At 44.4% G+C, this 108457-nt stretch overlaps 2 protein-coding genes and 1 long non-coding RNA gene across 5 annotated transcripts; 1 reads left to right on the top strand and 2 right to left on the bottom strand.

Moving 5' to 3' along the window:
- The first annotated feature begins 1088 nt into the window (after window positions 1-1088).
- Window positions 1089-8692, top strand: PLA2G2D (phospholipase A2 group IID). Of its 2 annotated transcripts, XM_004024817.5 has the most exons (4): window positions 1089-1167; window positions 4149-4293; window positions 5013-5119; window positions 6366-8692. In XM_004024817.5, exons 1-4 carry the CDS (start codon window positions 1128-1130, stop codon window positions 6509-6511), a joined length of 438 nt encoding a protein of 145 aa, XP_004024866.2. In that variant the 5' UTR covers window positions 1089-1127; the 3' UTR covers window positions 6512-8692. The 2 variants fall into 2 exon arrangements, with proteins under 2 accessions (XP_004024866.2, XP_063562381.1); XM_063706311.1 differs by lacking the exon at window positions 5013-5119 and having other exon boundaries at window positions 1090-1167.
- On the bottom strand, window positions 4113-7420 carry LOC129533431 (uncharacterized). Its single transcript, XR_008679662.1, has 3 exons — window positions 7388-7420; window positions 6657-6722; window positions 4113-4180 (listed from the first exon to the last, which is right to left on the bottom strand). It is a non-coding gene; the product is annotated as an uncharacterized lncRNA (long non-coding RNA).
- A 20152-nt stretch (window positions 8693-28844) lies between the features above and the next one.
- Window positions 28845-91760, bottom strand: PLA2G5 (phospholipase A2 group V). Of its 2 annotated transcripts, XM_019016065.3 has the most exons (7): window positions 91472-91760; window positions 60595-60655; window positions 51255-51413; window positions 35447-35496; window positions 34090-34234; window positions 30392-30498; window positions 28845-29719 (listed from the first exon to the last, which is right to left on the bottom strand). In XM_019016065.3, the coding sequence occupies exons 3-7, from the start codon at window positions 51335-51337 to the stop codon at window positions 29595-29597; spliced, it is 510 nt and encodes a 169-aa protein (XP_018871610.1). In that variant the 5' UTR covers window positions 51338-51413; window positions 60595-60655; window positions 91472-91760; the 3' UTR covers window positions 28845-29594. The 2 variants fall into 2 exon arrangements, with proteins under 2 accessions (XP_018871610.1, XP_004024864.1); XM_004024815.5 differs by lacking the exons at window positions 51255-51413; window positions 60595-60655; window positions 91472-91760 and adding an exon at window positions 49854-50113 and having other exon boundaries at window positions 29085-29719.
- Between the last annotated feature and the right edge of the window lie 16697 nt (window positions 91761-108457).

A 108457-nucleotide genomic window follows, 5' to 3' on the forward strand; every position in this document is an offset into this window, starting at 1 on the left:
ATAGGAACCTGCCTTTTTCTTTTTGAGACGGAGTCTTGCTCTGTCGCCCAGGCTGCAGTGCAGTGGCACAATCTCAGCTCACTGCAACCTCCGCCTCCTGAGTTCAAGCAAGTCTCTGCCTCAGCCTGCCGAGTAGCTGGGATTAGAGGCGCCTGCCACCACGCCCGGCTAATTTTTGTATTTTTAGTAGAGATGGGGTTTCACCATCTTGGCCAGGCTGGTCTTAAACTCCTGACTTCGTGATCCACCCGCCTCGGGCTCCCAAAGTGCTAGGATTACCGTCATGAGCCACCGTGCCCAGCCAGGAACCTGCCTTTCACAATGTTACTAGAGAGGAATATTTAATGACATAGAAATATGTGCAAGTTATATCAGCAAATGAAAAAATAGGCTACGAAGCTCTGCATATATAACATTTTCCTAATTTGGTTGGGGAAAAGTATGGAGAGAGAGAGAGACAGAAAGAGAGACAGGCAGCAACAGGACCACAGAGGGACGTACACCAAAATGTCAATGGTGCTTAATAGGTTTGCAGGTGATTTTAAGTTTATCGTTTAGGTTTTCCAAATCTTCTACACTGAGTGTATGTTTCTTTTATCAAAAAGGGCGTGGCGGGGAAGCCAAGGCATGGTGCTCACACCTGCAATCCCAGCACTTTGGGAGGTTGAGGCGAGATGATTGTTTGAGGCCAGGAGTTCGAGAGCAGCCTGGGCAACATAGTGTTGTCTTAAAAAAAATTGCCAGGCATAGTGGCTCATGCCTGTGGTCTCAGCTTCTTGGAAAGCTGAGGCAGGAGGATTGCCTGAGCCCAGGAGGTCGAGGTTACAGTGAGCTATGATCATTCTACTGCACTCCAGCCTGAGCGACAGAGTGAGACCCTATCTCAAAATATACATATATATGAATATAAATAAATAAATAGAAAAAAAACGTATGTTTAAAACAAAACAAAACAAAACTCCCCAGTGCCAGAAAAGTGGAAGTGAAAGAAGCATGTGTTGCCTCCATGAGAGTGGGGGCTGGGAGAGAGGGCTGGGCAGGGCTCGGTGGGGCGCATCTGATATAAGGGGGCAGCCTGCATGGAAAGGGACTGCCAGTATCTGCCTCCACTGCTCTGTGCTGGGATCATGGAACTTGCACTGCTGTGTGGGCTGGTGGTGATGGCTGGTGAGTCGGGGACGGGACCCAGGCTGGGAAGGGAAGGAGGGAGGCCAGTGTACCCCTGTGCTCTCTTTCCCAGATTGGGGGGCTGCTGCTCTGATCCCCAGGAGCCTGGCCCCCACTCCCCAATCCTTCTGCCCCTCTGCAAAGAGCCTTCAGTGGCCGTCAGTCTCCTAGCATGGTAGCTTCAGCCAGAGAGCTCTGGCTGGCCAAGCTGCGCTGCACGTCTCTGGACTGCTGTGAAAGTTCAAACTAGAAGGCCAGCGCCAGGGTCTGCTGGGCCCATGATGATGACGCTTTGGACACAGGTCACTTCACCCCTGCCTCTCCCACTGAATAGGAACAACCCGTACGAATGCATAGCACTCCATATTTTTAGAGCCATTTCATGTTCATGATCTTCCTTGAACCTGGGAAGAGGGTTCCCTTGATCTTCGGTGAAGAGGGGGCAATTTCCATTTGATCTTAAGCAGACCAAATATAAAGTGCAGTTGCTAGCAAATTGGCCTTTTTGTCCTCAATCCATCTCAAAATTGTGATTTTGCAAAGGACTTGCATTTTAAAATGTAGTTTTATGTTATCTTGGGACTCCGAAATTCTCTAGAGGAACATGTCTCCAGGATTACAGCAAAAACCATTAGGAAATTTGCAATTGAGCTGCAAAAATTCATCTCTCAGATGTAAAGAGGGAAGACACTGTAGAGATCAAATACACAGATGAACCTGCAGTCAAATGCAGGCCCCGCCATCTCTTTGCAGTATGACTTTAGCCAAATCACCAAACCTTTCAGTATCCTCATCTGTAAAATGGGTACAACCCCCTTCACAGGGCTGTTAGAGGGACTCTAATGGGAAAACAGATACTAAGTGTTGAGTAAACTTAAATAATAGCTTCACACATGGCACATGCATGAAAGATGGCAGTGGCACCTCCTCCCACCCACTGTGTCCATCCCTTGGGAGAAGGAGCTTCACCCCTGTCAGTGGCAGCCAAGGGTGGGAAAAGTTACCCAGGCAAGAACGGCTGACAAGCTAAGCCAGTTCATCAACACCTCCCCAGCCACAGTGGCAGCTCCGTTTCTCAGGCCGGGTCCTCCTCACCTTAAAATTATGGCAAGTAAGACCACCCAAAAGCATTCTGAGTTAAAGCTGAATGTATTTCTCACATGGCAAGAAAGAGCTGCATCATTCAGGTGTGAGTTCAGTTTATGTATTTCTGAGCCCAGATTGAAAGGGCTATATTTAGGGCAAAAAAAAGAGGACCTGGGTACCCTAAGAAAGGCAAGATTCTGAATGCGGGGCTCTGGTTGATCTGCAAGGTGGACTCTCCGTTTGCAGTTGGGTTCCATATCATGGAATCCAGGAATCTCTGATGGATTGTGTATGATTCCAGAGGGCCCGGGATCCTTCACCAGTGCAGCCAAAGCTTAGCAAGTCTTCTCTTGTACATGTCTTAACAGCTAGAGGCACCATGTCAAACAGGCGTGGCAACATGGACTCCCACACATTGAGGGGACATACTGGGGACACGATGGCCCAGTCACTTTGAGTTGCAACCCAAGGCCACCCGTGTGTGGTCTCACTCTTTGTCCACTGCATGAGTTTCTCCCAACCACCCTTCCCAGCCCAACGGGCCCCAATGTGTGGCTCACCCACTGTGTACTATTGACTTCATTTGCCTGAGGTTGGGTGTGGGTTCCATTAGTAGACTCACTTGAAGAGGGGCTGCCCAGCCCAGTCTCCCTGAGACTCTGGGCTCCATCGGGACGTGTGCTCCCTGCATTCTCTAATTATCTCTAGGAGTTGCACACAGGCACAGCTCCATTCCCTTCTGCCATCTGTTTCTCCCAACCTCCCACTTGAATTCATGGACTTAATATATTTTATTTCTCCTAACTCAACATAATGCATTCCTCTCTTCCGGTAAAATAAATTCCCCTTACTATCAATTCTAATCAGCAGTTATTATGAGTGAAATGAAATTATCCATGAAAAGCACTGATTTCTAAATCATGCTGCCTCCCAGAAGACCCACACACTCTCTTTATTACAGACTCAGATTTTTCTAGGGGCTGGAGGTAAGAAGGGTGACTTGGGACCATTCTTCCTATTATGGAGTGGGAAATCAACACCCAGAGACAGAGAATGAAACCAGACTGTTTTAAGTGATGAATTCTGGCTCCATTTACCAGCCACTAAGACTCCGAGCAAGTTACTGAGCCTCAAACTGCTCATCTGTAAAATAGGGTTTAAAAATAATATTCATTGTACCAGTGTTGGTTTTAACAAATGAATCACAAGTAAGATGATAACATTTGAGGAAATTGGCTGAGGGGTATACAGGAGCTTTCTATCTCTGCAACTTTTTTGTACATCTGGAATTATTCCAAAATAAAAAGTTTATTTATTTAATATAACAGTAATTTTCTAGCCAGATGGAGTCGAGAAATCAATCCAAAAGAAGACCTATAGTAAGCACTCAGTAATTGTCACTTTTTTTCCTTGAGACAAAGTCTCACTCTGTTGCCCAGGCTGGAGTGCAGTGGCAAGATCTCGGCTCACTGCAGCCTCCACCTCCCACCTCAGCCTCCCAAGTAGCTGGGACGACAGGTGTTCACCACCACACCCAGTTAATTTTTGATGTTTTGTAAATACAGGGTGTTACCATGTTTCCCAAGCTAGTCTCAAACTCCTGTGTTCAAGCAATCTGCCCACCTTGGCCTCTCAAACCCGAGATCATGCCACTGCATTCCAGCCTGGGCAACAGAGCGAGACTTTGTCTCCCAAAGTGCTGGGATTACAGACGTGAGCCACTGTGCCTGGCCTGTCGCTATATTTTTAATAGCAGTAGTAGATGTCGTTTTATTATTATCATCATTTGAAGTCACTCATTTGTTCTGGGCAGAGCAGAGGTGCCGTCCTGTGCCCACTGGTGCTGCCCTGAAATTCATCTCCTCTTCTCTCCTGGTTGCTGGGCTGCTTGGCAGGTGTGATTCCAATCCAGGGCGGGATCCTGAACCTGAACAAGATGGTCAAGCAAGTGACTGGGAAAATGCCCATCCTCTTCTACTGGCCCTACGGCTGTCACTGCGGACTAGGTGGCAGAGGCCAACCCAAAGATGCCACGGACTGGTAACTCCTTTCTCAGGGCTGGCAATCCTATCCTGTCCCCGACTACGGTACTCTTCTTTTCTCTCCACCCACCTGTTCATTTAGTTGAGTTGAATCCATTTTGTTGAGCATCTACTATGTGCTAAATACCACTGAGTGCCAATACGGTCCCAGCCCTCCTGGAGCTTGCCTTCCAGAAGGTTCCCCAGGGTCCCTGAAGGCCAGACGCCCCCTTGCACTCCCATCCTCTACTCTAGTGACAATGCCCACATTCACTCCCCACTGCAATGGACATTGGTTTTGAAAGCCCCCCTCGCCACCTCTTTTTTTCCGTTATCTCATTTGATCTTCATAACAACCCTGGGAGTCAGCTAGAGGAGCGGTGAGAGCCAGCCAGGCCTGGGGACACTGCCATGATCTGCCACTTACAGGCTGTGTGACCTTGGGCAAGTGTCTTGACCTCCCCGAGTCTCAGTTTCTTCATCTCTGAAGAGCGGATAATATGAGTACCTCCATCCCATGGTAGTTTTAAGGAGTAAGAGAGAATGCATAGATAAAGCAAGTGTCTGGTGCATAGAATCGCTCAAAAAATGTTAGTCATCATGATCCTGAGGAAGACTGCAGCCCTGCAGGCCTTGACTCTTCCCAGGTGGGGACACGGGTTCTTCTCCAGTAGGGGGAGCAGCCAGGGACCCCAGTAGGCCGGGGACCCATGCAGCTGTGCACCCTGTCTGCTCCAGGTGCTGCCAGACCCATGACTGCTGCTATGACCACCTGAAGACCCAGGGGTGTGGCATCTACAAGGACTATTACAGATACAACTTTTCCCAGGGGGACATCCACTGCTGTGAGTACGCAGACCTCAGGGCAGGAGCTGGAGACCCCAGGAAGGGAGATCTGGCCCCCACTGCCTTCACAGCACAGCTACTTGACCTCTCTGGTTTTTTTTGCATGGGTCCACTGGCTGCAGTTGGGCTGTGAAGAGGCAAGAATGGGTATGGGGGTATGGAGAGGACCCATGGGAGGTTTGGCCCCTTTAGCACCTGGAATTCAGGCCCACGACTGACCAGCTTGGTGACCACATTGCTTAACCTCTCTGAACCTCAGTATCCTCATCTGTAATCTACCCCATTAAGTTATTGCAAGAACTAAAATGAGACAGACAGAATGGGCCTCACAGGATGCCTGCCATAATAAATTACACAGAGCTACTGATTGGCTGTTACTTTCATCATCACTGATGCTCGTGGCAGCCTGTCGAGGATCGGCAAAACCCTGATTATCTCCATTGTACAGACCAGGAAACCAAAACTAGAGTGGGGAAGTGTCTGCCTCCAACTGACAGAGCCTGGGCTGGAACCCAGGGCACCTGGCCCCTGCGTCCTTTCCAGCATCACAAGCATAGAAATGTAGCAGATCCTCAGGGCTGGGAACCTAAAGGGCTCATCACAGCAGCTGCTGTTAATTGAGGGCTTCATAATAATAGTAACAATAATATCCAACATTTATTGAGCACTTACTATAGGCTAAGTGCCTTGTCTTGTTACTTTAACTCTCATGACAGCCCCCTAGGCAACTCTTGCCGTTATCCCCGCTTCATGGATAATGAAATCGTGATCCCTCCTGCCCCGGAGTCTTTGCATAGACTGTTGCCATCCCCCACTCCCGAACCCCAGCTTCCTCCAGGAAGAGCAGACCCTTCCGATCTCAGCTCAAAAGGCTCTTCCACCCTGTTTTCTGACCTCCTAGCCCTGCATGGTTCCTCATGTTAACTTTGCATAGTTGTTGTTTTCCTCCCTGTGGTGCTCTAATACCTGCCCCTCTCTCATGTCCCTATCGTTCAGTCCTCTCCTGCCATGACACGGTAGGTGCTCAATAATTGTTTAATGAATGGGTGAATAAATAACTGAAGGTGCAATGGCACACGGGGAAGTCACGGTACGTGGCCAAGTCATGCAGCTAGAATCGAGGTTGCCGGGACCGGTACCTCTACGACTGAGTAGGAACTGCACTGACTTCAGAGGCTGCTAGACTCATACCTGCCTCTGTCTCGGAAAAGAACAAACACAGAGCTCCCCCTCCTCTGCCCACAGCTGACAAGGGAAGCTGGTGTGAGCAGCAGCTATGTGCCTGTGACAAGGAGGTGGCCTTCTGCCTGAAGCGCAACCTGGACACCTACCAGAAGCGACTGCGTTTCTACTGGCGGCCCCACTGCCGGGGGCAGACCCCTGGGTGCTAGAAGCCCACACCCTCTACCCTGTTCCTCAGCATGGAGCTCTGGCATCCCCACCTCAGTATCTAACCTGAACCAGCCTGGCTTTTCAAACACTCCGGGGGGAGGTAGTCCCAGCCTCCCCCAGAACCCTCTACCAATGCCTTCTGACCTTCTGAAGCTTTCCGAATCCTCCCAGTTGAGGCAGCAGCTGTGTCCTCTGAGGGTGGATGGGAATCTTGGGAGAAGCCCAAGCAAGGGAGCCCTCAGAGGTGGTGTTTGGACCAAAGCATCGGGGTGGGGGAGGGGTCTGCCACTGTCCCCCACCTGCTGGCCCCCTTGTCCTTCCTCACCCCCTCCAATATAGTCTCGGAGCTACAACCGCAGCAGCCACTATAAAGGGCAATATTGATCTTTCTGTCCATGTGGCTCTATCTTTTAAAACCTCAAGGCCCTCCACTGTCCTAAGATAAAGCCTCTCATAGGCGTTGGGGACCCCGCACAGTCTGGCCATGTGACCCTCTCCCCAGGCAAGCTCTGAAGTCCCTGCAGGTGGAGGCCATGCCTGTCTTAAACTCAGTTGCATCCCTGGTGCCCAAAGCAACACCAGAACCAAGAAGGAGCTCCATAAATCCTTCTTGGGTGAAGCCTAGACAAAGCCGCCAGGTCTTGTGGCTCCAGGCACCAGAGCCTTGAGTACTTTCTCCTGCCTCCAGGCATTGGCTCAGGGTGAATTATAAGGGGCTACTGAATGGCTATTACTTTCATCACGACTGATCCCCACCTCCCCAGGGTCAAAGGGCTACTTTCTGGAAGTCTCCCCAGGCTGACTTCTTCTCCCTGACTGCAAGGGCTCACTCCCTCCTCCAAGCTCCCACAATGCTTCATGGCTCTGCCGCTTACCTAGCTTGGCCTAGAGTGGCAAATGGAACTTCTCTGATCTCCCCCAACTAGACTGGAGCCCCCGAAGGATGGAGACCATGTCTGTGCCATCTCTGTTTCCCCTGTTTTCCCACATACTAGGTGATCAATTCATGCCTGTGAATGGTGTGAGCCCATAATGGATACACAGAGGTTGCAGCAGATGGTGTGGGTACCTCACCCAGATATCTTCCAGGCCCAAGGCCCCTCTCCTTGAGTGAGGCCAGGTGTTGGCAGCCAACTGCTCCAATCTGCCTCCTTTCCCTAAATACTGCCCTGGTCTACTGGGAGCTGCCTTCCCCCTGCCCCACCTCTCCCACCAAGAGGCCACCTGTCACTCATGGCCAGGAGAGTGACACCATGGAGGGTACAATTGCCAGCTCACCCATGTCTGTGCAGGATTGTCTGGGTTGAACGACACTCTCAAATTGTTCCTGGGATTGGGCTGAGGCCAGCCCTCTCCTGGAACCACCTCTCTGCTTGGTCTGACCCCTTGGCCTATCCAGTTTTCCTGGTTCCCTCACAGGTTTCTCCAGAAAGTACTCCCTCAGTAAAGCTTTTGCACAAGAATCCTTGTCTCAGGCTCTGCTTCTAAGGAAAGAGACTGAAGAGGGACAACTTTTTCCTTTGAGGACTCCCAATCTGCCATTTGTGTGTGGCTAGCTGTTTCCAGCCAGGGGGCTGAGGCACCTGCAGTCACCCACACTCTGGGCCTGTGGCACCATCTGTGCCTCAGCTGACTGAGCAGTTCTGAGATGTGGTGACTCATGTGAGGTGGTGTCATAGGAATGAAGGACTGTGGGCGCTGGGTTCAAATTCCAGTTCTATGCACCACTCCAGGTGGGGATACCCATGGGGGCAGCTGTGCCTGTGTGGGGGAACAGGGTAGGGAAATCTCCATACCTTCTCAATTTTGCTGTGAACCTAAAACTGCCATATGAAGATAAAGTCTAGGCCAGGCATGGTGGCTCATGCCTGTAATCCCAACACTTAGGGTGGCTAAGGCAGGCAGATCACCTGAGGTCAGGAGTTCAAGACCAGCCTGCCCAACATGGCAAAACCTCGTCTCTACTAAAAATACAAAAATTAGCCAGGCATCGTGGTGGGTGCCTGTAATCCCAACTATTCAGGAGGCTGAGGCAGGAGAATCACTTGGACCTGGGAGGCAGAGGTTTCAGTGAGCCCAGATCGCGACACTGCACTCCAGCCTGGGCAACAGAGTGACACTCTGTCTCAAAAAATAAAATAAAATAAAATAAAATAAGTCTAGTTTTAAAAAAAAAAAAATTCCACTTATATCACTGACTAACCATGTACCTTACAGGAGGAAACATTCTCTGCGTGTAAAGTATAAATGAAAGTAAGAAGAGACCAGCCTGGGCAACATAGACCTCATCTCTACAAAAAATAAGAATTTTTTGTTGTTGTTGTTGTTGAGACAGGGTCTTGCTGTGTTGCCCAGGCTGGAATGCAGCAGCGTGATCGTGGCTCACGGCAGCCTCGACCTCCATGGCTCAAGTGATCCTCCTGCCCCAGCCTCCTGAGTAGCCAGGCACCCGAACACCTGGGTAATTTTTGTATTTTTTGTAGAGATGGGGCCTCACTATGCTGCCTAGGCTGGCCTCAAACTCCTGGGCTCAAGTGATCCTCCTGCCTTGGCCTCCCAACGTGTTGGGATTACAGTCGTGAGCCACTGCACTGGACTGAAAATTTTTTAAAAAGAAGAGAATAAGAAGGTGTTCATGTTTGTATTAAAGAAGATTAGTGTAGATTAAATTCTTAGCACAGCAGGCACCTGGCACAGGGTGTTAACTTTAAATGTTAACGGCATGGTTAATGTTGTTGTTTCGTAGTGACCAGATCTAAAGTCACCCCCAAGAGAAATCAGGAGGAGAAAGTGTCCTCCTCCTTTCCCGCCAAGTCTTCTCCCAGTGACACTGGATGCATTTTCTCAAGAGACACCATTGGGAGCTGACGGCTCTTATTTGTCTACCAAATTTGGCCCAATAGCTCCCTATGGCTTTGCAGCAACATCTCTCTTAATATTCATGTTGGCTGACTTAGCCATTAAGATCCCCATTTTATAATTGAGGACCCTCCTGAGGTCCCACAACCCGAGAAAGGCAGAGCCACAGCTTCGCCCCAGCCTCTTCTTGCTCCGCTCCCTCTCCGCATCACGTTTGTATTGGTTAAGAAGCTTCCAGCTAAAAACTGTGACTCAGTGGGCTGAAACAATGCAGGCATTTATGATCTCACATGATGAGACGTTCAGAGAGGAGGTGGTTCCAAGTCTGGCTCTTCGGAGCTTGATATCATCAGGGCCTGGTTTCCTTCCTGCTCCTGGCAAGCCACCTCTGTGTGTTGGCTTTGCCCTCTGGGTGACTCCCCTCACAGCTCCAAGCTGGCAACCATGATGCCAGCCCGCAGGCCAGGACGTGACAGCATCCAGCCAAGGAGACGCTGTGTCTTCCTCTCTTCCTGTGTCTTTTTGTTTGTTTGTTTGTTTGCTTGTTTGTTTGTTTTTGAGACGGAGTCTCGCTCTGTTGCCCAGGCTGGAGTGGAGTGCAGTGGCGCAATCTCAGCTCACTGCAAGCTCTGCCTCCCAGCCATTCTTCTGCCTCAGCCTCCCAAGTAGCTGGGACTACAGGCGCCCGCCACCATGCCCGGCTAATTTTTTGTGTTTTTAGTAGAGACAGGGTTTCACCATGTTAGCCAGGATGGTCTCGATCTCCTGACCTCATGATCCGCCTGCCTCGGCCTCCCAAAGTGCTGGGATTACAGGCGTGAGCCACCCCACCCGGCCTCCTGTGTCTTTTTAATAAGCCCCCCAGCACCACCTACCGACTTCTCTTCAGGACAGGCCGCCCTAACCCAGAGGTTACCCAAGACAATGGGATGAGCCTGGTTGGTTTAGATTCATTAGGATTTATTTACCCCCAAGACGGAACAGGATCAATGTCCCTGAGGGGTTGGGTAGCTGATGGAATTTGTGTTGGGCGAGCAAGCCCAGAGCCAGGGACTGCAACCCGCTCTCACTTTGGCTGGGAGCAGAGCTGTGCCTGGGGTGCTCCCATCTGTGACCACCTTATCACCAGGGCAGGCTTGATATGTAGTAGGTGATCAATAGGGATTTGTTGAACAAATAAATGAATAATGAATGAATGAATGAATCTCAGATTGGTAAAGACATGGGATTTATTTAGATTAGGAGGCTAGATGCTCAGGTGGGGCTTCAGGCAGCAGGACTTGGAATGTCCCACCCTGCAAGTTCTTGTCCTGGATCAGTGTCCAGTGATTGAAACTGGACAAGAGGCAGCAAGGAAGGAGTAATTCCCAGGAGAGCCTCTGTTCTCCACTTGCCCCTCTGAGTGCTCCTGGATGGCAGAGGCAGCCACTGTGCTTCCTGTTCCCTCTGGGGTTAGGCTCTGCCCAGTGTGGGAAGTGGAGTGGACATGGAACACCTGTGGTGCCCATTCACCCCTCCTCTTACCTACGACTTCTCCAAGGCCCTGCCTGTCTTTCTGTATGGATCCTGCTTCCAAATACCCATGTTCATTCCCCACATCCTCGCCCTGCTTTGATGTGCAGGAGGGGCTGGGCTCCTGCCACCCCCTCCCCACCCTATCTCAGTGTCCCCTTGAGGAGGACTAGGGGGCATTCACACGTGGGGTTCCTGACTGAGGTCAGCTGGAGGGTCATCCTGACCTCAGGGCACCAGGGCAAGCTGAATAGCCCATGTCTCCCACTGGCTGGCCTGGCTTGTTCTCTAGAGCTCAGAGTCCCCTATTTTTTTTTTTTTTTTAATTTAAAATGAAGAGATTTTTAAAGCAGTTTGTAAAAGCTCAAAGCAAGGTCAGAGAAGGCAGGATGAGGATTCCTCTCTGGTCCCTTTCAGTTTTTGGTTCCTGGCCAAGCCCCGTTCACCTTGGGGCCTCTGCTGGGGGAAGCCTCCCCTGGGTCTTGGCAAGACGGGCTCCTTCTTCACTCAGAGCTCAGCTGAACTGCTTCTCCCTCCAAAAAAATGTCCCTGCCCTCCCAACCGAAAGCAACCACCTCCCACCCTTGGTTACTCCCAGTCTCCCTGCCCTGTTTTAATTCTCTGCTTTACACTTTCTGATAGTTTTCTTAATCAGCATTCAGCAATTCACTTCTCTCACCCCAACAGTTGACTGGAATATGAATGCCTTGGACACAGGAAGGAGCACAACATTCCCAGCATCTAGAACAATGCTGGGGGCATAGGACATTTCTGTTGAATGAATGAATGAATGAATAGGGATTGATAGGAAAGCTCCTCCTATTTCTTTCAGCTGGGCTACTTCCCAGCTGTGTGACCTTGGGCTTGTGGTTTTGTTACAAGAAAGGGGTCCGGATCTGGACCTAAGAGAGGCTTCTGGGATCTCACGCAAGAAGAAATTCAGGATGAGTCCATAGAGTAAAGTGAAAGCAAGTTTATTAAAAAAAATAAAGGAATAAAAGAATGGCTACTCCATAGGCAAAGCAGCCCGAGGGCTGCTGGTTGCCCATTTTTATGGTTATTTCTTGATGATATGTTAAACAAGGGGTGGCTTATTCATGCCTCCCCTTTTTAGACCACATAGGGTAAGTTCCTGATGTTGCCATGGCATCTGTAAACTGTCATGGCACTAATGGGAGTGCAGGAGTGAGGACGACCAGTGGTCACTCTCGTGACCATTTTAGTTTTGGTGGGTTTTGGCTGGCTTCTTTACTGCAACCTGTTTTATCACAAGGTCTTTATGACTCGTATCTTGTGCTGACCTCCTATCTCATTCTGTGACTTAGAATGCCTTAAGCGTCTGGGAATGCAGCCCAGTAGGTTTCAGCCTTATTTTCCCCAGCTTCTATTCAAGATGGAGTTGCTCTGGTTCACACACCTCTGACAGTTTTACTTCTCTGATTCTCAATTTGTGGTTAGTAAAATTAACCAATAACGCCTACCCTTGAAAGGGAATTTTTGACCAAACCCTCATCTCTTTCCTACTGAGAACTTCCCACCAGTGAGAAGGTTAGGACAGGGTGGAAGGGGTGGGTGGGCAGGTAGGAAAGGCAGGGACATTCTGTCACCTCCCAAGCCTTCTCTCAGGATGATCAGAAATTAGCTCTTCACCCTCTGCCAGGAACACTCCCCCTACTTTCAGGAGGCCATTGAAGTGGGATCAAAGTGCATTCTGCTCGTGGGCTGCCTCTGCTGGAGCCCCTTCCAGGATCCAGGGCTAGGCTGGGGTGAGAGGAAGCCAAAGCTGTCCCTGTTCCCTCCTCAAGGATTCAGCCCTGAGATGATGCAGCAGCTGGCCCTGGCTCTGCGGTAAGCGTCCCTCCCTGCCCCAAACACCAGCCCAGGAACTGCAGAGCAGAAGGAAGGGAGTAAAATTCAGCCATAGTGCTTCTGGCTTCCTGAGGGGGAATGGGAAAATGCCAATTTCTGGGTTCCCGTGTGCTAAGAACCTTATATACATTTTCTCACTTACACTTCATTCTGCATGACCCAGCAAGGTGGGTATGATTTTTTTAAAAAACGATGGTGGGTATGATTGGCCACACAGTACAGATGAGGACACAGGTTCTGATGAGTTAAACTTCTTGCCTGAGGTAACTCACTCATGGAGAAGTGGTGGAGGCCACTTTGGGAGGCCGAGGCAGGTGGATCACTTGAGGTCAGGAGTTCAAGACCAGCCTGACCAACATGGTGAAACCCCATCTCTACTAAAAATACAAAAATTAGCTGGGCTTGGTGGCGTATGCCTGTAATCCCAGCTACTTGGGAGGCTGAGACAGGAGAATTGCTTGAACCAGGGAGGCAAAGGTTGCAGTGAGCCAAGATCGCACTCCAGCCTGAGTAACAGAGCAAGACTTGGTGTCCCCCCACCCCCTGCCCCCAGAAAGAAATGGTGGAAGCTGGGCAAAAGTGAGCAAAAGCCATGTTAAGCCCAGGGTCCTGGTGCGACCCTCACCACCCCAGGTAGCGTGCTCCCTACGCTGGAACAGTAATAGGTCTATTGCCTGGTGCACACAGCAAGTTAACACGATGAGACACCAGGTTGCAGCAGAGAAGGAGGTTTAAACTTAGGGTCACCAAACAAGGAGACAGGAGAGAACCTTAAATCCATTTCCCTGAGGAGTTTGGGGCTGGGGTTTTTAAGGGTTTTGGAGTGGGACAAAGTGTGGAGATCACTGAATGGTTGAAGAGTGCAGGTTGATGTCACGGGACAGGGAGAGGAAGAACATGCATTCTCATGCTGATCTTGTTCCTCTGTGACAGTCTTCAAGCTGGTGGTTGGAATTTGGGGTTTGAAAAACACCCTAAGCAATCCTTAAACAAGTCAGTCTTGTGATTCTAATGTCAGAGATCATATCTATAGGAACAATGGGAATACCAATCAATTGTAGTGTCAGGAATCCTATCTATAGTAACATGAGATGAAAGTGGGTCAGTATCTAGTGCTTTGTGACTTTTAGCAACATGGAAGTGAGCCAATGTGCAGCCTGATTAATGCTTCATTATCACCATATTTCTGTCCAGAATTCTTGAGGATGGCTTCAAAAGCAGCAGGTCTGAAACTTCATGGTGGACAAAAAATCACCCAGGGGAGCAAGTTTACAATGCAGGTTCTCGGGGCCCCAAACCTGAAGAGTATGATTCTGTAGGTCTAGGGTGGAGCCCAGGAACCTGTATTTTGTAAACTGAAAATAAAATTCTAAGGCCCCCCAACCATCGGAATGGACTCCCTCGTCTCAGCCAGGGGCATTCCAAAGCTAGCCTGAAAAACTAGTTTCAGGCCGTGATGGGAAGGAGAAGCCAGATATGCCTCATTAAACCCTCCTCCCTTTTGGAATTACTCGTAAGACAGGATCTATTAAGCCTGATAAGAAACATTTACAATCTATTAACTCTGATGCCTGCTCTCTGGAGTCTTCATCTGCATGATAAAACCTTGGTCTCTACAACCCCTTATCATCACCCAGACGTTCCTTTTTATTGATAATAACTTTTTCAACCAATTGCTAATCAGAAAATCTTTGAATCTGCCTATGACTTGGAAGCCTCTGTTACAAGAAAGGGGTCTGGATCTAGACCCCAAAAGAGGGTTCTTGGATCTCATGCAAGAAGGAAATCAGGGTGAGTCCATAGAGTAAAGTGAAAGCAAGTTTATTAAAAAAGTAAAGGAATAAAAGAATGGCTACTCCATAGACAGAGCAGCCCAGAGGGCTGCTGGTTGCCCACTTTTATGGTTATTTCCTGATGATATGCTAAACAAGGGGTGGATTATTTATGCCTCCCCTTTTTAGAGCATATAGGGTAACTTCCTGACGTTGCCATGGCATTTGTAAACTGTTGTGGTGCTGATGGGAGTGTAGCACTGAGGACAACCAGAGGCCATTTTTGTAGCCATCTTGCTTTTGGTGGGTTTTAGCTGGCTTCTTTATTGCAAACTGTTTTATCAGCAAGGTCTTTATGACCCATATCTTGTGCCGATCTCCTATCCCATCCTCTGACTTAGAATGCCTTAACTGTCTGGGAATGCAGTCCAGTAGGTCTCAGCCTCATTTTACCCAGCCCTTGTTCAAGATGGAGTTGGTCTTGTTCTAATGCCTCTGACACCTGCACTTCCAGTTGTCCCGCCTTTCCAGCCTGAACCAATACACATCTTACATGTATTGACTGATGTCTTATGTCTCTCTAAAATGTATAAAACCAAGCCGTACCTCCACCACCTTGGGCACATGTTCTCAGGATCTCCTGAGGGCACTGTCATGGGCCACCAGTCATTCATGTTTGGCTCAGAATAAATCCTTCAAATATTTTGCAGAGTTTGACTCTTTTGGTCGACAGTTTTTAACAAGGGCTTCCCAAGATCCTGATGCACCTGGCCAGGGATTACGTGCTGAAAAGCGTGTAGGCCCCCCCTCCTCTATCACCCCCACTATCCCCACTTCCCCTACTCGCAGCACCTGGAGCAGACAGAGACCTGTCTCCATTGCCAACCCAGGGATGGAGCAGCTGTTCACACCAAGGTTTGTCCATCCTGTGTAGACATGGCTCCCTGGGCTGCCAAACTAGAGACCACATTCTAGATCACCTGCACCCAAGCCTCCGAGGTTTCATCTGTCAAGTAGAAGATGGGGGAGGACTATGCTCAGAGCTTAGCTTGCCACAGGTCACCTTCCTGAGGCCTGGTTGGATATTTGCTTTTGGGGTTTTTTTTTCACTTAATCTAAATTTATTTTATTTTATTTTATTTTTTGAGACAGAGTCTTGCTCTGTAGCCCAGCCTGGAGTGCAGTGGCCCCATCTTGGCTCACTGCAACCTCTGCCTCCCAGGTTCAAGTGATTCTCCTGCCTCAGCCTCCCCAGTAGCTGGGATTATAGGCATCCATCACCACACTCAGATAATTTTTGTATTTTTAATAGAGACAAGGTTTCGCCATGTTGGCCAGGCTGGTCTCGAACTTCTGACCTCAGGTGATCCACCTGTCTTGGCTTCCCAAAGTGCTGGGATTACAGGCTTGAGCCACCACGCCTGGCCTAAATTTATTTATTTAAGGATTTATTTAAGAAGGAAATTTATATCCCTCTGGCATAGGGAAAACAAGTATCGCTTGTCATAAACAGAGGGTGACCATAAAAATAAATATAATTTCACTTCGAGAAAGGTACCCCCCACGCCTTGCACCAAGGAGAGAAGAGTGATTCTTATCCTTGAAGACGAATTTGCCTAAACTGACCTCACTACAGTAGTCTTATCTCGCATTAGCTCCCCATGTCTTTCTTAGTCACTTCCCCAAAATTTATTGTCCCTTGAAGCCCAAACCCACTTTCCTTTGTTAAAAGGGTACAGAAGCCCTGAGCTTTTTCACTCTGGTCACTTTGGTGTTGATGGGGAGTTGCAGATCAATGTCAGGGAGAAAGACTTTTCCTCTACTCTTTTTTTTCTTTTTTTTTTTTGTGATGGGGTCTCACTCGGTTGTCCAGGCTGGAGTGCAGTGGCACAATCACCGCTCACTGCAGCCTTGACCTTCCTGGTTCAAGCAATCCTCCTGCCTCAGCCTCCCAAGTAGCAGGAACTACAGGTGTGCACCACCACAACTGGCCTTTATTCTTTTATTTTACTGCACTGGGGCCCTGTGAATGAATAACAAAAGACCTATTAGCAGAAGAAAAGGCACTAAATTTCTATTAATATTTAGACACATGAGAGTTCACATAAAATAAGTAAAATTCAAAGATGGGCCCTTGGGACACTGTCCACATAGAGACCTGCTCAATGGCTTCCAGCACCAGGAAAGCCCTGGGGCGCACAGAGGAGCCACGGTCCCCGTCCCATGAGAGGCTCTGTATTACGGCCATGGGGAACCAGCTCAGGCTGGCGGGACTGCCCCAAATGTCAGGATCTGAGAGCCTGGTTCAAGTTCTGGCTTCGCTACTAACTTGGGGGCAACCTTAGGTGAGACACTTTTCTCTCTATCTCTTGGTTTTCCACTCTGTAAAATGAGATGTTGTGAGGTGCATATTGGGTCATGGATTTGAAAACACTTTGAAAAGCATAAAATGTGAAAAGCATAGAAAGGAAGTCTATAAAATGACTCTTTAGAACTTCTACTAGAGGTTCAATAGGACAGTATAGCTGTCTCCAGATAGAGTTTCTTAAGACAGTAACAAATGTGACCATTGCTTGTAGATCTGTACAGAAGATTTAACAATGACTTGCTTGCAACCCACAAGTTTATTTGAAACCTGAGTAATCTCAGCATCCAGCAGCTGGTTCACTTTGATTTATAGGAAACCAATTATGCAACATTCTGAATTTACTGGATCAACAGTTTAGAACTGATGACTCAAAGAGACATGGTAACTAAAGAATTGTCAGGTTCTCTGAATCAGGCTTGCCCTGATTTAATGAATGAGTTGTTCACTGATTCTTAGAATCGACCATTTTGGAATTGTTGCATAGGTTATTTTGAGTTCCAACTTTTCTTTCTGTAAGGTTTATCTCACTATCCCCCAACTCTTTTGCTGGGCCAGGAATACGTCACTGCCAGGGCATTAACACAATGACCCCAAATTATTTTAAAAAGGTTAACCAAATTATAGGCATTGTATTCAGTTCAAAAAGGCAAAGAGGTGCATAACACATTTAAAGAAAATGTTCTATCAAAAGATGAAAAATGTTTTAAATAAATTTTTATCATTTTATTTTATATGCAGCAAGGTCTTGCTCTGTTGCCTTGGCTAGAGAGCAGTGGTGCAATCACGTCTCACTGAAGCCTTGATCTCCTGGGCTCAAGCGACCCTGCCACCTCAGCCTCCGGAATAGCTGGGACTACAGGTGCACACCAATGTGCCTGGCTCATTTTTAATTTTCTTTTTTTTTTTCTGTAGAGATGGGGTCTCACTATGTTGGCCAGGCTGGTCTTGAACTCCTGGCCTTAAGTGATTCTCCTCACTTGGCCTCTCAGTGTTGAGATTGCAGGTGTGAGCCACCATGCCCAGCTTAAATACATTTTTAAAGGAGAAAGCTATAAAATGTCCACATTAGGGGGATGATGATGGTGATGTTTTGTTCTTTACTCATTAGGAGGGTGCACCTCCCACCCCTCTACCCCTGAGTAGTGCACAGTCCCAAATTTAGAAACCTGGAAAATTAGTACCAGGACCAAAGCTTGTCTCAGCCTCTGCGGATGTCATCAGGTATACCTGTGGATATGTGTGAATAGATCAAATAAGCTTTGCTCATCTCTTGGTGCAAAATAACAAAATAGCATGTGTGAGTGGCCCATATGGCCCCCCAGGGCTTGTACCCCTTCCCAGTGTCCCACACCTGACCACCGGTTGCATCACTGGGGAGCTGGTTGACAGATACAGATGTCCAGGCCCTAGACCAGCTGTGTTGATTCCTCTCGGAGCTCTGGTCATTCTGATGCAGCCCTTCTACCTGTCAGTCCCTGGGACAGCCTCAGAATCCACCAGGTCCCAGCTTTCTCCTCTCCCCTAGGCCTGGATTCCTTCTGTCCCAGTGGAGGCTGTGCCTTGCCACTGGGGAGAGGTGCTCACTGAACAGGAGTCACGAGGTCCCCCCTGTGGGAGGAGGGGGCTGAGAGACTGTAAATCAGACCCTTTACACACAGCGCATGCCAATCTCTGCTGGCTTTGGTGGAGATGGAGCCAAGGGGCTCATGGCAAACTGCCACCTTCCTGCTTAGACATAGCTGCTTTCGTTTTTGTTTTTGAGACAGGGTCTCACTCTGTCACCCAGGCTGGAGTGCAGTGGCATGATTACAGCTCACTGTAGCCTCAACCTCCTGGGTTCAAGCAATCCTCCCACCTCAGCTTCCTGAGTAGCTGAGATTACAGGTGTGGACCACCACACCCAGCTAATTTTTAAGTATTTTGTAGAGACGGAATCTCACTGTGTTGCCCAGGCTGGTCTCAAACTCCTGGGCTCAAGCAATCTTCACGCTTTGGCCTACCACAGTGCTGGAATTACAGATGTGAGCCGCCACAACCTCTTGGTTCAACTCAAAATGCTTTCACTGGCCTCCTGTTCTAATCACAGTGTGGAGTTCTTGCTTCTTGCACGTCAGTCCCTGAGAGACTAACAGGTGGTGGTGGAGATGTGGTGGCCTTAGTGCCTAGCCCAGGCCTGCCTGGCACACTAAATGTGTGTTGAAGCAGTAACTGCGAGTGTTTGAGCGGATGAATCAACAGGATGATGTGGGAACCAGAAGAGAAAGGAGAACCTCTGCTGGGGAAATAGGGGAAGTGCACGAGGCAGCCTACAGGGAGGGAGGGATTTTGCCGGTGGGGTAGGGGAACAGGCGTTCCAGGCAGAGGGCGCCACCCAGGCAAGGACTGGAAGTGTCGACATGCGCCACTTTGGGACCGGCTGCAGGGCTGTGTGCCCTGGACCCAGCCTGGATCTCCCCACAGGTGCTGTCTCCCGCATGATTGCTGCTACTCCCTCTTGACACCTCACCAGCGCTCCCCTAAGTGGGACCGATGCAATTCCAGCATCACCGGTGGCCACATCCAATGTAGTGAGTGCTTCATGGGGCAGCCTGGGAAGATGAGAAGAGGGGCCACCTTCTGCCCCAGACACCTGCCTTGGCCCCTAGGACTTGGGTTTAGGGCGAATGGTTGGAGTCAAAACTCTTGGGCTGGGGTTTGGTGGTCCTCTTCCATGACAGGTGCCATTGATTGAGCACCTACTGTATATAGCGCCCCGTAGCGGATGCTTTATGTGCATTGTCTCATCAAATACTCCCAGCAACTTAGTGAGGAAAGTGTCATTAGCCCACTTGACAGCAGAGACCACTGAGACTTAGATAATTGAAATCACCTGTCTGAGGTCACACGGTGAGGAAACACACAGGGCTAAGATATGAGCCCTGATCTGATTTTAAGGCCCTTACAACACAAGCTCTGCGTGATTTAAACTCAGTGGCTTGGATGTCTGTCCCACAGAGGAGCCAAATAGCTGTGCTTGTGTGGCTAGTTCCTGCGCTGGGTGGTAAGTGAACGTGTTGGGACTGATGCTGTCAGAGGCTTGGAGATTGCAGGCCAGAAGCCCAGTTCCATTTGTTTGTTTGTTTGGGGTTTTTGTGTGTGTTTGTTTGTTTGTTTTTTGAGACAGAGTCTTGCTCTGTTGCCCAGGCTGTAGTGCCGTGGCACAATCTTGGCTCACTGCAACCTCCATCTCCTGGGTTCATGTGATTCTACTGCCTCAGCCCCCCAAGTAGCTGGAACTACAGGCACCTACCACCACACTTGGCTAATTTTTGTATTTTTGATAGAGACCAGGTTTCACCATGTTGGCCAGGCTGGTCTTGAACTCTTTACCTCAGGTGATCCACCTGCCTCAGCTCCCCAAAGTGCTGGGATTACAGGTGTGAGCCACCACACTCAACCTCAGAAGCCAGTTCTGATCTAATGTTTGAAGACAAAAGAGAAGGATGAGGGGGAGTCCAGGGACATTAACCCCCGGGGGGGCCTTTGGGAGTTTGTTTAATTAAGACTAAGACACTAAAGCCACTCAGACACCTGCAACTTCAGAGCCAGAAGGGCCCTGAAAGGTTATGGGAATGAGGCTTTCTCAGATCCTTTTGAAGGCAACCCACAAAATGTAATAAAATTGACATCTGGACCCAGTCCACACATACACAGCCAGCATAGGCACACGATGTGCTGAAGCAGCACTTTACTACTTGTGATATATTAACACACACATGTGCACACACACTGGATGCAACCCTCTAAACTGATTTCATGACCCACTAGTGGACGGGGACTGAAGTTTTTAAAACATGATCTATCAATTCTTCTGTAAAGATGAAAAGCTGAGGCCCATGACTGGTAAGAAGGCTTCCCAAAGTCAGTACTTGCACAAAGTCATGACTAGAGCCTGATGTTTAGTTTCTTTTTCTTTTCTTTCTTTCCCTGCATGCCCCCGCCCTCTTTTTTTTGAGATGGAGTCTCACTCTGTTACCCAGGCTGGAGTATAGTGGCACGATCTCAGCTCATTGCAAGCTCTGCCTCCTGGGTTCACACCATTTTCCTGCCTCAGCCTCCCGAGCAGCTGGGGCTACAGGCACCCACCAACACGCCTGGTTAATTTTTTGTGTTTTTAGTAGAGATGGGGTTTCACCGTGTTGGGCAGGATGGTCTCGATCTCCTGACCTCGTGATCTGCCCACCTCAGCCTCCCTAAGTGCTGGGATTACAGGCATGAGCCACCACGCCTGGCCCCCAGCCTGGCATTTAGTTTCTAATACTTCTAGTTACCCAAAACTGTGGTTAATAGAATGTTAGCCCATCTTAGTATGTATGAGGTACTTGGATAATTTGGGGTACAAGACACTGAACTGGACCTCACAGCTACAGAGGGTCTAATTCTGTGCTTCTGAGGAAGTTCAGAAGGTGCTTGAAATGCCTCTGGCCAGTAGGAGACCCAGTGGGAGTCCTGGGGGCCAGTCTTCCCCCAGACCAGGTTTTCTGTGTTGAGTTCCTAATTCTGACTTCTGCCTCTCACATTGTAAAATCTGACTCCTGGGTGTGGTTCCCCAGAAGACACAGCTGTGACCCCTGCCCTCTGGGCACCACTGATGGCAGTCATGATGTAGAGGTATGCATGGGATTTAATTCATGGACATTTACTGGGCGCTCCCTCTGTGCCAGGCCCTGTGTCAAGCACAGTGGAGAGTGATGAGAGCAGCGAGGCCAAGGCTCTGTGCCAGTGGGCCCAGCCTTGGGATTTGCAGGGACCCAGGCTCAAATCCCCACTCTGCCCATCTCTGACTGCATGGCCTAGGGCACACGTTCAGCCTCAAATTGAAAGTTACTCCCCCATTAAGTGGGATGATTACACTTAGTTGTTGGGCTGTTGGAGATTCAATGAGATAACCTGTAGGAAAGTCCCTGGCACCTGGTAGACAATCAGCAGGTGGTAGCTCTTATTATTGTTACTGATTTTAAAAATGCAATTAGTAGCTAGAGATAGGGGATGAACATTCCTGAGGGGGAAGAAACAGCAAGAGCAAGGGCAGAAAGGTGGGAAAACCAGAGCAAGAGGAGTGGAGGTTTGGGAGGTGGGGAATAATTGGGAATTCAAACTGGAAAGGCAGTGGAGCCACAGCGAAGAACCTTAATTGTCAGGCTGAGGAACTTGGCAATGGGAAACCATTGAAGGCCTTAGAGGAAGGGAGTGATGCAACTGGAGTTCATGAAAGAGAAGGTGGCCAGCAGACCCTTGATTGATAATATCAAACCCCTGCCAGGGAAGACACTGTATAGTTGTGGGCTTTCTAAATTCAGCAAGAAAAGGGGCCCTGGCACCATCCTGGGAAGGTCTTGACACCTGGGTCAGGGTAGAGGTGGGATGGTCTGTCTGTCTGGCCAGAAGTGAGAACGCTAGATTTCTTCCCTGGCTGGTCCAGGTTCTGGGAGCAAGTGCCAGAAGCAGATCTGCAAGTGTGACCTGAAGTTGGCTTCATGAGTGCAGCAGCACCTGGACACGTACAATGGTTGGAAGCTCATTTTCAGCAGGAAGCCATGCTAGAAGATGACACTTCCCTGTGGGACACTGGGGGACTGAGTTAAAGACTCTGAGCCCCCTGAGGACACCACTTAGCATGCCAGTCCTAATGCAATGCCCATCCCCTTACCCAGCCAAGCCCAGCCCAGGGAGACCTCAGGGACAGTGAGGTCACCGGTGAGCCCAGCTCTCATCCAGACTGCCCACTGCAGATGTCAAAATCCCACAATCACTGTATTGTCTGCCCAACTCATTGGTTCTCTCTGTTTCCACACTGGTATGTGAGCTTCCTGAGGATAGGAGCTGCATCTCAGTCATTTACTTATTTATCCAGTCACTCATTCATTCAACAAACATTTTCCAAGCATCTGCTATGGTCCAAGCATGCTGGCATGTTGATACAGGCACTGGGAAGCCTGTAGCAACCAGGATTTGATATAAGCAACAGAACTACTACGAGATACCTATATATAAAATAAGAGATGGATTATAGGGATTTAGCTTGCTGTGATTATGGGAGCCAGTAAAACAGTGTGGGTGGGGCCGTTTCTGTTTGTGCTGGTGCTGTGACCTCCAGTCCCGTGTCCCAATTGGCAAGGCAGAGTGGAACTACAAGGATGAGTAGAGCTCTATGAGGACAGACAACGACACCCTTCAGCCTCTCGCTACCCCCACGTCTTCCATGTTGATGATGCAGTGTCTTCCAAGGGAAGCCAGTGCCCTTCATCATGGAACCAAGTATGCTCCTGGCTCCGAAGTAAGAGGAGCTGAAGATCCTCTGCCAGGACCTGGAGTTGCTGCAGCTCCCAGTGCTTCCCCACACTAACACCATGAGCCAGCACATAAGGGCCAGCATACATTGGCCGCAACAGCATTTCATGCCCTGCTCCGACTATGAGATTGTAAAAATTAAATTACTCCATACCAGTTTCCAAATCTTATGCAAGACATCTCTTGAGACCCATGCTAACCTGGAACTCTGCAGGGAAGGGAATTCTAGGAAATGAAACTTTGGCTTAGTTAAGTGAAATAATACAAACCCCCAAGAGTCCACCCCTTGTTGACTTGGCACCCATATGCACCTCTCCCAAATAAAGGCAATAGCAAGATCATCTTCCTGCCTAACATAATGCAGTTTTCCCTGTATACAATCTAACAAGCTATCCTCTCCCCAAAGTGGACAGAGGATACAAAGTTTTTATCCATCTCAATTTCTCATTTCTATTCTAGTTGAGTGACAATCCCCTTTTGATATCCTCTGACTTGAATATTGAGATATAAGGTTAACAACACTGATACACCTTATGTAAACAGCAGCACCTGAGATGGGGCTGCAATGCTGCAGCCATCCACTGTCAGGGAATGGTAGCATATGTGGAGAGCCATCTATAAAACAGGCCCAGGTCTTTTTCTTTCTCCTGCAATTGGTCACAGGGAACTCGCCATGAATTCATAGGTATAGGTGAAGGAGGAGGCTTGTGGCAGGCACTAGGGCCATGGGCATGCTCACACAACTTACTTGGGCCTTCAGAAGCTATTCAAGCCTGATTTCACAAGACCATTTCCATTTGATTATGCAATTGCTGCTATCCATGCTGAACTTTGTTTTGATGGGCCTGTTAACACCCAGTTCATGATAGGCAACTCAGGTCTCATGATAACTTGGTAACCTGAGGTCAAGCATTCAGCGTCTACCAAGACCTGCTGGCAAGCCAGATACTGTTTCTCAAAAGGAGAGTAGTCCTCTGCAGTTGATGACATGGCTTTGCTCCAAAACCCTTAAGGTCTGCCCTATGCTTTACCCACAGATGCCCCTCCGAGCTTCCATGTAGCATCTCTATGTGCATATACACGTCAAGCACCATTGGATCTGCTGGGTCATACACCCAAGTGGCAGAGCCACTTGCATGGCAGCCTGGACCTTTTTGTTCTGGGCCCCACTCAAAACAAGCAACTGTTCAGGTCGATTGGTAAGTGGGTTGAAGTGGTACTTCATTGGTATCACTGGCAAATGGTACTTCAGTGGTACTTTGACCTGAAACATGAGCTACTCTCTAAAATCTGAAGTGCCCACAAGGCACTGTGCTTCCTTCTCAATAGATGGGAGGGCCAGATGCTGTGACTTGTCCTACCTTTTGAAAGGGATATCTCAACATGCCCCAGACTAAAGAACCCCTGGAAAATGCCACTGCAGTAGCAGGCCCCTGAATTCTTGTGGGATTTTCCCCCCTAAGGCAAATACATGTCATACATGTCATCACCAATGCTGACGTCCTGTGGGATGCAAAGATAATCAAGGTCCCTCTGGACTAGATGATGGCATAGAGCTGGAGAGTCGATGTAGTCCTGCAGTTGGAAAGTGTAAGTGTATTGCTGTCCCTGCAAGCTGAGAGCAAATGCTTCTGACAGTTTTACTAATAGGTATAAGGAAAAAGTCATTCTGCAGTGGAATAATTAAAAAATAGGTGCCAGGGGATGTGTTGATTGGCTCCAGCAACAAAACTACAGCAGCTGTGATTGGAGGCATTGCTTGATCAAATTTGCAGTACTCCACTGTCTTTCTCTAACAGGCATCTGTCTTCCATACAGGCAGGCAAAGAAGCATTCATGTCCTGTATGCAGATTTTATTTTGTAGAGGCAGGGCCTCATTATGTTGCCCAGGCTAGTCTCAAACTCCTGGGCTCAATGAATCCTCCCACTACAGCCTCCCAAAGCACGAGGATTATAAATGTAATCCATCATGACTGGCCCTGTCTGTGGATCTTGAGTGAGATTTTAAAGCCTTGAGACCATCACTTTCTTTTTCCAAGTTCTCCAACCCATAATAATATTTTTGTTTCCATTAAAGTGCTCTGTGCCATCAACTACTTGGTCACCCTTGAACAGGTGTGGACAGAGGTGATCATTTAAGTAGCTGTTTTATCTCTTCAGGCTGTGGTCCATCAATGTTCCCCTTACCACTAAAAACCAGTCATTTATGCCTTTAAATCTAATCAAATAAGAAAACCAATTCCAGATGCAATTCAAAGAGCCCATCCTTCAAGCTGTTCCTCAGAAACCTCTCCTAGTACCAAATTCTGAAGAGGTTAAGGAGTTCAGGCAGAAAGGCAGAAGTACTCTCATACGACAATACTTTTTTGGTAGAGATTTGACCTGGTACGGATGGGATTGCTGGCTTAGTCCTTCATAGGAGGCTGTTTCTCCTGTGCCTGGTGCTACAGCCTGAAGTTAGCAGGGCAGACAGTCTGAAACGGAAGATGGGTGTGAAGGGGTAGGGGAGAGCAAGGACAAATTGGAACCTGGGAGGATGCATGGAGCCCAAAAGAACAAAACAAGAACCAGATGGGTCTCAATACCTTCCACCCTAGTTTCACTGCCTGTGCACCCTGCAGGGGAAGCTGGCTCCCTTACTTACAGAGCTAAACATACATCTGGCCCAAGAGTCAGAGAAGTTAAAGAAATCCAGCAGGCTCGCCCCAGCAAGGCGAGCTAGCAGATCCATGATCCATGGGCCTGAGCCACAAACACAACATGCCCTGCTCCCAAGTGTAAAGAGAATATGACTGCACTTCCCATCTGCCTCCCAAATCTCAACAAAACATCTCTTTGGGCCCTAAACTACAGCAACTAACCAGAACCTAACCCAGAACTCTACAGGGAAAGGAATTCTGAGAAACATAGCTTAGCTAAAGCTACATAATCCAAACTTGCCACACCCACCCTGAACAAAACAAAATGTGTTTTCCTCAGTGCCTGTTGCAAGACCTGGCCCCAGCTCCAAGCTTCCCCTGCATGATGTTCTACTAAGAACACAGTTTTGGGCCGAGGTGGGAGGATCGCTTGAGGCCAAGAGTTCAAGACCAGCTGGGGCAACATAGCAAAAGCCTCAGCTCTACAAAAAAATAAAATTATCAAGGTGTAGTGGTGCATGCCTGTAGTCCTAGTAACTCTGGAGGCTGAGGTGGGAGGATCATTTGAGCCCAGGGGTTTGAGGCTGTAGTGAGTTATGATCACGCCACTGCACTCCAGCTTAGGTGACAAAGTGAGACCCTGTCCCTGAAAAAAAAGAGACCACAGAACATGGCTTTGGGATCAGACAGACTGCTTCCTTCCCACCTCTCTTCCTTATTACCTGTGTGGTCTCAAGCAAAACACTTCACTTTCCCAGTCGTCAGGTCCCACCCCTCACATGGGAATGAAAACAGCAGCCTCACTGGGCAGTTAATAATGTCTACATGGTGTCCCGCACAAAGAAGAAACTCCAGCCAGGCTCACTGGCTCAAACCTGTAACCCCAGCACTTTGAGAGGCCGAGGCTGGCGGATCACCTGAAGTCAGGAGTTCGAGTCAACATGGTGAAACCCTGTCTCCACTAAAACCACAAAATTAGCTGGGCATGGTGGTGCATGCCTATAATCCTAGCTACTCGGGAGGCTGAGGCAGGAGAATAGCTTGAACCCAGCAGGCGGAGGTTGCAGACCGTGCCAAGACCGTGCCATTGCACTCCAGCCTGGGTGACAAGAGCAAAATTCCATCTGAAGAAGAAGGAGAAGGAGAAGGAGGAGGAAGAAGAGGAGGAAGAAGAGGAGGAAGAAGAGGAGGAGGAAGAGGAGGAGGAGGAGGAAGAAGAAGAAGAAGAAGAAGAAGAAGAAGAAGAAGAAGAAGAAGAAGAAGAAGAAGAAGAAGAAGATCCATACACCTCCTACCTCATCAGCCCACCTTAGCTCTGTCCTCCTCCCTTCCATCCTGATCAGTGGGCTTTACTTGAGGCCTTTTCAGTTTGGTAACAACTACAAGGAAGCTCCCTGCTGCCCAACCCCTCTGTAGATATGCTTATAGAGATCATTTTACTTATGTTTGGAGGCTCACATTTGTGCCTGAAGCCCAATTCAGATGACAGTAAAGGATCTGTATGTACAGGGCAGTCTGTCCATTAAGGATGTATAACGATCTAGCTAGGGAGGCATTGCGATCTGGTCTGTATGTTTCACTAGCTTTCTTAAAATGGGATGACCTCCCTGATGGTTCTCCTGCCAGCCAAGGGATCAGCAAATGCAACAGTTGAGGAGAACGCCTTTCCCCAAGTTTCGAGGCTCCCTTTGCTCTCATAATTTCCCCAGAGCTGTTCACAGCAGCCAAGGTGGAAGACAGCAATGGGATCTCCTCCACTGAGGATGAAGCCCAGAGCCCCAGACTGACTGACCACCCGGGGACAGCCTCCAGAATCCAAAGAGGCAGTTGCAGCAGGGAAGACATGGAGCTGGCCCTCAGCTGGAATCCAGGGGCTCCCCCGACGAACCCCTAATGTGGGTGAGTCCCTGAACTGCTCCTTTTGTGAGCTGGGGTTGAAGGCAATGTGCGATAGTGGCCAGAGCCCAGGGTTTAAAGCTAGGATCTGAGATCGAATCCTACTTCTGCTGTTGATGTGCTGTGTGACTTTTGGACAGTCTCCTAAACTTTCTGGGCCTCAATTTCTTGGTAGATAAATGAAGGTTCTCCATGGTTCCTTCCAACTCAATCCCACACCAGCCTGTAGTGTTGCCTTCATAACCTCATAGCATCCTGCTCCTGTGTGGATGCTGGGACTCTGAGCTGGGATGTGCCAATGAGAAGGGCCTGCCCACACCCCCTCCTGCAGAACTTACCAGCAAAATAACTGCCCTGCCTCCCACCTGACCCTCATGGGAGAAGGGAGAAGTCTGGACTGGGTTCTCTTCTCTGTCATCCAGAATATCACTATTGAAGGAAAATGGGATTAGAGTGAAGCCTTCAATTTCCCCCACATACCCATTCAAAATTGGATCTGGGAAATGGCTTTGATTTTAAATATTTCATGAGCAAATTCAGCATTTAAGTCCCTCCCTGTGTGGCATTGTCAAATATAGACACCGAGTCTAAATCAAACTTTTCTAAAGCACTGGTGCATTCAGGGTAATCTCATAAAATTAAATTTTATTTTGAAAACATTCAACACTAGAGCTTTTTAAATATAGACCCTATTTATCATGCAGTTATTTTGGGGTATGTCAGAATAAAGAAGCCATAGGTCCTTTCTTGGAAGGATGTTCCTTTGTTTTGGAATACGTCCTTTCTTCTTTCAGTCGTGGTATCAGAACATCCTTTCTTTTATGAATTGATAGATGGGTTGGTTTTTTTAATGTCCTTACTTTGTAAAAAATAAACCCCACAGCTGACACCTATTTAAAAAAATTCCTGCTGTGTGAAATCCTAGAACCTCAGCATTCTCCATATCAGCATCAAGGTGGGCTTTAGAAGTCTCATTTTACATTGCAAGGAATAAGACAGTTTATTTCTCAAAGAGACTGAAAGTCAAAGAGGTTCAGTAACAGGTCCAAGACCACACAGCTGAAGAAGCCAGCACTGGAATTTGAATGCCACCCTCTCTGGCCTGGAAGCTGAAGCTGGCATAATCACCAGTTATCTTTCCCTGACCCCATCGAGGAAGAATGAGACCCAATACTGTAGAGGACCCCAAGGTTTAAGAAAATTAGCCCAAGAGAAAGCCTGAAGCTCATCCCAGAAAACCCTGCATTTACTAATCTTCCCTTCTGTCTCTGAGATAATGTAGACATCTTTGGGTTTATTGCCCCAGTGGCAGAGAAAGAGGCACCAGCGATCCCCCACAGCAGAGGAAAATGCCAATGTGGTTTTTATTAGCCTTGAGAATGAATTTTATTTAATAACCATACACCAGATTTAGAGAGTCAATTTGTCTCTTCTTGCGTAAAAAATCTCTGAAGGGTGGTGGTGATGATAATCTGATCGCAGAAGCTGAGAAGTAAGTGCATCTCAGGAAAGTGTTCCAACTGGAGCCAGGACGCTGTCTTCAGAGAAGAAAAGAGACACAGCCAACCCTGAGTTGGAGGAGAGCTCTTGGCACCAGAGGGGCTGCCCTCAGAAGTGGAGGCCTAGGGACCCTGGGACCCTACCAAGTCCTATGACCAGAGTCACTCTCCTGGGACTCGCTGGAGGGCACAGTGTGGCCCTGGGGGTCCGCCAACCTTCGAGAAAGACTGAGGTCTGTGACTTAGGAGCCTCTCTCAGAACCAGGCAGAGTCAGTATTCTGTGTTGTAGAAAAACAGAACAAAAGTCTTGGTCTGGGAGGAGCTCGCTGGGGAGGCCTAGGAGCAGAGGATGTTGGGAAAGTATTGGTACTGTGAGTTGTAGCTCCGTAGGTTTCTCTTGAGGCAGTAGACCAGCTTCCGGTCACAGGCACAGAGCTTCACATGGCAGAAGGGCCCGGGCTCTGCAACAGGACACCAAGAGCAGAATGAGGGTGGGAAGAGCATGTTCCAGTCTCAGCAGAGACCCCATGGACTTCCTGCTCTGAGGAGCTTTCAGCCTGATGGAAGAGGCATGGCTCCTAAATTGGGGGAATAGAGAATCTGATGGAAGGGGCACAGCTGCTGCTCAGGGTGAGGTTTCAGTCCAGGAGACAGCTCCTGCCCTCAGGGAGTTCCCAGTCTGATAGAGGAAGCACCTTCCTTCCTCTGGGGGACTCCCAGTCTGATGGTGCAGGCAGCCGCTGCTCTGGTGGAACTCTCATTCTCATAGAGCAGAACCATCCCCAGATTTAGCCTTGAACTCAGAGGCCCTGAGCTTGAATCCTGCTGTGTGCACTGGCAGGCTTTCGAGCTTCCATTTCCTGATGTCTAAAATGGAGAAGACTAAACATACTCTACAGGTATTCTGGGGGGGAATCAAGAAAAAGGAAGCATGTCAAGCACTTTTGCACCCAATGGATGATTCAGCCCTACCCTGGGGGTCTGATACAGCTGCAATAATCCTGCTCCTCTCGTCCCAGTTCTGCACCCAACTCCTCCTCCCCCAACAAGATACAGGCTGGCTGTTCTCTAGGGCAGCTGAACTTAAAGTCAGGTGCTCTTCCAATGGCCCGAACGGGAAGCCCCAGCCTTACCGCAGGTGACCACGCCCCACGCGAATCTGTATTTGTAGGACTGTGTGCGAATGTTGCAGCCCTTCTCCTCCAGCCGCCCATAGCAGTGGTCATGCGCCCAACAGCACCTGTCCGTGCAAGAGACTTAGATACCAAGTGGGAGGTGTGCCCTCCTGACCCCATCCCTAATAGGAGCAAAAATTCAACCATGTCAGTTTAGCAGAGGCCACCTTGGTGGATGCGATGTGGCAGGGAGGATCTGGTAGTGTGACTGAGTAATTTCCTGCTCCTCATTTCTAGCCAGCAGGTCATGGACCCTCTTTTTCATCCTGGTCTCACGACTAGACTACATTTCCCAGCCTCCCTTGCGAGTAGGTGTGGCCACATGATTTGGTCCTGGCCAGGGGAGGTAGGTGGAATTAATACACTCCACCTCCACACCTGCCCAGACAAACTTCCCACACTTTACTCCACTGTCCCTCTGCCGCCATCCTTCGGCTGGATGGAGATGACCCAGCAAAGAATTCTGAGGCCATAGGGGATGGCAGAACTACAAGATGGGAGGAGCCAACGTGTGATTCCTACGTGTTATGTGATCCAGAAATAAACTTCTCGTATCACAGGTCCCACATCTGTGGATCAACCAATATGGATGGAAAATGTAAGCAGGCCTATTTTCTTGTGTCTATACTAAACATATACAGACTTTTTTCTTGTCATTATTCCCAAACAATACAACAACAACTTCCATAGCACTGACGTTGCATCAGCTACGATAAGTAATTTAGAAATGATTTAAAGTATGTGATCGCAGCCGGGCGCGGTGGCTCATGCCTATAATCTCAGCAGTTTGGGAGGCCAAGGCAGACTGCTAAAGTCCAGGAGTTTGAGACCAGCCTGGGCAACATGGTGAAACCCTGTCTCTATTAAAAAATATATATATAATTAGCCAGGCATGGTGGCACGTGCCTGCAGTCCCAGCTACTCAGGAGGCTGAGGTGGGAGAATCACCTGAGTGCAGAAGGTCGAGGATGCAGTGAGCTGAGATTGCACCATTGCACTCCAGCCTGGGCAACCAGAGTGAGACCCTGTCTCAAAGAAAAAAAAAAATGGTTGGGGGGATACAATCACATAGGTTATATGCAAATACTATGACATTTTATATCAGGGACTAGGGCATCTGCAGATTTTGGTGTCCACGGGGATCCTGGAACCAGTCCAAGGGATGACTGTATGTTAGGTGTAGCAGATTGCATATAAAAGGTTTTCTTGGTTTACAGAATAATTGAGATCTTACAGAGGAAACACCCAGTTCCTCCTATTACTAATATCTTATATTAGTATGAGACCCATGTTAGAATTAATGAACCAATATTGATACATTATTGATAATTACTCACTAAATAATAATACATCATTATCTCACTAATTGTAAAAAAAAAAAAAGCCATAATTGATTCAGAGTTCCCTAGTTTTTACCTAATGTCCTTTTTCTGTCCCAGGATCCCACTGGGGATCGCATGTTACATTTCATTGTCTTGCCTTTTTTTTTTTTTTTTTTGAAACGGAGTTTCACTCTCATTGCCCAGGCTGGAGTGCGATGGCGCGATCTCAGCTCACCACCAAAACCTCTGCCTCCCAGGTTCAAGTGATTCTCCTGCCTCAGCCTCCTGAGTAGCTGGGATTACAGGCATGTGCCACCATGCCCAGATAATTTTGTATTTTTAGTAGAGATGGGGTTTTTCCACATTGGTCAGGCTGGTCTCAAACTCCTGACCTCAGGTCATCCACCTGTCTCGGCCTCCCAAAGTGCTGGGATTACAGGCGTGAGACACCGCGCCCGGCCCATGGTCTTGTCTCTTTAGGCTCCTCTTGGGTGTGGCAGTTCCTCATGCTTTCCTTGTTCTTGACTGTTTTGAGGGGGTACTGGTTAGACATTTTATACGATGCCCCACTATTGGGATTTGTCTGATTTTCTTTTTTCTCATGATAAGACTGGAGTTTGGGGCCATTTATTTTGCTGCTAAATTGTTCCAGTGTTGGCCACTGGGGGCTCTTTCAGTCAGCACAGGTGCCACTTGTCACATCCCCATCAATGTGGGCTTTCGTTTTGTTTGCGTTTATTTAAGCACTTCCTTACTTTTTGGCACTAAAAGAAGTTCCAGGCTCATCTTGTATATTTCCTGCCTTGGTCCTAGAATTGACCATTTCTTCAAGGAACCCTGTATATATATATATATATATATATATATATATATATGACTTGGAGGGGGCATTCTATTGAAGAATGACATTGGAAACTAGATCTAGGCATTAAGTGTGCTTGTTGCTACTGAGATGTCATTTCTTTTAGACCCTCTCCACTGATAGCAAAAGAATGTTTCTATTTGCCCATGTGTATAAAAAAAAAAGTATATGCTACTTGGGAGACTGAGGCAGGAGAACGGCATGAACCCAGGAGGCGGAGCTTGCAGTGAGCCGAGATTGCGCCACTGCACTCCAGCCTGGGCGACAGAGCAAGACTCCGTCTCAAAAAAAAAAAAAAAGTATATGATCACACAGGTTATATGAAAATACTGTGCCATTTTATATCAGGGACTAGAGCATCTGCAGATTTTGGTATTCACAGGGGTCCTGGAACCAGTCCGAGGGATGACTGTATGTTAGGTGTAACAGATTGCACATAAAAAGTATTCTTGGTTTACAGAAAAACTGAGAAGATCTTACAGAGGAAACACCATTTTCTCCTATTACTTACATCTTATATTAGTATGATACTAATATATCCATGATATCTATGCATACTGCTACCTATGCATACTTCCACATGTAAACATCTGCATCTACAATAAGCTAAGCAGGAGTCCATACTGATGTCTCCAACTTTAGTCCTTTTGCACATGGATCATTCTGGCTTCCTGCCCTGGCTTATCCCACTCCAACAGTGAGAAACTTGGCCCCAACCATCTGTCCTTCATTTGCTTAATCATCCCTTTCCTTTATATATGTCTAGCAGTATCAGAATTGTTAACCCAGTTGGGTATGCTTTCCAAGGAGCAAAATCTCCCATTTCACAGGTTCTTCTAGAACTTTAGCACTTCCCGATCAAGAGGTGGAATCTAGATGCCCTCCCTCTTAAAGCCTTTGTGACTGCCTTGATCAAGAGTACAGTGTAAGTGACACAATGGGATTTCTGAGGCTGACCATAAAACACCATATCCTTTGGTCTTGCAGTTTGGGGTCACTCACTCTTGCAACCCAAGAGTCACCATGCTGGGAGGAATCCCGAACATCCTTGGAGAGGCCTAAGTGACAGGAATTGAGGCCTCTGACCCGCTCCTAGGCCAGGAGATGCTGACCACTTACCAGCCATAGGAGTGAGCCATCTGGAAGGTGGATTGTCCAGCCTCAGTTGTCCAAGCTGAAGCTGCAACAAGCCATCCCCACAAGCCCTACCCAAATGGCAGATTCATAAGCAAAGTAAATGACCAGTGCTGTATAAGCTACCACATTGAGGACGACTTGTTACGCCACAGTTGACCAACTGACACCTTAGGCCACTGAGATCTTGGGATTGCCAGCTAACTTCTTTGAGGCTTAGTTTTCTTATCTGTAAAATGGTACTTTAATACTCATCTTCCAGAACTGATATGGAATTGAATAAGAAAACATGGGTGCAGAGCCTGGAGCCTAAAGGGCAGTTATAGCGATCAGCTCACCAATCGGTGCCATCCTTGGGGGTTCCTCGGCCGCCCCAGCCGCAGTAGCAGCCGTAGAAGCCATAGTTTGTCAGGGCGTTCTTCCCTGTCACCTTCTCGATCATTGATTTTAGGTCCAGCAAGCCTCCTTGCACAGCAGGCACACCTGGAAGATAGTCCATGTCCCCAGGTGACACCCAGGCAGCCCAGCCCTGCTTTAGGCCCACTGCCCAACATCTCCTACCCTTTCTCCCACCCAGGGCTTGGAGGGACCTGCATGTCTCTTTTTTATTCTCTCCATTAGTGGGAAGGGAGGTGCAAGCAGTATGGAGAACTGGTTAAGAGTTTGGAATTGAAAAATGAGCAGACCTGGGTTCAAATCCTGGCTCTGCCGCTAATTCAAAGTATGGTATTGAATGGAGTCAGAGCCTCAGTTTCATCTCCTGGAAAACGGGGACCCCAAATTAGCAGCTACATCTTGGAGTTGTCATGAGGGTTAAAATAAGATCAACTATGTAAATTTTGAGCACGGTGGCAGACACATAGTAAGTGACCATGACATATAAGGTGTAATTCATAATGTATTTGCATGAAGCAGGCAGATAGGAGCTTCCTGTCTCTCTTGGCAATACATCCCTCTTCCCCACCACTCCCTCCCCTCACACCCTTTAGAACATAAGGCAGAGAATCTAAAAGCAGGATGGGACTCTTAGAAATCGCTGAAGCCAGTTCCCTCATCTTACTAATGGGAAACTGAGGCGTGGAGGGAAGAGGTGCCCTGTCCAGGGTTTCACAGTGAGCCCAAGGCTCTCTCCTTGCACCAGGCCTCCAGCTCCTCCTGGAGTCTCCAGGGATCTAGCAAGACATCAAGGAGCAGGACAGCCTGTCGGGGGTTGTATATACGGCCACGGGGCCACAGGATGGGACTAAAGCCATCTATACAGTCACTTCCCAGCTGGACAAGCCTGAGCTGAGAATGACCCAGGAATCATAGGTTGGGATATTTAGATAAGAGTTTTGATTTTTATTTGGATTGATTGGGGGATTTTATAAATCTTATTTTATTTGCATACAAGGAAAAAATCTGCCTCCTACATTTGCCAGCCACATAACCTCTATGTCCACAACCTTTACACAGCTGAGTTACAATATCTCCTAGGACCCTGCCACAGCCTTACGCATGGACTGCATTAGCCCATGCCAGATGAGGAAGCAGAGGCTCGGAGGCATGAAGGCTCTTGCTGAATGTCTATGCAGTCAGTGCAGAGCCGAGATTCAAACCCAAGTCTCTACGACCTCAATGGCTGATGTCCTTTTCACCACCTTGTTACTCCCATGGGGTAAAAGTTCATTCGAAGGTCACGGGGCCAGCACTTACTACAAGCCAGGAACCAAGCCAGTGGGAGGAGGCCTTTCATCTCTGGGGTTCTGGAAAAAAAAACACATCCCACAACAGGTCTATCAGGCAATGCCCCCGTGGCCCATTCAGATCCCACCCTGGCTCTCCACCAGGCCCCATCTATTCCACTCCCCGTCACGGTGGGCAATAAACAAGATGAGTCCAGCCAGAAAAGATGAGGCAAAAAACTGTAGGTCCACTGAGGGCCCTGGAGGCAGAGGGGCAATAATGGAAGCATTTGCAGGGACACCGTCCCTACCACCAGTGCACTTTTAGCCACAAACACCCCAGACATACTCACCCCATTGGCAAAATGGCTAAAAGGGACCAGAGAATGGGCAGGATTCTTAAATGGAGATTTGGTGGCATACGTGGAGAAGCAGGACTTGATATAACCTAGACATGGCCTTTGATGAAAGATGTAAGACGGAAGAAAAAAATTCCTGGACAGAGAGCACTTGACGCCCACAGCAGGAGGGCAGAAGGAAAGCCGATGATTCTACATCTCATACTCCTTTTAGCTCACAGTGCTGTAGTTGCCTGTTTTCAAGGATGTCTACCCTGATGGTTCTTTGCAGGCAGAGGCTGGGCGGATGCACACCTCTATTCTACCACTGAGAATAGTGCCTGGCCCAGAGGAGGTGCTCAGCAGTGAAGCCTGGGCTCCCGCAATGTGCCAGTGGCTTTCAGGGCCTGATTATGGCTCTTATGGGCCCCAAGCGCTTTTGCGTTTGTAGGCATCTTTCTGCTATATCTTTATATTTATATCTATGTTCACACAATTATTTTTGACAACTATGATGCTATAAAGAAAAATGTAATCCAAGCTGGATTTATTATTATATATTCATTATTATGTTCATTTCCTTCCTCTTGATTTTAAAAGAATTTATAAAAATAAGACACCGTCCTGGGACCCAGGCACTGTGTCTACCTAAAGAATAAGTCAACCCTGGGGGCTCACGAGAGTGCTGCAGGGTAGGTATTACTGTCCTCATTTTGCCACTGGGAAAGTTGAGGCTCAGAAAGCTCAGGGACCTTGCCAGAGGTCACACAGCCATTAAGCAGTGGAGGCTGGATTCGAGCCGCGTCCTTCTGCGCCCCTCACTGCACCATGCAGCCTCCCTTCCCAGAGGCATGAATCCTTTGAGGGGTCTGTGTTTGTTCCTTCTCATGCTATACCTCTCAGGCCAGAGCCCTTGGCTTCACTCCTTAGAATCTGTCTTTGGTAAAAACAGCCATTGCCAGCCTAGAGTCCAGGAAATTCCATGTGTCCCAGGCCAGCACCTGATTCTAATTTGGCTTCTCAGAGGTTCCTTGCCAGCAGCTGCCTGATTCCCTTCCTCCTAGGATCCAAAGTCCTTGTTTGTCCACAGCTGGGCAGGCCTGGGGCTCTCCCCTTCAGTGCTCTGTTGTCTCAAGTCCCTGAGTTGAACGGTTGCTTGTGCCAGAGCTCTACCTGAACCCCTGGCGCCTCCCAAGACCTGGCCTCCAAACATGCTTCAGACTCCCCTGGGCTCCTGGCTACTGCGCTGGCAGGCCAGCCCTTGTCCAGTAGCAACTCTGAGTTCCAAGAACATTCCTGAGGGTTCTGTCCACAGCTGGCCTCTGGGACAACCCTTGTCCAGCAGCAACTCTGAATCCCAAGAACATTCCTGAGGGTTCTGTCCACCCATAGCCTCTGCTCCAAGGGCTCCAAACAGCCAAAGAAATGGCCCTAGACCCCACCATTCCACACCAATCTTTCTCTGCTGCTCCCTGGAGCTGTGGCACAAGGACACCACCTGCCACTCACTGAGCACCTCCGGTGTGCCAAGCACTATCCGCTATCTCTCTAAACCCATCAATGACCTTGGCAGGCCCGGTGTCTGTCCTTTTAAACAGTCACTTGTTCAATGAATAACAGTTGTTGATTTTACAGATAAGGAAATTGAGGCTCAGGCAAGTGAAATGAGTTCCCCAAGGGTTTAGCCCAGAACTGTGAATCTATTTCCTTGACTGACTCTACTCCACTGCCTCTGAGCATCCCTGGGCACTAAACATGCTTTTGATTTTCTATATTTTAGGACGCTTTGACATCTTGGAGGCCAGAGACAGCCTGCTCCTTCCAGGGCTAGTTAATTCCTAGACACCTCAAATGGCTCCTCTGTGAGCATGCCTTTCATATACAGACCGACTGTGACAGTAGGTAGCTGGTCAGACAGGAGCAGGGCAGGAATGTCAGGCAACCATCAGGTGATGGGCAGGAAATTATTAACCATCTCTCTAAAATAATAACTGGTCACAGCCAGCACCAGGGAAAGGTAGTCTCCCAATAAACAGGAATACCTGAAGCAGGTGATCAGCAGCTTCCAGTAAGATCTCAGGAGCTGGGTGAGTGGGCTCACACATGTGCATGAAGAGGCAAAATGGCGGCGTTTAACTGGTGTATGACCTGCTAGGGACGTTCGGCTGGTAAGGGAAGAACGCCTCAAGGGAGCATGCGTACAACTACAGTCAACACACTGTGCATGCTCCCTCCCAAGTGCTGGCAGGTCACTGAGCGTGCGGACAGCCCACCCCACCAACCCAAGGGAGGAATCAGGGGATAAGGAAAACAAGACCCCGGATGTATGCCAATGTATAAAACCCCAAGTCAAAGGTCAAACAGAACCCCTGAATCTCTCAAGTCGCCTGGTTGGCCCCTCTTCCAAGTGTACTTTACTTCTTTTCATCCCTGCTCTAAAGCTTTTTAATAAGCTTTCACTTCTGCTGTGAAACTTGCCTCAGTCTCTCCTTCTGCCTTATGGCCCTCAGTCGAATTCTTTTTTTTGTCTCACTCTGTCGCCAGGCTGGAGTGCAGTGGCACCATCTCGGCTCACTGCAACCTCCACCTCCCAGGTTCAAGTGATTCTCCTGCCTCAGCCTCCCGAGTAGCTGAGATTACAGGCGCCTGCCACCACGCCCGGCTAATTTTTTGTATTTTCAGTAGAGATGGGTTTCACCATGTTAGCCAGGATGGTCTCAATCTCCTGACCTCAGGATCCGCCCACCTCGGCCTCCTAAAGTGCTGGGATTACAGCCATGAGAATTCTTTCTTCTGAGGAGGCAAGACCTGAGGATGCTGAGGCCTGTATGGATACATCCCACTGCTGACACAACCAGTGCCTTGGTACACCTGGGCCACCTTTCCCTCACTCTCACACTCCAAGCCAAGGTTTCTCCTGCCCTAAATCACCCCAGGGCCAGAAACTGGACAACTAGGGAAGCCTGGAGTTCCACTGACATGATTCAAACTGACCGGTCCTAAACTGTGTCCCCTGCCCCACCAGCCTTTCCCAGAGATCACAGCAAAGGCCCTGGGCGATGCTTCCCGTGGCTCCTCCTGACCTGCCGACCTGGCACTTCCTGCGTGGCCCTGGGTGGAAGCACGCCTTCTTCTGGGAGCTGTAAATAACAAGCTATCTTTTCAATGGCAATCATTTCTTGATCTGTTGGCCTCCCCATACCTGGAGAAAACCCACACCCTGGAAAGAGTAAAAAAGCAGTTTCATGGTGGAGGTGGCAGAGGCATGGAGTGGCTGCCCCAAAGAGCGGAGAGCCATCCACTCAGTAGAGCCCAAAGCGGGCCCCAGGAGGAGGATGTGGGCTCAGCTATTTTAATCAAACGACCACAGAGAGGAAGCGCATAGCCGCGAGAGAATTTCAGAGGAGGGCAGCGGTTGCAGTAATGAGAGGGGAGAGAATAGAGACGGACAGCCCATAGGAAGATGTGGAGGCCAGGACGTGGCCAGGTTGCCAAGGGACGGGTCCCCCAAGTCCACATGCAGCAGCTCCAAGACCTCCCAGTTCAGGTCTCCTGGCTGGAAAGAATGCACAGTGCGGAGCCTCACTGCACAGAAGGCACTGCTGAGCCCTCCTGCTGTCTGTGAGAGAGGTGATGGGGGTTCACTCCTCTTCGGGCCCTGCTCCCCTGACCAAGGGGGCCAGGTGTCTCCTCTCATAGCCCCTCTCTCGGCCCTGCTCTCTGCACCTCCGTCAGGCAAAGCAGCCCCAAAGATGAGATTCCTCACCAGTGAGACCTTTTCTCCGTCCTCAGGCCCACAGAAGAGGCCGGGGCTGGGCCCGCCTGGTTTTAAAGACCTCTCTGTCACCTCCCACACTCCTGTGTGGGCCAGCTCCAAGATTCCTGGTAACTCACATAGGAAGCCCTACTTCCCCTCACCCTGGCACAACTCCTGGGGATTTTTTTCCATTGTGTATTCAGAAGCAGTTGTTTATTTTGGTTGTTTTTTTGAGACAAAGTCTGGCTCTTTCCCTCAGACTGGAGGACAGTTGCCCTATCTCAGATCACTGCAGCCTCTGCCTCCCTGGTTCAAACAATTGTCCTGCCTCAACCTCCTAAGTATCTAGGATTACAGGAGCATGCCACTACGCCTGGCTAATTTTTGTATTTTTAGTAGAGACGGGGTTTTACTATGTTGGTCAGGCTGGTCTCGAACTCCTGACCTCAAGTGATCCACCCACCTCACACTCCCAAAGTGCTGGGATTACTGCCACAGAAGCAGCTGTTTTCTGAAGCGGGTCACAGTGCCCAGGTGGCTATCAGGAGAGACAGTGATCAGAGTCGGGCTTGGGCCACCCTCGATCCAGGGCTCTTCCCCACCAAGAACAGGAACCCTGGAATCCCCCTCCAGGGCACAGCCTCCCTCCCACCCACCACACTGGGTCTTTGCCAAGTCCCCCAGCCGTGGGCTCCTGCTCAGATTTTATCCTGTTTCACTCAGCCTCAACCCAGGAACTGCCAGAGAAGACAGGCAGCCCCGCTCCTGGACTTGAAGCTTTGTCCCCGTCCTCTTCCTCTTGTTCCTAACTTGCCAACCCCCAACTTTTTCTGCCTTGTTCCTGAGCTGGGGTGACTCGGGAGATGCCTGCAGAAACACCACAGAATGTTGCCTGCCACGTCCAGGTGGTAGCCCTTTTTTGGCACCTGACTCTGTGCTAACTTCCTACAGTTCTTCTCTCAGCGAAGGGGAAACTGCCAGGCTTGCGGTTAGAGAGATGCAAGCTGGAGTCCCAGCTCAGCCACTTAGTATCTGTGTGACCCTGGGCAAGTCACTATATTTCTCTGTTCTTAATGTAAAACATGAGAATTATGAGCTCCTCCAACCCCAGAGGTTCCTGGTGAGGAATGTAGTACATAAAACAAGGCACATGTGGGTCAGGCACAATGGCTTACCCTGGGAGGCTCAGGTGGGAGGATGGCCCGAGCCCAGGAGGTCCAGGTTACAGTGAACTGTGATTGCACCACTGCACTCTAGCCTGAGCAACAAAGCAAGCCCCTGTCTCTATTAATGAATAAATGAATACATAAAAATAAAAATAAGGCATATAAACTAATGTCAGTTGGGGAAGTATGTGGCCCAGTGGGTAACATCACAGGCTCTATATCAGCTCCAAGTCCTGGGTTCAAATCCTGGCTTCCTCACCATTAGCCACATCACCTCAGGGCTGACTGAAGCTCATTTGCCTCAGAGAGCTGTTGTTAGGATTAAATGAATTTATAAATTTATAACTTAGAGCCATAGCAAATGCAGAGTAATGCTAATAAATCAATGACAGCTCACCTTCTAGAATGTTCTCACAGGACATAAGTAGCTACTAGTATTCTCCATTTTCTACTTCTGTTAATTCCACCCCTCACGCCACCACCCCACACACACTTTTTTTGAGAAGACTTGGATTTTTTTTTTTTTTTTTTGAGACAGGGTCTGTCTCTGTCCCCCAGGCTGGAGTGCAGAGGCACAATCACATCTCACTGCAGCCTCCACCTCCTGGGCTCAAGCCATCTTCCCTCCTGCCTCTGCCTCTCGAGTAGCTGAGACTACAGTGGGCACCACCATGCCTGGCTAATTTCTTTGTGCATTTTTTATAGAGTCGGGGTCCCACCATGTTGCCCAGGCTAGTCTCGAATTCCTGGGATCAAGTGATCCTCTCACCCATGCCTCCCAAAGTGCTGGGATGACAGGCATGAGCCACTGTACCCTGCCAAAGACTTGGATTTTTGGCTCCTGCCTCTACTTGCTGTTGACTTCTTTTTCTCTCCCTCTCTCTTGTCATGGTAGCATCAGAGAGAAGCCCCTCCTTAAGGTCCCCATGAGCCCTTCTCTTCCTAGGACTAACCCCTGGGCTCCCGGAAGAACCCTGTGAATTCAACTAAATATCAAAAATATTTATGAAGTGTCTACTATGTGCCAGGCACTGGGATCGCACGGTGAATGAGACAGAACTTGTGCCTTCACAGAGCTGCCCTTGTGGCTGGTGGGAAACAGATCGTGAAGACAGAAGTAAACACAGATGGTGTCTGGCGGTGATCAGAGCCATGGGGAAGAGTCCTCTCCCCATCCTGTATTTTCATTTCTTCTTCTCAACCAGTTTCTTCCCCCACCTACGAAAACACACCTGCTCCACCATTCTCAACCAAACAAAACCAAGCCACAAAAAGGAAAAAAAATCCCTTGCCTCTAGTGACAATTCTGCTTTTTTTTTTCTCTAAAAGCCAAATTTCTAAACAGAGAAGCCTGCCCTTCATCATCCCCCACTCTGAACCCTTCACTGCCTGGCATCTGCTGCATCCTTGAGCTTGCCCTCAGGGACCCCCAAAGCCTGGCATAGCCCAAGCTTGGGGGTCACCTCCTCAGTCCTTCAGGGCACTCGTCTTGAAGTCCACCTCCTCCTTCTCAAAACTCTCTCTCCCTCTGGGCTTCACAAGGCTGCACTGTGCCGGCTGCCCTCCTGTGGCTAATCCCCCCATCCCATCTCTGTTGGCCTCTCAAATGCAGGTGTGTTTGTGGGACCTGCCCTCTGGAGTTGCCCTTCTCTGTCTCAGCCACTCTCTGGATGAGCTCATTCGAGTTCAGGGATTTAGCTCTTATTTCTATGCAGGCATCCGGGGTGTCCCAGACAGAGAAGTTTGGCCCTAGCTTTGACTCAACAAACAATGCTTAATGAAGGAATGACTGAATACAGGAACCAGGAGAAAGCACAATGTCAGATCCAAGATCCAACGTAGGAGAGACATGTATTCAAATCTGTGTCTCAGCTGTGACCACTGTGTCACCTGAACCAGCTTTTTCTCCTCTTTGGGTCTCAGTTTTATCTGTGTAAAATAGGATAATCATAGAACCAGCCTCACTTAGTAACGCTGATAATTGATGAGATAAGTCAGGCAGAACGGCCCGGGACAGTGCCTGGCACCCTGTAGGTGCTCAGTAAGTCATAACTACCATAAATATTATTGTGATTATGTCTTTCCAGTAAACTGAGAACTCCATGAGGGTAGGCTCTGTGTCTGCTTCACCTCTGTAACCCAACACTTGGCACATAATAGGTGCTCAGCAAGAGTTTGCTGAGTGAATGCACGACTCCTCTGGCTCCAGCTCCATTCTCACCCCACTGCCCAGTCCACACGTCAAATATGATTACACAGAGATGGATGGATGGATAGGTAGATAGATGATAGATAGAGTCTGATATTCTATCCCAATAACCCTTGGGAACCTCAGAACTAAACTCACTGTCCCCTCAAAACAGTCTTTCCCAGTTCCCCTTTCTTGGCAATGGATCCAATCATTCACACTTCGGTGATTAAAGATGCCCCAGCCACTTCCACCTGCAATTGAATGGAAGCCTCTTGAGGGCAAAATTCTCCTCTGATCCATTTCTGATCTTAGCACCTAGAACAATGTCTGACCCATTATAGATCCTCAAGAACTATTTGTAGAACTAATTAAACATCACATAAACACACTTGTTCTCTGTCATTTGCTGGGTCTATCACATGCAGGCTCGCCCCAGGGCTAAAGCCCTGCCAAGGGTAGCCATGGAAACCTGGACACTCCCTCACCCTGAGAACCTAAGCTGCTGAGATATCCCTGGCCTTGTCAAATGGTTTATTGGCACATGGAACAGGATTACCCAGGGCTCATTGGCAGAAAATCTACATCAAGTCCTCCTCCTCCAGGAAGTCTTCCATGATCCTTCTTTCCACAGGGAGCTTACCTGTCTCTGGAATGTTATAGAACTCATCTGATATGCTGTCCACTCTGGCATTTCCTGTTGGAGGGGATTACAAGGCTGATGGCTCAGAAAGGAATGAGGGAAGAACTCGGTCTTTAATGAACATTTGCTATGCCACAAGTGCAAGGCAAGTTCAGCATTCATGGTATTCCTTAATCTTCACAAAATCTCATGGGGCATTATGATCCCAATGTGTAAGCAAGGAAACAGAGGGGCAGATGTTAGGTACCTCATCCAAGGTCACACAGTTAGTAAAAGGAGGACCCAGAATCGTACACCTGACCCATCTGTCTGTCAAATCTGTGTTCTTTACAAAAAAGGGTTGAGACCCAGTAAGGACATAATGATTGGGATTTTCACAAGACATCTAACCAGAGTGTCACGTGGTTTCCTTATAAACAAGGTGGAAAAGTGAGAGCTGAGTTACAGTTGGTTAAGTTGGTTCAGTGTTCCAATAGTTGCTGATGAGTGGAACTGGATTTTTGGTTATAAACTTTCAGCCCAGGGCTCCATACAGCCCTAGGAAATGCTTTGCTTGATCTACACAGTGCTTTAAAAAAAACAAAATGGAATTAGCTGCCAATGTATAAATGCTAAGAGATCTTAGACAGAAATCCACATTTCCAGGCCAGGCACAGTGGCTCATGCCTGTAATACCAGCACTTTGGGAGCCCGAGGCAGGCCTGAATTGAGGTCAGGAGTTCGAGACCAGCCTGGCCAGTGAGGTGAAACCCTGTCTCTACTAAAAAGTACAAAAATTAGCTGGGTGTGGTGGCGAGTGCCTGTAATCCTAGCTACTTGGGAGGCTGAGGCAGGAGAATCGCTTGAACCCGGAAGGCGGGGGTTGCAGTGAGCCGAGGTTGCACCACTGCACACCATCCTGGCGGACAGAGTGAGACTTTGTCTCAAAAAAAAAAAAAAAGAGAAAGAAATCCACATTTCCACATTTCCATTTCCAGTTTCTTTTTAAAAGATCTAGGAATCCTGGGTCTGGACTCCTACAGGCAACAACTGGCCATTGCCAAGAAGTAGCTGCCCCCATAGATGTGGTATGTGTTTTGCTCTGCCCTAGTCCTTAACCACTCCTTACAGTCTTAAGTCTAATCTTCCTCACAATTGCTCTCTGCCTGGAGGAATCACTGGTCAGCCCTCATAAGCCAATACAAGCTGCACACCATGGACTGAGGCTGGATGCATGGTGCCCATGCCCTGGAACCACCACTTATTAGCTGTGTGACCTCTGGCAACTTTCTTCACTGCTCTGTGCCTTAGTTCACCATCATGAATAATTGGGTAAATAATTGTACCTGTCTCATCTCTATGTTCTGAGTTGATACACGGTAGATGTTTAGGCACATAGTAAGGTCTCAATAAATATTGGTTATTTTTAATAGGATGGTGGGACATGCCCCCAAGTGACTGCTCAGAAACTTTCTTCAAGTGTTTAGTGGGAATTCAGGAATGGTGGAAAGGACTGGCCAAAGAGATGGAGCTGGGTAGGTCACAAAGGCCCTTGGGGGTCGGGCTAAGGAGGTTGGATCTTGATCTTGTCCTGATCTTATCCTGATCTTGATCAAGAACAAGATAACCTGAGTTCTATAAGAAGAGAGTGAACAGGCCCTGTCCAAAGACCCCCAAAGCTGAACTGCACAAGGACAGGGTGGGTAACACAGCTCAGCAATCACATGCATGACCCCCAAACCCAGTACTAGTCACATCACAGAGGCAGTGGTCATCTTTGGCGGTGGTGGCAGGACTGTGGTGCCCAGAACGAGGGTTCCTAGCAGGCCACACCCAGAGGGATGTGCCTGGCCCTGGGCCCCGGTGTGAGGAGGCTTAGGAGGTGTCTGGATCACAGGAGACAGAAGGGAGGGAATTGGAGCTGACTTGGGTTTGGAAAGTGGCTGGGGGTACCCAGTCTGTCTCCAAATCTCTGAAGGGCTGTGGGGAGTAGGAGGAATCAGAACTGTCCCATGTGGCTCCAGATTGCGGAACCAACACCCACCAGGCATGGACGTGCTAAGCAGTCAGATTTTGGCTCAATCCAAGAACGTTTTTCTAACAGCTCATGTGTCCTGGGAATTGAATGAGCTGTCTTGGGAGTGGTGAGTTTCCTCTCCCCGGAAGGCACTTTTTATTTGCCACTTTTTAGGAAAAGAAATGTCGCATGGGAGGTGGGCACTGAGTGGGTGGGATATGCCCCCACTCGACTTCTCAGGAAAAGGAACTTAATCTTTAAGTGTTGGAAACACTTAAAATGCAGACAAGATCTGTCAAAGCTCATGAAGTCAGCTTCGTCAGTTATGAAGCCTCGGTTCTATCCTGTAAAAAATGTTTTTAAAATTACATTTTGCCAAGGTTCAAAAACAAAGAAAACTCATAAGCCCTTCAGTTGCTCCGTAACGTGGAGAGAGCTGTCAATTATTCTGTGCTCCCTGTCCTGTAGGACCCCCTCCCTGCAACAGTTTATGCAGGCCAGAGTCGTGTGCAGATATGTTGCAAGAGCAATGACCAGCATGAGAGAAGTGGATGGGCTCCAGGATGCCCGCAGGCTCTGACATTCTGTGCTCTCGAATTGACTTATTCTTGAACTCTCTGAGCTTTTCCAACAACAGCTTTTGCATTTCCTGCTCCCCCTGCCTAGAATACTTAGTCCTTTATCCTCCAGGTCTCGCCTTAAATGCCACCTTCTCCAGGAGGCCTCCCTTGACTACCTACCCAAGGTCACCCTGTTTTTCCCCTTCATGGCACTGACCGTCATCTTTAACTCTCTTTTACTTACTTGTTTATGGCTCATGTGCCTTATGCTTTCCCCTAGAATATAGGCATCTGAGGGCAGGAAACATGTTCATCTTGTTCTTTGTTATATTATTAGCAGGTAGCAGAGGGCCTAATGCATATCTTCTTTTTTTTTTGGACGGAGTCTCCCTCTGTCGCCCAGGCTGGAGTGCAATGGTGTGATCTCGGCTCACTGCAAACTCCGCCTCTCAGGTTCAAGTGATTCTCCTGCCTCAGCCTCTTGAGTAGCTGGGATTACCACGCTGGGCTAATTTTTGTATTTTTCATAGAGACGGGGTTTCACCATGTTGGCCAGGCTGGTCTCGAACTCCCAACCTCAAGTGATCTGCCTGCCTCTGCCTCCCAAAATGCTGGGGTTACAGGTGTGAGCCACCGCACCCGGCCCCTAATGCATATCTGGTGGCTGATAATTATTTGTGGAATAAAAGAATGATGGGATGGATGAACCAATTAAATGTGGAAGTAGAAGCAGCCCCTTGTGGGTTTCAGCCAGGCTGTAAATTGGCAACTTCCTGTAAAGATACACACCGCTAGTTCTATCTGGGTGTCAGCCTAGCATGCACATGCAGCTTATACATATGTTACAGCTATTGGTTAATAACAGGCTCAAGTTCAACTTTCACCATAACTTTGGCTAAGAAGGCAATCCACACACCAACTTCATAGCAAATACATGTTTTATCTTTGAAAAATGTAATCCATTAAACTGTTCACTCTTAAGAAATCTCCCATGAACTAACCTTCCTTTCTGTCTTTGTTTCTGTTGTTTTTCCTCCACCTAAAATGCTCTCCACTCTCTTTTTCTAACTGGTTAAAATCTACTTGTTTTTCCACATGGTTAATGTCCCTTCTTTTTTTGAGGAGGGAGAAACCCTAGGAAAGGCTGTCACTCTGCCTGGCAAGATCACAGATGGTGCCCAAGGTTCTAGGCTCATGAGCCTGAATCATCTACAATTCAAGGCCGCTCCACCTGCCTCAATCCCAATCCAACCCAGCAAATCTTTCTTGAGCAATTTTGTGGGCAGAGGTCCCATTAGGCACTACGAGGACCAAATGCAAAGTGAAATCCACCAGTGCAAGCACCGAAAAGTTTCTAACCCAGTGTCTGTCTGTTAAGACAGGGGATGTGGGAACAGGCCTTCAGAATGTCCGTCACGTCTAGAATAACACCGAAACTTTTTCCCTGGGCCTAAGAGGAGGTGCCTCCTCTTTTGAGACACCTTCCCTGATACCTCCCCAGCAGAGTTCATGGCTTCCTCCTTTTTTCCTGGGTCGATCTTCCTAACCTCTGTAACAGCACATAGCACATCCGCCCAAGTCAGAGGCACCTGTCTCCCCTCACAGGACACGGCCCCGCACAACTTGGCCCCCAACCTACTCCAGCCTTGCCTTATACCACCCCTAACGCATTCCTGGGAAGAAGCTGGATGTGAAGGCTTTTAGTTCCTTAAACTCACTAATTTCAATCTCTCTCTCTCTCTTTCTCTGTCTCTCTCTCCCTCCCCCTGTTCCCTTTTCATCTGTTATTCCCTCCCTTTCTTGTCTTACTCAACTCCTACTCATCTTTGTAAACTTAACATACTTATCATTCAATAACTATTCAGTAAGCACCTATTATGTGCCAGGCACTGTTCTAGACACTGGGGATACAGCAAAGAGCAAAACAGCTGAGAACCCTACCCTCATGGCAGAGCTTGCATTCTGGAGGGAGAAGCCAGAAATAGACAAGCGAATAAGTAAAATGTACAGCTTGTCAGGCGGTGATCGATGCAATGGAGAAAAATAAAGCAGGGAGCAGGGTGGGAGTGCTGAGTGTGTGTGTTTGGGGATGGGGACGGGGACTGTTGATGGTGGGAGTGGCCACTTTATTTATTTATTTATTGAGACTTCTTGCTCTGTTGCTCAGGCTGGAGCGCAGCGGTGCGATCTCAGCTCACTGCAACCTCCGCCACCCGGGTTCAAGCGATTCTCCTGCCTCAGCCTCCTGAGTAGGTGGGACTACAGCTGTGCACCATCATGCCTGGCTAATTTTTGTATTTTTAGTAGAGACAAGGCTTCACCATGTTGGCCAGATTGGTCTCGATCTCCTGGCCTCAAGTGATCCACCCACGTTGGCCTCCCAAAGTGCTGGGATTACAGGCATGAGCCACGGCACTGGGCTGGAGTGGCCACTTTAAACAGGGTGGCCAAGAAAGGTCTTGCTGGGGAGGTTACACTTGAGTAAAGCCATGAAGGAGGTGAAGGAGCAAGCTATGCGGACATCCTAGGGGAAGAAAGCTCCAGGCAGAGGGAAGAGCGAGTACAAAGGCCCCAGGGTAGGAGCGCACCTGTGAGCTGGGAAACATGGAAGCTGGGTCTGCCTTTGCCAAAATGTCTTGTGAATCCATCGCCCTGCCCTGAACTGGATCAACCCCCTGCTCTGAGCTCTCCCAGTACCATGTGCTCTCTCTCTTCACAGCACCAATCACATTGTGTTGCAATGTCTCTCCCACCAGGCTGTGAGCAACCTGCAGACAGGGACAGTGTCTTTTATTAATACTTTGACATCTCCAATGCTCAGTGTAGGGCATGATACATATTTATTGATGAAATCAATCAACAAATGAACAAACTAGACTGTGAATCCTTGAGGGTGTCTCATTTATCTCTCCCTGGCAGCACCTAGCACTCTGCATGGCACAGATTGGGTCCTAGGAAAAAATGTTTGTTGAATGGCTAATAAAAATAGCTGATGCCTTATTGAGCCCAGATACCACGCTAAGTTCTTTATGGGGCTTCTCTCATTTTATCCCTAGGGTGACCCTATGAGGTAGATATTACCATCATATGCACTTTGCAGATTGGGACACTGAGGCTTGAAGAAAAAAAAATGACTCACACCTGTGCCCAGCTGGTCAGTGACAAAGCTCGGAGTTGTCCTGATCCATTTGACTCCTGAGGCCACGTACACTTAGCCCAAAGCTAGATCGTCTTCAGAGAGGGAAGCGAGAGAGAGAGAGAGGGAGAGATGGAGGAAGGGAGGAGAAAGATCTCCCTATAAGGGCATCTTACCCTCCTCTGGGTTTCTTTCTGTGTGTACCGAAGTGTCTGGCACACAGTGGATGCTCTCAACAGTTAAGGGATGTTAAATAGATGTCGGCGAATTCTCTCCCTAAAGGGGAATATTTGCCTGTGGTTTAGGTTAAAAAGAAATCCAAGCAAGGACTCAGATTAACGTAAACACAAGTCCTAACTCAGCCTGTTCATAACCCTCCCTGGTTTTGCCCGTAATTTTAGGTATGACCTTCCGGTAACCTCCATCTTCCCTTGAGGTGTGGCCTGGCCTCCTTAAGAGCCCGCTCTCCAGGCCTGACAATGACAGGTGAAGGACCCTAGCAGCCTTAGAGAGACTCCTTCAACAGAGGCTGTGCCTGCCCACCTACCCCTGGGCCTCCTCTTGGGCTCTCCACACCCCCCCTTCTCAGTCTCTCCCTCCCAGCTGGCGTCCCTCCACAACCCCCAATTTATGCAGCCCCCATCAGTAACTAACCTCTTTGGCCTGGCCTCAAATCCTGCTCTAGAGGTCTGCTCCCATGAGCAACTTCCTTGGGCAGACCCTGGAGCCCCGGGTCTTGCTGGCTCCCCGTCTCCAGCCGGAACATTGGTATCCACAGACCATGGATCCGGGGGGAGTCAAATTCTTGGCCTCCAGAATCTTAAAGCTGTGAATGGGAGTGACCGATGATGCGGACAAACCCAGAGGTGGGGGGGGAAAAGCTTCTGCCTGGACCCAGCCGGGTAGAACCCTGCTCAGCCCCCGACTGCCTTTGCAGAGGCAGGAAGTCCTGCACAATCAGGGCCTGTGGCTGGCTGTCCTGCCAAAGGGGCTGGGCAGTCACCCAGAGAATTCCAATGCGGGTGGATTTGAGTCCTGAAATATCCAGGTCACGGCTTTAGCCACTTCACAAGCCTTTGCTAATCCCCTCAGCCCGAAGTAACCCCTACCTCAGTCCTGGGCTCAGAAGCTTGTTAAGGCTCTGACAGCCTGCTTAGAATCTTGACTATCTGAGTCCCTGGGGGCTCATCAGTCTTGGCGGGGACAAGAACATGAACACAATACTGTATCTAGTATACAGTAAAACTATCTAATATACAAATTTCCCCTATTGTCCCAATAATGGTTTTTATATCCAATTTGTTGGCTTTTTTCCGATCCAGAATCCAAACAAGAATCAGGCATTGCATCTAATTGTTGTGGCTTTTTGGTGTCCTTTAATCTAGAAAGTTCTTTAATCTGGTTTCTTTCTTTCTTTCTTTCTTTTTTGAGCTGAGGTCTCTGTCACCCAGGCTGGAGTGCAGTGGTGCAATCTCAGCTCACTGCAGCCTCGGCTTCCTGGGCTTCAGCGATCCTCCCAGTAGCTGGGACCACAGGCACATGCCACCCCACGCCTGGCTAATTTTTTGTATTTTTTGTAGAAATGGGGTTTCACCATATTGCCCAGTCTGGTCTCAAACTCCTGAGTTCAAATGATCCACCTGCTTCAGCCTTCCAAAGTGCTGGAATTACAGGTGTGAGCCACCACAGCCAGACTTAATCTGGTTCCTTTTTTAAAATGACATTGATGCTCTTGAATCCAGACCAGTTGTCTTGCAGAATACTCACCAATTTGGATTTGCCTATTGCTTCCTCATGATTATCAGGTTAAATGTTTTTTGTAAGAATATTGCATAGGTCAGATGAGGGGCATGCACATTTTCAACGTTACTAGTCATTACTAAAATACTCTCTTCAATGGATGTGCCAGTTTACATTCCTAGAGGCACCATAGCCAGCACTTGATAATATCACATTTGCCAATTCTTCCCAATCTGATGAGTATAAAATTGTGTATCATTGTTTTCACTTGCTTCCCCTAGCTGTTGGTGCAACCGAGCATTTTTACATACATACCTTATGGCCATTTGGATTTCTTCTTCAACGAATGGTCTGTTGGTATCTGTGCCAATTCTGGGCCTCTTTGTCCTAACTTCCATCCGGGTCCTTCCTGGCTCTGCTGTGTTGGAGAAGGACGTAGGGGGAGTGTGTTCCCTCAGGCTTCTGTGTCAGCGGCTTCCAGGAGGCAACACATTGGAAAACAAGACAACAAGTGTTTGCTATATATGTTGCAAATATATTCTGTAAGCATGCCAGTTGTCTTTTATTTATGGCATTTTTATAATATAAAAACTTTTGGCCGGGCGTGGGGGCTCACTCCTGTAATCCCAGCACTTTGGGAGGCCGAGGTGGGCGGATCAGCTGAGGTCGGGAGTTCCAGACCAGCCTGACCAACATGGAGAAACCCCGTCTCTACTAAAAATATAAAATTAGCGAGGCATGGTGGCACATGCCTGTAATCCCAGCTACTCAGGAGGCTGAGGCAGGAGAATCGCTTGAACCCAGGAGGCTGAGGTTACAGTGAGCAGAGATTGTGCCATTGCACTCCAGCCTGGACAACAGAGTAAGACTCCATCTCAAAAAAAAAAAAAAAACTACCACTTTTAACTTTCATGCCATCCAAGTTATCAATCAGTAATGTTTAGTACCTTGTTTGCAAAGTCCTGTATGACTCTCTGTAACAGGAGTTTAACAATATTTTTCTCAATATCTTTCTCCTATTGGTTCTAAATTTCGGGGTTTTACACTTAGGGCTTTAATCCTTTAATCCATTTGGAGTTTATTTTCGTGTGTAGTATGAGGCAGAAATTTAGTTTTATTTACCCATAAGGAAAGTCAATGATTCCAGCACCTTTTGTTGAACAGACCAGTGTTTTCCCTTTGATTTTATTTTATTTTTATGTATTTATTTTTTATTTATTTTTTTTGAGATGGAGTCTCGCTCTTGTCACCCAGGCTGGAGTGCAATGGCACAATCTTGGTTCACTGCAACCTCCACTCCCAGGTTCAAGCGATTCTCCTGCCTTAGCCTCCGGAGAAGCTGGGATTACAGGCGCCTGCCGCCATGCCTGGCTAATTTTTGTATTTTTAGTAGAGATGAGGTTCCACCATGTTGGCCAGGCTGGTCACGAACTCCTTACCTCCGGAGATCCGCCTGCCTCAGCCTCTCAAAGTGCTGGGATTACAGGCGTGAGCCACCGTGCCCGGCCTCCCCTCTGATTTTAATGTTTTCTTTATCACGTAAGTTTCCACCTATGCTTAGATCTATTTCTGGGCTTCCTTTATGTTGCTTTGATCTATTTTTCTACACTTGCCCTAATATCACTCTGCCTAATTACTATAATTTTTTTCTTTTTTTGAGACAGAGTCTCACTCTGTCGCCCAGGCTGGAGTGCAGCAGTGCAATCTCAGCTCACTGCAACCTCTGCCTCCCAGGTTCAAGGAATTCTCCTGCCTCAGCCTCCCGAGTAGCTGGGACTACAAGTGTACACCACCACGCCTGGCTAATTTTTTGTATTTTTGTAAAGACAGAGTTTCACCGTGTTGCCCAGGCTGGTCTCCAACTCCTGAGCTCAGGCAATCTGCCCGCCTCGGCCTCCCAAAGTGCTGGAATTACAGGCGTGAGCCACCAAACCTGGCCTAATTACTGTAATTTTTTTAAGTCTTCATATATACTAAGGAAAATCCCTCTTCTCTCTTCTTTAGACATATTTTGGTTATTCTTTTTTTCCAAGAGGTAGGGTCTTGCTGGATGAGATGGCTCACACCTGTAATCTCAGTACTTCAGTACTTTGGGAGACTGAGGTGGGATCACCTGAACCCAGGATTTGGAGACTAGCCTGGGCAACATAGGGAGACTCCATCTCTACCCAAAATTCAAAAATTACTTGGGCATGGTGGTGTGCACGTGTAGTCCCAGCTACTTGGGAGGCTAAGGCGGGAGGATCGCTTGAGCCTCACAGGCAGAGGCTGCAGTGAGCCATGATCGTGCTACTGCACTGCAGCCTGGGTGACAGAGTGTGACCCTGTCTCAAAAAAAAAAAAAAAAAAAAAAAGACAAGGTCTCACTCTTTCACTCAGGCTGGAATGCAGTGGTGTGATAATGGCTCACTACCATCTTGAACTACTCGGCTCAAAAGATCCTGCCACCCAAGCTTCCCAAGTAGCTCGGACTACAGGCACATGTCACCACAGCTGACTAATTTTTTTTTTCTTTTTAGAGATGAGGTCTTGCTATGTTGCTCTGGCTGTTTTGGAACTCCTGGCCTCAAGCAGTCCTCCTGCCTCTGCCTCCCAAAGTGCTGGAATTATAGGCATGAGCCACCATGTCTTGCCAAGAGAAATTAAATCAAAAGAAAAATAAAATACCAATCTTACATATGTACACAAAACAAAAAGCTTCTCTGGTACATAAAAAAAATTATAACTAAAGTAATAGACCAACTGGAATGATTCAATAGAAAGTTCATCGGAGGCATTCGTGTGCTATAAAATGGTTTAACAATCAACTCTTGTAAGGAAGGTGGAAATCCCTGATTCATAGAGTCTGCCAATTTCTTCAGTGTAAATACCCCCAATATGGCTGATCCCAAGTTACCAACATGATACCACTGAATGTGGAGCTGGGAAAAGAAATGTTAAGTTGGACTTTATTAAAATATGAAACTTCTGCTTTGTGAACAATACAAAAGTCACAGACTAAGAGAAATGCTTCCAAAACACATATCTGATAAAGGACTTGTGTCCAAAATACACAGTGAACTCCTAAAACTCAAAAATAAGAAAACGAATAACTCAATTAAAAAATGAGCAAAAGATCTGTACAGACACTTCACCAAAGAAGACAAACAGATGACAGGTAAGCATATGAAAACACATTCAGTATCATATGTCATTAGAAATTGCAAATCAAAATAACTATGACATACCTACGAGGATGCCTAAAATCCAAAACATTAACACCACAAAATGCTGCCAAGGATGTGGAACAGGGACTCTCATTCAATGCCAGTGGAAATTCAAAATGCCATGGCCACTTTGGAAGACAGTTTGACAGTTTCTTTTGTGCGTCTGTGCAGTGGCTATTCACAAGTGTGATTATAGCATACTCCAGTCTCAAACTCCTCGGCCCAAGAAATCCCTCCTGCCTCAGCCTCCTGAGTAGCTGGGACTACAAGTGCATGCCACCACACCCTGCTCCAATTTGACAGTTTCTTACAAAGCTAAATATAGTGTTACCATTCAATCCAGCAATTGTACTCCTAAGTATTTACCCAACAGAGCTGAAAACTTATGTTCACTCAAAAACCTGCACACAAATGTTTACAGCAGCCTTATTCATCATTTTCCCAAAATGGAAGCAACCAAAAGAGTTTTCAATAGATGAATGTATAAACAAACTGTGATACAGCCATACAATGGGATGCTATTTAGCAATAGTATAAGAAATAAGCTATCAAAAAGAAATAAGCTATCAAATCACAAAAAGACATGGAGGAACATAAAGGCATAAATTAATTCAATCTGAAAAGGATATATACGGTATAACTCCAGCTATATGACATTCTGGAATAATCAAAACTATGGAGACAGTAGAAAGATCAGTGGTTGCCAGGGGTTTGGGAGGACAGAGGGATGAACAGGCAGAGCACAGAGAATTTTCAGGGCAGTGAAACTGTTCTGTAGGATATGGTGATGGTGGACACATGACATTATGCATTTGTCAAAACCCATAGAACTGCACATCACAAAGGTGAACCTTAATGTATACTATGGGCTTTAATAATAATATATCAATATTGAGTCAATTTTAATAAGTGTGCCACACTAATTCATGATGTTAATAAGAGGAAAATCTGTATATGTTGGGATAAGGGGGCGGTATATGGGAACTCTATACAATTCTTATGTAAATCTAAATCTGTTCTAAAAAGAACCATCTACTAATTTAAAAAGAATTCCTATTGTCATAAATGTCCTGAAGTTATTGCGTGCATTCTCATTACAATGCAAGCATGGTAAATACTTTATTTTCTTCCTTTGTTTCAAGTCTATTTTGTGTTTGACATGTTTTGGTGCTCTCGGGCAGTACATCTCAAATTTTCCTGTGTCTACAAGTCAACTGGGGTATCTTGCTAAGATACACGTTGTGATCTACCAGGTCTGGGGGAAAGCCTGAGATTTTTACATTTTTAACAAGCTCCCTGGTGATTCCCATGGAGCTGGTACATGGTCCACACTTGGAATAGCAGGACCTACAAGCAGACAAACAAGACTGGAGACCCAGACTCCACCCTTTGTACTCTGTTTTCTTTCTTTTACTTTTATTGTAGATACAGGGTCTTACTATATTGGCCAGGCTGGCCTCGAACTCCTGGCCTCAAGCAATCCTCCCACCTTGGCCTCCCAAAGTGCTGGGATTACAGGTGTGAGTTACCATGCCTGACCTTGTATTCTGTTTTCTTTTTTTTTTTTTTTCCTTTTTTGAGATGGAGTCTCGCTCTGTCACCCAGGCTAAAGTACAGTGGCATGATCTCAGCTCACTGCAACCTCCACCTCCCAGGTTCAAGCGATCCTGCCACCTCAGCCTCCCATGTAGCTGGGACTACAGGTATGCACCACCATGCCCAGCTAATTTTTTGTATTTTTAGTAGAGACAGGATTTCACCATGTTGGTCAGGCTGGTCTTGAACTCCTGACCTCAAATCATCTGCCTGCCTCAGCCTCCCAAAGTGCTGGGATTATAGGCATGAGCCACCACACCCGGTCTGTATTCTGTTTTCTAAATAAGGAAGAAGAACTATCTAATTTTATGACTATGCTAACCAGTAGTTATATTTTTTTAAAAAATCTTGAAAGGTCTGTTTCCACTGATGTTTCATCCTGAGTCATATCCATTTTCTATTTCCAAAGGCATTGGGATTCCCTGCTCCAACTAAATGAGTCAGTTGAGATCAGAAGTTCACATGTCCAAGTGAAACTCAGCGAAAGGTCCATAATGCTCCCTGGCAGTTGAAGGGCCACTAAGTGTTGGTATTTGCATAAGTCAAGTGCATTTTGCATTCTAGAGGCGATCAAGGTCACTGCCAGAGTCGCCCCAACAATGGCTACTTTGTGGTCAGTAAGAACATGCTGCTTACTTGCTTACTTGAAGGAGAGTCTTAAGCAGGTGGCAAACATGATGAGAGAAGGTGGTTGCACTGGACAGATTTCGTGTTCCCTGATAGCTAGGGCTCCGGGCAAAGCCTCACAGAGGATTGGAGCCCCATTTCTGCCATGAACTTGCTGAGCCTGTTTCTCCATCAATACATTGGGATGATTGAGCTCCATCTGTGTTAAGAGCTCCTCCAACTCTGCATAATTATTTTTATTTTAAACATATTCATTCCAAATCAGGGCCTTGCTCTTCATTTCCCAGGCAAGGGTTTCAAGTTTCCAACTGCAGCCTCTGCACCTACCATGCTCATCCTGCCTTTGGTCCATAGAACAGTGGTCAGATGAGGTGTCTGTCCTTCCATCTGCTCGACTTGACATCTTAAAGCCAAGGAAGAGTCTAGTTCTGGAGGGGCAGCCTCTCCTGGGCAGGTCAGAAACAACTCCAGGATGTGAGCAAAGATAGAACCTGCTCTTCCCCATCCCTCTCCCCACAGTTTCCACTGATCCCAGCTGGCCTCAGAGACATTTGACTGGAGAAGATCCTGGCTCCATCCTGGGGCCAAAGGAGACTTTACTGCAGTTTGATAGACTCAGAAAGTTGACTGAAAAAATGACGGAATGGGCAGCCATCACTAACCAGGGCACCTATTTGTTGTGAGAAAATCAAACTCTTTTGGTTTTTTTCATTTTCATCTTCATTTTTATTTTTTTAGGGAGGTGGTCTCACTCTGTTGCCTGGGCTAGAGTACGGTGGCGTGATCATAGCTCACTGCAGCCTTGAACTCCCGGGCTCCCATCCTCCCACCTCACCCTCCAGAGTAGCTAGAACTACAGGCACATGGCACTATGCCTGGCTTCAATGTAAACCAAACACAGACTCTCTGAGGAACTATGAGTAGGTGCTTCCCCACGTCCATGGATCTTCTCGGTAGTAAGGCCTGGGCTCTAGAAACTTGGGGCCACAGATCTCTCAGAGATCTGTCCAGTGGTGAGTTGATTGGGGCCCAGACAAGCAGCTTGTCCATCATCTCAGAGTCTCTCGAAGGCCAGGCCTAGAACTCATCTGGCTGCCTTACTACCTGGTGTCTGGAATGGGCCCCCTAGGCACACAGATGTACCATTTATTCATCCAGTCCATCACCCAACACACATTGATAGCGCCCCTTCCATTCCACAGGCCCTGTGCTACATGGTAGGGGAACAAGAAGGACAGCAGTGTGCCACCTCCCCTGTCCCCTCTGAATTTTGGTGGTTGGTTGGTTTGTTTGTTTGTTTGTTTTAATACTTACGAGGTTTCACTATGCTGCCCAGGCTGGTCTGAAACTCCTGAGCTCAACTGATCCTCCCACTTTGGCCTCCCAAAGTGCTAGGATTACAGGCATGAGCTGCCATACCCAGCCTGCTCTGAGTTTTCAGCGCAGGAGAGGAGAGAAGTGGGGACTTGCTTTGATTCCCCTGAAGCCACCAGAGTTTTCCTCTCAGAGGATGTCCCTGCTCATCTTCTGTGTCTGGGAACTCTCCATTGGTTTTAAACTGAAGTTTCTTGCATCTTTCTGGCGTGGGATGTGGAGAGACAGGAGTATGAGATGCTGGGAGTTTCCTGTCTGATGGGAAAGACCATTCCATATTCTCCAGGGGTTCTCAGTCTGAAGGAAGAGACAGCCTCTGTATTAGGCCATTCTTGCACTGCTATAAGGAAATACCTGAGACTGGGGAGTTTATAAAGAAAAGAGGTTTAAAGGCCTCATGGTTCTGCAGGCTTTACAGAAAGCATGATGCCAGCGTATGCTCGGCTTCTAGGGAGGCCTCAGGAAGCTTAGTCATAGCGGAAGGTGGAGAGGGAGCAGGCACATCACATGGAGAAAAGAGGAACAAGCAAGAGATCTCAGAGTGAGAGGTCACTCATCACCAAAGGGATGGCCCAAGCCATTCTTGAGGGATCTGCCTCCATGATCCGAACACCTCCCACCAGGCTCCACCTCCAATATTGGGAATTACGTTTCAACATGAGATCTGGGTGGGGACAAACATCCGAACTGTGTTAGCCTCTATCCTTAGAGACCCCCAGGCTTTGAGAAGCCCCTTGTTTGGGGGACAGATCAGATACACAAATACAAATATTCAAAGATGTACAACAGTTTATAAAAAGGCAGAGGGCTGAATTATTGCTGAAGGAAGGATAGGAGGTGGGTTACCCACAGGGGAAGGCCTTTGGAGTAAGATATATGGAAAGAGGGATTCTTTTAGGCCCTGTTTATTTCAAGCACAAAGGAGAAATCTGCTTTCATAATAGTGCTTAGATTTTTTTTTTTTGGAGACAGGGTCTTGATCTGTTGCCCAGGCTGGAGTGCAGTGGTGCAATCATGGCTCACTGCAGCCTCAACCTCCTAGGCTCAAGCAATCCTCCCACCTCAGCCTCCTGAGTAGCTGGGACTACAGATGTGTGCCATCATATCCAGCTTATTTTTAATTTTTTTTCTAAAGATGGGGTCTCCCTATGTTGCCCAAGCTGATCTCGAACTCCTGAGCTTAAGTGATCCTCCTGCCTCAGCCTCCCAAAGCGCTGGGATTAGAGGTGTGAGCCACCATGCCTGGTATGTGCTGAGAGATTTATAATATGAGTGGGGCAGTCAGGCCAGGGTGGGGTGAATGTGAGATGGCTATTCTGGGGCAACAATTCTTAAAGTAGAAAACAGCATGAATTATGCTCTCTGGAAAAGATGAAGAGGTAGATTCATTTGTATCCCTTGGTCAGATCCCACAGAGAGGTGAAAGCAATGGAGAGATGAGGCCAATCTGGGAGGAGGTCCGGAATCACCAAGCTGCCTGGTCCATGAAGGGCCATCCAGTCCAGTTTCCTGCTGCAACAAAAGACTTGCTCTAGGCCAGGTGCAATGGCTCATGCCTGTAATCCCAGCACTTTGGGAGGCCAAGGCAGGTGGATCACCTGAGGTCGGGAGTTTGAGACCAGCCTGACCAACATGGAAAAATCCCGTCTCTACCAAAAATACAAAATTAGCTGGGCATGGTGGCTCATGCCTGTAATCCCAGCTACTCGGGGGTCTGAGGCAGGAGAATCGCTTGAACCTGGGAGGCAGAGGTGCGCCATTGCACTCCAGCCTGGGCAACAAGACCGAAACTCCATCTCAAAAAAAAAAAAAAAGAAAAGAAAAGAAAGAAAGACTTGCTCTATGTAGCCCTAAGTGGGCTGTTGGCCTCCTCCTAAAAGTCATTCTAACACTAGCCACTCGTTTCCTTTGAGTCTTAAAACCACCTGCTAAAAGGAGGTGCTCTTTACATCTAGCCTAAACTGACCACTGCAATCTAATGTCTTTCTGTTGAAAACACTGAACTGGCTGGGCATGGTGGCTCACGTCTGTAATCCCAGCACTTTGAGAGGCCGAGGTAGGCAGATCACCTGAGGTCAGGAGTTTCAGACCAGCCTGATCAACATGATGAAACCCCGTCACTACTAAAAATACAAAAATAGCCTAGCGTGGTGGCGCATGCCTATAATCCCAGCTACTTGGGAGGCTGAGGCAGGAGAATCGCTTGAATCTGGGAGGCAGAGGTTGCAGTGAGCCAAGATTGCACCACTGCACTCCAGCCTGGGTGACAGAGCGAGACTCTGTCTCAAAAAAAAAAAGAAGAAAAAAGAAAGTAAGTAAATAGTGAACTGATTGAAGATAAGGGCTGGTTAACAGTATTCTACCTTCAAAAGCACGGCTTTACAGTGCCATAGGTCGAGCCAAGAAGGTCAGTGGCCTATAGCAATCTGGCCCCTGCTGACCTCCAACCTATGTTTCACCCTTTGTGCTCCACTGGGCTGGGCTTTTCTCACTTCCTCAACATCACACTTCCTCCTTGTGTGCAGCCCTAGTGGTTACAGTATTCTCCAGAATCCTTGGGGGTGCTGGAAAAGCAGGCCCTAGACTGAGTTTCCAGAAAAAGACTCCCAGAGTCACATCCCAGAACTGATCTGTTAAGGGAACGGCTGCTTCTACCACAACAAGGAGCTGCTCATTAAATCATGAAGCTGTTGTTCCCACTTCTATCCCCAGAGTCACACCTCTGCTATGACAACCTATACCAGCAAATCCATGCTTTACGTCCTGCCTCTTTTCCCACTCACTCAATTCTGATTTCAATTCCCAAGCAAATATATCTGATAGGCAGAATCTTAAAATGGATGAAAGCTTACCTGCAAGGAAGCCTTAGCCATCATTTTTGCCTTTCCAGCCTCTGCAGAGTAGAAAGGTACACTAGAAGGAGATGAAATAGATGTTGAGCAAGCCAGTTCATAGATAACCTCCACAGTTAGTAATCCTTTCATTTATCTGACTGATGCATAACCCTCTTCCCATATTTGTACTTCACTTCCAACTAAGTGGTCCTCCTTTGAGCCTATTGTTCAGTAGCATGAAGACCCCAAAATGGCCATATGGTCTTTCTCTCTTTCTCTTTTTTTTTTTAGACAGGGCCTCACTCTGTCACCCAGGCGGGAGTGAGGCAATCAGGGCTCACTGCAGCCATGATGTCCTAGGCTCAAGCTATCCTCCCACTTGAGCTTCCCATGTAGCTGGCACTACAGGCATGCGCCACCACACCCAGCTAATATTTTTTAGTAGAGAATAGGTCTTGCTATGTTGACAAGGCTTGTGTTGAACTTCTGAGCTCAAGCAATCCTCCTGCCTTGGTCTCTCAAAGTGCTGGGATTATAGGCATGAGCCACCACACTCGGTCATGTGAGCCCTTTTTTTCTTTTTTTTTTTTTTGAGACAGTCTCACTCTATCACCCACTCTGGGTGATTCTCTCACCTCAGCCTCCTGAGTAGCTGGGATTACAGGTGCATACCACCATGTAATGCCTGGCTAATTTTTGTATTTTTAGCAGAGATGGAGTGTCGCCATGTTGGCCAGGCTGGTCTTGAACTCCTGACTTCAAGTGATCCTCCCACCTCGGCCTCCCAAAGTGCTGGGATTACAGGCATGAGCCACTGCACCTGGCCCATGTGGTCATCTTTAATATTTAGTTTAGTTGAACCAATTTCGCGCACCCTAGTAAAGGCATTCCTCACTTGGCTACTAATATCTTCAGCCTCAAGACTGGGCTGCAGAGGAAGCTGTTGGCCCTGACACAATCAATAAACCAGCTTGTCAAATCGAGAAGCTGCTGCTGGAGCTGCAGCCCCAGAATTTAACACTCCTCCTACACACTGTACTGGCAAAACCACTTCCTCCAGGCTTGACTCACTCAGCCGTTAAATCAGTTCTAAATTCAAGGCTCATATGATTGTATCTTATTTACAAATCCTGAATCTCATTCAGAAACCTAGCTGCAAAAGAGACCAGGCATGTTGTCTACAAGTTCACTTTAAATATAAAGACATATATAGATTAAAAGTAAAGGGAAGGAGAAAGATATACCCTACTAATACTAATCAAAAGAAAGCTGGAGTAGCTATGTTAATTTCTGCAAAGCAGATTTCAGAGTAAGGAAAATTATCCGGAATAAAGAGGGGCATTTACATAATGACGAAGAGGTCGATTCTTCAAGAAGACATAACAGTCCTTAATGTGTATGCCCCTCACAACAGAGTGTCAAAATACGTGAGGCAAAAACTGAGAGGACTGCAGGAGAAATAGACAAAGCCACTATTATAGTTGGAGACATAACCACCCTCTCTCAGTAATGAACAGAGCCAGCAAGTGGAAAGTCAGTAAGGGCATAGTTGAACTGAACAGCACTTCTAACAGCTGGATCTAAATGACATTTATAGAATACTTCTCCCAAACCACAGTAGAATACACATTCTTCTCAAGTTCATGTGGAACACTCACCAAGATAGACCACATTCCATGCCATAAAACATACCTTAACAAGTGTAAAAGAATAGAAATCATACAATGCATGCTTTTAGACCACAATGGAATTAAACTAGAAATCAATAACATAAGATAGCTAGAAAATCTCAGAATAATTGGAGATTAAACAACACACTTCTAAATAACACGTGGGTCAAAAAAAATCTCAAGAGGAATTTAAAAATATTTTGAACTAAATTAAAATGAAAATATAACATCAAAATTTGTAAGATGCAGTAGGGTGCGGTGGCTCATGCCTGTAATCCCAGCACTTTGAGAGGTCAAGGCAGGTGAATCACCTGAGGTCAGGAGTTTGAGACCAGCCTGGCCAACATGGTGAAACCCCATCTCTACCAAAAATATAAAAATTAGCTGGGTGTGGTGGCACATGCCTGTAGTCCCAGCTACTTGGGAGGCTGAGGCAGGAGAATCGCTTGAACCCAGGAGGTGGAGGTTGCAGTGAGCCGAGATTGTGCCACTGCACTCCAGCCTGGGTGACAGAGCGAGACTCTTTAAATATAAAGACATATATAGATTAAAAGTAAAGGGAAGGAGAAAGATAAACCATACTAATACTAATCAAAAGAAAGCTGGAGTAGCTATGTTAATTTCTGCAAAGCAGAAATTACCCCCCAAAAAATTTATGGGATGCAGTGAGAACAGTGTTTAAAGGAAAATGTATAGCATTGAACACACACATTAGAAAAAAAAAAAAAGACCTAAAACCAATAATCTAAGCTTCTACTTTAGGAAAGAAAAACAAAAGAGAGCAAATTAAATCCAAAGTAGGTAGAAGAAAAGAAATAACAAAATTAGAGTAGAAATCAGTGAAACTGAAAATAGGACATCAATAGAGAAAAGCAATGACACCAAAAGCTGATTCTTTGAAAATATCAGCAAAATTAATAAATCTCTAGCCAGGCAACTAAGAAAAAAGAGAGAATACACAAAAAACTAGTATTATAAATAAATGAGGGGCCATCACCACTGATTCCATGGACATTAAAGGAATGAAAGGGATATTATAAACAACTCCATGCTCAGAAATTTGATAGCCTAGATGAAATGGACCAATTCCTTGAGAGATCCAGTTAGCCAAAACTCACATAAGAAGAAATAGATCATTTGAATAGGCCAGCATCTATTAAATAAATTGAATCAATAATTAATAACCTTCTAAAATAGAAACTACTAGGCCCAGATTGTTTCACTGGTAAATTCCACCAATATTTAAGGAAAAAATCATATTAATTCTCTACAATCTCTTCCAGAAGGTAGAAGCAGAAGGAATATGCCCTAACTCATTCTATGAGGCCAGTATTATTCTAACACCAAAACTAGACAAAGTTATTATAAGAAAGGAAAATTACACACCACCATATCTTAAAAACATAAATGCAAAAGTCCTCAACAAAATATTAGCAAACTGAATCCAATAATGCCCAAAAAGAATTAAACACCACAACCAAGTCGGATTTATTCCACACATACAAGGCTGATCCACCATTTTAAAATCAATTAATGTATTCTGTCACATTGACAGCCTAAAGAAGAAAAACAACACAATTGTAGCAATAGATACAGAAAAGGCATTTCACAAAGTCCAGCATTTATTCATGATTTAAAACTCTCAGCAAACTAGGAATAAAAAGGAACTTTTCATTGAGTTCCAAAGACTGAGCCTAGGATAGGGGGGCAAGATGGCCAACTAGATGCAGCCAGGAGGAACACCTGCCCTTGAGGGAGTGGGACATTGGGAAGACTGCCACACTCTGAGTAGATCTTTAGAGGAAAGGCATTGGGAGCTACCACACTGGGGCAGGATGCTGATGATGCAAGAGGATGTGTATTTTGGGTGGAAGGGGTATGTGGGAAACTTTTGTACTTTCAGCTCAATTTTGCTTTGAACCTCACGGCTCTAAAAAGTAAAATCTTTTAAAAGAAGGGGAAAGAGGGAAAAGGAAATGCAGTGTTTAGCCTTTTAGCCTCTGGAATTCAGGGACAGATACCAGGAGGCTGGAATAAATGTTGAGTGAGCAAAGATGCAGAAAATACTTACCCAGATAACTCCTAAACTCCCTGCAGACCTCAGATAAAATGTCATCTTCCTAGAGAATCTTCTCTGATCCCCAGACTAGTTGAGGACCTTCTGTTCAACATGCTGTTGCAGCACTTAGTTCTCCACTGCACTTACTACATGTATAGGTCAGGGTTCAGTCAGGGAAGCAGAAACATTATGAAGATTAAAGAAAGAGAGATTTATTATGGGAAATAGACCTCCTGCAACTTTAAGAGGAGCTAGGGAAGCAAAAATCTAAAAGAGAGAGTGAGACAACCAAAGAAGGGTCACTGCTAGTCCCAAAGCACTGGGTCGGTGGATAAGTTGGATCTACAGGGAAATCTGAGAAACTGTCTCCAATTCCCAGAGTAAGAGGCAAATGGGAGCTTCTGGAGAGGTCTACTAGAAGGGGTTATCCCAGTGCAACTACCAGCTCTATGGTCCTGCAGCCAAACATCAGGTGGTGGGCCAGAGCTGTAGTTGGTCATCAAGACCAGTGGGCAGCAAGAAAAGCTGGACACAAAGCAGAGGAGAATGAGAACAATTGAAACCACTCCAGAAACCCAAGCACCAGTCTGTCCAGAATTCTGGCTACAAGGACTTGCAGAGAATAAAGGTCACTGATTTATTTCCGCCCCTAAAAATCTTGGGCAAATTTACCTGTTGGCCCACTCTAATCTAGAACCATACAGGAAAGAGAATTCTGGGAGACATAGTTCCCAGATTAACTGAATGGATCATGGAACAATCCAGCACACAACATTCTGTGACTGTGTGGGGGTTTCATCATCTGGCATACATTTCTCTGTGTTGCCAGATTGAAATGCCATCAGGGAAGGGACTGTTTTTGTTTTGCTCACAGTTGCATTCCCACATAGTACCTAGATTATTGAGTAGGTCCTCAATAAATATTTGTTGGAGGAACAGTGATTTTTTTATTAGGATTTCAGCAATGACTTGGAAAAATTATTTTTTCATTGTAAGAGGAATGCCTGCAAAATGGAAAGTCTAATAAAACATTCTGTTGGGGAGGGCATAGTGGAAAAGGCAGTCTCATACATTACTAGTGAGAATGTGAGCTAGTTCAACCATTCCGTAGGGGAATTTGGTATCACCTAACAAAACTACGTATACACTTACCTTTTGAGCCAGTAATCCCACTTCTAGGAATCTGTCCAGAAGATATAACTGCAATATTATGAAAATACATATGTACAGGTCACCGACTAAAGCAATATTTGTAATTGTGAAACAGCGGAAAAACCCTAAATGTCTATCCTGGGAGAATGGTTGGAAAAATTATAGTACATCCCAATAATGGAGGACTGTAAAAATGAAAGAGGGGCTTAGACCCCACTGAGACAGCCACCAGAAAAGACCTCTCCAAGTTGGGAGGAAAATATTAAACATATTTTGAAAAAAAAAAGAAAAATGATCTCCATCTGTTTATATGAAATGATTTCCCACATCTACTGCTAGGTGAAAATAGCAAAGTACAAAATGATCTATGGTCTCGTATCCATCGTATACGAAAGAAGAGGCTAAAAGAAAATATATGTGTATCTACACATTTATGCAAAAGAATTTCAGGAAGAACAAACCAAAAATGAATGCAGCTACTATGATAGACACAACCTAGAGGGACCTCCAGTGAGTTCACCTTTGAATAATCCTTCCTCCTTTAGTGCAGGAAGAACCTCTGAATTGCTTCTAACTAATGGAATATAGCAAAGGATGTGGGGTAGTCAGTCAGTTGATTATATTACATTATAGAAGACTCTGCCTTAGCGGATTGAATTGAGAAATTCTCCTGGTGGCCTTGAAGAAGGTAACTGTCATGTTGTAACTGCCTATGGAGAGGACCTCTAGGAGTTGAGGCCATGGAGGAGCATGGAGGAGGACCAAGTGAAGGGTTATGATCTTCACATACGAACAGGTCCAAACAGCATCTTGTTTGCAGTCTTGTGAGATAACAAATCTAAGTGGTTCTAAGCTGCTTGTTTTGTTTTAAATTTTAAGTTTCTGAAAACTTATTACACAGCAATAGATAACTAATACTGTACATTAGTTTGTGTGGTATGGTACTATAAAAGTGGAAACACATCCTTATTCATTTGTCAAAATCCATGGAATATACAACACAAAGAGTCAACCCTAATTAAACTGTGAACTTTGTTTGATAATATGTCAACATTGCTGCATTAATGGTAACAGAGGTACTGCACAGAGGTGCCATTAACAAAAGATAACTAAATCTGCAGGAGGAGAAGGGAATTAGGTGGAAAGAAGAAGAAAATGGAAAGAGAATAGTAGAGACAAGTGAGAAGCAGCACTCTTCTGAGTATTCCTTTTAGTATGACTTTCATCTTTTTTCACAAGGGAAAGTTTTGCATATCACCCCCCCGCAAAGTAATACATAATTAAAATCAACTAGGATGTGAATAGAACGCAAAATAGAATACAATCACAAAGAAATATAACTATATGAAAAATAAATTTCATAATCACACTTAAGGGAGGCAGGAAAACAACTAAAAGACTGACCTAAATAACTTCAGAAAACACTACTTTTACGGTATAACATAAGGCTAAAGATAAAAAGAAATGTACACAAACAATACCTGCTAGTTAGTAAATTTGTTTCTCACAGAGGTATGGGTTATCAGTTTTGAAACTTCTTTATTTGTACTACAATTGAACAAATAAGTAAAAATGTTGTAAATTTAAAAATTCCTGTCAGATAAAAGAGTTATAAATTGAAAAAGAGAAGGTTTGGAATTGTGAAACCTGAATATCTGAGACAGGTCTCAGTTAATTTAGAAAGTTTATTTTGCCAAGATTGATGACACACATCCACGACACAGCCTCAGGAGGCCCTGATGACATCAGGCCAAGGTGGTCAGAGCACAGTTTGGTTTTATACATTTTAGGGAGACATAAGACATCAATCAACATAGGTAAGATGAACATTGGTTTGGTCCAGAAGGGTGGGACTACTCGAAGAAAAGGCAGGACAATTTGAAGTGGGGAGGGGGCTTCCAGGTCATAGGTAGATAAGAGACAGATGGCGGCATTCTTTTGAGTTTCGGATTAGCCTCTCTAAAGGAGGCAATCAGATATGCATTTATCTTAGTGGGCAGGGGGTGACTTTGAATAGAATGGGAGGCAAATTTGCCCTGAGCAGTTCCAAGCTTGACTTTTCCCTTTAGCTTAGTGATTTGGGGGCCACAAGATTTACTTTCCTTTCACATTTCCCCCCTTTTCTTTTTAAAAATAGTTTGGAGAAAGAATTTTAGAAGAAAATGAGTCTCTAGTCTCAGGTTTTGTCTGATTACTCATGGATTCCTGGATGAGTAGGTCCAAAGTTATTACGAAAGTTCATTTTTTGCAGGTTGTGAAGTCTCATGTCCTCTGAAGAGAAAATATGGGGAGGAAGGGAGAAAAACAACAACAAATGAAAGAACAATCCTGGAAAATCAAGATAGGCCACATTACTCTGAGGTCCATGCATCAGGTATGAAAGTGGCTTATGTATGTAAATAGGTTGCTGTTATTTCCTTCTGAAGTTTGAATTGTCTATCTTCAGTTCACAGAGCTTTACAAAAGCACAGCTTAGTTTTCAGTGACTCCAAATTAGGAAAAATGGAGGAATAAAGAAGGAAAAAAATGGAAAACATTATTTAAAAGACTTGTAGACAAGAAAAATTAGAATTCAATCCAAGCTAAAAACAGGTGTACTATATTTTTTGAAACATAATTTTTCATTCTCCAGTTTCCCATTTTTAATAAAGAAAAATCATGGTAGGACTGATTTGCTTTATTATACTGGACTGATTATTTGTACACAGTGCAGCAGCAAGAATAATTATTTTTTACATAGGCTTTTAAATTGGCTTTGATGGAACTTTGTTCCATAGAAGGAATCTCAGATAAAACTTTGTTAAAGCCAAGCCCAGCCATAGATTTGTACCATCAAATACTTGAATTGGGTGAATTCCTCTCCCCTTGAGGTTCCAAGATAAACTTGGGGCTCCTGGGCCTGTCAGAAAGTGGCATTCTTTACTTACCTCAGGTCAGGAACCCTGTACAGGGACTGTGTAGACTAGGTATGAGGCCAGTTTTCCCAAGGAGCTTTTATTGGCTCCATAACTCAAGTTTGATTCCTTAAAGGAAAGCATGCCATTCCAGTCAAAGCCTTGGCAAAATAACCAGTTTCTCCAATTGTGTCCTATTATAAATGAAAACAGATTCTTACTGCACTTATGCAATTAACTGTATTGCCATAAGTTATGAATACCCACAAATAGTTTCCAAATGCTGGAGAAATCAGGTGGAGATAAACAAATATGTTCAAATTTTGTTCCATAGGAGTATACTAAATTGTTAAAAGCTGTTAATAGCTCAAAAGAAAATTGTCCTTGACTCTGAAAAAACAAAGGATCAGCAACATTTTAAGCAAAAAGTCAAAAAGATTACTTCAGTCTTCTATTAGTTCAGTCTGTATAGTTAATTCCTGTTCTGCTTCATATTCATGAACATTTCAGTTCTCCATGAGTCATGAGTTTTTCTTCTATTCTGATGTCACAATCTCCAAAGTTATCAGAAACTTGTATTTAAGAGCACCTGTTAGAGTTTCATAACTGATTATAATACCATCTTCTAAAGAGGACCTAAACAAGACAATTGTCTGTGGATGACAAAAAGTTTCAGGGCAGCCATAGTCAAAGACACAATTGACAAGGGAATTTATTACCTCTGTGGCACACAATAATTTAACATAACTATTTTAAATGATCATAACTAATTAACACAACATAATTACTACAGATAATGTACACTAAGTCAATCAGAATTATAGAAGTTTCCCATGATTTTGGAACACATACCAATAACATATTTATATAAACATAACCCAAAGAAAACCAAACACAATTTCATATTTAACAATATTTCCTGTATAATTTTTATACAAATAAGCAAAATTATGTCATTTTTGGACTTCAGGGAATCTAATATCTTAAAGAATTAATTAGGTCAGAAAAATACATAATTTATAATTTGATTTTGGAAAGTTTGTAAAATATCAAAGGTTTAAAACACTTGATATCAGAGGTCATTGTAAAATGAGTCATTCATTTAACCAAAGTGATAACTCAAGTATTTCCCAAAAAAAGGCAAAAACCTTTATTATTTGAGAAAGGAGACTTCATTTGCCAAACTATAAACCCTAATAAAACAGCATGAAGCCAATTAAATTTGTTTTTCAAAATTTTATAAACAATCTATAAAGTTTTAATCTTGACCATAAAATTTCCATAAGCCTTTTATAACCTTTATTAAAAAGTTGGCTAATGCTTCAAGAAGATCTTGTTAGTCTGACACAGGGTCCCATATGCTGGTCTTGCATCGGTGTGCCTTTGACATTAATGATTAACTTATAGAGAAACTGGACTTATTTTATCTCTCAAAATTGGCCCTTACAATCTCACATGCCCACCTCTTCCATGATAGTCTCTGGGCCTTGAGGAGTTGATTAGCTTTAATTTCTAGCCCTGTGTCTAAGAATGCAGTTTATTTTGATTGGCATCTTCTACTGGGCCTGAAGATGAGGCTTTAATTACTGACAGTGTTTAAGATCTAGCAGGACTTGGTGTCCTTTTTAGACCCAGGAGTCAAAGCCCTGTAACTCAATGTCACAAATACTTAAAAGCACATACAGAAAGATACATGAATATAATAACCTTAATTTTAAAAAATTTTATCTGTCTTTTCCTAAGCAAACCAAAACTTAATAATAATACATAGGAATTGTTTCAATAAACCTTAAAATCTATTAGGCCAGTTACCAAAAGGCAAAAGAAAAGACCTTCTGCACTTCACAGGATATTATGTTGGAAGAAAACATTTCCTTTAGACCTTTAAGAAAACATTGTTAGCATTAGGCCACAACAAATAAAACTTGAGGAAAAAACTTATATGAGCTGAAAATAAGTTGAAGGAGAGCATTACTATTTCACACCCTTTAAAAGGAGAGAGAAAACCAAAAATGGTGAGATGTAATGAAAGTTGAACTTTGGGTTTGTATTCATCTGTTCTCATGCTGGCAATAAAGACATACCTGAGACTGGGTAATTTATAAAGGAAAGAGGTTTAATGGACTCACAGTTCCATATGACTGGGGAGGCCTCACAATCATGGCAGAAGACCAAGGAAGAGCAAAGGGACATGGCACCAGGCAAGAGCACATAACATGTGCAGGGGAACTCCCCTTTATAAAACCATCAGATTTTGTGAGTCTTATTCACTATCATGAGAACAGCATGGGAAAAACCCACCCTCATGATTCAATAACCTCCCACTCTGTCCATCCCATGACACGTGGGGATCACTACAATTCAAGGTGAGATTTGGGTGGGGACACAGAGCCAAATCATATAGGGGTTAAAAAAATTAAAAGCTCTTATAATTTATTAAGAATAAATCAATTCCTTAAGAAAATTTCATTGTTCTAACCAATTATTTAGTGTATAAGTTTTTTTACATCAAGCTCAATCTCTAGAAAGAACATTATAATGTTCATTTAATTATAGACAACTTGATCATGTAAAATCTTTTTAAAATAAATCCTCTTACTGTGACTTACACAGACCATTCATGATATGCCCGGGCTTTCTGGTTTGTCCTGAACATCCCTCTTTCTTAAATAACCAGTCATTTTATTCTAGGACTAAATTTACCATACAAGATTCTTTCTCATATAAAATTATGTATCTTTAAGCTTTCTTACCAAAAAAACCCTCTTTATTTTTATAACTTTCTTTAAACCTCTCTTATTTCCTTGTTCCTTTTACTTTGTTTTATATATAACCTTTAAATAAGCTTTGAATTAGACAAAAATTGTTCAACTTTTTTAAAAAGAACACAACTTTTTTAGAAAGAATGTCTTCCTACAAATATATTTTTATTGGAAAATACCCAAATAATGAAATATCTATTACTTAATTTAATATAACTTTAGATTCTAAATTGTGACATTTGTCTACAAGTATTTAGCCCATTACACTTACCTAATTATTTTATTGTAATCATTTGCCTAGATTGTTTATGAAAACTGTCATAATCATCATTTAAACTTATGGAACCACCATTGCAAAATTATAACAGAGACAGTGAAGAAGATCTGACCTAACTGACTCTATCTTGTTTTTAACCTCCAAGCTGTTCTTGTTCATACCTGGGCATAGGCCAAACTAACTTTTGGAGGAACTTAGTTTATAGTTTAGCTTTGAAATAAAGATGATAACAGTTCTTTCCCAAAACAAACCTTACTGTCTGTGGACTAGACTGCCTAAAGCCACAAGATTAGAAGTTATGGTAATCTTACTAAATTCAAGATGTAGCTAGTTTCATTAAACAAATATCAGTGTCTTATTTATTAGAAATTACACAAACAAAGATCATTCTGATTGGGGCTTGGTTTAGAGTTTTGTAACCCCTATTCCAAATTATGATGCCTTATAGTATTTGGCAGGGATATGTATAAAATTTCTTGATTCATAAACACAAACAAAAATGTATGCTGGAAATTCTTAAGACATTTCTAATATTATTATACTTTACCAACAATTTTAAGGCTATCTTATTTATTAAAGATTTTACTTGTTATTAAACTTGAAAAAGCATTTGACTACTCTTTTCTTTTTTCCTGATAAAGTATTTGATTCAAGAGCTTTTATTTTCTTAAGCCAATTAATTAGAGCTTTTATATATTTTCAGTAGTGAAACATTGTGTACACAACACATAAATAGATAGATGTGTTAGGCATGCCAATAGAAGTACATCTTATAGAGTCATAAAAACCTCTTTTTTCCCCTCTCAGACTTTAAAATTCTTGAAAACCTGTTTCAATAACCTGTATAAATTATTGGTAACCCTAGGCAGTTGTCAGCTAAGTCGTCTTAAATTTGCATATCAAAGGAAACAAATCAGGTGAAAATCAAATAGTAAAATTTACATCATTAGGTACGGACAGAAAAAGTCTAGTGTGTTACAGGAAAATTAAAATGGACTGAATTGCCAATTAAACATCAAATTATAGAAATTATAAAGGCCTTTTAAATATATACACATACACACACATACACACACACACAAAGATCCTATAGCTTTTACTTCAGAACTTTAGCCATGAGATAAACACAAATTCACCAGCTTGCAAACAAAACATCTGTTGGATCCAAACAGTGGTTTTTATCTTAATAGAAAAAAAAACCAGCAGATTTAAAGCAGGCAGAAAATAAAATAGAGAAAAAAAGAGAACTTAGGAACTCTATACTTTGCAGGTTGACCTTAGGGCTCTTTTTCTCAACGTAAATGTGCACAAAGACCATACTACTTCCATTTTACATAAACTCTGGCAAGTAGAGACGCCATAAAACCTACAGAGTGCTCACAGAGGAGTCATTCTCTTTGTTTTCTCCTCATTCTTACATCATTTGTTTCCCACTTTTTTTTTTTTTTTTTTTCCTAAAAGGAGGAACTGAGCTGTGGCTTAGGGTTTTTGTGTGGTGGATCAATGTGTGCTTGCTTGTGGGCAGGACTCCACAGTGTGTCACCACTGAGTTGTTTCCACCCTCCTACATGTCTCAGTTTCTCTCTCCAGAGGTCTAGGACTTCAGAGAGGGCTCAAAATGCTGGGCAATCGGCGCTTATATGAGTTTCCTGGACGAGCCTTATTCTTTCAAATTAATTGTTGTTGAGGATTTCCCTGCAGGGCTGCTGCAAATCACAGGGGGTTAAACCCCCAGACACTCCCACAAGGCCCCTGGTTACTCAGGGGCACCTTTTGGCTGGGAGGAGCAAAATGACCTTTCTCTTCAGAGCTGAGAAAACTCAGTCTCTCATTTACCTATGAAAACAACAGTTCCTCACACAAATGCACACACACAAGCTCATTCAAGATTAATTTTGGGAGAAAAAGTAAATAGAGAAGACCCTTTAGAATGCATCTCCAAGCTAGAATTAGGATCCTTAAACAACAACTTCCTAGGAGAAAATAAGAAACAACAGCCAAGACCACTTTCTGTAAACTGTACTCAGCCACCCCTACTTTGTAGCTCCCATTTGCCATAACACATGCCAAGGTCAAATCCTCTCACAGTACAAAGTAATCTCTGGTACCCCCAAAGCCAAAAAGGTCAGGTCATTCAATACAGGAAAACAGAGCTTTAGACCTAAGAAGAATCTGCCCATGACTCTCGAAATTCCACAAAGAAAGAAGAACTTCCTAAAAGGGGTGATTGGTGCCTTTATTCTGAATTATTTAAAGGGGTTCAAGTCATGAAAAGCCTTTTCTAGATTTTTGGTGCTGCAGATGGCAAGAGAGGGAAGGAGATATAGGGTGGAAAAAAAGTAAAAGAACTTTTTTTTTAAGACAGGAAGTAAACACAGAAACCAAGCACATGGTTTTGGGGATTTTTGTTTGTTTGTTTTTTCCTCTTTTGCAGTTGCAAGGAATTTTAACCAAATTAGAGAGGCTTTGTTACCCATAATTTGGAATTCTTACTTGGATTTAACCAAGTCAGGTAGAGTTGGTCAAATCTGATTGGCAAAAGACTGGAAGAAACAACAACAACAAAAAACCAACAATATGATCGCTGAGCACTCTAATGGTAAAAAGAAATTAAGACAAGCTGGTTGTTAGACTTTAGATAAGACAAAACCCAAATTCAGCTACTTACCTAGGGATGGGTCTCAGGCTGAAGACTGTCCTCTACCATCCTAGAAGCAGGAAGAAACTCAAACTCATCCTGCCTGCTGGGAGTGAGCTCAAATTCCATAAAGGAGTTACCTGCCTTCCAACATCATGGAAACAGGAAATCTTGCTTTCCTTGTTGGAAGCAAGTAAAACTCAAAAAAAGGGGATGGGGTGGGTGGAGTTGTACAGCAAAATAAACTTTAGATCTCGACCAAATTTTGGGAGATCAGAGATTCTCTGTGTCACACGCATCCGTGTGAAGAAACCATTAGACAGGCTTTGTGTGAACAATAAAGCTGTTTATTTCATCTGGGTGCAGCCTGCACATGGACACGCATGACATTTGGTGCTCAGACTTGGATAGGGGAGCCTCCATTGGGAGATCAATCCCCTGTCCTCCTGCTGTTTGCTCCATGAGAAAGATTCACCTATGACCTTGAGTCCTCAGACTAACCAGCCCAAGGAACATCTCACATTTTAAATCAGGTGAGCGGCTTCTTTTTACTCTCTACTCCAACCTCTCTCACTATCCCTCAACCTCTTTCTCCTTTCAATTTTGGTGCCACCCTTCAATCTCTCCCTTCTCTTAATTTCAGTTCCTTTCCTTTTCTGGTAGGGACAGAGGAGATATGTTTTATCCATGAACCCAAAACTCCAGTGCCAGTCACGAACTTGGGAAGACAGTCTTCCCTTGGTGTTTAATCACTGTGGTGACACCTGCCTGATTATTCACCCACATTTCAGAGGTGTCTGATCACCGCAGGGATGCCTGCCTTGATCTTTCACCTTGGTAGCAAGCACCACCTCCCCAGGGGGGCAAGTACCACCACCAACCACTTCTCTCCGTGTCTCTACCCTCTCTTTTCTCTGGGCTTGCCTCCTTCACTATGGGCAACTTTCCACCCCGCATTCCTCCTGTTTCTCCCTTAGCCTGTGTTCTCAAGCACTTAAAACCTCTTCAACTCACACCTGACCTAAAACCTAAATGCTTATTTTCTTCTACAATACTGCTTGACCCCAATACAAACTCAACAATGGTTCCAAATAATCAGAAAATGGCACTTTCAATTTATCCATCCTACAAGATCTAGATAATTCTTGTCGTAAAATGGGCACATGGTCTGAGGTGCCTGATATCCAGGCATTCTTTTACACATCAATCCCACCCTAGTCTGTTCCCAATGCGACCCATCCCAAATCCTCCTTTCTCTCCCATCTGTCCCCTCAGTCCCAACCCCAAATGCTGCCGAGTCTTTTCTATCTTCCTTTTCTACCAACCCATCTGACCTCTCCCCTCCTCCCCAGACTGCTCCACCTCAGGTCACTCCCTGCCAGGCTGAATCAGGCTCCAGTTCTTCCTCAGCCTCTGCTCCTCCATCCTATAATCCTTCTATCACCTCCCCTCCTCACACCCAGTCTGGCTTACAGTTTCATTCTGTGACTAGCCCTCCCCCACCTGCCCAACAATTTCCTCTTAAAGAGGTGGCTGGAGCTAAAGGCATAGTCAAGGTTAATGCTCCTTTTTCTTTATCCAACCTCTCCCAAATCAGTTAGCATTTAGGCTCTTTTTCATCAAATATAAAAACCCAGCCCAGTCCATGGCTTGTTTGGCAACAACCCTTAGACGCTTTACAGCCTTGGACCCAGAGGGACCAGAAGGCTGTCTTATTCTCAACATGCATTTTATTACCTAATCTGCTCCAGACATTAAATAAAGCTTCAAAAATTAGAATCCAGCCCTCAAACCCCACAACAGGAATTAATCATCCTTGCCTTCAAGGTGTACAATAATAGACAGGAGGCAGCTAGACAGTAATGCATTTCTGAGTTACAATTACTTGCCTCTGCTGTGAGACAAAACCCAGCCATACCTCTAGCACCCAAGAACTTCAAAATCCCTAAGCCACACATGCCTAAGCCGCAGTGGTCAAGCATTCCTACAGGACCTCTTCCATCAGGATCTTGCTTCAAGGGCCAGAAATCTGGCCACTGGGCCAAGGAATGCTCGCAGCCCAGGATTCCTCCCAAGCAGTGTCCCATCTGTGCAGGGACCCACTGGAAATCAGACTGCCCAGCTCACCCGGCAGCCACTCCTAGAGCCCCTAAAGCTGTGGCCCAAAGTTCTCTGACTGACTCCTTCCCAGATCTGCTCAGCTTAGTGGCTGAAGACTTACAATGCCCAATCACCTCAGAAGCCCCCTGGACCATCACGGATGCCTAGCTTCAGGTAACTCTCACAGTGGAGGGTAAGTCCGTCCCCTGCTTAATTGATATGGGGGCTACCCTCTCCACATTACCTTCTTTTCAAGGGGCTGTTTCCCTTGCCCCCATAACTGTTGTGGGTATTGACGGCCAAGCTTCAAAACCCCTTAAAACTCCCCCACTCTGGTGCCAACTTGGACAACATTCTTTTATGCACTCTTTTTTAGTTATCCCCACCTGCCCTGTTCCCTTATTAGGCTGAGACATTTTAACCAAATTATCTGCTTCCCTGACTATTCCTGGACTACAGCCACAGCTCATCTCCACCCTTCTTCCCAACCCAAAGCCTCCTTTGCATCTTCCTCTCATATCCCACTACCTTAACCCACAGATATGGGACACCTCTACTCCCTCCCTGGCAACCAATCACACACCCATTACTATCCCATTAAAACCTAATCACCCTTACCCCACTAGATGCCAATATTCCATCCCACAGCAGGCTTTAAAAGGATTAAAGCCTGTTATCAATTGCCTGTTACAGCACGGCCTCCTAAAGCCTACAAACTCTCCTTACAATTTCCCCATTTTACCTGTCTAAAAACTGGACAAGTCCTACAGGTAAGTTCAGGATCTCCACCTTATCAACCAAATTGTTTTGCCTATCCACCCTGTGGTGCCCAACCGGTACACTCTTTTGTCCTCAATACCTCCCTCCACAACTCACTATTCCATTCTTGATCTTAAAGGTGCTTTTTCCATTATTCCCCTACACCCCTCATCCCAGCCCCTCTTTGCTTTTACTTGGACTGACCCTGACACCCATCAGTCTCAACAACATACCTAGGCTGTACTGCTGCAAGGCTTCAGGAACAGCCCCCATTACTTCAGTCAAGCCCTTTCTCATGATTTACTTTCTTTCCGTCCATCTGCTTCTCACCTTATTGAATATTTTGACAACCTTCTACTTTATAGCCCCTCCTACAAATCTTCCCAACAGGACACCCTCCTGCTCCTCCATCTGTTCTCAAAAGAATATTGCGTATCTCCTTCCAAAGCCCAAATTTCTTCCTCATCCATTACCTATCTCAGCATAATTCTTAATAAAAACACACGTGCTCTCCCTGCTGATCATGTCCGGCTAATCTCCCAAACCCCAACCCCTTCTACAAAGTAACAACTGCTTTCCTTCCTAGGCATGGTCAAGTACTTTCACCTTTGGATACCTGGTTTTGCCAACCTGACTAAACCATTATATAAACTCACAAAAGTAAACCTAGCTGACCCCATAGATCATAAATCCTTTCACCACTCTTCTTTCCATTCCTTAAAAACAGCCCTAAAAGCTGCTCCCACACTAGATCTCCCTAACTCATTCCAACGCTTTTCATTACACACAGACAAAGTGCAGGGCTGTGCGGTCAAAATTCCTACACAAGAGCTGGGACCGCACCCTGTAGCCTTTCTGTCCGAACATCTTGACCTTACTGTTTTAGGCTGGCCCCCACATTATTCCTAATACCACACCTGACCCCCACAGCTGTATCTCTCTGATCCACCTGACATTCACTCCATTTCCCCATATTTCCTTCTTTCCTGTTCCTCACCCTGATCACACTTGGTTTACTAATGGCAGTTCCACCAGGCCTAATCTCCACTCACCAGCATAGGCAGGTTATGCTATAGTATCTTTCACATCTGTCATTGAGGCTACCATTCTGTCCCCATCCACTACCTCTCAGCAAGCCGAACTCATTGCCTTAACTCAGGCCCTCACTCTCGCAAAAGGACTACACATCAATATTTATACTGACTCTAAATATGCCTCCTATATCCTACACCACCATGCTGTTATATGGGCTGAAAGAGGTTTCCTCACTACGCAAGGATCCTCTATCATTAATGCCTCTTTAATAAAAACTCTTCTCAAGGCTGCTTTACTTCCAAAGGAAGCTGGAGTCATTCACTGCAAGGGCCATCAAAAGGCATCAGATCCCATTGCTGAGGCCAATGCTTATGCTGATAAGGTAGCTAAAGAAGCACATAGCGTTCCAACTTCTGTCCCTCACTGCCAGTTTTTCTCCTTCTCTTCGGTCACTCCCACCTACTCCCCCACTGAAACTTCCACCAATCGATCTCTTCCCATACAAGGCAAATGGTTCTTACACCAAGGAAAATATCTCCTTCCAGCCTCACAGGCTCATTCTATTCTGTCATCATTTCATAACCTCTTCCATGTAGGTTACAAGCCACTAGCCTGTCTCTTAGAACCTCTCATTTCCTTTCCATCATGGAAATCTGTCCTCAAGGAAATCACTTCTCAGTGTTCTATCTGCTAGTCTACTACTCCTCAGGGATTGTTCAGGCCCCCTCCCTTCCCTAGACATCAAGCTCAGAGATTTGCCCCTGCCCAGGACTGACAAATTGACTTTACTCACATGCCCACAGTCAGGAAACTAAAATACTTAAAATAGATTTTCCACTACCTATCCAAATCCTATAAAACTGCCCCACCCCTATCTCCCTTTACTGACTCTCTTTTCAGACTCAGCCTGCCTGCAGCCAGGTGATTAAAAAGCTTTATTTCTCACACAAAGTCTGTTTGGTGGTCTCTTCACACAGACACAGGTGACACTCTGGAGGGGGTGCTCCCAGACCTCAGCAAATTGTTCTGTTGATCTGGGCCATAAACTTAGCTTATGCTGATACCAAGCACCTATAGGAGATTCGTCAAAGGTCAGGGGTACCTCCACTCAGAATCCCTTTGTGGTTGCCAAAATGTAAATGCTGAATATCTGAGACAGGTTTCAGTTAATTTAGAAAGTTTATTTTGCCAAGGTTGAGGACACACACCCATGACACAGCCTCAGGAGGTACTGATGATATGTGCCCAAGGTAGTCAGAGCACAGTTTGTTTTTATACATTTTAGGGAAACATGAGACATCAATCAACACATGTAAGATGAAAACTGGCTCGGTCCAGAAAGGCAGGACAACTTGAAGTGGGTAGGGGGCTTCCAGGTCTTAGGTAGATAAGAGACAAATCATTGTATTCCTTTGAGTTTCTGATTAGCCTCTCCAAAGGATGCAATCAGATACACATTTATCTCAGTGAGCAGATGGGTGACTTTGAATAGAATGGGAGGCAAGTTTGCCCTGAGCAGCTCCCATCTTAACTTTTCCCTTTAGCTTAGTGATTTTGGGGCCTCAAGATTTATTTTCCTTTTACAAAATAATTGTTGATGCCTTGGATTGGAATTGGAGTTATCAGTATGAATTCATCATTTGAGTAAATGAGTGTGAGTGTTTGTGTGTGTGTGTGTGTGTATTTGTCAGCTTTGAAGCAATGACATCCCACTAGCAATGAGCACTCTTAGTTCCCAGATATTTGTTTCTAAATGTCATTTTGAGAAAAAGGAAAAAGAAAAGAACCATGACATCTCAGAAAACAAGTGGCTAATTCCAGGGCTTTGAAAGACAGAAGATAAATTTGGGGCATTTTGTGGTGTCAGAAAGTAGGATGTGCTAAAACAAAAACAAAAGCAAAATGATGAGGAAATGCACATAAGTAAGATGGCTGAATAGGAATCTCCATTGCTTATCCCTTTGCATCATCTTGAACAACTATCCATGTACAAAAATACCTTCACAAAGTTAAAGAAACCAGGTGAAAGATTACAGTGCCTGGGTATAGCAAAGGACATATAGTGTAGCTTTACTATACTATAGCAAAGGGTATAGTAAAGCAAAATAAACTTTCTAAATTACAAAGGAACACATTGAACAGTGTAGGAAGGACAGTTTTTTGTTTGTGTGTTTGTTTGTTTAATGATATTGTTGTCTATTTTAAACAAAATCTTTAAGGGCAGAATATTTTGAATACAAGAGTAGAAAGAAGACTCAAAACAAAATTCATACCAGTCCATTGTGGTTCTTTGTGAATAGTTTGGTGGTGAGAATGCATTCCACAATATCTAGTTTATAAATTTTATTGTATGGCCCACAGGGTCAAATGAGAGATATATTACAGATGGTTACATTATAAACCTAAGTTTAAGAAACCTGACCAAGCTAATGCTTAAGGTCTATTCTTTTTGTGATCTGATTAAAAGCCTGCAATTCTTGAACTACCTAAAAACTGTACAGAATGGAATATACACAGATACACAGTGAGTATGTAAAGTTCTTATAAGACATGGCACACAAAAAATGGCTTCTCTCTCTCTCTCTCTCTCCACTTCCCCTCACTTTCTCAAATGATATTTCCTATTTATAGGAAATGTTTACAACAAAAGAAGAGCTAGTAGGATCAGACTAAGTAAATTGCAATAAGGAGAGTTGGTGTTAAATCCAGTATTTTTTAATTATTCCATTCCTCAGCAGCAATTTGTAAAGTTTTACTGACATTGATTCTTTGCAACAATGTACAGCTGAATTGTGGAATAGTTCTCCAAGTGTAATTCCTGTCTATTTAATCCTTGTTTTGTCCTCTATGAACATTACTGGGCCAGATATAACATTGCTTTTGGAAGCTTGAAGAAACCCTGAGGAAACAAGTTTATTGACACCTTCCACTGCTCAGAGGCTAGAATCAGTGATTCTGCCCTCCAAAAGACATTAATGTCCATGCTTTGGCCATAGATGACCCTCATGATAAGATAAACAATTTCATTGAGGAATTTCTCAGAGAAGCCCTCTCCTCTGGAGCAAAATCACAGCTACAACCCAGGCCTCCAGTCACAAGATGCTAGGGAATGCCTCAGTCACAGATTCTTGCTCGATGGACAACCTACATCCACAGACAGTGAACCTGTAACTCGAGACTCAGGTGCCACAATAGGTTCACAAGACCCTAACTGAGCTTAGGGACCCAGTCCCACAGCCTCTCCAAGCACCTACACCTGGAACCCACACCACCACAAGTGAGGGTAGACAATGTCAGATCTGATGCCAAGAGAAATACCCTCAGCTGTTACCCCATTGTGGGGAAAATGAGAATAGGAGGACTCCAAAAGCCCTTGACGCTGAGGACATCAACAACTACAGGACTGCTGTTACTGCCAAAACTTATACAGTCTAGGCCACTTAGTTGCCCACTATTATTACTTATCCTTTTTTTCTTTTTTTTTTTTTTGAGACAGGGTCTCAATCTGTCACCCATGCCAGAGTGCAGTGTCCAATCATAGTCTACTGAAACTTCAAACTCCTGGACACAAGTGATCCTCCTCCCTCAGTCTCCTGAGCATCAGGGACTACAGGCATTTACCACCATGCCCAGTTAATTTATTTCTTATAGAGATGGGGTCTTGTTATGTTGTTATCTCAAACTCCTGGACTCAAGCAATCCTCCTGCCTTGGCCTCTCAAAGTGCTGGGATTACAGAAGGATTTAACCTTACCTAGAGCTGAAATGAATTTAGAGAGCAGAGCAAAATATAAAGTAGAAGAAGCAGCAGGAAGAGTCCTGTGGGCATTCCTGATCCCCAGGAAAGCCATTTCTGACTTTGTCTCACAGGGGTCCTTGGGGAGGGCTGCTAGTGTAATTGGGGAAAGATCACAGGGAGAAGGAAACTTCCAGTTAAATCTTATAATAATTTTGACTAGCTGTGAACTTTCCTGGGCAGATTTTTTTTGGGGGGGGTGGGGGCACGGAACAGGATGTGCAGATATGACCACAGAATCCACCGCAGTCAGGGAAGGGCAGGGCCTAAAAGCCCTGCTTGCTTTCTCAGCAGGGAGGCTTGTAACCTGGGGCAAAATCTCAGCCCTGCTCACCAGCTGCCTGGATATGAACTCAGTGCTGGTGGTGGAGCACAGTGGGAATGAGACTAGTCTTGCTGGCTGCATAGGAACTGGGTGAAGCCTGTCACTGCCAGCTTCCCCTTACTTCCCCGGTGACCTGCATGACACAGCAAAAGCATGCATAATCCCCCCCGGGAACCTAATGTCACTGGCCTGAGAACCACATCCCTATCCCCCACAGCCATTGCAGCTAGCCCCACCCAAGGAGAGTCTGAGCTCAGACATGCCTAACTCTGCTCCCACCTGATGGTCCATCTCTACCAGCCCTGGTAGCCAAAGACAAAAAAACATAATCTTTTGGGAGCTCTATGATCCCGCCCATTGCCTGAAAAACCTGAATACTTACTTAGGCAATCTTAGGGCAAACTTGTATTCCCCCATACTACCACAGCTGATGGTCTCTTGAAAGCACCAGCCCCTAGCTGGAGGCCAGCCAATGCAAGCCATTATAGCAACTCATAACAGAACAACCCTGCTCCAAGAAAGGAGAAAATAACAGCTAATTCCACTGCCTGTAACATCCTGGCCAACTAGAGGTCCTGAGTCTATCCATGTGACAATTTCACTGCTAGCACAACCAGCATTCAAGAAAACCAGCACACCAAATAAAACTACAACCAAGGACCCTCAGAGAGTCCTCTTCACTTCCCTGCTACCTCCACTGAAGCAGGTGCTGGTATTCATGGCTGAGAGACCTGAAGATGGATCACATCACAGGACTCTTTGAAGGCATTCCCCAGTACCAGCCCAGAGCCCAGTAGCTCTGCTGGATGGCTAGACCCAGAAGAACAATAATGATCACTGTAGTCCAGCTGTCAGGAAGCCCCATCCCTAAAGGAAGGGGGAGAGCACCACATCAAGGGATCACCCCATGGAACAAAAGAATCTGAACAGCAACCCTTGAACCCCAGATCTTTCCTCTGACATAGTCTACTCAAATGAGAAGGAACCAGAAAAACAATTCTGGTAATATGACAGAGCAAGGTTCTTTAACACTCCCATAAGATCACACTAGCTCATCACCAATAAATCCAAACCAAGAAGAAATCTCTGAATTGCCAGAGAAAGAATTCAGAAGGTCAATTATTCAGCTACTCAAGGAGGCACCAGAGAAAGGTGAAAACCAACTTAAAGAAATTTTTAAAAGGTCAGGTGTGGTGGCTCATGCCTGTAATCCCAGCAGTTTGGGAGGCTGAGGTGGGCAGGTCAGCTGAGGTCAGGAGTTCGAGACCAGCGTGACCAATATGGAGAAACACTGTCTCTACTAAAAATACAAAATTAGCCAGGTGTGGTGGCACAGGCCTGTAATCCCAGCTACTCCAGAGGCTGAGGCATGAAAATCACTTGAACCCAGGAGGCAGAGGTTGCAGTGAGTCGAGATCATGCCATTGAACTCCAGCCTGGGCAACAAGAGCAAACTCTGTTTCAAACAAAAAAAAGAAAGAAATTTAAAAAATAATACAGGATATGGACAAAGAAGTCTCTAGAGAAATAGAGAGCATAAATAAAAAAACAATTGCAACTTCAGGAAATAAAAGACACACTTACAGAAATGCAAAATACACTTGAAAGTTTCAACAATAGAAGAAAACAATAGAATAAATATTTTCAGAGCTTGAAAACAAGGCTTTCTAATTAACCCAATCTGACAAAGAGAAAAGAAAGAAGAATTTTTAAAAAATGAACAAAGCTCCAAAAAGTTTGAAATTATGTTAAATGACCAAACCTAAGAATGAATAATTGGTGTTCCCAAAGAAGAAATCTAAAAGTTTGGAAAACTTATTTGAGGAAACAATTGAGGAAAATTTTTCTGGCCTTGCTAGAGATCTAGACTTCCAAATACAAAAAGCTCAAAGAACACCCAGGAAATTCATCACAAAAAGATCATCACCTAGACATATAATTATCAGGTTATCTAAAATCAAGACAAAGGAAATAATCTTAGAGCTGTGAAGCAAAGGTATCAGGTAACCTATAAAGGAAAACCTATCAGATTAACAGCAGATTTCTCAGCAGAAACCCTACAAGCTAGAAGGGATTGGGGTTGTATCTTTAGTCTCTTTAAACAAAACAATTATCAACCAAGAATCTTGTATCTAGCAAAACTAAGCTTCAGAAATGAAAGAAAGATAAAGTCCTTTTCAGACAAACAAATGCTGAGAGAATTTGCCACTACCAAGCCAGCACTACAAGAACTACTAAGGAGGAGTTCTAAATCTTCAAACAAAACCTTGAAATACACCAAAATAGAACCTTCTTAAAGCATAAATCCCACAGGACCTATAAAACAGTAACACATTGAAATAAAAAACAAAATAAAAACAAGGTGTTCAGGCAACATCTAGCACAACAAACCGAATAATACCTCACATTTCAATACTCACATTGAATGTTTAAATGACCTATATGCTCTACTTAAAAGATACAGAATGGCGGAATAGATAAGAATTCACCAATTAGGTATCTGCTGTCTTCAAGAAACTCATCTAACACATAAGGACTCACTTAAACTTAAGGTATGGGGGTGGAAAAAGATATTCCATGAAGATGGACACCAAAAGCAAGCAGGAATAGCTACTCTTATATCAGATTGTTAGCCCAAACTGCACCATTTTGTAAGATGCCCACTATTTTGCAGACCTTCGTCAAAGTGAAACATTCCAAAGAGGTTCAGGCTGTGAGAAATAGCCTGTCTCTTATATTCTGCTGGGAGAAAATGCAAGGAACACCACATTCTGCCAGAAAAGGGCCAAAACTCTCATCCTGGGAACACGTTATCAACATTTTCCCAGGCAGCAGGCCATGCCCCGCAACTCCTCTCCCACCCAGGCCTATCAATTGCCCCAGCCTGTAAGTAGTGATGGGAACTTGGATTAAGTTGGTCTCCCATCCCTATAGGTCTTATGCTGGACATAAAGCCTGGATTTGCTGTTAAGCTGCCCTCTCTCCCTCTCTTTCTGTGTCTTTCTTTAACCCTTGCCTTTGCTTCAAAATCTAACATTTTGGGTGCCAAAACCTGGAATGGGGATTGGGTTCTAAATGGGTAAGTCTTCTCTTGCAATCTGGAAAGCAGCAAGCAGAAAAAACTAGAACCGGACCTGCTTCCAGATCCTGAGTGGACTCACTGTTCCCAGCCCCCTTCCCTCATTCTCATCACATCCAACACCTGTCTCCCATTAGTGGGTGACTCTCCTTTTTCCTCCTTTCCAGATCCCTATTTCTTCCAATTCACCAGAAAATCCCAGTGCTGGGTGAGAGGTCTTCCCAGTCACCAGGTGACCATGGCCTGCCTTCTTAGGGGATGCACTCAGAATGCTTGCTGCTCCAGCCTTTCCTCACTATCCACCTTGTTACTTTCTGTTGATCCTGAAGTTTGGAACATTTCTAGACTCACAATAGCCAAACATCACATCCCAGTCAAAATAACTCTCCAAAACCCCTCCATTTCCCTTCATCAGTCTCAATAGCCCCTTAACCCAGCCAGCCTCAGGGGCCTCAAACCTACTATCTGTAAACTTTTACAAGCTCAAGTTCTCAAGCCTGTCAATTCTCCCCACAACACTCCTATCCTGGCTGTCAAAAAAACCAGATGGGTCTTACTTCTTGGTCCAGGATCTCTGAGTTAATAACCAGGCAGTGGTTCCAATCCATCCAGTGGTCCCCAACCCACATACTCTAGTCTCCCATATTCCCCTATCTACCACACACTTCTCTGTATTGGATCCAAAGAATGCCTTTTCTACTATTCCCTTGGATCTGGCTTCCCAAAGTCTTTTTACTTTCACTTGGTCAGATCCTGATACTCACACATCCACCCAACTAATATGGACTTCCACAGGGGTTCCAGAATAGCCCCCTCCTATTTGAACAGGCCTTCACCAAGGACCTAGCTGAACTTCCCCTTGCTCCTAACACCCTCCTCCAACACATCAATAACCTCCTTCTCTGTGGCCCCTCCTTTAACCTGTCCATCCAACACACCACTCAGCTTTTAAAATTCCTCCATAGTTGAGGATATCAGGTCTCACCCACAAAGGCTCAGGTAGCCCAAACCCAGGTCACTTACCTTGGGATTGTTCTAACCCCTAATTCTTTGGCCATCCCAAACCAACAAAAGGAGCTAATAAGGGACATGTCCCTTCCCTTCATAAAGAAGGGCTTCCTCTCCTTCTTGGGCCTTGTGGGATACTTCCGACTGTGAATTCCCGACTTTAGCTTGCTGGCCAAGCTCCTCTACATGAATTCACAGCTGGAAGTATCTCACAAGACCTATCCTAGAACCCCTGAACTCAGCTTGCCCCATCAACTACCACTTTAAAAACTTTTTTAAAACAATGCCCTTTTAATGACCCCAGCACTGGGACTGCCCAACCCCACCAAGCCCTTTACTCTGTATGTACATTCCAACCAAGGCCTTGCTCTTGGACTACTCTGCCAAACATACAGCAACACACCACAAACTATTGCATACCTCTCAAAACAACTGGACTCTGTCATCCAAGGCTGGCAACTCTGCCTAAAAATATTGGGTGTGGCCACATTGCTGGCCCCAGAGGCACAGAAACTCACTCTCTAACCAACACATTACTATTGCATCTTCCCATAACCTACAGGACCTCATAAGCCATCAATCCCTTCTATCCCTCCTGCCATCTTGCTTATAGCAAGTGTATGTCTTATTCATAGGTAACCCTCTAGTCACCCTCCAGAGATTAAAGCTCTTAACCTGGCCACCCTCCTCCCTGTAAACACATGAGCTCTCTCACTCCTGCCTGGACCTCTTAGACTCCCTCTCCTCCCGCTTCCAACACATTTTGCAAGCCCTTTTGCAGGGAACACCTACGTGGTTCATTAATGGAAGCTCTTTTAGGGAGCCGTGTCCAGCAGCTGGCTATGTCATCATTGCCAAAAACAAACTCCTAGAATCCAATGCTCTCCAGTCCCATACTACCTCTCAACAGGCAGAACTACCTGTCAACAAGAGGAGCTAGTTGCCCATCCTAGCAAAAGGAAAAAGGAAAGCATTAACCAATTTACACCAATTCCAAATATGCATACCATATCCTACACTCTCAGGTCTTAATCTGGCAGAAAAGGGGTTTTCTAACTACAAAAGGAATCCCCGTAGGAAATGGCAAACTCATACACAAACTGCTGGAGGTGGCTGAACCACCACTAAAGGCCACCATTATCTATTGCAAGGAACACCAAAAGGCTACAAATGCCAAAACCAATGAAAACTTCTTAGCAAATTTGGCAGCCTGGCAGGCACCCCTTAAAACCCCATCATTACTGCCCATTTTTCCCAACATACATCCTGTATATACCCAGGAAGAACAAACCTCACTCATCCAGGCTGATGCTGTTCAGGAAGGAGGATGGTTTTACCTCAGTAATAAAATTGTCTTGCCCAAGTTCCAGGAACCTTCTGTACTTTCATATGTACACAACCATTTTCATACTGGTTACCACCCCCTATGCCAATTCTTATACACATTCTCCTGCCATGACTGCCAATCTCAAAGATATTACTAAGGCATGTTCCCTTTGCACTCAAACTTCCCCTCAGGGAGCTATCAAACCACCTCCTTTCCCCACACACCAGGCCTGAAGACACCTGCCAGGGCAAGACTGACTGGCAAATCAACTTCACCCACATGACCCCCTGTAAAACAAGTCCAGTACCTTCTGCCAATAATAGATACATTCTCTGGATGGATAGAAACTTCTCCTACCACCATCAAAAAAAACCCACACACACACTGTCACTTCTATTCTCTGTATTACCTGCATTATCCTCCCATTTGGACTTCCCTCTTCTATCCAGTCAGAAAACAGGTGAGCATTTGTTTCACAGGTTAACCAACAGCTAGTGAAGACTCTAAACATTAAATGGGCATTCCATATTCCTTACCACCACCAATCTTCAGGTAAAATTAAGCAGGCCATTGCCCTTTTAAAACAACAAGTAACCAAACAGTCCCTAGAGGTTAAGATGGCCTGAACTTCACTTCTCCCATTGGCCCTCATGGGTTTATGAGCCATGCCCTAAAATCCCCTCAGCCTAAGCCTATTTAAACTCATGTACAATGCCCCTTTATCCTCCAGAATCTCCCTGTTTCTCCTCCCCCTTCTATACTGGGTAGTTGGCCTGCATGACACCTCACTCAACATCTAATAAGACAGTACACAAACACTTACGTGCCCCAGCCTAAAGGTCCATCATCAAAACACACCTCCCTGTCCCTACAACAAGTGGACTGGATCTGGATCACAGACTTCTCCTCCTCCCTTCTCCAATCTAAGTGGATGGGTGCTCACCATTATTCTAATTACTCCCACATCGGGAAAGCTAACATCCTTTCCACACGGGATACACCATTCCAAACTAAAAAAAGCACCAAATTTACATCCAGAAATTCCCTCTCCACCCCCCTACCCCAAAATTCTTCCTTTCTTACAGGACTAACCTAGCGGCACTTAACAAAAATTCCAGAATTTGCCAATCCAGAAGGCCCTGGTCCATAACACTCTCTTCCTCCAATTTCAAATCTTTTATCTGGTACATTGTTTCAGATCTTTCCTGGTATTCCTTCCCCACATCCCTGGATAGACCACTCCTATTTCCTACACTAATCCAGGAGCTATGGCTGCAGGGTATCTTCCAAAATTTCACTCCCACTCAAATCTCCTTTTGTCATCTTTGTGAGATACTCTAAGTCCCCACCCCCAGCCTCTGGCAGTAGGGCCCCCTTTGTCAACTTCATACATTACCTCTTAAATCAGTCACACTCCCCTCTTTCTTCCAACTGTTAGATTTGTTTGTCCACACAAATCCAGCTGTTCACAGCCCTTCCTGTTAATCTAACCACATGAACCCGGTCCAAAATAAACCTACATCTCACCTAGTCGGCCAATCCATTCTCTTGACTGCAACCTATATCCTTCAGCCCTATCAGAACCACAATGGCTATTAATTACAAAAACCCATTTCTCTCTCTCTCTCTCTCTCTCTCTCTGTCTTTCCAAAACCAAACAGCCTTCATCTCCTCCCTGACCAACATTCCCTATTAAGCCTTCACAGGGGCTATCCTTACTAACAACTGTTAGGGAAAGAAAGAGAGATCAGACTGTTACTGTGTCTATGTAGAAAGAAGACATAAGAAACTCCATTTTGTTTTGTACTAAGAAAAATTATTCTGCCTTGAGATGCTGTTAATCTGTAACTTTAGCCCCAACCCTGTGCTCACAGAAACATGTGCTGTGTTGACTCAAGGTTTAATGGATTTAGGGCTGTGCAGGATGGGCTTTGTTAAAAATGTGTTTGCAGGCAGTATGCTTGGTAAAAGTCATCACCATTCTCTAGTCTCAAGTACCCAGGGACAGAGTGCACTGCAGAAGGCTGCAGGGACCTCTGCCCAAGAAAGCCTGGGTATTGTCCAAGGTTTCTCCCCACTGAGACAGCCTGAGCTATGGCCTCATGGGAAGGGAAAGACCTGACCATCCCCCAGCCCGGCACCCATAAAGGGCCTGTGCTGAGGAGGATTAGTGAAAGAGGAGGCCTCTTTGCAATTGAGATAAGAGGAAGGCATCTGTCTCCTGCTCATCCCTGGGAATGGAATGTCTCGGTGTAAAACTTGATCATACATTATATTTACTGAGATAGGAGAAAACCGCCTTATGGCTGGAGGTGAGACATGCTGGTGGCAATACTGCTCTTTACCGCACTGAGATGCTTGTGTAAAGTCAAACATAAATCTGGCCTACTTGCACATCAAGGCACAGCTCCTTTCCTTAACCTTATTTATGACACAGAGACCTTTGCTCACATGTTTCCCTGCTGACCCTCTCTCCACCATTACCCTATAGTCCTGCCACATCCCCCTCACCGAGATAGTAGAGATAGTGATCAATAAATACTGAGGGAACTCAGAGACCAGTGCCGGCGCTGGTCCTTCTTATGCTGAGCACTGATCTCCTGGGTCCACTCTTCTCTCTCTATACTTTTTCTCTGTGTCTTATTTCTTTTCTCAGTCTCTCATCCCACCTGACGAGAAATAGCCACAGGTGTGGAGGGGCTGGCCCCCTTCAACAACTATTCAACTTGGAAAAACAAAAAGTTGGAACAAAAACTTTATCCAGGATTCAACCCCCACCTTCTCATGGCTTGCCACCATAACCTACAACTTTTGTCTGCCCACCCCTATTGTTTTCTTTCTGTGTAGCACAAACTCTTATCTTTGCCTGCAGGCAAGTTGGTGAGGAACATACACCCTGGTGTTTCAATCTCCAGACATTAACATTTTGCCTAACAACCAAACTATTCAGGTTCCTTTCCCAATCTCTATTTCCTCCTCCTCCGCACACACCAGACTAACTATACACATCATCCCCTGTTCGCAGGACTGATATGTAAGTGCTGGGAAGGGAAGAGTGTGGTCCCTTTAAATGATATGGAAGGGGAGAAGGGAAGTGCTGGGTAGAGGAAGGCATGGTCCCTGGTAGGGCTCCACTCCCATAAACCTAGGTGAGGACAGGCATTTGCTGCCCAAATGTTGCATTTCCCAAGACCACCCTGGCCTGCCATGCCCCCATCTTGTGCCTATAAAAACCCGGGACGCTAGCAGGCAGACACACAGTGGCTGCACGTCAAGAGGAGCAGATCAGCGGAAGAACACACAGGCAGCTGGACCTTGAGAGGAGCATATCAGCGGAGGAACATGTCAGCGGAGGAACATGTCAGCGGAGGAACGTATCAGCGGAGGAACACACGGGTGGCTGGATGTTGAGAGGAATGCACCAACAGGCAATAGCATGCTGGCAGGCCACCGAAACAGCAGAACTACGTGGAGTTTGGTGGGGGCAGTCAGAGGAGAGCCCAGGGTGCCAAGTGGCCTGAACCAGGGGAAAACCATCTCCCTTCTGCTTTCCACATCTGCTGAGAGCTACTTCCACTCAGTAAAACCTTGCATTCATTTTCCAAGCCCATGTGTGATCCAAGGATCACAGGATACAGAAAGCCCTCTGTCCTTGCAACAAGGTAGAGAGTCTAACTGAGCTGGTTAACACAAGTCGCCTATAAATGGCTAAACTAAAAGAGCACACTAACACACGCCCACTGGGGCCTCAGCTGTAAACACTCATCCCTAGACACTGTCGTGGGGTCAGAGCCCCACAGCCTGCCCATCTGTATGCTCCCCTAGAGGTTTGAGCAGCAGGGCACTGAAGAAGCAGCTGCAACCCCATCGCACACCCTGCAAGGGGTATGAGGGAAACTTTCTTGTTTCAGACTAAACATCCCTGCTGCACTCAGAACCGTGATAGCAGGTTACCCCTTTCTCAGGGCCCTTAATCTTCCTCCTCTTAGCTAACAATTGGCCCATATATACTCACCTTCATAGCCCAGTCAATCTCCCAAAAGCTGAACTCCCTTGTCCAGGCAGTCATCCAGAAACACATTGATACCGTCCTTCTTCTCCACTAAGTCCAGTATCAGCGCTTCCAGGAAAACAACTCTAAAGTCAAACACCCACTACTTCAAAACCCAAACCCTGGTTACAGTGCCCCTAATTCGACAGGAAACAGCCAGATAATCAACAACGCCCCTCTTCCTTTTATATTAAAGTAGAAGGCAAGAAAGTCCAATCTGCACCATTTTGTAAGTCCCCCGCCATTTCACAGACCTTGCTTAAAGTGAAATATTCCACAGGGATTCAGGCCATGAGAAATAGCCTGCCTCTTATCATATTCTGCTGGGAGAAAGTACAACGAACACCACGTTCCACCACAACAAGGGTCAGAAATGCCTCATCCTGGGAACATGTTATCAACATTTTCCCAGACAGCAGGCCATGTCTCCCCAAACCCCTCCAGCCCAGGCCTACAGATGGCCCCAGCCTGTAAGCAGGGGCGGGCACTGACATTAAGCTGGTCTCCTGCCTCTATAGGTCTTATGCTTGACATAAAGCCTGCACTTAAAACCTAACACAGACAAAACAGGCTTTGAAGCAACAATAGTTTAAAGGAAAAAGAGGGACATTATATAATGATAAAAGGACTAATCCAACAGGAAAATATCACAATCCTAAATATATATCCATCTGACACTGGAGCTCACAAATTTATGAAACAATTACTACTAGACCTAAGAAATGAGATAGACAGCAACACAATAATAGTGGGTGACTTCAGTATTCCATTGAAAGCACTAGACAGGTCATCAAGACAGAAAGTCAGCAAAGAAACAATGGACTTAAACTATACCCTAGAACAAATGGACCAACAGATATTTACAGAACATTCTACCCAACAGCTGAGGAATATACATTATATTCATCAGCATATGGAACATTCTTCAAGATAGACCATATGATAGGCCACAAAACAAGTATCAACAAATTTAAGAAAATCAAAATTATATCAAGTACTCTCAGACCACAGTGGAATAAAATTGGAAATCAATTCCAAAAGAAACCCTCAAAACCATGCAAATATACGAAAATTAAATAATCTACTTGTGAATGATCAGTGGGTCAACAATGAAATCAAGATGAAAATTTAAAAATTCCTTGAACTGAATGATAGTAACACAATCTATCAAAAACTCTGGGATACAGCAAAAGCAGTGTTAAGAGGAAAGTTCGTAGCATTAAATGCCTACATCAAAAAGTCTAAAGGGGCACAAATAGACCTAAGGTCACATCTCAAGGAAATAGAGAAACAAGAACAAACCAACCCAAACCCAGTGGAAGAAAAGAAATAACAAAGAACAGAGCAGAATTAAATAAAATTGAAACAAAAAATACAAAAGATAAATAAAACAGAAGCTTGTTCTTTGAAAAGATGAACAATATTGATAGACCATTAGCAAGATTCACCAAGAAAAGAAGAGAGAAGATCCAAGTAAGCTCAATTAGAAACAAAATGGGAGATATTATAACCAATACCATAGACATACGAAAGATCATTCAAGGCTACTATGAATACCTTTATGTGCACGAACTAGAAAACTGAGAGGAGACTGAAAAATTTCTGGACATATACAACCTCCTAGATTAAACCAGGAAGAAATAGAAATTCTGAACAGACCAATAACAAGCAGCGAGATAAAAATGGTAATTTTTTCAAAACCCAGAAATAAACCCAAATACCTACAGTCAACTGATCTTTGATAAAGCAAACAAAAACATAAAATGGGGAAAGGACACCCTATTCAACAAATGGTGCTGGGATAATTGGCAAGCCACATGTAGGAGAATAAATCTGGATCTTCATCAGTCACCTTATACAAAAATCAACTCAAGATGGATCAAGGACTTACATCTAAGACCTGAAACTATAAAAATTCTAGAAGATAACATTGGAAGAACTCTTCTAGACATTAGTTTAAGCAAAGATTTCATGACCAAGTACCCAAAAGCAAATTCAATAAAAACAAAGATAAATAGATGGGACTTCATTAAACTAAAGAGCTTTTGCACAGCAAAAGGAGCAGTCAGCAGAGTAAACAGGTAACCCACAAAGTGGGAGAAAATCTTCACAACCTATACATCTGACAAAGGACTAATATCCAGAATCTACAATGAACTCAAACAAATTAGCAAGAAAAAAACAACCGAATCAAAAAGTGGGCTAAGGACATGAATAGACAATTCTCAAAAGAAGATATACAAATGGTCAACAAACATATGAAAAAATGCTCAGCATCACCAATGATCAGAGAAATGCCAATCAAAACCAGAGTGTGATACCACCTTACTCCTGAAAGAATGGCCATAATCCAAAAATCAAAAAATAATAGATGGTGGCATGCATATGGTGAACAGGGAACACTTCTACACTGCTGGTGGAAATGTAAACTAGTACAACCACTATGGAAAACAATGTAAAGATTCTTTAAAGAACTGAAAGTAGAACTACCATTTGATCCAGCAATCCCAGTACTGGATATCTACCCAGAGGGAAAGAAGTCATTATACAAAAAACATACTTGCACACTCATGTTTATAACAGCACAATTCCCAGTTGCAAAAATGTGGAACTAACCCAAATGCCCATCAAACAATGAGTGTATAAAAAAACTGGTATGTATATATACGATGGAATACTACTCAACTATAAAAAGGAATGAGTTATTAGCATTCACAGCAACCTGGATGAGATTGGAGACTATTATTCTAAGTGAAGTAACTCAGGAATGGAAAACCAAATATTTTATGTCCTTACTCATAAGTGGGAGCTAAGCTATAAGGATGCAAAGGCATAAGAATGACACAGTGGACTTTGGGGACTCAGGGGAAAGGAGTGAGAAGGGGTGGGGAATAAAAGACTACAAACTGGGTACAGTATATACTACTCAGGTGATGGGTGCACCAAAATCTCACAAATCACCACTAAAGAACTTACTCATGGCCGGGTGTGATGACTCATGCCTGTAATCCCAGCACTTTGAGAGGCCGAGGTGGGCGGATCACAAGGTCAGGGAATCAAGACCATCCTGGCTAACACGGTGAAACCCTGTCTCTACTAAAAATACAAAAAATTAGCCGGGCATGGTGGTGGGTGCCTGTAGTCCCAGCTAATTGGGAGGCTGAGGCAGGAGAATGGCATGAACACAGGAGGTGGAGCTTGCAGTGAGCCGAGATCAAGCCACTGCACTCCAGCCTGGGTGACAGAGTGAGACTAAGTCTCAAAAAAAAAAAAAAGGAACTTACTCATGTAACCAAACACCACCCATTACCCAATAACCTGTGGAAATAAAAAATTTTTAAAATAAAATAAAATGCCAACAAAAAAAGTCCAGGACCAGATAGATTCACAGCTGAATTCTATCAGACATTGAAATAAGAATTGGTATTTCTCTATCTTTTGGAATTGAAACTATTCCAAATAATGGAGAAAGAGGGAATCCTCCATAAATCATTCTATGCAGCCAGTATCACCCTAATAACAAAACCAGGAAAGGACATAAAAACAACAATAATAAAAACTACAACCAATATCCCTGATGAACATAGATGCAAAAATCCTCAACAAAATACTAGCTAACTGAATCCAACAGCACATCAAAAAGATAATCCACCATGACCAAGTGGATTTCATACCAGTGATGCAGGGATGGTTTAATACACACAAGTCAATAAATGTCACACACCACATAAACAGAATCAAAACCAAAAATCACATGATCATCTCAACAGATGCAGAAAACTCATTTGACAAAATCAAGAATCATAAAGATTAAAACCTTCAGAAAAATCAGCATAGAAGGGACATACCTTAACATAATAAAAGCCATCTATGACAAGCCCACAGTCAACATTATACTGAACAAGGAAAAGTTGAAAGCATTTCCCCTGAGAACTGGAACAAGACAAGGATGCCCACTTTCGCCACTTCTAGTCAACATAGTTCTGGAAGAACTAGCCAGAGCAATCAGACAAGAGAAAAAATAAAGGGCATCCAAATTGGTAAAAAGGAAGTCAAACTGTCACTGTTCACTGATGATATGATTGAACATCTAGAAAATCCTAAAGATCCATCCAAAAAGCTCCTAGATTTGATAAATGAATTCAGTAAAGTTTCAGGATACAAAATCAATGTACACATATCAGAAGCACTGTTAGACACCAATAGTGACTAAGCTGAGAATCAAGTCAAGAACTCAATCCCTTTTACAATAGCCACACACACACACACACACACACACACACACACAATACTTAAGAATATATCTAACCAAGGAGGTGAAAGACTTCCACAAGCAAAACTACAAAACACTGCTGAAAGTATCATAGATGACACAAACAAATGGAAACACATCCCATGCTCATGGATGGGTAGAATCAATATTGTGAGAAGGACCACACAGCCAAAAGCAATCTACAAATTCAATGCAATTCCCTTCAAAATACCATCATCATTTTTCACAGAACTAGAAAAAACAATCCTCAAATTCATATGGAACCAAAAAAAAAAAAAAAGCCCACACAGCCAAAGTAAGACTAAGCAAAAAGAACAAATCTGGAGACATCACATTACCCAGCTTCAAACTATACTATAAGGCTATACTCATCAAAACAGCATGGTACTGGTATAGAAATAAGTACACAGACCAATGGAACAGAATAGACAATGCAGAAATAAAGCCAACTTACAGCCAACTGATCCTAGATAAAGCAAACAAAAACGTAAAGTAAGGAAAGGACACCCTGTCCAACAAATTGTTCTGGGATTACTGGCAAGCCACAAGTAGAAGAATGAAACTGGATCTTCATTTCTCACTTTATACAAAAGTGAACTCAAGGTGGATCAAAAGGCTGGGCATGGTCACTCATGCCTGTAATCCCAGCACTTTGGAAGACCAAGGTGGGCAGATCACTTGAGGTCCAGAGTTCAAGACCAACCAACATGGCAAAACCCCATCTGTACCAAAAAATACAAAAATTACCCGGGCATGGTGGTGCACTCCTGTGGTCCCAGCTACTCAGGAGACTGTGGTGGGAGAATTGCTTGAACGCAGAGGCAGAGGTTGCAGTGAGCCAAGATCACACCACTTCACACCAGTCTGGGTGACAGAGACCCTGTCTCAAAAAAAAAAAAAAAAAAAAAAAAGGATCAAAGACTTAAATCTAAGACATGAAACCATTAAAATTTTAGAAGATAACGTCAGAAATACCCTTCTAGACATTGGCTTAGGCAAAGAATTCATGACCAAGAACCCAAAAGATTATAACAAAAACAAAGATAAATAGATGGGATTTCATTAAACTAAGAAGCTTCTGCACAGCAAAAGAAATAATCAACGGAGTAAACAGACAAGCTACAAAGTGGGAGAAAATCTTCACAAGCTATGCATCTGACAAAGGACTAATATCCAGAATCTACAAGGAACTCAAACAAATCAGCAAGAAAAAAGAATAATCCCATCAAAAAATGAGTTAAGGACATGAATATACAATTCTCAAAAAAGATATGCAAATGGTCAACAAACATATGAAAAAATGCTCAACATCACTATTATCAGGGAAATGCAAATCAAAACCATAGTGCAATACCACCTTACTCCTACAAGAATGGCTGTAATTTAAAATATATATATATATATATTGACATAGATGTCGTGAAAAGGGAACAATTTTACACTGCCGGTGGGAATGTAAACTAGCCCAACCATTACGAAAAACAGTATGAATATTCCTTAAAGAACTAAAAGTAGGTCTATTATTTGATCCAGCAATGCCACTACTGGGTATCCACCCAGAGGAAAAGAAGTCTTAATATGAAAAAGACACTTGCACATGTATATATATAGCAGCACAATTCACAATTGTAAAAGTATGGGACCAACCCAAATGCCAATCAATGAGTAGATGAAGAAAATGTGGTAAATATACATATGTAATATAAATATATTAAATATAAATCTATTATATTTTAATATAAATATATATAAATAAATATATATATACACACACACCATGGAACACTACTCATCTGTAAAAAAGAATGAAATAATGGCATTTGCACAACCTAGATGGAGTTGGAGATCATTATTCTAAGTGAAGTAACTCAGGAATGGAAAACCAAACATCATATGTTCTCATTTATAAGTGAGAGCTAAGCTGTGAGGACACAAAGGCATAAGAATGATATAACGGACTTTGAGGACTCGGGGTGAAGAGTAGCAGGGGGCTTAGGAATAAAAGACTGCTTATGGAGTATAGTGCACACTGCTCGGGTGATGGATACACCAAAATCTCAGAATTCACCACGAAGAATTTATCCATGTAACCAAACACCACCTGTTCCCCAAAAACCCATTGAAATAAAACAATAAATAAAATAAAATGCTATATGCAATGTAGGTGGCAACTTTTTTTTTTTTTTTTTTTTTTTTTTGAGACGGAGTCTCGCTCTTTCGCCCAGGCTGGAGTGTAGTGGCACTATCTCGGCTCACTGCAAGCTCCACCTCCCGGGTTCACGCCATTCTCCTGCCTCAGCCTCCCGAGTAGCTGGGACTACAGACGCCCGCCACTGCACCCAGCAAATTTTTTGTATTTTTAGTAGAGACGGAGTTTCACTGTGTTAGCCAGGATTGTCTCGATCTCCTGACCTCGTGATCCGCCCGCCTTGGCCTCCCAAAGTGCTGGGGTTAAAGGCATGAGCCACCGTGCCCAGCAGGTGACAACATTTTTGATACACCATCACTAGCAAATAAATTACCATTCAACTTTTGTTTTATTAATACGTACGATATGTACCCTAGTGTTTGTTTAATTTGCATTATTTTTATAATTGACAAAGTGTTATTTTATGTTGGTAAATTTTATTTTCTTATTATCTTCTGGTTTATTTACTCAGGTCTTAGCATTTATTGCAAATTGCATTAACCTTCTTCCCCTCCCCCCAAGAATTCTGAAGACATTCAAAGCAATAACTTTTATGTGCCAAAAATATCAATCTCTTCTCTATCACATTTACTTTATTTTTTCTTTTGTTGATAACGTTTCTTGTGGTGTAGGTATTTAAAATTTTTTCTATCACATCTGTTTATTGTTCTAATTGTTAAAAATCACATATATACTACTTAGGAAGTCTTTCTCCTTCAAACTTTCCAGATGTACTAAACTATCAATTCCTTGAGTGTCTATAATTATATTTTCATGGTTGGAGCTTTACATTTAGCTTCTTTATTCTTGTAAAGGTATTTTACATGAATAAAGAAAGTTATTCTTTCCCTAATGTTGATAGCAAAACCAACATTATTAAATATTTCTTCTACCTTCAAAAAAATACTAGCAAACTTAATTCAGCAGCACATTACAAAGATCTTTCACTGTTGTCAAGTGAGATTTATTCCAGGAATGCAATAAGGGTTCAACATATACAAATCAATAAATGTACAACATATCAACAGAACAAAGGACAAAAACCATATGACCATTTCAATAGAAGCAGAAAAACCATTTGATAAAATTCAACATCTCTTCGTGATTAAAAAAAAAACTCCCAACTAGTTAGCTATATAAAAGGAATGTATATCAGCACAATAAAATACATATATTGCAAACCCACAGCATACTGAACAGTGAAAAGTTGCCACTTATTGCTTTAAGGTCTGGAAGAAGACAAGAATGCCCATTTTTACCACTTTTATTCAACATAGTACTGGAAGTCCTAGCCAGAGAAACTATGTAAAAAATGAAATAAAAGAATTGGAAAGGAGGAAGTCAAATTTTCCCTGTTTGCAAATGACATAATCTTTTTTTTTTTTTTGAGATGGAGTCTTGCTGTGTCACCCAGGCTGGAGTGCATTGGTGCTATCTAGGCTCACTGCAACCTCTGCTGCCCAGGTTCAAGCGATTCTCCTGCCTCAGCCTCCTGAGTAGCTGGGACTACAGGCACATGCCACCATGCCTGGCTAATTTTTTTTTATTTTTAGTAGAGATGGGGTTTCACCACCTTGGCCAGGATGGTCTCGATCTCCTGACCTCATGGTCCACCTGCCTTGGCCTCCAACAGTGCTGGGATTGCAGGGACATAATCTTATATATAGAAAAACCTAAAAGCCTCACAGAAAAGAGCCTTAGACCTGACAAACAAGTCAGTAAAGTCACAGGTTACAAAATCATATGCAAAAATTAGTATTTTTTCTATATACTAACAACTAACTAGTGGGAAAACATCAAGAAAGCAATTCCATTTATAATGGCTTTAAAAAAAAAACCCAGGAATAAATTTAAACAAGGGGTGAAAGATGTCTCCAAGGAAAACTGTAAGACATTGATTAAATAAATTGAAGAGGACACACAAACACACAAAAAAGACATCCCATGTTCATGGATTGGAAGAATTGATACTGCGAAAATGACCACACTACCAAAAATGATCTACAGATTCAATAAAATGCCTATCAAAATACCAATTGCATTCTTCACAGAAATAGAAAAGAAATACTAAAGATTTTATGGAACCACAAAAGACCCTGAATAGTCAAATCAATCCTCAGCTAAAAGGACAAGGCTAGAGGCATCGCACCACCAAATGTCAAAATATACTACAAAGCCTATATTAACCAAAACAGTGTGGTGGCTAGGTACAGTAGTTCATGCCTGTAATTCCAGCACTTTGAAAGGCTGAGATAGGAGGATTTCTTATGGCCAGGATTTCAAGATCAGCCTGGGCAACAAAGAGAGATGCCATCTCTGCCAAAAATAAAAATAAATTTAAAAATAAAACAGGACAGTACTGGCATGAAATCAGACATATAGAGCATTGAAACAGAATAGATAACACAGAAATAAATCCATGTATTTACAGCCTATTCATTTTCAACATAGCCACAAAGACCATTCATGGAGGAAGTGACAGTCTCTCCAATAAAGGGTACTGGGAAAACTGAATATCCATATGCAGGCAAAAAAAAAAAAAAAAAAAAAAAAAAAAAAAACTAGACCAGTATCTCTCACTGTATAAAAAAATCAACTCTAGACTGAGCGTGGTGGCTCACACCTATAATCCTAGCGCTTTGGGAGGCCGAGACAGAAAGATCTCTTGAGTCCAGGAGCTTGAGACAAGCCATGGACAACATGGCAAAACTCCACCTTTACAAAAAATACAAAAATTACCTGGGCATGGTGGTGCATGTCTGTAGTCCCAGCTACTTGGGGGGCTGAGGTGGGAGGATCACTTGAGTCTGGGAGGTCAAGGCTGCAGTGAGCTGAGCTCATGCCACTGTACTACAGCCTGGGCAACAGAGTGAGACTTAGTCAAATAAATAAAGGAATAAATAAACAAACTCTAAATGGATTAAAGATTTAAACATAAGACTCTGAACTATGGAAGTACAAGAAAAAAACATAATAGGAGGAACAGTTTAGGACACTGATCTGGACAAAGGTATTATGGAGAACACTTCAAAGCACAAGCACAAAAACAAAAATAGACAAATGGTATTACATTAAACTAAAAGCCTTCTTATAGCAAAGGAAACAAACAGAATGAAGAGACAAATTGAAGAATGGGAGAAAATATTTGCAGACTATTCATCTGACAAGGGATTAATACTAGAATATACAAGGAACTAAAACAACTCAAATAATCCAATTTTAAAATGGGCAAATGACTGAATAGACGTCTCTCAAAAGAAGACATGCAGATGCCCAAGTCTGTGAAAAAATGCTCAATATCACTAATCATCAGGGAAATGCAAATCAAAACCACAACGAGATATTATCTCACCCCAGTTAAAATGACTATTACCAAAAAGACAATAATATAACAAACGCTGGTAAGGAAGTAGAGAAAGGGAAACTTATACATTGTTGGTAGGAATGTAAATTAGTACAGCCATTGTGGAAAATAATATGGAAGTTTTTCAAAACACTAAAACTACCAATGGTCTAGCAATCCCACTACTGAGTATATACATCCAAAGGAAAGGAAATCAGTGTAACAAAGAGCTATCTGTGCTCCCATGTTTATTGCAGTACTATTCACAATAGCTAAGATATGAAATCAACCTAAGTGTCTATAAACACATGAATGAAGAAAATGTGGTACATATACATAATGGAATGCTGTTTATCCATTAAAAGAATGAAATTCTATAATTCACAACAATATGGATGAGCTTGGAGGACATTATGTTAAATGAAAAATTCAGGCACAGAAAGGGAAATACTCCATGTTTTCACTAACATATGGAAACTTAAAAAGTTGATCTCACCGACATGGAGAGTAGAATGGTGGTACTAGAGGCAGAGAAGAGAAGGGAAGAGAGGACACTCTCAAGGGTTGGCTAATGGATACAAAAGTACAGCCATGTAGGAAGAATAGGTCCCAGTGTTCTATAGCACTATATTGTGACTATAAATAACAACAAATTATTGTATATTTTCAAATAGCTAGAAGAATGGATTTTAAATGTTCTCAATACAAATAAATGATAAATGTTTGAGGTGATGGATATGCTCATTACCCTGGTTTGATCATTACACATATTATATACCTATATCAAAATATCACACTGAGCCCCACAAATAAATACAATTATTATATGTCAATTTAAAAAGTCATAATAAAAGCAAAAAAGCAAACAGAAATTCTGGAACTAAAAAACACAATGAATGAAATGCAAAATGTAATACACAGTATCAACAGTAGACACAAGCAGAAAAAAAATCTGTAAACTTGAAGTCAGATTATTTGGAAATGCACAGTTAGAAGAGAAAAAGGAATAAAAAGAAATGAATAAAGTTTATAGGACTTATGGACAGTATCAAAAAAGCAAATGTTTCAGTTAGAGAAGAGAAACACAAAGAGATACAATGTGTATATCAACAAATAATAGCAGAAAACTTTCCAAATTTTTAAAAAGATATAAATATCCAGGTATAGAAAGGTCAAAAGTCTCCAATCAGATTCAATTCAAATATAACTACATCAAGACATAAATCAAACTGTCAAAAATCAAGGACAAAGAAAAGATCCTGAAAACAGCAAGAGGAAAGAAGCAAATAATATATAACAGAGTTCTAATAAGGCTAGCAGCAAACTTCTCAGCAGAAACCTTACAGGCCAAAAGAGAGTGGGATGGTATATTCAAAGTTGCTAAAGGAAAAAAAAAATCTGTCAATCAAAAATATAATATCCAGGCTGGGCGCGGTGGTTTACGCCAGTAATCCCAGCACTTTGGGAGACCAAGGCGAGTGGATCACTTGAAGTCAGGAGTTCAAGACCAGCCTGGCAAACATGATGAAACCCCATCTCTACTAAAAATACAAAAATTAGCTGTGTGTGGTGGCTCACGCCTGTAATCCCAGCTACTCGGGAGGTTGAGGTGCGAGAATCACTTGAACCCAGGAGGCTGAGGTTGCAGTGAGCCGAGTTCACACCACTGCACTCCATCCTTGGTGAGAATGAGACTCCATTAAAAAAAATCATACCCGGCAAAGCTATTCTTCATAAATGAAAAACAGAAAGGATTTCCAGATAAATGAAAGCTGAGGGAGTTCATCACCACCTGATTTGTTTTGCAGGAAATGCTAAAAGAAGCTCTTTAAGCTGAAAGAAAAGGATGCTAATCAATAACAAGAAAACACATAAGACTCACTGGTAAAGTAAGTACACAGTAAAATTCAAAATACTCTAATACTATACTGGTGGTGTATAAATCATTTATGTCTTTAGTATGAAGGTTAAAAGATAAAACTATTAAAAATAATAATGGCTACAATAATTTCTAAGGGACACACAATACAAAAATTTTTTTAAATTTGTGACACCAAAAATTTTAAATGGTAGAAAGGGCGAATAAAAGTGCAGACCTTATTTTAATGTAGTCAAAGTTAAGTTATCAACTTAAAACGTGTTATAACCATAAAATGTTTTTTGTAAACCTCATGGTAACTACAAAGCAAAAACCTATATGTTTGACTCATGAACTACACAAGGGTTAGGGGGACAAACACTCCCACCTCCCCGTGCAGTTGAAAATCCACATATAATTTTGACTCCCCGAAAATTTAACTACTAATAGCCGATTATTGACTGGAAGCCTTACTGATAACATAAACAGTTGATTCACACATATTTTGCAAGTTATAAGTATTATGTACCTTATTCTTACAATGAAGGAGTAAGACTTCCAGTCAATAATAGGCTATTTGTAGTTAAGTTTAGGGGGAGTCAACTAATCAAGAGGATATGATTATAAGTATATATGCACTTAACATCAGAACACTGGAATACATAAATAAAATATTAATAGACCTGAAGGGAGAAATTTAAAAAGATTTAAATCATATCAGGTATCTTCCAACCACAATGGTATGAAAGGAAATCAATAACAATACATAAATAAAATATTAATAGACCTCAAGGGAGAGATTTAAAAAGATTTAAATCATATCAGGTATCTTCCAACCACAATGGTATGAAAGGAAATTTTGGAAAATTCACAAATACATGGAAATTAAACAATATTCTCCTGAACAATCAATAAATTAAAAGCGAAACATAAAAATAACTTCAGGCAAACAACAATGGAAACACAACACACCAAAACTTACAATATACAGCAAACGCAGTTCTAAGAAGGAAGTTTATAACAATAAATACCTACATAGAAAAATGAAGATCTTAAACAACCTAATATTATAATTCAAGGAACTAGAAAACAAAACAAACTAATCTCAAAGTTAAGAGGAGAAAGAAAATAATAAAGACCAGAGAAGAAATAAGTAAAATAGAAACCAGAAAAACAATAGAAAAGATAAACAAAACTAAGTTGATGTTTTGAAGAGATACATAAAATAAACAAACCTTTATCTAGACTAAGAAAAAGAGAAAACTCAAATAAATAAAATCAAATATGAAAAAGGAGACATTACAGTTGATAACACAGAAATACAAAAGATCATAAGATACTCTATGAATAATTAGATGTCCACAAATTGGATCATCTAGAAGTGGATAATTCCTAGACACATACAACCTACCAAGGCTGAATCACAAATAAATAGAAAATCTGAACAGACCAATAATGAATAAGGGGATTGAATCAGTAATGAAAAAACATCCAAACAAAGAAAAGTCCTGGACATGATGGCTTTACTGTTGAGTTTCATCAAACACTTAAAAACCTGAAGAAGAGGAAACACTTCCAAATTCATTTTATGAGGCCGTTATTACCACAGTAGCAAAGTCAGACAAAGACACTAAAAGCAAAGGAAATTATATACCAATACCCCTGATGAGCATAGAAGCAAAAATCCTCGAAAAATACTACTAAACCAAATTCAGTAGCACATTAAAGAGATTGTTTACCACGATCAAGTGGGATTTACACCAGGGATACAATGATACTTTAACATACACAAATCTATAAATTTGATACACCACATAAACAAAATGAAGGAGAAACCCCGTATGATCATCACAGGAAATACAGAAAGAGCATTTGACAAAATTTAACACCCTTTCATGAAAATACTCTCCACAAATTTGCTATACAGGGAATGTACTTCAGCACAATAAAGGTCACATATGACAAACCTACAGCTAGCATCATACTCAACAGTGAAAAGTTGCAAACTTTCCCCCTAAGATCAGGAACAAGACAAGGTGCTCACTCTTGCCACTGGAAGTTCTAGCCAGAACAATTAGGCAAGAGAAGAAAATAAAAGGTGACCAAATTGGAAAAGAAGTTAAATTGTCTCTGTTTGTAGATAACATAATCTTATATATAAAACACTCTAAAGACTCCACTAAAAAACCTGTTATAACTAATAAAGGAATTCAGTAAAATTGCAGGATGTAAAATCAACATAAATGTTCTGTGCTTCCAGAGGTTGAAGAATAAATAAATAAATTCAACATACAAAAAGTACCATTTCCATACATTAATAATAAACTACCCTAAATATGAAAATCCAGAAAATAATCCCCTTTTCAAATAGCTATTGCAAAATAAAATACTTGGGAATAAATTTAATGAAGGAAGTGAAAGTCCAGTGCACTAAAAACTATAAAACATTGATGAAAGAAATTGAAGAAGACACAAGTAAATGAAAAAATATCCTATGTTCAAGGACTGAAAGAATTAATATTGTTAAAATGTTCATACTACCCAAAGTGATCTACAGATTCAATGCAATCCCTATGAAAACTCCAGTGACATTTTTCACAGAAATAAAACAAAAGAGACCCTTGGAATCACAAGAGACCCCAAATACCCAAGTACTCTTGAGCAAAAAGAACAAAACTGGAGTCGTCATACCACCAGACTTTAAAATATACTACAAAGCTATAGTAATCGAAACAGCATGGCATTGGCATAAAAACCAGACACATACATCAACAGAACAGAATGGAGAGCCCAGAAATAAGTCCATGCATTTATGATCAATTGATTTGTGACAAAAGTGCCAAGAACACTGCTGTGGTTTAAATATTTGTGTCCTCTTCAACATTCATGTTGCAACTTAATCCCCAATGCCATAGTATTAAGAGGTGGGACCTTTAGGGGTTGATTAGGTCATGAGTGTTTCTCCCTCATGAATGGGATTAAGATCCTTATATAAGAGGTTTCAGCATTCAGCCCTTTTTGCCTTTCTGTCCCTTCTGCCATGTGAGGACACAGCATCTGTCCCTTCAAGGACACATCAAAAAGGTGCCATCTTAGAAGCAAAGACCAGGCTTTCACCAAATACTGAACCTGCCAGAGCCTTAATCTTGAACTTCTCAGCCTCTGGAGCTCTGAGAAATAAATTTTTGTTGTTTATAAGTTACCCAGTTTGTGGCATTTTTTTTATAGCAACACAAATGAACTAAGACAGGAATTAGAACTGAGAAGTGACATGTTGCTCTAACAAATACCTGAAAATGTAGAGGTGGCTTTGAAATGGGGTACTGGGTAGAGGCTGGGATAGTTTTTAAGTGTATGCTACAAAAAGCCTGGATTGCTTTAAAGAGAACGTTAATAACAATTCTGCTAAAGGCTCCAAAGAAGAGAGCTATAGAGATAGCCTCAATCTTCTTAGAGATTAGATGGTCATAATCAAAATGCTGGTAGAAATATGAATAGTAAAGAACATTCTGATAAAGTCTTAGATGAAAATCAGGAATGTCTTATTGGAAACTGGAAGAAAAACCATCCTTGTTGTAAGGTGGCAAGGAACTTGGTGGCCTTGTGTCTTCATGTTTTGTGGAGGGCAGAATTTGCAATCAATGAAGGAGGATTTTGGTGGAATATCTACATGAAGTATTGAAGGAGCAGCATGACTTCTTTTGATTGTTTATAGCAAAATGTGAGAAGAGAGAAACAAATTAAAGACAGAATTTATAATCAAAAGGGAAGCATAACTTAAAGATTTGGAAAATTCTCAGCCTTCCTGTAAAAAATAAAAAGTCGTGTTTGGGAGAAAATATCGAAAGTGTGGCCAAGTGAACATTTGAAAGAGATTAGTATGGATAGAAGAAAGTTAGATGCTACTTATCAAGACAATGAAAAAATGACCCTGAAGACATTTTGCAGATCTTCAGGGCTGCCACTCAAGGCCTGAGTGTCAGGGCTTTGGAGGCAGAATGGTTTCAAGGGAGGGGCCCAGGGTGCCCATAGGACCGTGGAGCTCACTTCCCTGTGGCATCTCATGTCTCTGCTCCCTGCAGACTGGCTTAGATTTCTCAGCCACCCCAACTTTGGCTCAAATGGGCCAAGCTGTGGCTCAGGCCACCCCTCTGGATGCCATGGGGGTAACCCTTGGTAGCCTGCACATGGTGATAATTCTGACAGTGTGCACAGTGCAAGAGGTGTAGAAGCATGGAAGGATACCTCTATCTAGAATTCAAAGTATGTCCCAGAGAGACTTAGGGCCCAGGCAGAGAACTGCCACAGGGGTGGGGCCGCTGCAGACAGCCTCCACTAAGGCAATGCCCAGTGGGGCCATGGCATCAAGACTGCCACAGAGAGACTCCATAAGGATGTCTGGTGGAACCATGACAGTGGGGTCACCCCAAAGACCACAAAACTGTAGAGCCACCAACGTGCAACTGCAGTCAAGGAGAGTCTCAGGCACTAGACTCCAACCCACGAAAGCTGTAATGTAGGCTGCACCAGGCAAAGTCATGGGGCTCAGTCCTCCAGAGCCTTGGGGACACAACCCCTGCCCCAGTGGGTCTTGGAGGCAGGACATGGTGTCAAAGATTATTCTCAAGCCTCAAGATTTAATTTTTTTTATCTTGTTGGGGTTGGGACTTACCTGGGATCAGTTACCTTTTTCATCTTTCCTATTTCTTCTTTTCGAAATGAGAATTCCTGTCCCACCACTGTATTTTGGAAGCACATAACTTGTTAGATTTCACATCTAAAGGGGCTCACATCTAGATATTATCTAAATCAAGGAGGAGAATTTGCAATTATCCTCCTTGGTTTAGATGATATTTAGATGAGATTTCTGACTAGTCTCTAAAGTTGATGCCAGAATGAGTTAGGACTTTTTGGTTTACTAGGGTGGAATAAATGTATTTTGTATTTAAGAAAGCTATGAACTGTTGGCAGGCAGAGGCAGAGCGATATAGTTTGAGTGTTTGTGTCCCCTTGAAAATTCATGTTGAAATGTAATCCCCAATGCAAAAGTATTAAGAGGTGGGGACTTTAGGCAGTGATTAGGTCATTAGGGCTCCTCCTTCATGAATGGGATTAAAGCCCTTATAAAAGAGACTTCATATAGCATTTAGCTCTTTTTGCCCTTCTGACCCTCACCATGTGAAGACACAGCACCCATTCCCCACCACCCCCCGGAAGACAGAGCAATGAGGCACCATCTTGGTAGCAGAGACCAGGCTCTCAGCAGACACTGAACCTGTAGGCACCTT

The sequence above is a fragment of the Gorilla gorilla genome, chromosome 1 (genome assembly GCF_029281585.2).
Source record: "Gorilla gorilla gorilla isolate KB3781 chromosome 1, NHGRI_mGorGor1-v2.1_pri, whole genome shotgun sequence".
Taxonomy (NCBI): Eukaryota; Metazoa; Chordata; class Mammalia; order Primates; family Hominidae; genus Gorilla; species Gorilla gorilla.

Coding starts and splice junctions, on each gene's coding strand:
- PLA2G2D (XM_004024817.5), top strand. CDS start 1,128: ATGGAACTTGCACTGCTGTGTGGGCTGGTGGTGATGGCTG. Junction 4,294..5,012: donor CCCAAAGATGCCACGGACTG/GTAACTCCTTTC, acceptor TGTCTGCTCCAG/GTGCTGCCAGACCCATGACT. Junction 5,120..6,365: donor CCAGGGGGACATCCACTGCT/GTGAGTACGCAG, acceptor CTCTGCCCACAG/CTGACAAGGGAAGCTGGTGT.
- PLA2G5 (XM_019016065.3), bottom strand. CDS start 51,337: ATGGAAGTTAGGACAAAGAGGCCCAGAATTGGCACAGATACCAACAGA. Junction 35,497..51,254: donor GAAATCCAAATGGCCATAAG/GTATGTATGTAA, acceptor TTTTTTTTCCAG/AACCCCAGAGATGAAAGGCC. Junction 29,720..30,391: donor GTGGGGCGTGGTCACCTGCG/GTAAGGCTGGGG, acceptor GTCCTGTTGCAG/AGCCCGGGCCCTTCTGCCAT.